We start from the raw sequence: 144,179 nt of genomic DNA, 5'->3' as shown, positions 1-144,179 counted from the left end.
CAGAGCATGCCTAGGTAAACATATCAGGAACCGCATCCAGGAGCAGTACATCTCCAGAGCCTTCCAGCATGTTGCCCTTTATTACTATTTACCTGGGGTTATGCAGCAGTCACTCATGCAGACATATGGATATACCAAGCACAAGTCCCAGTATGGCTGTCAGGGCTTACTCAATATTACTGACTCCTCGAAGACAATGTCTTCCATGAGACTCCCAATGCAACAGTATTTCTCCTTTGCTTCCCTTGGGGAGCTAAGACAGAAGAAGGTATACAAGGAAAAAGAGCACAGACTGGAAAAGAGACTGCGATGTTATGACAGCCTGTGGCAATTAGTGTATCTTTCCACTCTGGGAAGTCTAATGGTGCCTACAATTCTCAAATTTTATCATTCCTCTGCTGTCAACAAACATCTGTGTAATGAGGGCTGATTTAAATAGAAGATAACACCAGCTGTTGATGTTAGTCTTTCCATTATCTTTAGTGACAAACAGGTGTGCAAGAGATCTACTTATGATGGACTCTGTGACCATCCCCTCTGTGATGGGATCCACAGTCTTTTAAAAGAAAAGAAAGGCATACAAATGTCATACAAAGGAAACATCATGAGTAGACTCAAGCGTAAAAAGTTCAGAAGCATGAACATTGATACTCACTGCAAAAATCCCCCTTTTTTTCTCTTGAATATCTAATTCAGCACACTGCATGTATGTGCCTTGTGGATGAAACAGGACAGAACAATAGCAGAGGCAGTGGTAATGACAGAGTTTGAAGGTATGATGTGATCAAGGCAGGGGGCCGTGTGAGACCACATTGGTCTCCTGATCAAGGAAATTCAATGCTAATTAGTAGACTTAGTATGCAGCCTTGCCTCTTCAGTGTTCCTGTAAGGATGCTTGTTAAATTAGTAAATGAAGTTACCTGAAGGTAATAACTCATTTATGTTCCTCTATTCTTGGATTCCTTAACTGAGGCTGTATTGCCTGATTTAAATTCATTTTTTCTGATTTCCAACTGTACCAATTACTTCCAGCTTGAAATGTAATGAATAGTGCCATTTCTCTGAATCTATGAGAGATTCTTTCCCCTCAGGGGTACTGTGAAGATGAAATAGCAATGTATCATGCATGCCTATAATGTTGTGATGAGTTCCAGACAATAATTTGTGAAGAAAATATTTGTTTTTTTCATCAGAGTGAGTTCTGAATGGTGTATAGTAAACAAGGTCTCATTGAAAAAAAAAGGAGAAAAAAAAACAGATAATGAAGAGGCACTTGCTTAAATTCCCTCCAGCTAGGCTGTACACTGAAAGAGGTAGGATGGCCATGTGAAACATTTAATGAAGTTCTAAGGCTCACAGTGGACTCAGAGATAGACAACTTCAGGGTCCAAAATCTCATTATCTTCTGTTTGTGTAATGTTACTGTCAGTTCTTGACAGTTCCAAGAAGTGTCAGAGCCCTGAGGGCACTAAGCGGCCTTGGTCAACCTCACCTGTGGGCTCCATCCACCCCTTCTGCTCATGAGTCCAGGCCCATTTAAGCTCCACCCTGGGCTGTCAGTACCTGTTAGTCTGATCTATGCTGTAGGTTTCCTTGTCTCTAGCTGTATCATAGCATGCCCATGCCTGGCCATGGACCCTATTGCTGTGCCTGAGCTGTGGACTGACTACATGCTTTGACCTCAGACTTGTCTGGACATCTGTCTTGAAACTGCTGGACCTGATCTGAGAAAAAATAGCATTAAATGGTTTGGCTTGCATTCACAGATGGCTCCTTGTCTTGCTTCAAATGTGCTCATGGATTTTCACTTTAATTTTTAAGTCTGAGAACGCATGGTTTTCTAGGGGCTGGGAAAAAGCTACATATGAAAACAACATTAAGTCCCAAAAATGACTTGCAATCAAGTCCTCTTTGGATCACAGTACTCTTTAGCGAGCTGTAGGGCAAATACTCTTCCTGCAGAGATGCATCAGTCACATCAAATCTTCTTGTAGGAGTCAAGAAATCCAGATTAGAATTCTGAAGATAACCAGAGGTCAGGGAGGGGGGTCATTTACTTTTGTGGCTTTGAAGGAGATTTCGAACACTATGTGAAAATGTGCTGTATGAAACTGGACTGTGCTTCAGGCATAGAAAAGGCTCCAATCCACACTTTAATATTATTCAATCACACAGTCTTTTGTGCCTCAATCCTTACAGAATCTAATTAGTTAAAATTAGTAGATGGGGTTCTCATTTTCTTAAATTTATATGAGCACTTATTCTACGCAATTTTTCACAATTCACAACAGCTGCAAATCTAGTCAACGGGCAGTCTGGATTTCAGCCAGCATAGAAGTTTATTTCTTTTATTCTTTGACAGGTAACCTTGTTCTTATCAGATAACTTGAACAGTAGACCATTAAGAATTTATTGCTCCTTGCAGAAACTCGTCTGTGATAACAACAGAAGGCAAAACAGACAACTTCCATAGCCCTCAGCTGAAATCTTTTTGTCTTTTCTTTATGCAATTCATGTGAATCCTTCCTTATAAAAAATAGATTCTTCAAACTGAGGAAGAAAATAATCTAGTTATTCTGTTATTCAAATTTTTGTTTTTAGAAAAAAAAAAAACAGTAGTTATTTAGTAGTTATAATAAAAGTACTTTCTATCTGTGCATTCTGTGAAGGTAACAGTCACAGGCAGAATAGTCCAGAGGATTCTTTAATGTGAACTGTATATTGATAGTGATTTCTGTTTAGGATGACATATCCTTTCATTCAAAGTGAAAATAGCATTAAGTAATAGTCATCTAGCATTTATATAATATTTATCTATATTTTCTTACAACTTTTTTTGGCCAATACCACAGAAAAATTTTAAGTAAGTTCGTGAGATATTATGTGATGATTTTCTATAAAGCTTAGAAAAGAAGTTACCAGATACCTTCAGTTCACAGGATCCTATTCAAAGAATTATAGAACACTTCTGTTTGGAAGGGGCCTCAGAAGGTTATCTAGTCCAGTCTCCTCCTCCAAACAGGGCTACCTTCCATGCTGTGTGAGGCCTTATTTCATCACGTTTCAGAAATCTCCAAGGATGGATATTTCCCAGGAAGAGTCTGGCTCCAACTTCTCTTCCACTCCCTCAGGTAAAGGAAGACTGCAGTGAGGTTTTCCCCTCCCCCTCAAACCTTCTTTTCCTCAGACTCAGAAACCCAGATCCCTCAGCGTCTCTGCATACATTACATGCTCCAGCCTCCTGACCATCTTCCTCAGTGAGACAGCTCAGCTTTGCAGGCAATGGCAATCTGGGGTGGCTGCAGGTCACTCTAGCCTGAATGGCCAGCTCCCAATCCACACTCGGGTTGACTAAGAAGTCCTTCAGCACAACAGCAACTGAAAGGTGTGCCTCTGGATGCACAAAAATACCAGAGCCAAACAGCTATCACAAACTGATAAAGAGCAAGCAAGGCAGTAATTTTTTATTGTTATTTTTTTTACCTGTGGATACAGAATTTAATACGAAAACACCACTTTGCATGCGCATAGCACAGAGTCCCTAGAAGCAAGAAATTAAACTGAGCTGCTCTTAATGTCTTAGCAAATTGTAGAAGGTACTTTATGGAGTCTCCAATATCTAGCTTTGAAATTAGCCCTGCTTGGAGCAGGAGGTCAGCCTAGATGGTGTCCAAAGGTCTCTTCCAAATTACATTGCTCTCTTTTTAATCTGTACCTTGAAGCACTCAAGAAAATTCTATACCATACTTAAAAGAATATTACCTGTAAAGACAAGAGCAACTGACTGGTTGGATGCAGGAAAGAACTCTAAAAAACTTTTTTAAACGGAGGTAAAAGAATATATAGGTATTCAAGTCCAACATTTAGAATCCACAGGATATTCCTAAAAATATCCACTAACCTACCACTTAAAGTTCTCTACCAGTGTGTTTCCCTGAACTTTCACCCTAGTCTCCCATTTGCATCCCTGCCTCACTCCCTCCACTGCGTCAGCACAAATGTTTGTGGAGTGACACGGTAAAAAGGGCATCTCTTCCAAAAGGACATCCCAAACCCTGCTATTTTATATCCTAGCTAGGAGCCGTGGCTCCACTGCTCAAGCCCATTTTGCTTGCTCTCTCCTTAGCTTGATGAGATTTATTTTGCGCAATACTGAACAGATTCAATAGGATAAAGCAAACAAAACCTCTTGGATCCTGTCTGAACTAGATTGCAGGTTGTGGTATTTTTCTGAATTTACTGAAACCAGAATTGAAGATGCGATGGTTATATCACTGGGAGAAGTATATGTGGGGAGGTGTCTCTCTCATTTTTGGTATGAAAGGGACAAACTACTGCACGTGACTTGATAGGAAGAAAAGTAATTGAGAATAACCAGAAGTTCCTCCTCCAGGAGTAGGTCTAGGGCTTAACTTCTGCAGTGGGCAGAATTCAAATTAAATTCTAAATCTACTAGATTTAGAATATACTAGCTAAGAGCAGACAGTGTTTAATGTACTAGATTAAACATTAATTCACTCTTGGTACATAGTCTGTTCCTACCAGAATCTCACATGAAATTATTATGTGAGGTTTTTCCCCTGTCTAGATAGGAAAGCTGGTTACACTTTATAAGCTTTCTTAACACACAACATCTCATCCCCACCTTCTCTTTGTTTCCCTATACTTTTTCTCTCCCCATTCACCTTGAATGCTCTCTGTTTCTTCACCCTTATCTCCTTCCCAAAAAAACAGCACCTGTCTCCCTAGTTTTTCATATCGGTCCCCAGTTTGCCATATATTTACCCAAATTTGGTATTTCTAATATTGTTATTTAGGTCATTTAGGCCTTACTTGATATTACTGTTATGGTTACCCAGACTCTGGGGGTCTTGCAGGATTGTGGTCCCATAAAGACCCCCAGTACTACCCTCCAATTGTCAGTGAAGTTTGACTCTCTTTCTCACAACTCCCTCACAATCATCTGTGAAATCTGGCCATTCCTCAGGGCGCTACCTGTAACTTTTGTCAGCTGCATACTGTGTTATTCAATATGTTCAAGAATTTCTCATGTCGTGTCCTGTAGTTTCTCATGGTCTGTTCACTTAGCTGAGCCTCAGACTGTGACCCGGTCATCTGCCTGCACACCTTAAGAAAGCCCATCCGTCAAAAGGATGATTTTAATCAGAGGGCTGGAGCACCTCTCCTATGAGGACAGGCTGAGAGACTTGGGACAGTTCAGCCTGGAGAAGAGAAGGCTCTGGGGAGACCTTATAGCGGCCTTCCAGTACCTAAAGGGGGCCTACAGGAAGGATGGGGAGGGACACTTTATCAGGGAGTGTAGTGATAGGATGAGGGGTAACGGTTTTAAACTGAAAGAGGGGAGATGTAGGTTAGATATTAGGAAGAAATTCTTTACTGTGAGGGTGGTGAGACCCTGGAACAGGTTGCCAGGGAGGTTGTGGATGCCCCATCCCTGGAAGTGTTCAAGGCCAGGCTGGATGTGTCTTTGAGGGACCTGGTAGTGGGAGGTGTCCCTGCCCATGGCAGGGGGGGTTGGAACATGGTGATCTTTAAGGTCCCTTCCAACCTGAACCATTCTGCGATTCTATAATTCTGTGATTTTCTAGTGCTAATTTGACAGGAGACAGGAGACAGACAGCTCTCTACAGCTGTTTTACTCTATTAGATTTGTTAACTAGCACTGCGGATTTTTTGTGGATTTTGCATTTACATAAAATACACTCAGCTTTTTTTCTTGGTGCATGTATTCAATTCATTTTGTTCTGCATGGTATTCTAGTCTGGAAAATCACTGTCAGTATAGAGAATTTATGAAGAAAGCTATGCACTCAAACTGTGCTCCGGAAAGTTTATGACCTTACTTCACTCTCAGATCTGACCCCTGCACACTTCACCCATCACACCAAAAGCTCTCAGGAACTGTGGAGGTGAAAGTAAGCAGCCACTATGAGCCAGAATTAAATCCTGTGGTAATGCCTAAAGGATGAAACACCCAGCCAGCAAGGAAATGCTTTGCACAGAACAAGCACTTCGTCTCTCAGTCCTGATCCTCAAGGGAGACTTACAAAACACTGTGCACAGATGCACCTGGGAATTAAATGCATAACACTAGGACATCAAAACCCATGGATTCAACAGAGACACTTTTTATGGCACATTGTAGTCTCTTCTTCCCCCTCCAATCTTTTCGTGCTCCATAGAATACTAAACCTCTCTCTCCCTCTTTCTTTTCCCCCTTGCACTAATATCCTACCTGCTCTGAAGACTCCAGACACCTTTCCTTTCAAAGTTAGTCTGACAAGTAACTCACCTCAGAGGAAGTAATCTGAATCCCTAATTATGTCTGATATCTGCTGCTCATAGAGAAGGGATTGCCTGCTCTAAACTTGTCTACTTTTCTTCTCATTATACCACTTAGTGTAATAAGATATTACAGCCTTATGATGATGATGATATCTTTAGACTATCATGTTTATAACAAAATGCAATGCTTTGGTTTAGTTTTGCGTGTTTGTTGTGGGCTTTTTACATCCACAGGGGATGCAGCTGGATTGTCAGATCTACAGTCTTGAATACTGCCCTAATATTTCTCAAATATGTTTACACTGGGCACTAGTGCATGATTTCAGGCACTGGTCCCAGGCTATGCCAGCTCAGTCTGACCTTGAAGTACTGAAATACTTCCACCTGCCTTGTGTACATATGTAATCGTCATCAGCTGTCTTAAAACTTTGGCCATCAGGCCAGCACTCAACACCAGAACCTGGACTGCCAGGTATCCAGAATATAAATCTTCAGCAGAAGAATCCCTTGATTACCTTTCACGCCCATGAACATCTGTCAGATAACAAGTGCAGGCATCCTGTTTCTCACAGACCGTGAATGAAAATGGAACATAATACTCTTATTTGGTATACTGCAAGGCACAACGGCACCACGAGGTCCATATGTTCTTCATGCAGTTCATTTGTTTAATGGCTTTCAAGGAACTGCAAAAGGAACATACGACACAAAGGATGCTGACCTCACACGTCCTTTCAGAAGAGGTCAGAGGTTGAACGAAGTTACTGCCCATATTCTTGCCTACCTTCACTCAGAACAAACGTGAATGCAATAAGCAGCCACAGCCATATTCAGGTTACACATCAGTGCTACAGGCGCCAGCCAGGAACTAAATTATGTACAGCAGCAAAGCAAGTGCCTTCCAGATTCACAGGGAACTGCTGTCCAGGCAAATACAAATTTCCTAGCACAGTCTGAAACCAAATGAACTTTCATTAGGGAAGATAATATCGATATAGGAAGTTTTTGTGCACAAAAAATTTGCTCAAAATCTCATTTATTCATATCCCTTTAAATTGCTATAATGTTTGTGAATTTTAAGTTTTAATTTTAACAGTGACATGTAAGAAAGTGTTGCTCTTAAGCATTCAGAAGTGTGGAAATTAAGGACAGATACAAAGGAATATTCAAATATCTGTCATCCTCTCTAAGCAGAATTTCAAGAATGATGAAAAAAAGGATGAATGTTGGGTAGGTACTGCACCCACTTTTATCCTGAGCTATAAGTCTTTGTGTATTGTGCTTATGTTGTGACATAAGTGACACAAAAAGTGACTATGTGACACTTTTTAGTCCTTAAGTGGACTTATTTACTCTACATGCCCATGAAATGAAGTGAGAAAATCAGTTCTGTGCTGAGATACTTCTCTCACAACCGAAAACAGTATAAGATCTTCATTTTCCTGGCACTGAGAGATTAGAGTAACAGTTCAGTTGTTTCCTAGTTGCTTCACTTTTCAGCTTTGAATATCATTTATCTTCAACAGGCAAGTTTATTTGTGAGTGATATCTTTTGTTTCCTCTCCTGTAAAAATAATTTTACAGTTAAGTGCACTTTAACACAATATTTAGACAACTAATAACATTGGGAATGTTGATAACATAGAAAATTGTAAAAAGCCACAGACCTTGATCAAACTGCTGAAAATGATTTTGCTGGGGTGGGATCAAACTAGGGTGGAATCAAGGGAACTAATTCCCCATAAGCCTGCTGCTACAACACTGCCAAGTCCCTTGTTGCCAGAACAGAGCCACAATTCTTTTCCAACTTTCTGACCCCATGTAGCAGATACAGGGAGCCAGACCATATGTGTCTCTCACCAGTTAGAGCTTGTAGCAGCTCATATCAGACATGGAAATGATAATTAGTGTGAAAAACATTTAATACTCATGTGTCTGGAATTCCCACCATAGGAAAGCTCTAGGAATCAGAGGGCTTTTCTTTCTTTCCTGAGATGCCTCTTGGAGACAGAACAAAACAGGAGTGGAAACGGACACAAAACTTTAGGAGAAAGGTGGACATGATATACCTTGACTTTAGGTACTTCCTCCCGCTGTGTCCTCATTTGAAAACTGAGAATGAGTGTAATGGACAAGACAACTGTTAGATGGGCTTAAAATTGTCTGGACTAACACGCTCAGAAGGTTGTGTACAACATCCAGCTGGAAGATGCCAATGAGTGAAGCGGAAATTCATACCGGTGCCAATGTGATTCAACATTTTCATCAGTGGCCTGGATGGTGACAGAGTCTACCTTCAGCCAATCTGTAGAGGACACTGACCTAGGGGTATGGTTATAACTTTTAGGATTTGCCAAATCCGGTAGCCCAGGAGCGAAATGCTGCTGCAGCTCCGTGCCTCCAGGACCAACCAGGAGCAAGGCTGAGTGCATATAGGCCACAGGCACATACATACATGCACGTGTGAACAGCACATATGTACATATACACACATCCAGCCGCACAGATCAACGCAGTTGGGCACGCTCAGCCCCCACACAAACACAGGCAACACCAGTGGTCTTATTCTCTTCCCTCTCTGGCTGAAGACAATTTGGCAAAGAGAAGGGGGGACCACATGGTCGCTGCCTACACTGCTTAAAGACGGAACTGCAAAGTCAAGGTGAAAAAACCATTTCACCGTAGTGCCAGGCAACATAACAAATAGCAATAGCTGCATTCTGCAGCTTGGGGGCTTCACCAGGATGGCAATGCAGCACCAGACAGGTTGCCCAGGGAGAGGTGGAGTATGCACGGTTGGCAAAACCCAGGCTGACACGACACAGTGTTGTCCCACTAGAGAGGAGGAGGTGAAGGAGCAATGAGCCAAGAGCTGCTCTGCTGCCATCAGGGCAGGGGGTCACCAACGCACCAGCTCCCAGCCCCACAGTGACCTAGGAGGCCAAGCAGGTCAGGCTGAGGGGCACAACCAGGCTCAGCCAAGGGTCCAGGCAGGTCTGTGATAGTGAGGCAGATCCAAGGTCAAGCTGGGAAGACAGTCTGCAAGTCAGGGCCCAGATGGGGAGAGACACAGCTGGAGACCAGCACTCCTGCAGAAGGCCCCAGGCTCAGCTTAAAAAGGGTCTCTAGGACCATGGGCAGGGTGGGGGGAGGAACCAGGTGGGGCTGGTGAAGGCCAGGAGGCTAGGCAGTGCCCTCAGAGCTCTGGTGAGATGCTGAACTGGAACCCTCTAGAGATCTCCTCCAAACAGCATTTTTATGGTTCTTCAGATGGTGCTTAGTTAATCGGGGGTAACATCTGCATAATGTCCATCACCATTCTCCTAAGCCATATTACTGGAGCCATGGAGCAAGCCAGATAACCAAATTTCTTTTACCTTTTTTCCCCTCCCCCAAGGTAAACTGGGAAGAGCAGAGAACCTGCCTAATCTGATTTTCATAAAGTAAATCTGATTATGAAAATGGAGAGTGCTTGCTAATGCAATCAGCATTTCAAAATATGTATGATTTTAATGAACAAACCTGACAAAAGGTTCCTAATTATGCTTTTAAGCTTACATTCATCTTCAACTTTCTGTATTCCCATAGCATCTTCAATGCGTTTTCTGTGCTGACATATGTATTTTCAGTTGTGTTCCCTCTTGGCTTTTTCTATGAACCAAAAGAACTTGGTCATCCAATAAAGAGAAAAGAAAGAAATATCAATTTAAAATTTTTTACATACATACACGAGGAGCAACCAATAAAAAGGACGAAGTAAACCATGTGAGGGAGTACACTTTGGTTTCTGCATTAGGATGGTACACACAAAGGCAAAATAAATACCTCTGAGTGATCAGCTACTCAAAATTATTGTGAGAGAGATGGAAATGAAAAAGAATTTTGAGATGTGAATCATAGAATCATAGAATGGTTCGGGTTAGAAGAGACCTTAAAGATCATCTAGTTCCAACCAGATCTGTAGTGGTGTGTGAAAAAACTTGCATACTGAGGGGCGGAAAGGGAGACATGATGAGATGCAGGCAAGTTCATCACTATGTGAAAAGGGAGGTGTATATGAGATATGCCAGCAAAACCTACTGTGCTGCAGGAAGGAACACAGACAATGAGAAGCCAAAAAGCAGTGATATGCAAAACAGAAAAAAATATTTTCTGAGGAGGTACAGAATGAAAGGTGATACATAAAAATGAACATGTGTGTAAAAATGAAAAGTAAAACCTTTAAAGGTCATAGGTGAGTAGAAAAATGCATGATGAAATGGAAAAATCATAATGAAATTCGATTACGTAAGAAGAGGAAAGAGTGAAAGAAATGCAGACGGAATCACAGAATGATGTATAACAAATTAAAATGTGTAAACAGGAGGAAATGCAAATAAAAAGATACGTGATGTTATATAAAAAAGGAAACATAACAGCCTGGGGAAAAGAACATTCAAAGTAAGGGGACAGAAGTAAAAGATTTAATAAAAGGTAAAAATGAAAAGCTGTAGTGTGATACAAAAAAAGGCACGTGTGCTTTGAAAGTAAAAACGAAATAGTGCAGCACAGTGGCAAGTGGGAAACAAGGGACGCAAAAATACATGCAAAGGGATATGAGTGCCTGTGATAGGGAAGTTAAAATAGACTTTGAGCTACAGGGAAAAGAGCATGTGTTAGAGATGAAAGTGCATACTGATTTTAAAAAGTGTAAGGCTTCAATGAGAAGTGAAAAGAAAAACATAGTGACATGTTCAATTTAAGACCTAATCGATTATAAAAAAAAAAACCCCAAACCTGCAGTAAGAACGTATATAACAAAAAGAAAACTTGAAAAAAATATAATGAGACGATAGAGTAATGGGTGATGAGATGAGCAAAGATCACAGTTGCTGCATACGAAGCTGCTCAAAAACACAAACAAGTACTCATAAGTAGAAAAGTGCAACATAAGCAATGCATAAGGACTTGTAAAATGGAAATGTGTAATGGCATTTTAAAGACAAATGGGGAACAAGATGTGAATAATGGAGCTGCATAATGAAATGCAGAACAGATATAAACATTGAAAGAGGAGACACAAAAATCTAAAATGGGTAATGTTATACACAAAGGAGGTAGCGTATAAGTTAAAAAATCAAACCAGGTGATGCATTCAGGAAAACTTCTAAGAAAAATTTAAATTTGGAGAGAAAAGAAAAAAGGAAAATCCATTCTGAAAGGGGAAATCCATAAGGAAATGCAGAAAAAAAATGCAGAAATAGATAAAGAAGAAAAGTATGAGAGCATTCAAAATTGGAAATGTGTCATGAGCTACAAAATCTGAAAAGTCATTAGAAATAAATCAAGCTGCATAATTGCATGCATTAGGGAAAGTGCGGAAATTGCTCTAAGAAAAAAAAAACAACAACGAAAAAGATGCGCTATCTGAAAAGGAAACATATGAGGATTTGCAGACATGAAAATGCATGATAAGAGGCACCACCGCCCCCAAGTTTCAGAAAATACAAAACCGGAAGTTCATTATCCAATCTGTAAATGCAAACCTAGTATGAGATACAGAGATGAAATTTGCAATTTGATATCATTCAAATGAATAGTGAGATACTGAAAGAATATATTTCTTGAGGTGCAAAAGAAAGACAGTTTACTCATGTGTAAAAAACAATGACAGATTTGAAAAATCATGGTAAGATGCTAGTAGGGACTTATGAAATTTATCATAAGATGTAAGAAGGTAAAGAAGAACATGAGAAAAGGAAAACACATGGGGAGATCTGAAAGCTCCTGCCTAGGAGGCTATGCATAGCCTGTAATGGGCAACAAAAAGGAAACTGACTAATGAGCGATGATACATGAAATTCCTAATTAGATCTAAAAGTACATAATGAGATGCCGAAGCAAAACCAAGCGGTAAAATAAAAATGAACATGCACAGCAAAATCTGAAACTAGAAAGTGGAAATGAGATGTAAAAAAGCATTCATATTGAGATGCAGAATCAAAAAAGTGGGTAATGAGATGTGAAAAGGAAAACTCATAATAGGATTTGACATCAGAAATGCATAGCAAGTTGAAAAATTGTAATCAGTCATGAAATACAAAATCTGAGAGAGTAACAATTAGCAAAACCCAAAATGCACCTTTAAGATCAAAGAGGAAAAATGAAAGAAAATGCAAAGTTAAGTAGTGAATCATGTGATGCAGTAGGGAAAATGCAGAATGAATTATGGAAGATTAAATGCATGATGAAATGCAGAAAGAGAAATCCATAACAGCTTGTGAAAAATCAGTGTTTGACGGGAAGCAAACCCTCCAGTGTATGGTGTAACATGAACACCAAAATCCACAGTGAGGGTCTGGAAAATGACTAATGAGACGTGAAATCAGAAATAAAATGATTTGTGATAACAATCATTCATAATGACAAGCAAAAACAAGAATTGAAATGCTAATGCAGCATGGCATGTGAAATGCCAAAGGACATACAATAGCTGAGATGCATAATGCAAAATGGAAACAGAAATATATAACGAACTGTGAAAAAGAAAACACGTACCAACACAGTTCATAATAAACCGTGCATAGCAAACCATTTTGACTTCAAAGGACTGAAGTACATAAAGCAGCATGAAAACGGGACAATGTAGCTGTTGAACTGTCAAAACTAAAACACATGCAAGATGTTCAGAGCAAGAATTTTACGCAAATATTTGAACAATGGGGTCAATTACTAAGTCACTGGCTGTTGTGGGCTTATTTTACCTTCTTTTCCCTTTGGGCTTGCCCCACTTGCCCCAAGTCAGATACAGAAAGGATCTTACCCTCCATTCACACATCATTTCTTGATATCCAGTGATACAATATTGTAATGTGCCAGCTTCATTTTGTGTGGCATCATCTCTCATCACATCATAGCAATAGGCTCCGTTGGCAGATTATATAGGAGAAAAAGCCTTTGGGAATTCTCCCTCAGGCACATCAAGGCCACCAAGCAGCTTATTAATTGTGGAACAGTTTCAGCCTTAAGGCATTTGTGCCCAGGCCCACCAGCAGAAATGTGGATCAAATGATTAGGTACAGGTCTACAAAGAATCAGACAATAGGTACACGGTGATTTTGAGCAAGTTACTAGTGTATATGAACAATGGACGTAAGTGCTTAAAGAAGAAGTCAAATAATTGCAATACATTTTTACTAACTCATACTTTAGTCATGCCAGGCAACATATATAAGGCTAAATTCCCCAAGCAGCAACAGCATATTTGGCCTTGAAGCACACTTGCAAGCCTTGAAAGGGTGCTCTGTTGAAATTCTGGGTCTACTTGGCCCTGACTATGTCTCTGTTGCCTGCCATCCCTGTCGCGTGCCATGAAAAAGCCACGACTCAGGAAAGACCTGGTATCGAGGCTGCCACCATTTTTTCCATTTGAAGTAGCTTTTTGGAGAAAGGGTCTCAAGCTCTTCCTGGGCACTGGCAAAAATAGAAGAAGGCAGCGCTGGCACTGACCTCTCTTTGCGAAATCCTCTTATCCGTTTTAAAAGTATCATGGCATGCCATGGTATAAACCAGCCGAGTCATTAATTCTGACTGTACAAGGGATCAGCCTGCCATGCTGGTGGTGCTAGAGCAGGGTTCCAGCTGCTGGGCAGAGAAAACTGCAAAGCCCTCGCATAGTTCCTGTAGGATATTTCCTTGTTTTAGTATCTGGCACGAACAAGAAGTGCTCCATCATCTTTGTAACTGCTCACTAAATTGTAGGGAGCAATTAGATGACCCGTCAGTCTCACGTCTTTGTCAGAGCCCCTCAACATCATGTGCTTCCTCAAGTCATGTGCTGCAGACCTCTGATCATCCTTATCTCTAAGTGTTGTCATATGCAGCTGGCTACTTTATCTTTTGCTAAAAACTATGCCTAGGGTTACCGACAGGGTTGAAAATAAATGACACACGTTTCTTCTTGCAGTCACTTGAGGTCAGAGCAGCAGAGTGTAACTGAGGTAGTTTTTATCATAACCATGACAAGCATACATCAGAGAAAAGGCCTTTGCAGTCCTGCCTTGGACCACCTCCCAAAGGCAGTTCTGCCTCAGCTCCAGTCCGAAAAGAGGATAAGAGGCTTCTTGAGTTTTTGAAGTGGTAGCTGAGAAAGTACAGCGTGTTTGAACACCTTCATCTCATACAGCATTTCCCCCTAGAGATGCCTTGTGGCGTAGGTCAGGACAACATTCAGTCTTGGCTTGGAGGCTAACATGAAAGAAGAATGGCCTTCTTGGTGCAGTTTTGCAATGGTTACCATCAAATGTTTTGGCACAAGTGGTTCAGAAGTTTCTTTGAAGGGGAATGGTGAAAGAGGGGTTTTAATAGGGAGAGGCTTCTATCTCCTCATTCCTCATGCTTCTCCTTTTCTTAGTGTCTACACAAGTTCAATCTGACCCCTGATTTTTGGAAAGCATCAACACAGGATTTTAAATGTCCAAGCCCTTTCCTCTTAGACCCATCTCCTAAAAATGAGAAACTCCTCATAGAAAGCTGACTGTCAGCTAAGCTTCAGGGAAAACTCCAGCTGACTGCAATAAAGTCAGGATTTCACCAGTAACTCTGCTTCAGAAACTCTGATCCTTCTAGCACAATAACCTGTAAAATTTGATCTGACAAGAGGCAAAACCCTCAATGGCATTAAGCTTATTAGACTGATTCAAAAGCAAAAGTAATACTGTGATTAGTGTATATTGCCTGCATTAAGACCATAACGAATAAGAATACAATCGGTTGCCAGAAGCAGCTGGTAACTTGTCATATGCTGTAGAGTCAATCCAAATTATTCACTGAATGGCAGAACACTTTTAAAAATGGGTAATGTTTTGGATGAGAAATAGCACAAAAATACAGACTCCGATAGTAAAGATAATAAAACTAACAGATGAATAGGATAGAGAACATACAGACTCCATTAGCTTTCCGTAGCATGCTCCCCTTCTATATATCCTGCAGCCTCCATTTATACTGTCTAGTAAAAGACTATTAAAACCATGCTCAGTCAGCTACAAAAAATGCTCACAGATTATTTTAAATAAATAAGCATTCAGCAGAACTCATCTTTAATGTTGCAAGAAGCATTTTGTCAGAGCTAAAGAGCAACACGAGGATTGTGTATCTTTGATCAAAATATACCATACAGTCGGTTAGTGAGTGTTCCACTTCATTAAAATGTTGAATTATTTCTCTTTTTTGAGAAAACCAAAATGTCATTACAAAATAGCCTCCTTGTTTTAGTTAAAACAAATACAAATATAAGCCATCTTTTTGCATTATCTGGGCACACGTTACTCCTCTTAGGAATAAAACAGGCCCAAATCTTGGAAAGGCACATGCACACCTCACCTAAACCTCCAAAATTTTAAGGAACTGGAACTCCTCTCTAGCTCACCATATTGTTTTTCTTTGTATGATGCTTTGGTGGGTGTCCTCCGGGACGTTGCTTGGGTGATATACTGCAGTACTGCAGTCAATTGAAAGCTGAACAGAAAGTTGCACCGAGGTTAGAAAACGCTTCAGAGAAATCTGGAGTCTTTGGCTGGGAATTCCTGACTGAAACAAATGGAATATGCTCCTGCCTTCTTCTGTATTTCAAATTGTCATGTTACCATGAATCAAGGATGTGGATGAGAGGAGGCTGGTATTAAACAGCTCATTCTCTGACACATAAGCTAACAGGGCTCCAAGTGAGTTTAGACTGTCTGGCAAAGACCACTTTGAATCTGATTTAAAATGAGTACGAGGGGTTCTCTAGAGGCCACACTGAACAGCACAATTAAAAATCAGAGTTCCTGTAGAAGTCGTGACTCACACATTGCGCATTGAATGCTTCCACTAACACTTTATTGGAAGTGGGGGCAAACTTACTTAAATTTTTCATGCTCATAAATAAGTAACAAATTTTATATTTAGCATATAGTTAAGACTGACTAACAATTTTTTGTTATAAAACTTGTTTTACATTAATTGCAGTTTTGTGAATCTTAAGCTGTTTGGGCTTGAATTCTCTCACCTACGTGCTTGCTGCAATCATCTTACCTTTTTAATTTTTAGGTCATGTAACACAGCCATTTCCCAGACAGCTGTGCCAAAACACAATTTCCCCCAGTCTAAAAAGAACAGTAATAATGATTTTATAAAAAGCCAAAAGAAAAATACCTTCTTAAGTGTTTTTTTGAACAACTTTAGTACTTCTGCAGATCAAGGAGTTGCTACAGTCACTGCATATGTAACAAGAAGGCCTTTTTGGCTCTCGAGGCCGCCCAATTACATTGGAATGACAGTCTTTTGGAAATGAGAATTCACAAGTTCACATACATTGAAAGGCTAAAGATGTGGCCTTCCCTGAGTGCGGTCCATCCCTTCACTGTTTTACACGTCAAGCAAACAGCACGTGCCCAAGGAGCCAGAGGGCAGATCCGCACGGATCTCACTTCAGCGCTGGGCTGACAGGGCTTTGCCTGATGATGCTCCTCCTGATGGACAAAACAGAAAGTCCCTCTGAGTTTCTCAGTGCTTCCTCCGACCGCAAAGAGCACGAGGAGAGGCAGGCTCTTCTTCTGATGGTCCTTCTCGTAATGGGAACGGGAGTCCTACAAACAGACGGGAACAGATTCTCAGCACCTCTCTGCAGACATAGGGGAATGCCACCAGCAAAACATATGTCTCTTCTTTTTTTTGTCACAGCAAGTTCATATACAAGCATCCCTTTTAACAAAGGGATAGAGGACTGTGCTGTAGCTCTTTAGGCCCCCAGCCAGCCGGTGACTCATGCTTTAAAGAGGGCTGAATTCTTTTTAAGCATTTTCCTGAAGCAAATTCTGAGGCAAGAAGTCTAATTACACTTTATGCTTTAGCACACTTAGAACAGCATGATTTGGAAATGGCTCTTTTCATAAAATGGCTTTGTAGAACACATTTGAAAGTGACTGCTTTCCTAAATGCAAATGTATGAATTCCTGTAATTGTATAACTGGGGGAAAAGAGGCTTTTTTTAGACTGCCGATATCTGAAGAAACTATGAGAGGACAGGACGGCTTCTCCCAGTATTCCTTTTTAGTATGTTTTCTATTCTAGTTCTAAATACAAATAACAAGTGAGATTGTCAGCAATTTCTTTCTGTTATTTAGCAATTTGATGACACTCTTCAAAAAAAAAAAAAATCACAAATTTAAGTTTTAGCTTGTCAATCCTAATTATGCAACATTGTCACACTGAAGTCAGGAGCCCCTAACCACTATCACATGGAGTTCAGAGAAGTAGAGGGAATGTCTCCAGGACTTCCTATTGCAAACCTTAATTTGTCTTTATCCTCACAGGTAAATAACATCCCTGTAGTAAGTACAGCATCTGATTGCGTCAAAAAGCAGTAATAGAAAGTGTATTTTTAGTTTCTTTTAATGTAATTTCACAGCAGGAAATGGGAAAAACAAGCATCATGGCTGCATCTGAGCTCCTTTAGAATACAATTTAGAGACTAAAACAGCTTCTCTCCTCACTGCTTACAGGTGGGAGCATCACCAGGACTGAATCTAGAGACCTCTACTCAGTTTTCCAGGGCTGGGGGAGGTGGGAGGAGGGATGTCTGAGCCAGGGCGTCCACTGCAAATTTTATTTAAAAATCTCAAAGGAACATTTAGCTGCATTCAGTCAGCCCCCTCCTCACTGACCCTTCTGTTGACAGTATCAGGCAGAAAAAGATGGTCTGTACTTCTTTCCTAACCGCAGAAGATATGGTCTGGAGGTATTAAGAATTCAGTCTGAGTGCTTATCATATAGGTACCTGCATATCAGGAAGAGATATCTATTCTTCTTGTGATTTACACTGGTGAGGAAGCCCTGGTCTCTTAGGCAGTTCCCAGGACAGCTGCAGTGGGAAGCTCAGGTACAAATGGGGACTGAAAGCCCCTGAAGAAGCTGTCAGTCCTGTTCCTGCATCCTTATCTTCCAGCTGCCTCTCTTCCTGCTGTCAGATGTTTCCTGTGATCTGTGCACTTGAACTCCCATTTAAACTGCCAGTCAACAAGATTTTCACAGCTGGAGACCAAGTCTCTTCAGGTCCCCAGGTTAACCCTCTCTGATCCTGCTCCCTCAGTATTTTGTAGCCAACAGGACAGAAGGCAGAATAGTGAGAGGTTTGCTCTGCAGCTCTGCAGAGCTGTGCCTCCATGGTAGATCAGCTGGGATTTGTCGCAAGGGTTTCTCAGCATATGAGAGGTCTTCCCATAGAGCAATTGGCTTGGATAAAGGAAAGTCGTGTCTACACCACTGTGTATAGGCTCAGTTAAATTATTTTTTTTTCTCCATACTTGTTTTTCTTCCCCGAGCCACTGTTTGTTTTACTCTGGATTGGATGCAGAGGATGACCTATTGGGCACACAGTAGGGATAAAGAGGGGACCAGATCTCTGGTCCACCTCGAGCAGGTGAACTGACAGTGTGGTGGCATCGGGAGCACAGGGCAATTCTGGTGAGTACCAGAGGAGCTGTGGCAGGGGCAGTGCGTGGGCACTGGCAGGAGATGACAGATCTCCTGCAAAAGATCACAACAGAGGCATGGCGGCCACAGCTCCAGACCCCCACATCCAACAGCAGCAGGGCTGAGCATGTGCTCCCAGTAGACACATGCACAGCCCTGCACTGACCAGCACTGGGGTCACAGACTCACGGAATCATAGAATGGTAAGGGTTGGAAAGGACCTCTAGAGATCATCTAGTCCACCCGCCCTGCTGACAAAGCAGGGTCACCTAGAGCAGGTTGGACAGAAACGCATCCAGGCAGGTTTTGAATATCTCCAGAGAACAAGAGTCCACAAGCACTCTGGGCAGCCTGTCCCATCGCTCTGGCACCCTCAAAGTGAATAAGTTTTTCCTCATGTCCGGGTGGAATTTCCTGTGTTCCAGTTTGTGCCCGTTGCCCCTTGTCCTGTTGCTGGGCATCACTGAAAAGAGTCTGGACCCATGCTCTTGACACCAGCCTTTTAGATATTGATAAGCATCGATGTGGTCCCCTCTCAGTCTTCTCTTCTCCAGGCTGAACAGACCCAGGTCTCTCAGCCTTTCCTCATAAAAGAGATTCTCCAGTCCCCTGATCATCTTTGTAGCCCTCTGCTGGACTCTCTCCAGGAGTTCCTTGTCTTTCTTGAACCGGGGAGCCCACAACTGGACACAGTACTCCAGATGTGGCCTCACCAGGGCAGAGTAGAAGGGGAGGATGACCTCCCTCGACCTTTTGGCACACTCTTTTTAATGCACCACAGGAGACCACTGGCCTTCTTGGTCACAAGGGCATATTGCTGGCTCATGGTCAACTTGTTGTCCACCATGACTCCCAGGTCCTTCTCTGCAGAGCTGCTCTCCAGCAGGTCAGCCCCAACCTGTACTGGTTCATGGGGTTATTGCTCCCTGGGTGCAGGACCTCACACTTGCCCTTGTTGAATTTCACTAGGTTCCTCTCCACCCAACTCTCCAGCCTGCCCAGGTCTTGCTGAATGGCAGCACAGCCTTCTGGTGTGTCGGACACCCCGCCAGTTTTGTGTCATCAGCAAACTTGCTGAGGGTGCACTCTGTCCCCTCATCCAGGTCATTGATGAAACAGCCTCAAGTTGCATGAGGGGAGGTTTAGACTGGATATTAGGAAAAATTTTTACACTGGAAGGGTTATTAAGCATTGGAACAGGCTGCCCAGGGAAGTGGTTGAGGCACCATCCCTGAAAGTTTATAGAAGATGAGTAGACATAGTGCTTAGAGGTATGGTTTAGTGAGGGTTTTTATCAGAGTTAGGTTGATGGTTGGACTAAATGATCTGAAAGGTCCCTTCCAACCTAAGCAATTCTATGATTCTATTATTTTATTCTGTGTTGAATAAAACTGTACACAATATTGACCCCTGGGGAACATTGCTATCTTTAGGCCTCCAACTGGACTCTGCACCACTGATCACAACCTTCATGGCCAGGTTCAGAGCACAGCCAGGGTCAGATCCAGCCTGGAGACAAGCCCAGCAGCAGGACCCACACCAGGACAGACTACTCTGCACCATGGGGGTGCGCTGCCATTGCTCTCCCAGGGCAGAGCCTGGAGCATGGCTGGAGGGTCCCAGACCCTTCACAGTGTCCCCTGTGTTGAGGGATGGTCCCCAGCCCCCTCAGGAGCATGGACAGATTCCCTGCAGGGAGATTGCAGGAGCACGTTGTGAGCACTAGTGACAGTTTTGACATGTACACTGCCTGCATCATTTACAGGGTTAAGTTCAGTTCAGGTGTATATATAGAGACACAGGAGGTAGGAGAGGGCTGAAAGCATCAAATCCTTCATAGAATGGTGAGGCTGAAACTTGTGATGTTTTGTCCCTCCCAAAGGCCCCTAGTTTTTCCTGTACAAATAGGAGCCCTGCCACCTGACTCCGTAAAGGTTGAAATTCTTTCTGTAAATTGAGGAAATTGCTTTGCAGATGTTTATTTCCCATTGTAAATGGATTTTTCAAATCCCACTAGGCAGTTTGCAGAGAATTCAGTCGTTGCTTCTTTCTTTCAGGTCTCTATCTGCTTCTCAGCTGTCACAGTTTAGGTCTCCATTTGTGGTGGGCTACCTGCTTTCAGAAGACCCTGATCATGTGCCTTTATGTGTACATTTTTTTCAAATAAACAAACTCCACTCACAAGAGCAAATTTACGCCTCATTTTTGACAATAAGCTATATTGTTCTCAATTCAATTACTTCAGTTGTCCCAGGATTTTCCCTCACATCCATCTAATGGTTTGGTAAATAATTACAGCACATGGGACATCTTTGCAGAAGTGTCAGTCCCTTCTACACATGGGAAATTTGCCTCATGGTGATGGGCATCCCCCCCAGACCATAGAGCAGAGTGGACTCCTGTGACAGCCCTGGGAGAAGCTGAGGCAGGGGCTCTGTTTCCTTGGCTGGCTACTGGCCTGTATATTGACTGCGGGTGTCAAGACTTTGGCAGCGGTGGGGCTGGGGCATCTTCTTGAGAAGAGCCTCATTCCCCCATGTGCTGCACAGGGTGGGGGTGGAGGAGCTGGGAGGGAAGGAGTGAAACTGAGCCGGGAAAAGGGAGAGGAGGGGTGGTTTAACTTTATTTCCCCATCCTGCTGAGTGGGGAAAGTGAGTGAGTGGCTGAGTGGGAGTTTGGCTGTTATCTGAGGTCAACCCACGACAGATTGTCGATAACTTGCTTGTCATGTTGCATCTGTGCTCCTTCATGTTTGTGGAGATTATTCTCCTGTGGTAAGCCTGGGAGTAGTCTGGCAGGGTATTATTTAAGTTCCCCACCACCGCCATTGTTCCTTTGTGCACCTTTGTGTATATGAAGACAAACTTTTTATAAGATAACATAGCGCTTCTCTCTTGATATACCCTAAAAGGCAAGTCTTCCATGTCCTGTGCTTCAATTCCTACAAGAACAAACCTCTTAAAACCAGTTCCCATAAGATATTCTCTGGTGTTTTGCTGTGTCTATTCTTAACATTCCCTTCTCTGCAGATAGATCTAGCAGCACATTTCTTTTCTATTGATTCACTACCCATTCCTGGACTCCAGTTAACCCAGCAATTGAGACTAAGAATTTCCCCCTTCCCTTAGCGGACACCACAGAATGGTAGATCATTTCAAAACTTCTGATTCTTACTTTTCTAAAGAATAACCAAGATGTTTTCTTGATTTCCCAAGAAACTGGATATTTAACTTATGTGGTTAAGTCTGCATATACTGATAGCATGGAAGAAACAGCTAGCTGAAAGTATTGGCCAGTCACAAGCTTCCAGTCCCTTTAGGACAGACTATCCTGTTACACTATTTATAAGTCGTATTATCTTCCCATCTTCTTTAGACATTTTTCATTGCAGACCAAATCTTTCTGGTCAAATGTTAATATATACATTCTTTCAGCTTCTTCATGCTTTCAAGATGCATAGCAGCAGCAATCTTATATAGCTATCTGCCTCCTGGACATGAAGAAGAGGGCACAGGCATGCAACTTTTTGTTTGTTGGTTGTTTTCTACAGTTGCCGGTGTCTGGGAATTCATAAAGCCAAGGGAGGGCTAAAAAGCAAGACATCATCATGGAAACACGTCTATCACATTGCAGCAGATAAACTAGGCTACGCTAATCCCACCGGCTGGTTCTGCACAGACAAATCGTCCTTGCTGTTCAAAAGTCTCTCCAATAATATCATACAACTCTACAGGAGGTAAAAAACTGTTTCCTGTACTTGTTCCCAGGCTCTGAGGCAGGCATGTGTGCATATCTATGTAAGTTTTATATAAATATAGATATTAATTTTATATATGAATGTTTGAGTTATGTAATCTCACATAGCAATAGAAGTGCTCCAGCTCTATTTAAACTTAAATATGTCAGCCCTTGGCACAAAATATTCTCTGGTCTGTTTATAACATCCTATCTTATTTTTCCTATTCTTCTGTAATGATTCTTCTTATGTAAAAGTTGGAGGTGTATTAGACTAGAAAAGTAAGAAAGTACCAGCTAGCCATTTCCTTGTTCTTACCACAAAATCTGGATCTCCTCACCCCTCTCTTCTTCCCACTAAAATATCATGAAACATTGTTGGTTAATATGTATAAAATACACACATGTATATAGATACACATTGCTTCATCTCACATTAATAACGTTAATGATCTTATAATTCAAATCTCATCTTAAAAATAAAAGTTAAGAAACACCTCTACTAGATTTCAGCTGCCAATTAGCAAGTCTCTCATACTTAAGTATAATTACTTCACTTTTAGCAAAATTAAGAGTTCCAGCTCTTCAAAGTAGGGAGTAGAGCCCAATGCTGTGATCTGTCAGTATAATATTTTGACATTAAATCAGTGATCAAAAGTAGTGATAATCATAAAAAAAGTTTTCTGATTTTCACAAGGTATAGGTTTGGGGTTCAGAAGTGACACAATAAAAACACCTGAAGGAGCAGTTATCCATGACTTAGTGAAAGACATTTATATGTTTGTACAAGTGGAGAAAGCATTGTCCTTGGTATAAAACATTACGCATAAGTATGCATTTTTCAATATATCCACTGCTGTCTGTTCCTAAAACATGTCTGAAAACTGAAAATGGGAAGGAATATTTTTTCCTGTCTCACCTTTTGTTTCTTCAACAGCACCGTTGAAGATGTGACTTATTTCTAGAACAATACAATGTAGTTATGACATTACCTTTGTGTCCTCCTCATCTCTAAGGAATAATTATTGTGATTTTGTCCTTGAAGTACAACATTAAAGCTCCCTTCCAATATGTGACTCAAATATGAATAAGATATAATTCATGTTGAAAAGTGGAATTTTCTTAACCTCTTATTATACTATGAAAAAAAACGGAAACCAGAAAACTTTACTATAATACCTTCCATAATAGACTTCAGTTTCAAGGTAACATTGACATTTCTAACATCATATGCTAGAAAACAAAATATAAACATATATTGAGGCATACAGGAGAAGAGTAGTTTTTGGAACATGGACTTTTCTGGTGCTCTCTTTTCCATTTCTACCTAGTGAACTGTAAACTGTTTAACCAAAGAATGTTTTTTTTTTAGGATAGCAAGGGAGTCAGAAGTATATTAAATTCATCCAGTGACTGCTGTGACCCCATCAACTTCTACTCAGAAGAAATTATGAAAAGCGACCTAGTAGCTTAGTAGGAAACTTTTTATTGTTCTACATTGGTAACCCTTAACAGTTAAATTTTAATCCCAGCATGCAACTGGTAGATGTGACAACACTATCAAGAAATGTACATTTGTAGTGTGGATAGGTGTACATGAAGTCGGCTCATTCTTTCTAGCTTGAGTAAGAGTAATACATAGTGATAGAAATTTTATTCTGGCAGACAAGACCTTACTGCAGTAGCTTAAAAGATTATTGCCCTGACTCTGTATCCCGACTTCGGCTTGATTTTTCTGGTTAGCTGAAGAGAATATGCTATATTGTAGATGTTTCGGGTCCCAGTCTAGTATCAGCTTGGATTGCTCATGGAGGTGAGTTTGCACTAGGGCGTCTGAGATACAACATGGCACATCTTCATTACTCTCATTGCTTGCATTATGTAGATGAGAATTGGTGCAGATATACCTACTCTTATTTTCATTTGCTCCACAGATCTCCCCTGCATTTTGACTTCAGGAGAAAAACGCTGATAATTGAACACTGTGGAAACAGAAGAACCTCATAGATTTATTCCATTTTCACATACAGCAAATTTCTGAAGCACTGGTGAAATATTTATAGAAGTATTTTAAACCTTGTAATTTAAAAAAAAAAAGTCTCCTCAAACTTCTCATTTGACTCAGTGTCACGTCCCACTCCCAGTAAAGAGGGACGGTAAGTGACTTCAGATTCGTAAATTCTCAAAGGTGCGGACTAAGGTGAGATAAATCTCAAGGTCCATATAGAAACATTTATTAGCTTACCAAAATGGTTAGTATAGGTCTTAACAAGTCCATGATAATTGGTTAGGTATATAACAAATTATGGCAAGTGGTGAGGTATGCATTGTGTTATTTAACAACAGGTATAGGACAACTTATGGCAAGTGGTACTTAAGGTCATACTTGAGGTCGTTACTTAACAACTCTAACCGTTACTTAACAATTCTAAGAGAAAAGGGAAACTGAGGGAGAGAGAAAGGAAAAGACGGAGAAAAAAGACAGAGATAAAGAGATCACCGGTCCTGGTTCCAGCGTCTTTTTCAGGGAATCTTCCCAGGCATAATCTTCTTCTTTCTTGGAAAAATCTTCCCAGGCACGGTCTTCTTTCTTGGGAAGAATCTTTCCAGGTACGGTCTTCTTTCTTGGGAAGAATCTTTCCAGGCACAATCTTCTTCTATTTTTTCTTCTTTGTTCCCCCCTAGGGGCACTTATTTTCCCCTTTTATGTTTGCTGAATCAGCATGGTCCACCCCCCCTTTGCTGAGGACAGTCTCGTCTCAGGTTTCTCCCTTCTCCCAGGTGACGTGTAGTATGATTTGGGTGGAGAGACAAGTGCCATAGTCATACATGTTTAGCATGATCTCTATAATCTTCATTAGCATATGCAGGGGTGTGCGCATTCATATGCATTTTGCGGATAATGAAGAAAAGGTCACTCATTGGACACAATGGCCTTGAGAACTGAGAACTAGCAAGTTCACCACACGAGTGGCAGAACTATCCTGTCTTCACAAGACAGTTCTCCCACACTTTCAGGCACCAGAAGTGTTAGCCTTATCAGTTCTTTGAAGGCCAGGCCTGCATTATTTATTTCCTTGCGAGTGTTTGAGGCATTGCATTGAAGGCTTGGAGGGCCTTCTGCCCCTCGTCAGGGAATTTACAGTCCGTCCCTTACGCTCCCTTACACCTGTTCACTGTGGGAAAATTGTCCATGGCAACACTCCACGCATTTTATGGTGCAGCATAACTCATGAAGATATGTAAAAAGATTTTGTACACAATTATTTTCTTTACCTAATAACCAAAATGTTCAGTATTTGTTCACTGCATCCCCTAAAATAAGATTTTGATTCTCCATTGCCCTTCTGTCAATTAGAACCACATGGAGATGGTGGTTCAATTCAGAAGGATTCACCTCTTCGGGAGGAACCAGCCTCCTTTGGTGGAAGAGTACTAGAACAGATAAGGCACTTAGAAATACCATTTCACTGTGATGGTTTCTGCTTTCGCTGGTGAAAAGCTAGACAGATGGCACGCTCATAAGCAGTGTAGGGTGAGGTTTGAAACCAGGTGTACAGGTTCATATCTGTTTTCAGACCAACAAATAGAATGCTAGTCACTGGAACAATCATTTGGGCAATAATTAAAATGACGTTAATATTCTGTGAACTCAAACTGGTTTGCTCACTTGAACTTACCTTGGTGTCCCCGATATCTTTTTTAAAATAATGTATATCTTGCCATGTAGCTGTACCAATGTGTTCCTTAGGCTGATAACAACTTAGGGAAAACCATTAAAGGACAATAAAGCCCCTACGTTAAAGGCTTTGTTGTTAAAATAATCACTCTATTAACAGAAGACTTAAATTTACATTTCTAAACATAAAATAGAAGCAATTAAGTTCACAAATAACTTCACAAACAGCTGAACTCCAAATATAGTCAGAGAACTGCTGAATATTTCAGAAATAAGGACAAATTTATTTAAGAAAAAACACTGTTGTTACAAACAATTCTTATCACGTACAGATCAACCAAACGTCATCAATACACAGCTGTACACATGAGCCCGTGTAAACAAAAGAACACTGCTGCTGGGTGTATAGTGGCTAGAAAAATACAACAGTGATGAACTCTTCCTTTCTGAGCGGAATGGAGAAGAAACTCCCAACACATTTTCATAAGTGAACAGATTTCTTACTAACATTATGACAATTCCTGTCATAGAATCATAGAATGCATCGGGTTGGAAGGGACCTTAAAGATCACCATGTTCCAACCCCCCCTGCCATGGGCAGGGACACCTCCCACTAGACCAGGTTGCTCAAAGCCCCATCCAGCCTGGCCTTGAACACTTCCAGGGATGGGGCATCCACAACTTCTCTGGGCAACCTGTTCCAGGGTCTCACCACCCTCACAGTAAAGAATTTCTTCCTAATATCTAACCTAAATTTCCCCTCTTTCAGTTTAAAACTGTTACCCCTCATCCTTCCGCTACACTCCCTGACAAGGAATCCCTTCCCAGCTTTCCTGTAGGCCCCCTTCAGCTACTGGAAGGCCATTATAAGGTCTCCCCAGAGCCTCCTCTTCTCCAGGCTGAACAACCCCAGCCTGTCTTCACAGGGGAGGTGCTCCAGCCCTCTCATCATCTTTGTGGCTCTCCTCTGGACTCGCTCCAACAGGTCCATGTCCTTCCTGTGCTGAGGACTCCAGAGCTGGACACAGTACTCCACGTGGGGTCCCATGAGAGCAGAGTAGAAGGGCAGAATCACCTCCCTTGACCTGCTGGCCACAATTCTTTTGATGCGCCTAGGATGTGATTGGCTTTCTAGGCTGCGAGCGCACATTGCTGGCTCATATTGAGCTTCTCATCCACCAACACCCCTAAGTTGTTCTCCTCAGGGCTGTTCTCAATCCATTCTGAAACCAGACTGTATCTGCGCTTGGGATTACCACAGCCCAGGTGCAGGACCTTGCACTTGGCCTTCTTGAACCTCATGATGTTCACATGGGCCCATTTCTCAAGCTTGTCCAGGTCCCTCTGGATAGCACCCCTTCCCTTCGGCATGTCAACCGTCCCACACAGCTTGATGTCATTAGCAAACTTGCCGGGTGTCCTTGCTGAGGATGTCCTATATATTGTGTGACACAAAAATCCTTCATATCACTTTAGGGAGGGACCCATTCTCTTAAAAGGTTAGTTTTCTCTAGAACCCTCTAAAATATTGCTTGGGTTTGACACACAATCAGCACTGCTTGTCATAGGTTCTTGTCATAGGATCTTGGAGTCTCTAGGTGGGGTCAAACAACTATAACTGCATTCTTGAAGCAATCATCACCACCACAAGGCAGCGGGCATACCATGCAGATCTATATGGATAGAAGATACCATAGGCAGCTGCCTCCCAGTTCTCCATGTGCTCACTTCCTATTCTTATTCATTTAAATGAATGAAGATAACGCTGAGGAATGGGGAGATGGTAAAAAAAAAGTTATAGCAAACAGACGTTTTAGAGGAAAAAGATGTAATCAGTTTAGACCATCATATCGCAGCAAATAAAGAATCATTTGTGGCAATACTGATGAGGAGGGCAGAAACATCTGAAGGAATTAGCTGGAAAATTCACATCAAAATCTAGTGAAAGTCTTTACTGTCAAATATTGGTACTCAGCAACTTCAGGTCTTAAAAACATTGTTCGTACTAGGATGTCCTTATTATAGCCCGTAAAGAAATATGTTCTGGCATTGACTGGCTCAAATTCTAAGTTTTTCTTACATGGAAATGAAGGTGTACTAATCCGTGTTTTCTGCACCTCAAGCAAATATGTCGTTCCCTGGCCTGTCCTAGACAACTCAAACTAATCAAGGTAGGAGATCCAAGTGTGAATCTAGAACCAAAGCCTTCAAAGTTTTGAATGAAGGACCAAATCAGCTAAAGAAGTGAGGCTGTTGCAGCTCCATCTCCCCAGGTCCACCAGCTGCAAGGCTGGGATTAAAATTTAACTGTTATGCCACTTATTCCTAGTAGAATTCTTGGGATCCAAAATTCTGGGAAGTGTTGCATATTCACAATGAAATTGTGCAAAGACTTTCAATTTTACAGTTTCAAGAGACAGTATTAATAGTGGAAAATTACCCATACAGCCACTGCTCTTGATGGATTTTATTGAAGAAAGAGGAAGCTATTAGTGGTAAGAAGCACATAAAAACTGCAGACAGATAATTGATACTGTTTGTGGACTTGAAATTTTTGCTCACTTTATCTGCATACCTGAGGCCAAAATTCTGATCTAAAGTTCATTTACATTTCAGTCAAAATGTCTTTGACTCTTGTCTAGTCATTTGAACATTAGAAAACTTCTGCACACACTGAGTATTCTGGGTATCTCTCATAGCGAGAATTAAGGGACCCATGAGTGCCTTTTGTGCTGTAGCTACTACTGCTGTTTAAGGCATCCAAAAACATTTGATACAATTAATATGTTTTTGTATGGAATAGTCCCTGATTGCTTTCATTTACTACTGATATTTTATAGTAAGAAACATTTCCACTTCATCCAAGATGGACCTAATCAGTCTTGTTTCTGCCATACTAAAGACTCAGCTAGGCACGCAGAAAGTATTGAGTCGTAGTTGTTGTGAACGGGAAGTGAAATGTGTCAGTAACATGTCAACATTATGCTAGTTCATAACAACATAAACCCCTTCATAGGAGACTACCACACACCACATAAACAACCACACCCTACAAACCTTAATCAAGCAAAAATGACTACTGAAGATGATTGAGCTGGTTCCTGATTAAATGTACTGTAGTGACTCATATTCTTTAGTTTTAAAAAGCTTAATTTCCTGTTAAAAATTCATTAAGTGACATTCAAGTACACCACAATTTTCTTTCATCCTGGATAAATAAGCTATAGAAGAGGAACAGATTTACTAGAAATGGAAAATGTGTTGCATGCTATTTTAGTCATTCAGATTTCTGCCATTAAAACTTGGTTTCAGTTTTTATTTTATTAGAATTTGACCAGGTCACAAAAAAATAAGCAACAATTGCATTCAGCTGTGAATATAAATATGTGCATTTGTCAGCACAGTTTTGCTTTTCATCTGTACAAGGCTGCTCTTTTAGAAAGCACACAGACTTCTGCTGCAATAAAATTTCTGTCTTCCCAGAGGAAAATATGTGCACAGTTGCAGAGAAATAAAGGTTTAGAGCATGATATAATCCAGTAAATGGGAGATAACTCAGTGAAGTCTACTAAATGTTAATAACAGCTCTTTCCCCGTCACCCCTGCAGCGGTAAAGGTGATCCTGCTGACAAAAAGCGTGGAATACATTCCAAGGATTTGCTGAAGTAAATGCAAGTTTGGGAGAGAGATGTGGGAAAAAAAAAATTAACTGTAAAACAGGACAGAGACTGGGGGGCCTGAGGGGGGGGAGGATTACCTTTCATTTGTTTTTCTGCACAAAGACCTTGTGTAAATTCTCGGCTGTGTAGAGAGAAGCCTCTTCTTCCCTATGTGGTAGTGCTCACCCAACAAAATAATTATGGAGAAAATGTTTACAGCAGTAACAACTGTAATAGAGGCAGAATATCTTTATATCTGCTTATTTTCCTCATGAAGAAGTTCACTTTGTATAGAATGAAAAAGTCTTGTTATTAGCTACATGTTTATGCACTGCTCTGATGTTGGAGGAGCTCTGTGATGGTGCATGCACCTCCAATGCTTCTTGCTTGTAGCTCAAATTCTGTGCATTAATGTCCAGACATTTGAGATACACCTTTGAATGTCCTTCCCTTTGAACAGAAAAGTGAAAAGTCCTCCATGTAACTTTCTCCCATGTGCTACCTTCCCCATATGCACCACTTCCTCACTTGCCTCTGTGTTGAGGTCCCTGTTCTTGAACATAGTTCAAGACCCTCTTATTGCATTAGTAAGTTTATTCACAGAGATGTTCTCCTTATTATCAGGTGGATACCATCTTTTTGTAGACTTTCATCTTCATCGAATGAAGTGCCATGATCAAAGGAACCAAAGTTTTCTGAAGGTATCAGCCAGTTCACCCCTGCAACAGCGCAGGCTGGGGGACAGCTATCAAGGAAACACTTTTCCAGAAAGGATATGGTGGTCCTGGTGGACAACTTGAACTTGAGTTAGCAGTGCATTGTTATAACAAAGGCCTACGACATTCTGGGTTGTATTAAGAAAAATGTAACCAGCAGCTCCAGGGAAGTGATCCTTCCTCTACACAGGATTTGTGAGATCACACCTGAACTGCTGTGTCTAGTTTTGGTCTCCCCTACAAGAGAGATATCGACATACCGGCTAAGTCCAGTAGAGCGCCACAAAGATGGTGAATCAGGAGCCGGAGCACATGACATACAAAGAGAGCTGAGAGAAGTGGGCCTGTTCAGGCTTAAGAAGAGAAAGCTAAAGAGAGACATTATTCAACTACTCAACGACAGGATAGAGAGAAAATGGAGCTAGGCTCTAGTCAGAAGTGATAAGACGAGAGTAAACAGACACAAGCTGGATCATGAAAAATGCAGGTTAAATATAAATTATTATTTTTTTTAAACCATGAGAGTGGTCAACTACAGAAACAGGTTGCCCAGCGATTTTGTGGAATCCCCATCTTTGGAGGTTTGCAAGACTTGACTACACAAGTCTCTGAGCAGCCTGATCAAATTAGGCCTGCTTTAAACTGGGCATTGGATTAAATGACCATTGGAGGTCCCTTACAATCTACATTATTACATGATTCTAGGTTCTGCTGTACCATATGTGTTTTCTCTTACACTAGCCCTTCCTCTCGATCAGAAGGATTGAGAAGGATACCACCTGAGACCACACTTCCCTCGCCCTCATCCTTGACCTGCTCCTGTCTTCTCTGGGTGTGTGACTGGTGCCCAGATGGATGAGCAGCAAGAGGCAAGAAATGACTGGAACTTTTCAAACAGAAGACTAGAAAATGGGAAAAATTGAAGGAGACATAGAGATCATCTTGCTCATATAATATTTGTATTCATGCTTAGCTTTGGCAGACTCTGCAGTGTTTATGAAGGTATCTGTTAATATGTCAGTGGCTGCCTCTTTGCGATCAACAGTAGGACACACTTGCTGCTTTTACTTACAAAAATACCTTCAGCTCTGGGATGAAGCTTTCTTGTGGTTTGAGTCAGGAGTATGATTGAAAAGCAAGAAATCAAAGGACGATGTGGAATTCAGGAACACCAGACATCATATACTATTTTCACCAAATATTTACTAAGGTATGGAATCAAGGATCTGAATTTATCTGCTTCAACCTTGCGTGAAGACGGTGCATGGCTCTGTAAATTAAACAGCACACAACCTAACAGAGATACAGAGATTACAGTGCATTACCAGGCACAGAGTCAAATAGAGTGTCACTGCTATGTGTACTACCAGAAAAGATGCAATTACCTCTTTTACCTAGTAACTAAGGCACTCTCACCAGCATTTAGACCTGTCTCACTGTGACTTTCTAACCACTTGTCTACAGTGCTCTCTGAGATCATCATGCGAAGATATATTTTTTAAGTAAGTGCCTTTTTACTACCTCTGATAATAAGTCATTCTTTGTTCCTAAAATCTACATGCCCCAGCCCTTGTTCCTTTTGTAAAATGAATGTTCTTTTGTGTTTAACTTCCCTCCTGAGCACATCACTTAAGGACCACATTCTCTGCTGTGGTTTGTAATTTGGGAATAGTTTACTTTTTCCTTCCTCCCAAATCAACAACTAATTTTCCTGTGAATCAGCATAACTATCACAATGCTGCATACAGACTCCGCTGACCCCTGTGAAGGTACTTTGTCAGACACAGAATGAAGAATACTCATCCCAAACAACAAACGGAGAGAAGACAAGTCCATAATACTACAGTTGCTGCTATGTAAAACAGCTTCAAGAAATGGGAACTCCGATGTCTTCTAGTCATACCCATTATAAACTCTAACGCAAGATCCCTAATAGGAAAAAATGATGAGGGACATGTGGGAGAGACTTCATCTGTGCTGGAGCTGTAAAAGCCTGAGCAGCAACCATTACTCCTCATACCCAGTTAATAAAATTTCTCTACGTACAAGTTAAACAGATTGTCCAATGTTTCATTTCTTAATGGGTGTAGTAGTAGTGTGTTGGTAGACATGTCTATGCCTCAGCTCCTGTTAGAAGACACTATGCTCCTGGGGAAATCGGAAGCCTTAGGGGTATAAATCACCTGTTTGGAAGTAGCTAAAGGGCAAATCCCCTCTCCAAGCAAAAGCCAAGTGGAAGTGTGGCTTGCAAACCAAGACGTTTACAGCTTATGTAAGGCAGCAAGAAGGCGTTTTAAAATAAACAAGGTGATTGTGGCAAAGGTGGAGGCACAATGTCAGCCTTGGTGGATGTGTAACAGTTTTCCAAACACAAGGATGGTGTTAAGCGCATCCTCATGGTGACAGGTATATTATGCAGGCCACTGCATAATAGTCAGGGGTATTTTGGAACCATTTTTACCAAGGGCACACCACTTTAGAAGTCATAGACTGACCGGGAACAGATGTTTTAAGGCAGTCTTCAAAAAAGCTTTTAAAGCTGTATAACATTCACCACTTTGTTACTATTCACAAAGTAAAGCCTCCATCACAGAGCACTTTAACGAGGCACTCAAAAGCAAGACGTGGAGATATTTTATAGCACACAACACTTTTTGCTACATTGATATACTATCAGAGTTTATATGGAGTTATAACCATAGCTGCCACAGAACTATCACAGCCACCGGGCCTGTGGAAATGAAATCTTTAAACTTCTGCAGGAGTTTAAATTTAAACATTTAAATTAAGTTTAAATTAAAGAATCTGCACCTTTCATCAAAAAGGGAGACCATGTAAGGGTGTCTGAAAGAAAAGAGAGATTTGAGAAGGGTTATAAGCATTCACGGATTAAATTTTCAAAGTAGCTAAAATTATGAAAAGGGATACCCACATACCACTCAACAGATCACAGTCACAAAGCAATCAAAGGGACATTTTACGCATAAGAATTTCAAAAAGTGAATCTAAATAAGGGCAGAGTCTACTAAAATGAGAAGGTCATTGCGGCAAACGTGATGTAGCGTGGCTCACCCTAGACACTTAACAGTTGCATAGAAGTCTCCCAAGATCAGGATATCTAGAGGTTGGGTTGGAGCAAGGAGAAAAGAAGGATGGTGGACAGTTTCTTATACCTCTTGATACCCAGCAACGCCAGCACCAGAATTTTCCCTCAGGCCACCATCTCAGACTTGACCATACAGATGGTGAGGTCCATGGAGCTCATTCGAGTAGGAGAGGAGGCTAGCAAGAAGTACAATACCCCAACAGCTAGAATAACATCAGTGAAAATGCCACCTTTGAAATATCACTGCTGGCCAGTAGACATGGCACTATGCTTTGCAGAAAGGTGGTCCATTTTGGTGGAATGTGTGAACCCTTATTAACCCTCACAACAAAGCTTCGGTCCTCCAATCTCCAGCCATATGCCTGGTCTGCAACCTTGTCATATGGAAAACAAAGCTTAAACCAGATGAAAATCCTCACACATTTTCTGAAACTGGGATTTTAGCACATATTTGGGGGAGTTTTGCCAGGGGGTCCTGCAAAAAAAGTTCACTTTGGGGCAGGCATCACCAGAGGGTTTAGCTTGCTCTACCTCTACCATGTTTCATAGAGTACCAGCTTTTCGGGGACTTTCTGGTTGCATTATTGCACTGTATTCCAACCAGCAGTAGTAACAATGAGATCATTTCTGTGGTGAGTGGTAAGCTGCACCGTCTGCCAATATACTGCCTGTGCATTGACACAATCAGAGTTGAAATAAAGACCGAGCAGAACAAGCACATCTTATTTTGCTTTAGAAAGTTGATTGTAAAGTAGCGTCTGCAGCCCTGAAAGTCTCTGATATTTTAATAAACCCCACCAACATGGTAAAAGTAAATTGTTACAGGGACCCAGCCTTATAAATAAATTATACAGTCCAGGCTAGCAATGGTCTCCCTGGTTTTCCAGGCATTCCTGCTATGTATGCTGCAGGCGTAGGTGGTTTACTCTGTAGCCTGCCATATATTCCCTGTATGTAGGAGGTACATTCCATATACTTCAGCTGTAGAAAGGCCAGACAACTTTTGAAAAGGGGTTTGGAAATTTTTAAGTCACATGTTGAACATATCACTCAAGATATTGCAAAAAATGCCTTTGGACACATTTCCAAGGCCACGCTGGGCAAGTTGGAAACACCAGCAAATCAAGGAGGGCTCATGGCTTATTTACATTAAAAAACAAAAAAAAGCTTTAAAAGAAAGAGAGACTTGTCATGTCTCCTGGCACAGGGACGGCCTGAGTCTGCCCTTTAAAAAGATGAGGGCAGGAGGCAGCAGACAGCAGTCTGGCTGGGAAGAAGGGAAAAAAAAAACAGGTCAAATGGTGCAAAAGAAATTGAAAGCCCAGAAAAAACAAGGGCCTGTTCTAACACTAGAAAAGGAGATATGTTTTAAAAGGGATGGCTTACATTTAAGGCTGCTCAGAATAATATAGCAAATCAAAGTTAGATTTGTTTGAAGTGTCCCCAGCGCAGACTAGCATCGAAAAAAGCCTATTTGTGGAGTTGCCTCCACTTTCCACCATGGCAGTCTGCACCTCTGGACTTTTCCTTAGCCAGGAATGAGGAAGATTAGAGAGATATGAACAACAGTCTGCTGTACCTTTGCAGCAAAACCATGAAAGCTGTGGGGGGGGCTGTCCAACCTCCATACCAGTGAAGCTGTGAGGCTTGCCGGCCTCCGTTTTCCATCAGTTATATTGGGAGACCAACTTAAACATTAGAGCAACAACTGCTGCCCCTCCTTGCACAGTAATTGTGTCACTCCGCACTTACAGCAGTGGCAATGACCACATGTTTCTCCGTGGGGCTGTTCTGCAAAGGCACGGCTGGGCAGCAGAAAGCAGAAAATGGAAAGCAGTCACGGCAACGCTCAGCTCTGATGGCCCGGAGTAGGAGGATTGAGCACTTGGGACCACTCCGCCACAATCTGTTCTTTCAAGACAAGCTTGTGGAGAACTGAGTGGATGTAAAAATTAGGCTGATGCGCAGCAAAGACAGCATTTGTTTGACGACATCCCTGGCAACAAGGCCAGTTAATACCTATGGCTGGCTGCTTGCGAAGAGAGCGTGGGTGGAATGCAGGGTGCATTTGGGACACACTGAGTTCTTTACACATGGCCAACGCTAAATACCTGGTTGATCGGGTAGGCATGAAAGCATTCAACATAACAGGCAGGCAGCCATGTCAGCAAACCAGGAAAATTTGTTTCTGGGAAAGCTGCCCAAACTTGTTGTTATTGTGCTGATAGATAACGATGCTTTTAGCAGCAATTACACTTAGAAGCCTTTTAACTTTAAACTCTAAAATACAGATTTTGTGGCTCTATATGTGGATGGTGAACAAGCCCTAGCGAAACCACTGCAGCTTGATTTTAGGAACAGCTGATGAGTGAGGGAATACCTGTAGCTCATACGGAGGATTGGCAGTCATATGAAAGACCACATATGCTGTCAGCCAACAGGGAAGAGTTCACCCCTGGCTATAGCCTGTTTAGCTTCAACCCATCTCCAGATCAGCAATTTGCTGATCACTGTTCCTTGATTAAAACAGAAAACAGGAGAGCAGGAACACACTTTGCAGGGGCTTTGACCACCACTGTTAACATGATATTGGACAGCATATTTGGCAATGTGATAGAAATAAACCAGAGGAGATGTGTGCCTTTTGACTAAATGTGAAGACAGACACCAAACAGCTCTCCTTTTTTTTACAGCAAATCCCTATGCCAGAGAAACATTTCTAGGCAGGTACTGATGGCATAGCCCTGAGTGCATTAAGAGATCAACAGCTCCAGAAGGTACAGGTGACTTGTCAGACGGTGGCACATCATGATCCTAAGCCTGCCCTGATAGCAAGGCAGGATGTTGGTCTGTGTCCTCCCTATTTAGCACTGAATGTTGGTAGCTGTTTTCAATATGTAAATGCCCAGCTGCACTGGCAGAAAAGAACTCAGTTCTTAGCGTAAAAGCCTCTGGAAGCACTTAAACTGACAACCAGGTACCCATATAGTGCCTAAGTAGCAACTTCAAATGCTTCTAAAAACAAATGGGCCTCACTGGCATACATCTGCCTGGCTAAGGACACAACCTGGAGCTTACCTAAGGGGTTCTTAAATAGGACTGAGTCAAGGGCAAAGGTGCAGCACTTTTCATGTATTTCAATATGTGCCCATTGTCTCCTCTTCATCCATGTGATAACACCAAGAAGAGTCTGGCCCCATCTTCTTTACAGCCTCCCACCGAGTATTTATACACACTGGTAAGGTACCCCTACGCCTACTCCTTTCCTGGCTGAACAATCCCAGCTCTCTCAGACTCTTCTTATAAGGACAGTCACTAAGACCTTCAGCTAAGTTCTCCACAAATTTGATTAAAAAAATATTTGCAGAGCAGTCCTGCTTTTTTTTTTTTTTTTGGCAGATTTTCCTTTCTGATGCAATGGTTGACAACGACTGTAACTGAACATGCTGCTCTCAGACATAGTAAAAAGCAAGCAGTTGGCATTCTCCAAAACTTTTTACAAAATAATTTTTCCCATAGTTGCTGTGCCTTTTCAGAATAGCAGAAAAGGGGTCTTTGTAACAGTGACCAAGTGATCAGTGATCCAAAACTATAGGGAAGGCCATTAAAACTTTTAGTGAGTACCCTCTTTTCATAGAGTGTGTCTGCATCTTCTGAAGGGGCCTTATTCCTATCACACACTTCTTGTTCCTGACAACAGAGCACTGCACTATCATGATCTTTTGGGGTGCATCACTGTCTGAATGTATGCTGTAGTCCAAGATGGGGTCCCTCAGCAACTCAAAATTGATGTTTTCTGTTTGTTTCATTCAGATTGATACCTTTAACTTTCATACACACTGCAGGTAAACAAAGGATTTGAGTCCTGATGATGCAAACTCAGTAATGTGCTCGTCTAGCAGCAGATCACTTGTCAGGTCACCTAAACAATCGCCGTGCTGGGAGTGTTCTGGTACCCTGAACAATTCATTCAAATCTTAGAGTCTGTGTTGTGATAAAGCCAGTGGCACTGGAGGGCACCTGAGATGTCACAAAGCTCTAGGCATATGTATGCAGGGGCAAAAAGTGTTAGCATTGTGGTTCAGGGTCACACCTTTTTTGACATGCTTCCATGATATGGGGGGCCCCATCCTTATTTATGCAGGAGGACACAGCATAAGTCAGAGAAAAGAGGCAGCCATACAACTCATTTAGTTCTTTCACACTGCTAACAGTAGTGTTTGCTTTCACCAGCCCAAAGTATGCCGTCAGGGTGTCAGAGCCCTCAGAAATAACTTTGGGATGTCCAAGAGGGTAGTGTTTTGTTGATGAAGCGACAACGATTAGTAAAATCATAGTAATGTATTTTCTCATCAGGGGCTGCTCTATCATACAGACAAGAGGCAAATGTCCCGCTGCCCAAAGTGCACCTGCGGGGATCAGTAGCGTTTGCTCCCAGCTGAGAACTGCACTAGCTCCCACCTGGCTTTGTCCCAGCAGCCCAATCCTGTGCCCGCACAGAGTTGACACTAACTCCTGTTCTCTTCAGGTGGTCCAAAGGTGGCCTCTCCATGCCAGGGGGGGTCAGTCATTTCCATGGTAGCACTTGACACAGCTGTGGGAAAAGCACCCCTTAAATTCAAAAGCCGTCAGCACCCTATTGTTGCCTGTGGAGCCATCCAAGAAGTTAGGCTCCCACTTTATATCTCCTGCTTTGTAATGCATGACAGATTTGAATATTTTCCTTTTTGGCCATGTACATAAGCCACTGCACAGAGTGGAATATTTCTTTCTCCTCTCACAGCCATCTGGATGGAAGAGGGTCACTGTGTTAAGTTTAAGAAACATAAACCCGTAAGTGGATGTGAACTACAGATCAGCGTAGTTTACTGAAAGGCTTATCACTACACAGTTACACAGTAATGAAACTTCCCCTTTTTGGCATGCTCCTTCTCACAGAACACGTGACAGGCCAATGCCATGATCTCCTTCTGTGATCTGCAAGTGCCCCTCAAAATTTTTGCATCATGTTAGCAACAGGAACTCAGCTCTTTTTGCAGGTCAAACATCTCCTCCTGATTAGCCCTATGCCATGCCAAGAATTTTTCAGGGACCTGAGAACACTAATAGTCCCTAATCACACTGACCAGCCTCACCTGGGGCCTCAGTCATGCCCATGGCCCAGGGGCTCTATTTAAGCTCGGTCCTGGGCCTTTAGTCCTTGCCTGAGCTATGTATTAATTGTGCCTGTCCCTAGCCCTGTTCCTGGGGTGCTGTTTGGCTTTCCTGGATTGCCCTTGGACCTGTCTTGTTAACCTTGCCTGTTGGTCACAACACGGGCTTTGCCTGCTCAGGTCAGCTGTTCTGTGGATCACTGCCTTCTTGATGGACAATAGTCTTCTGGTTAGGTCCACTCCGGTTACCCTAAACAGCATATAAATCATGAAAGAAAAATAAAAAGTGTTAAGGCTAATTACCAACGAAAACCAAGGTCTACTTCTTGTGGTATCTGCATATGCTGGTTGTTGTTTGGAGGTGGAGTTGTTTGGAGACAGTGAGCACAAAGCACAGGAGAGATCACCAGTATTTTTAGCCACTCTGCAATGAAGTGGCCTGTGGAGCAAGTGTAGTTTATGGTTGTTGGAACATTGTGTTCGCAGGGGATTTCCATTAAAATCAAACCGAAACGTAATTTCATGCTGACCTGCAGTAGTGTGATGGTCAATGCCCTATAAAAAACAAGCTCAGAGGTGAGTGCAGAAACTCTCATAATTCACATTAAATGAGTTTGGGAGAGTAATTTAGGAAAAGACTGTGAGAGTATGGGGGCCTATTAACTGATAAGTTATAAGCCATATTGGGTGCAAAAAGAGCTAACGTGGTGCTCAAGGTTTGCATGAGATTAAGTTCATTTTTTGTACAGGCTCTTTGGTAGCAATGTAGACAGGAGTCACTTGAAATGAGAAAGACCACAGTAACCTCACTGAACACCTTCCTCCTCAAATTTTATTTTGGAATCTCCCTATGTACTTTAGCCCATTACCACTACAGTCGTAGACTTGAGGAACACAAACAGGAACATGAACATGCAGAGGCCACCATCACATTTCGTACTGCAGTCCACTCACGCATGGGAGATGATCACCACCATAGTCTCACTTCTGCAGCCTCTCAAAAGTTTCACATCTTGTGGGCAATAAGTCAGTTCTTGCCGGTCAAAAATTTTCCTCTTCATTGCTTTGTTGCCATTTCCTTTTCATTGCATTGCCATTCCAACTGCTTTTTCTCCTCAGACAACAATCACTGGGCCGCAGCTGATCCTGATTACCCTCACCAAACCTGATCCTGATCTGCAGATTGGCTTCCTGGTTTGGCCACGGACCTGTCTTATTTGACTTGAACCCTTGACCAGACTTGCCTCATGATCTGGACTCTCAGTGCAACCTGGCTACCACCTCCAGGGCTGCCCCGCTTGTCTTGCTCAGGTAGTGCGGGGCTATGATCTGGTCAGCGAGGCACTAGCCCTGCTGACTGTTACCTTGCTCAGCTTACCCTCCCTCAGGAGGCAGCCAGCCACCACTGTTCCCTGACACACGTAGTATTCATGCTGAGGAATGGCTTATATAATTTTGATTTTCAACGGTGTTAAAAAAAGGAGGGAAGGGGGAATAACACTCGTAGGCTAAGGATTGCAGTGCTTGGGAAAGGCTGCTTAGTTTCATGAGTTAAAAATATCAAAAGATTCTAGAAAATGGATGCTGAGGCTGGGGACTTCCATGCTCATGAGTCAGGGCACCTTATTCTTGTGCCCATGTTAACGTCACAGGCACATGGCAGGTAGAGCTAGCAGTATATATTGGCAGCTTTAAACATGTTTGTAAAATGAATGAAAAAACTCATTGAAATTTCTTGGCCCAAACACCTTCCTGACAACCTAACTCTAACTCTCATTGTGTGAAAGGAGAAAATGGGCCCTGGGATATTAGAGATTGTCATTTGACACCGCCGTTTTTCCTCCCACACAAGATGATGACGTATTTTAACATGTAGCATATCCTCAAACAGTGCAATGCCACTTAGCGTGCCTATCCAACTCATGGACCACCCCCGATGGTCATGTAAAACTTTTGTATCCGTCAGAGAGTTCTGAGTCTGTCAGATCTGTCACTGCTGTGAGACTACCATTGAAACTGATATTTCTGTCCCCGTTACTTAGATTACATAGCACCACTTCTTGCCAATGATCTTAGGACTGAGGATAGACTGTGTACAGCATCCTCAACTGCTTTTACAATAGTGGTAGTCAAAACTACTCAAAAAGTGGATCAAGAAAACCCCTTCCTTTTAATATGCAGATTACTGGCTCACTTTAAAAATGCTCCCACATTCATATTGCTTAGATTTATTAAGGGTGGGAATATAAAAATCATGCATGCTGACGACTTCAAGACAGAGCTGATCCTAGACTCCATGCTCAAAGAATTACCATAAGCAATGAAGGATTTGATGTATTCCCCCTGCAATCACTTCATAAGCAGTGAAGCAATACCTGACCAAAGTTACCAAATCTGTATTCTTCTAAATGTTCCCTAGCCCTAAATTTCTGTACTGCTTGTTCCCACTGCTGCACATGTAACATACCGACCACGAGCTGCACTCCCTTCCTCATCCCTGCTGCGTTTAACTTATTAAGAAATTTAACTTATGCTCACTGGAGTGCTATTCTGGCCTGTAACCCACTGATGGTCGAGGCAGCAACAGAAGCAAATCTCTCCAGTATCATCTTTCCTAAGAATTTTATCGTCTGGGATACTGTATTTGGAAGATACTTCTAAGGAGGGGGACTGCTTAAATTGCAGGCCTGCGATGCCTAAGCAGCATATACCGAATACAGATCCACTTCACTCTGCTATCAAATCATCTGAAGCTCCATGTAGTGCCATACCATGGCATCAGCTGTGGCCCAGGCCTGCTAGCGTGCTAAGTTTCTAGTTTGCCCCACCGCCAGGTGTAAAATCACTGATAGTCTGTTCTCCAGTCTTCATACTGCGCCTGAGCACTGCGATCCACTCCCTCATTAACTTACTTACCTTAAACTGGTTCCCCAGTAGCTGGGAAGAGTCAGGGGCAGTGAGACTCTAGAGGAATGGTTTCTGTCTCTGGCAGCAAAGGGACTACTGGTGATGGTCTGCTGGAACAAGGTAGCAGGCTCCAGTTCCCTGCAGAAAGCCTTGAAGGGAGGCACCTTACATCCAAAAGCTCTGCACTCACTGCTGTTCTTCCCAAGCTCACACTACGCTGTCTTGTGCCGCTGTAGGGGCTGGATTCCTTGGACAAAGATTCCTCCTCCATAAGGCCAGCGTCACCAGGGGCAACCACAGACTGATACAGCTGATGGAACTTCATGTCTCCTAGAGGGAGGTAGCGTTGTCCATGTGCCCTTTCCCTCTCCCCATTTCCCAGAAAAAAATGGCATGAATATCCATTCACTCCAGCTTATGAGGTCATTCTAGAGTTCCTTGCCATCTGAACAGCCTTTGAATACCCAAATGTCTCATTTGAAAACTTGGAAACTCCACTGTGCACTGCCATTTCCGAGTCAGTGATGAAGATGCTCGATAAACCTTAGTCTAGTACTGATCCCTGGGATGCCACTGCTGATACTTCTCTATCCTGGAAAATGACCATGAATCCTACTCTTTGTTTCCTATTCTTTGACCAGCTTTCAAACCTTAAGAGGCCCTTTCTTCCAAACCTATGTCAACCTTGTTTCCATCCGTATGAGTATCTCATAATCCATTTATCCCCTGCAGAGACATAAAGAAATTATTCTGAAAGCAAACCAGCAAGGTGGTGTTAGGTTTTAGGTAACACTCAAACAGTGAGGATGGAGTGCTGTATCCCTTCTTCATCCACCAAAGCCAGAGCAGTCACCCCCACTGACAGACTACCCTGTTTTAATTGTTTGCCTTGCAAAAGGTAAACTAACTGGCATATAACTATATATATAAATATACGTAACCGGTATTCTGGGGTGGGTTCCTGCTCTGCAGGACAAAGAAGTGGGTAAGAAGGTCTCTGTAACCTCATGAATACACATGAGGGGAGGTATCCAGTTCTGTTCCAAACTCCATTTAAACGTAGTGGGTAGCCTCCACTGAGGGAGAGAGAACACAGTTCCACATAACCTATGAACTGCCAATTAAATAATCACTTAATGAGGTATGGGGGGATGATTGCTCTTTCCATCTGCAACCACATTAGGATTGGCACAGTGGAACATCTTTTAGAGAAAATGCTCAAAACACTGCATCCCAGAGCATCACGTACCGTCATCCTCTTGGCATCATGCCAGGAGCTTGGGAGACAGGAACTCATCCTGGAAAATGGGAGGGCTTCATGAGGGTCCATCTCTGAAACAGACTAAGTATGGTTTGTATTTTGGTTAGCCCAAAGCAGTGCCAGGGAGCAGCAAGAGTGGGGCTGCTCAGTAAGAGGGGACAAGCCAGGAGATGGAGGTGAGCGCAGCCCAGGCAGTGTCCTCACTGATGAGACACAGTTCTGCAGGGTCAGGGCACAGTCCTGCAGGAGCTGCACGCAGTGGGCAGGGCAGGGCACTGGTAACAGGCTCTATCGACAGCCCCAGACAAAGCAAAGCAGTCAGTAGGGTTTGGGGGTCCACTTAGGACTGACAAGAGACAGGGACAGAGTCAGGAGTGGAAATATTGTTACCTACTGCATATGTCCAAGGTGTGTCCCAGGGAGGAACAGGAGACCATTATGCCCACAATATAGCTCATGCAAGGATTAAAGACACAAACTTAAACTTAAATGAGACCCTGGGCCCATTGGCAGAAGGGGCGAGTGGAGTCTCCATATGAGGCTGGTGAGGGCCATTAAAGCTTACTGATGCTCTCAGGACCTTGAACATCCAAGAGGTCAAGTCTTCTTGTAGCAAGGAAAGCTCCATCTACTCTTCCATTTTAGGTAATGTTTTCAGACAAAACTCTTTTTGGTTATGTTTAGGTCTTTCAAACATGCACGTGAGCTATTTAAAATAATCTTCAAAACTACTCAGTTCTTCCCTAAATACAGACCAAAGCTTTTTATGATGCTATAGTTACCACAAAATTACCTTGTTTTAATTCAATGAATTTTGACCACAACTCTTTAGAAGCTGAAAGCTGTTAGTGACTGGTTCTACTTCCCTTGTACTTCGAGCTTGTCTCTTTTTAGAAGAGGTTATATGTACCTGTTTGTGAAATCTTTTCAATGAGGCTCCAGATTGGAGGTTGGTGGTCATTTTTTTGCAGCTCAGTCCCAGCTGCTTGAAAATTGAAGTATTAATTTTCCATTCTCTGGACCTGCACAGGCAGCAACTGGATCATGAAAAAACAACCATTGCTCCTGACTTAATTTTCCAGGCATACATATCACCCACAAGGAAGCCTGGGGCTAAGTGCAGTAAGGCTAAACTATTTGTCTTACTTCAGGGACAAACAAACAAACCCACTGTGATTTATCACTACTGACAAACTAAATGAAATAGATAGGGAATATCCATTCATGAGGTACTAACAAGTGCAGGAGCGATGCACCAATGTGTGAATAATAAAAATGATCTATCAAGATAGACTGCAAGATGTAAAGGCAATTTGTTATTCAGTACAGTTTAAAAAATCCAAATATTTTCTTTCTTTTTTTTACAGATACTTTTGCAGTGCAAAATATACAAAAATCAGCAAAGAAATTTGTCTTTGTCTTGATTATTATAATTTACATTTTTGGTTGGATTCTGTTCTGTTGACCAATTCTGTTCTTAGCTAAAAAAGGTTTACTTTTTCAAAACAGTTTGCTAGCAAGATGGCATCGAACAACAACTCTCCTAGTTCATCACTGTCAATATACTGTGAGTACTTCCTTCAGGTATTTCACATCTGTTCACATTTTTCATCTCTATTATCCTCTTCTCTTTCCGCTGTAAATGTATGCTTCGAAAAATCTGCAAGCCCTGTATGATGCTTTCAATCTAGGCGTCTATGAGTTTGTATTAATTTAAATTGAAAAATATTTTTTATGGCTTTTTTTTTTCTTCATCTTTCCTACCTGCCTGTATCCAAAATCATCACAACGTGTGATTGCCTTTGGAATACAGTCTAACTCTTTGCCAAGTCAATTTGGTGACTTTTATCCTTTTAAATATCTATTTTTCCTTTTCTAGAACACTCTAGCTGACGTGTTTATCAAATAAAGTCTCCTTCTAATCTTTTCCATGGGAAGGTGGTGACAGAGAAGCAAAGGCACCCAAGAATCTGGAGCTATGAACTTAATTCCCACCCCAAAGGCTGCTTCCAGTCAACCCAGCCATACACAGACCCTTTAGATGGCAACAGAGGCCACAAGAGGTAAGGCTACATGTGAAGTTATGTAGACTTTGACTACAGAAACTGGATGTGTTTTGTCATGCTGGTGGAAAGAGCCACCTGGTCTTGGAGGTATCACTGATTTGTTGTCTTTGATCCCTCTTATTTCTTCTTCCACCTATATTACCTCTGCCTTCTAATACCAGACTCCACCCTCCCAAATTCTCTGAGCCCATCCGTGATGCTTAAATCTTAGTCTGGCTGTACTCCTGCTACAAATGACAAGAGAGAAGATTTCCAGGTGATATAACTCAGACATCCAGACTAGGAATAAGGAATTGTAGAATAAAAGTTGAAAACCAAGACGCTCATGCAAAATCCAGGCACCAAATTATAAAATGCGTAACGAATTTTTCATCTATTTTAAACCTTCATGTACCTGAAGTGATCAATCTTTGCCATGTGAAGCTCTGGATGCTAATAAGGAAACTAGAGATTTGAGACTCAAAGTTCTAAATTTCCGAATTCACAATCGGTTGGCTGGATTTTGTGGACCATAGCGATTCCCTTAGTCCCCCCAGTTAAAGGAGAAGAGAGTTCTCCCTCCTTTTTGGGTGGTGTAAATATCACTCCCACTCGCCTCCTCCCCAGTCGCTTTTTACAGTACCAGTGAATCAGTTTTGATGACTATCTGTTGTAAACCAGAGCAGATACAATCTTGATCCAAATACTGGTGCCGCATAGCACCTATGCGACTGTACCACACGCCATGGGAGCCCGCACCATCCAAAGACTAGCAAGAGTTTAAATTCTAGCGCAACAGGGGCTAAATATGAGTGTCAGCCTATATGCTGTGTTCATAAAAACAGGAGCTGGATTTAAGACAATTTCACAACTCTTTTTAGCTTGCAGGTGGGAGCAATGAGAGCATGTGTGCATTTGTGAATGCCTTGTACTCAAATAATTGAACCTCTATATTGCTATAAATTATCATTCATTGCATTACAGAGCATTTTAGTTGCAGCACCATGCAACTCTTGTCACTTTAAACTCCTTGTACTTTAATGAGATGTTCAGAAAGGGGTACCAGCTATACTGTGATGACAGATACCCAGCCAAACTACTGCTTGTAGGTGTACCTGCCAGACAGAAATTTCAGGCTGTTTGATTGGTTACACTCAAATTAGTGAAAAATGGTGTTCGGTCTGCTCTAACAGAATGACAACGTTGTCTTTGTACAGGCAGCGTGGCTCCATTTCCAGTCTAGCAAACCAAGTTGAAGACCACGTGAGGACTCAGGGCTCACCCCAACCCGATCCTCCAGAAGGCGGTGCAGCCCCCTCCGTGGGGTGGACCGGGCAGCTGTCGGCATAGCACACAACAACAGACACTGTGCTGGGTGGGGATGTTACTAGAATAAAATATCCTGTTCCCTCATAACTCCCTGCTTGTAAAACATTATCTTCACTACCTTCTGGCTGTAGGTGCAGTCCCAAAGAGTGAGGAGCACGCTGCAGACGCTGTTATTGGTGAGGGAGAGGAGCAGCTCAGGGCTTCCTGAGGACTCTGGGTAAACAGGCATCTGCTGAGGGAGAGAGGGCTTCTGGTCAGCAAGGGGAGCGAGTGTGTCAAGCCTTACTTAAATTTAAGTTTAACCACAGTTCAGTTTGGTGGGTTTTTTTGCTAAAATACGTGTTTTGACTTTGAGCACAAAACCTGCTACTAACCCTTTTGGGCAGCGAGCAGACAAGAGACCTTTCTAGAACAGAGGGCCTTCTAGACTCCCATCATTCTCCCACCTAGGTCCAGAGGACCTTGACCAAACTACCCAGTGTTTTCTGGCTTGGGACAAGACTATTTAGTGGATCCCATATATCTCAGATTCCCATTCGAAGGTAAAAACAGTGGAGTGACAGCCACAACGTAGAAAGCCAAGGTGGCTTAGCAGCAATGCTATGGTAGTAGGCCAAGGTGGAACTGGTCAGAGTCAAGTTCAGATAGTTATCTAATGATAGGCTGCTGTTGTACAGACCTCTGGACTAGCCGAGGGACTTCGGTAGGGCTTCTTTATTCAGAGCCAAACAGGCAACAGAGAGATGCATGTGTGCTGTATTTTGGATCTACAGTGAACAGAAATGAAGTTCTAGAAGTGTAATGAGGCAAGGCAAGGCGGCCATCATGATTGATTTGATATTGTCCATTTATACTCACTGCTGGCTTCCCCAGATGAATTATTTTCTTCCGGTGAAGATGCATTGCCCTCTTGGTGAAGTTCCCTTGGTTTTGCCAGGGTTGTTAGTCATGATGGGAGCCTAGATGACGGAATTCAGTTCTCCTGGTTTGCAGCTTTTCTCATTATTTATTTTTAAGCAGGATACCTCCTCAATAATTGAACTCAACCTTTCTCGTTACTTGTGCCAGCTGGAAGGACCACTAGAATTTTACCACTTGTGAGCTCGTTATATTTCATTGCCAGCTTTTCTTCTTCCCCCCCCCCCCCACAATGAGGGGCATGTGATCACTGGCGTTCATTTTTGAGGGCATAGTCTTTTATAGGAAGTGACTGTAATGTTAAGAATTTGTCATGTTTGATTCTGGCAACACTTGACTTTTCTGTGTGCAATGAATTTGGAATTCAGCAGTAGGACACTTAATCAAACATGCAAAAATGCCTCACACTACTGAGTTCTGGCTTGTTAGAAGAGAATTCCTTCAGGATGCATAATTAGAAATCCCTGGATAAACTGCTAAATCCTAAAATTTAATATGTTGCCAGTTCTGTAGATTTTCAGTTTGTACAAAGATTTGTGTTGGAATGTATACAGGAACAAGAAATTACAGCATAAAATTAGACAAATCTCTTGTTAACTTGGTAATAAATAGTTACATAAATATAAGCTTAACTCTGGTTAGTCTCCCGCTTGTCATAGCAAGTGAAATTTTCAGGTCATCTGTAGTCATGAAAATTATTTGTGGGTACATAGATGCCTGGCATGTATGCTGGAGAGCGACTGAAGTAAATGAATGGTTCCTTTCCATGTTGTTCCTAGTCATCTTCCCTCACTGAAGAGTGAAAACAAAAGGTTGTTGTGGCCCTTAATAAGAAGTGGAACATTTTGTTTTAAAACGGAGTAGTACAGTTTCTCCTTTCCCTGCTTTTTTAAGCATATATTACTGCACAGTTTTTCATCTCCATCTGAATTTAAAAGTACAACCTCTCAGCTGACCATTAAAGTCTTACTTCGCTGCCAGCTTATTATATATAATCTCTTCCATCTATGTCATCTTCATAACTAATAGCATACATCTGAGATCCCTTAGGAAACTTAGGGAGAGAGTGTCAGAGTAGACACTGTTAAACGTTGTCCTCAAAATGAACCAGAGCTTTTTCATCAGATGTAAGGAATAATTTGTCCTTTGCGGATAAATAATAAAGAAAGATAGGCTAAGTCAATTTCTGAGAATTTTCTGTTTGTAAGCTGAACAGTTGGACCACTTCAACCTAATGAAGTCATAGTTTAATAAAGTCATACCAGCTGTAATAAATGATTTGAGAGATACGCAAAACAACAAATGGAAGAGTAATGGAAACATAATCTAAATTTGAACTCTTCCACTTTGTTTTCTCCTGAACTGTGGTAAACGAGCAACAAGTTCATTGCTTTTTTACATTCACATAAAACGTCAAGTTTAGTGTGCGGTCTGGTTCCAATTCACTACAGGTATTTTTACCAGCTTTGCAGTTGTTTGACAGACAATCCATAGGGAAATAGTAATGATGCTGTAATTTCCTCTCTTATTTCCCTAAATAGAACTGCAAATTCTCCATATGTATTGAATTTTAGGAGGGAAAAAAAGGTGATTGCTATTTCGCTTCCTGATGGATAACCTTCATGATGTCAAATGTGATTTTTGTCTGTTTTAATGTGTCTTCAGTCTTGATGGTTACACTAAAGCTACCTCTAATTTGGGCTTCCTAAGGTCAGCAATTTAAGAGTTTTCATTTTATAACCATCATTTGTCAAGCTGATCACTCCTAAATAGGCAAGCATTTGATAATAGCTTATCCCAGAAATAAATTGCCAGAACTACTGACACATGCACAAAACATCGTTATAACCTCTCTGCTCTACGCGTCGTCTGCCTCCAGGATCCTCTTTGCCATTTTGTATATTGCTGTTTGTTACTCATGGTGCATCACCTAGAGGTCCTGTTTGACATCAAGGGTTTGTAATGCAGGACACTGCACGTACACAGGAAGATGGTGCCTCTGCCTCAAAGTCCACCCCATGGTCTGCTCTGCCCAGGCAGGGAAGAGGGTGGCAGGAACCATCCTTTCCAACACTCTTTCAGCAGACCTGTCTCCCTCCTGCCATACCTCCTCTCCCCCTGCCCCATGGAGCTCACACCCTGGGCATCATCCTGTGGAAGCAAGCTTGGAGAGAGCAGCATCGTTACTCAAAGGATGTCAATGTGGGTGCTTGTAGCTGTCTGTCTGAAGCTTTCCCAAGCCTCAGAGGAAAGAGAGGAAGGAGAGAGATTTGTAATGTCAAGTCAACATCAGCCTTGTGTACAAGGTGCTGGCTGCATGCACAAAAGTGAACAGAGTGCACAGCACTATTTCAGATGGATGTCTACATATACAGAGGTGACAGAGGTGAATCAGAAATCTGGTGCTTTTTTCCCTACCCCTTCTACTCCCCACCCAACTCTAGAATCCCCATTGCTCTCCAGTAACCACCTGGTCTGTGACCGGGTCACTGGGGTGTTGACAGTAACCTCAGGCAGGGGACAGAGGAAGTTGCTGAACTCATCTTGGCTTGAGAGTAACACGTCTTGCTTCCTCACATATATATGTGTGCATATATGTTTCACACATATATATGTGAAAACACAGCAGAGGACTGCCACACACCCGACTCTCCTGCAGTCTGCTTGCTACGGGTGATCACCGTGGCACCGCTCTCATCCCCCAAGAGTGGAGACCACTCACACTGGCGTTTTGTAGGCCCCCATGTGGAGTTCTCCTCCACGTAGTCCACTTCGGACATGGTCTGTAAAAGAGCAATAACAAAACTGGAGATAAATAGTTCCACCTCAGTGTGCCAGGAGTAGCCGTCATCCCGGGGCAATGGTTTCCGACTCGAGGTTACAGAAGCTACAGCCTGACAAAAGGGCAGCAGATTGGTTTAAAAATCTGCCGTAAACTGTAAAGCAGTCACAGATTGTCATGCAGGCTACAGTTTACAGTCATCAAGACTAAGATAGATCTCTCTTATGATTTAGAGAAAAAATAATACGTGTTTAAGAGTCTCCTTTTTGCAGTACTGCAGACCCTCCAATTAGGAGCTGAAATAACAAGAAACTGTTAGGAAAACTGCAGTATCAGCTAGAGCAGCGAGCAGAGGAAGAAGCAGGTGTGGCTTGAAGAGCAAGCAATGAAGGAAAACAGCAACAAAACCAGAGAGAAGCTGCTCACAGAACAAGCTCTATCGCATATCTGCAAAACTTGACCATAAATGTGCAAATGTAATTGTTGCACAGAGAACAACCTTCCTTTTGTTTCTTTTGAACTGGTTTCCTATTAGTAGGAAATTTAGTAGTTTAGGCCTCTAGGTTTTGTGTTGTAGAGCAGTGAACAGATTCACAGGCCCCTATCACATCCCCTCTGTCTTTGCTAGGCTGTAAAGTTACATGGTAGGTGAATGGATTTATACAATGGAATAACAGCTTCCCCTCCCGCCCCGCCCCCCCTAAAAATTCACATTTAGTCTGCTTTTTGGAACATTACTGAGCACTGAGCCAGCGTCTTCATGGAATCATCTCGCATAACCCCACCATCTTGCCCCTGAATTCTACAGATCAGCTCTGAGCCCGTCATTTTACAACTGAAGCTACACATATCTTCCCCCAAAGTGCATTTCTTTCAACTTACCTCTGTTGAATTTCATCCAGGTAATTTTACTACAAGACTGAGTGACTTGGAAACGTCCTTTCACTCTTCATAGCCTGCTCTAAACCTTGGTACTATGAATAACTTTGCACTGTCAGCAATTTTCTTAACCCATTGCTCATCTCCTTTCCTGGTTAGCACCACAAGCCCTTGTAGATACACCGGTGATCTCTCTTTAGTCGGACCAAACCATTTACTATCCATTACTTACCTTTTTAAACAATTATGTATTGACGCATGGGCCTTCTGTCCTATGTCATAGCTAGTTAGTTTCCTCGAAAGTTTTGGTGAGGGACTTTGTCCAAAGATACTGATCTGTTCTACTTATTTGTCCATACTCCAGAAGCTCTGACGGGCCGGATGCCCCAGGACGTAAATCAGTCTGCTGATGAGGCTGGCCCACTAATAGGCCTCATGTAGTGAAAAAAACACTCAAACACAAGCAACAAACACAGCATTTAAGGCAGCAGCGACAGCTGATGCAACAGATACAGTAATGAACTGCAGGCTGTTGCATAGTGGGGTAGACAGATGGGGAGGATAACATGTGTTGCATGTTAGTGTGGTATGTGAATAAGTATGTGCAAAATCAGTAGGGCGCACCCTGAGGCAAGGGTCTCTCTACGCACTATTCATAGCGGGGAGCACTGGGGATAGATCCAAACCATTTTGACTTAAGCCAGCCTCTAGTAAAGAGTCAGGGATCACTCCACGGTGTGATACGATGACTATTACTATATGTATATGTGTATGTGTGCGTGCAGGCATACGTATAAAATGATAACCATATGTGGATAAACCCAATATGTATTTTAAATGGTTTTTTAATATTAAATTATTGAATAATATTAAATCATTATTAATTTAATCATTAGTTATTAATTTATTACTAAGTAATGACTATTAAGTGATTACACTTTTACATATTTCTTTTTAAATTATTAATTAAAAAAAAAATAATTGAAAGTTCCTCTGTCAGGAACCTCCATACCCTTTCATGTCTAACTTTCACCCCTTACAGAAACTGTCAGGATTCACAATATCATATGAATATTACAGGTGCCAATGCAGGAAGAAAATTTGCAACCAGACAGCTGCTTTTCAGACGCAACTGAACCTAGAAAACCCAAGAGGTTCATTCCTGTTGCTACTCTTCTAAATCCAAGTGCCTCAAAGGTACTGGAATTTGGAGCAGCCGCAGGTACCACTGAGGTGGATGGGATGAAAGAACGAGAAAAGAGAAACTTTGTTGTGGAAGATTACCCAGCTCCTCACATATTTTATAATAAAATCAGATTTGTTGAAAGGAAAGAAATGCCGTGAAAGAAACTGGTTCAACAGTGTAGTTTGTCTCATGTTTTTTCTAAATAGGAATTTGGAGGCAAATTTTCCTCTAACTAGCATTTTACAGACTACATTTCAGATCTACTTTCCTAGAGTACAGCAATACATTGTATGTAATGGCATAAGACTGACAGATGCTGTGCAGAAACATATCAAGCAAGATTTAAAATAGATCCCTGAGAATATGTGGAAAAGGAAATATCATAGTCATAAACACTGAACCAAGAATCTCTTTGGATGCAGATGTAGAAAATAATTAAAATTTCAGAAACTGGGCCTTTGTTCTCAACATATTTGCAAGAGAAGATTTTTTACTAGCAAAGTGCTTTACATAAGACTTTCCATTTCTCTTTCTCTTATGAAAGGTAGAAGGAGATTTTGGAAGAACTTTGTTATCATTACCAACACTGTGAAGAGGCAGTAGGTAAAGCTTTGCTTTCAACGCAATCAGCACACATCACAGTACACTAAGTCACAGAGACCTATTCTGGTTTTATAACCAGAGAGCCAGTGTCATGTTAGCTTTTCTTTCTGTAGACAGTGCTAGGACACTTTGCTCAGGTATGCCTACATAAACTGCAAAACATGATACGGTACAAAAAAATGATGAGAATAAAATCATAAAACCTGTTAGCAGAGGCATTCTGAGTAGATGGAAAATTACTCTTGGGAGCCATTGGTAGTGGATCCAAGTTTGATGACCTGTACTCAAGAAAGATGAATCTTAAAAGGCACGTGGAGAAGGCCTACCTGAGAGATGAAAGGAGCAGGGACCCTGTTTTTAAGAGAAACTGTTAGAAAATATTTGCTGTTTGGTTCCAAGCAATCCTCCTCTAAAATGCAAAAACTATTCTAGCATGTACACCTATACTCATAATATCAGATATTTGAGTTAACATCAGGAAAGAAAATGAGCTACTATGCATGAAAATAAGTGACTCTTAATGAGCCATGAATAAATATCCATTTGAAATGAGAAGAGGATATCTAGACCATTGACTCAGTCATGTTCTGAAATGGGATTTTGAGAAAAGTAGGATCCAAAACCTTGAACATTTTAAAAATGTGTCTTAGTAAGTTCATGCTTGGAATACTTCTGGACTGATTTGACCACCCAGGAGCTGTTCGCAAGTTCCATTGAACAGTGGCAACCACAGTTAGATAGGACCATAAGCATACTATGGTCCATACTTAGCTACCTGTGAATTACTGTGAAGTTGAAAATGAAATCATTTAAACCCATGAGAACTGCCTTTGTGAAGCAGGAAATGAAAGAGTTGTACTAAAGAAAACTCTCAGAAAATTGAGTCTGCTATTTGTATTTCACAAAAAACCTATTTAACTACCTTTATATTCAAAGTTTTATTCTATTTATAGGCACCCACAAGTAAATTCATATTAAAACTGCATCTTAAACAACTGCTAGTGGCAATTTTCTATTCCTAGCCAGGCTCATCCTTGCTCTTAACTGACGGATTTTTATTCAGGTCCACAACTAGGTGCAGCAGGCAGTCTCAGACCTTCCCAGCAGAGCCTCCTGAAGGTTAGGTTTTTAATGAAAATTAATCAACTGACATGATATTGAAACATTCAAAGCCTATTCAAGAATACCCACGGGAATAGTTCTTCCTGTAGACAAAATGAAGAGTAAATACGCAGTGGCTAAAAAAGAGGATAATCTGAAAGGCAATGAAAATGCAAACACTAGATAGTTCACCTGAGCTCATCTTAACCTGGTGTATAACAAGGGCAAAAAGACACAAGAGAGAGAACACAGGCAATTTGAACACTATGACACTAAGAGAACTCTGAACCCTTGGTCTCAATAGCATTAAGGAAAGAAACTTCTCTCAATATATATATATAGGTGAGATATTTTTCAGCCTGTACTGAAGAATAGGCTGAACTAAAAGCACGTCAGGGTGTTCATGCAGTCTAAGAACAGAAAGTACTGCTACATCCCAAGAACTACATAACTTGCTTCTTAAAGAGGTCATGCTATATATGACATTTCCTGGAGCCTGACATCGTGGCCATTAAACCAAACAGGCTAGTTCATTGTGATAGAAATAGCACAGCATCCAATGTGTGATGAAATCAAAAAGTTACTGTACTTAGGAACTCCTGGGTTTTGTGCATAATTCATATGGGAGGAACAACAGATCTGAAGACAATTAACCAAATCCCAATTTACTAACTGATACGAATCCAGAAAATCTGGAATCAAATTATTAATAGTTTGACCGCATTGCCCTGTAATCCAGTTTTGCCACGGCTAGTGACAGGCCATGGGCTTTGTACTGAGTTTAAAAGGCCCCAGACCTGAAGCTTTTCAGATTTGTTCTGTCTCAACTTTTCTTGACCCGCCTGCAGGTTTGCTTTACTTGGTTGTTTTAAATTATTTTTAGAGGTGTTTTAGGTTACCATGTGTCTATGGCTAATTTGTTTTACCGGCATTTATCTTCGTATTGTAAAACCATAGCTTTAGATAGATAGCAGCAGTAGTAAATTATCCTATGTAGAATGAGATATTTATACCTTTAACATAATGATAAAGTATAGAGAAATATAGACCTGGTCAGATAATCCATTTATTAACAGTAATATATGAAAGACACCAGATATAGTAGATTTTGATGTAACGTGGAGCCAGAGATGAGTGAGGAACAAAGGTGTAAAAGCATGTTAGGAAACATACAGAAATGACCTCAAGTGGGTCCTAGAAGGATGAAGATAAAATTATCAACCTGAACAACATATTCCTGCTGGCAAAGGACAGCAGGTGCTGACAACTCACCATAACACCTACCACCACGACAATAAAAACACAGACAGTGGGATTCAGAGGAGCAGGGAAAGGGTGACAATAATATCAGGAAACAGAGTACTTAATGATCTGGCTGATGGGTCAGATTGTCCCTCAGCAAGTTTGCAGATGACACAAAGCTGGGAGGAGGGGCTGACACGCCAGAGGATCATGCTGCCATCCAGAGGGACATTGACAGGTTAGAGAAACAGGCTGACAGAGACCTCTCATGAAGTTCAACAAGGGGAAGAGCAAGATCCATCCAATCCTCCCTCAAGCCCTTTCCTGTCATGGGCTGGAATGAGGAGAAAACCACCTGGGTATCCGCGCGCTTGACCCTGAACAGCAGAGACATGCAGTCACCCTTGATACACTCAAGGTCTCCCAGCAGTATCACTGATGGGCACATGGAAAAGCAGCAGGGAGGGAAGAATGTGAGGGCTGTTCCTTGTCAGCCTTTCTGCAACATCCTGGATGTTGCAGTCCCCGGCAAGCAGCAAACCTCCCTAGGCAGCAAGTCAGGTCGCAAGTGGGGGCTTCTCTTTCCTGCCGGTGGGAATCTCCCACTGTTACCACTGGTCGCATCCTCTTGGTGCTGTTGCCTGGTTCAGACTTGTCCAGCTCTGATACCTGGTGTCCAGCCCCTCGCCTGCTACCAGGGCACCGAACCTGTTCTGTAAGCGCAGATCTGCAGCTGGAGAAGGAACCACCCCCTCCTGCTGCCTGAAGTCACAAGCCTCCAACCTTCACGATCACGGGAGCCTTCATTTGCTACCCTGATGAGCACAGGGTCTGGCTGTTCCTGCATGCAGCCGAGTTCAGGCTCTTGTTTCTGCAGTGACTGGGTCCTGTCTGGACCAATCTGTTTCTTGCCATCCCTATTGCTGTGCTATGTGTCACCCTCCTCCCACAGCTCCTTAACTTGACGGCGCACCTCCTCAAACAGCGCACAACTCCTGTCGGAATGGACATCATCTCCCTCTGCCCCAGCCTTAGCCAGCGGCACCAGGCACTCCCTGCAGCTCCAGACCTGGAGAGTGGTGGCCTCTTCTGGAGCTGCGTCTGAGCAGAGACCTCTGATGTTCCTGGGGTAGTTGCTCCGTTCCATGCTGTTGAGGAACAGTGTCCTATGGCCTACAGCTGCCATCACATATGCAGTCTAGTTCTGGGATTAGCAAAACCTATGCCCTCGCCAGGAAAACACATGTCTACTGTGATTTAAATTCTAGGGCAGAGCTATGAGTAGTAACAATTTATCACACACAGTAAACTAATAAAAGGCAAAAGGCAGGGGGGGAATCCTCCTTGCTGTTATTACCTGAAATAATTACCATAGTCTTTTTTTCCTCTCTCCTTTCATATTAGCCTTTAAAAAGCCAGCTCTGAATGGTACTGATAATATTTAATTAGCTTCTTGTTTGTCAATTATTGTTCCTCTTAGAAAGAAAGTGTATTTTTTCAACCATTCAATACCTTCTGTAAATATTTTGGCTACTTAATTATATTAGGAGCAGTTAAAGCTGATTTTTCAGTATATTCTCTCAGCTAAGTCGAACTTAAAACATGAATTTTCCACTTATAACAAGAAAACCTTTTGTCTAGCCTAAACCTCAAAAATATAATGGGCTGGTTCCCTCCCCCACCTCTTTTTCCTGAAATTCTTTTGATGCCCACAGAGTGTCAAAACTAATGATCTTCCTCGTTTGGCTGTTTTTCTCTCAGTCTTATCTAATGTTGCAGGACAGGTTTTTATCAATAGTAAAGCGCCAGTCATTTTCTGAACGTGTTTAAGCTCTTGACCTCATATCGTGGCTCAAGGGAAAATAATTCCACTGGTTAATGATGCCAAAGAAATATTTAAATCGTGTCACAGATGTAACAAGCTGCCTCCAGAAACAGCCCTGATTTTTAAAAATAAAGACCCATCAACTCTTGTGCATCCAGAATAACTATATCAGGATATAAAAAAGCCACAGCGGTGCATAGAAGGGGGATACGGCAGTCTCACCACATCTCAGAATGCTTAAAACAGGTGTAACAGATTCATATACAAAAAGATAATCTCAAAGAGAAAGCCAAAGTCAGCCTTCCCAGGCTTCTTCCACATTTATGTGAAGCAAACTGGCAAGAAATATGGGGGGGTATTCCTGATTATCTAGGCTAATTCCTTCCTTGCATGGCTTGGGAAACATTTTCAAGAATGCCTGTAGAAGAGAAATGGCCCTGTAGGATGTCAGTCTAGAGAAAGTAAACACTCCTACTAAGAGAATGAATTGTTATGATAAGAGAATTAAACTTTAAACCAATAGCTATTTTATAAATAGTAGGATTAAGAAACTAAAGAAAAACTATGTCAAAAAAATATTGGAACTGCTAATTAGGTGGGAGCAGAGATGCTTAAGTCCCTTGAAACCCCTTGCAAGAGAAACTGAAACATGAAAGCATAAACAACTTGCTCCAGTTGATCTTGCACAGTGGTCCTGTTGCAACAGGAGGGTTTTCCTCACTTCTCTTGATCTGCTAGGGGTGTAGGAAAGGCTTCCCCCCTCCCCAGGTATTACCAGCTTGCTGCGATGGAGAGAAACAAAATTTGTACCTATTTTTATTGTAAGCAAAATGAAGCTTTTTTTAAGGGAGCAGGGGGGGCGCAAAAATGCAAAAGCAATCTCCTGTTTATGCAATTCCCTGTATATTTCATGCAGCTATCTCATGAGATCAGCCAAATTGGACAGAAAAACAGGATCATAGAATAGCTCAGACTGGAAAGGACTTCAGCCTCAGAAGGTCAACTAATACAACCTTCTGCTCAAAGCAGGATCAGCAAAATATTACTCAGGTTTTTACCCAACCTGGTCTTGAGAACTAATGATGGAGACTACACAACCTCTCTTGGAACCCTGGTCCATCATTTGACTGTTGTCATGGTTAAGAAGTTTCTCCTTACAACCAGTCAGGACATCTCATGTTTCATTTTATACGTGTTGGCTCTTATCGTCCCACCAGGCACCACTGTGAAGAGCCTGGCTCCACCTTCTCCACGCCTGGCTCCACCTTCTCCATCACCTCCTTGTGGGTCCTGGCAGCTGCTGTCAGGTCTCCCCGAACGCTTCTCTCCTCCGTGCTGAGCCAGCCCCAGTCCCTCAGCTGCTGCTTGCAGAGCACATGCTGCACAATCCCTGAGGTAACTCACTTTCTACACCTTCCCCAAAAATCCACAGGTGGGTGAAGGGGAAGCACACATACATGAGCGTGCTACCATGGAACTGCAGTCATAACTGAGAGGATATACTGTCCACGTGGCAGTGGTCAGCAGGAACACTACAGCTCCAGGTCAGTTACAGACCTCAGTTATCACAAGAGACATGTGAGGTGCTGGGATGGAGGGAACGAGACAGAAACAATAACACCAGAACAGACTGAAACTCATTACTTCTGACGCTCATAAACCAGCCTGCTTCTATCTGGTTTTGTTTTCTTTGGATACAAAATTCAATCAAACTCATTACGTAAGGTTTGTATTTGCTGTAGCCCTTTGAGCATGTTGCTTCTGCATAGATATTATGATTGTATCTATTCATTGTTGTCCTCTTTATAGTTAAAAATGGAGCAAGAAGCAGAGATCAGCCTGAACAATTTTATTCTGCATTGTTCAACTCAATCCAAATCATCAATATGTGACTTTTTTAGAAAGATAATTGTTTTCCAGTTTTTGAGAACAAAAGTAACTTTTGCAAACTGAAAAGAATTTACAAAAAAAATGAAAAATAGCTTCAATTGTTTTCACTGAATGGATGTACAGTAGTTATTCCTGGTAAATTACAATCTTGTGCGTGGACATTTTACTTTCTGGGACTCCCTGAGGTGAGCTATATATTTTTTTAAGGCTATCATCTCAAATAGTGAACAACTTAATTAGCAGCAGGATTTACATTCTAAGAATACACAGAATGTACCTGTGGCAACAAAGGAGACAAATTTAATCAAAATGTTCTCTGCTTCCAAATCTTGATATCTGTCACACATGAAAGGCTGTAGTTCAGTGGGATGCAAGACTGATGAATAGGTCTAGAAGACCATATTTTTAGGTAGGTTTCCTAAGAAAAAGAAGCTTATGCAATTCTGCTTTCCAGCTGTCCCATCTACATGTCTTCTAATAGAAGATTTGATTCTGTTGGCCAGCTTCAATCAGGCTTGAAAGGGGTGAATATGAGGAAGATGACTGAGTTACTCTTAAGTCACGTGAATATTAGCAGCTTGGTAGAGGACACCAAATCACAGCAGTGTACTTGAGGAGGGAAAGATGCAGAATTCAGCTTCTACACACTGCATTTATCTACCACTGAAGATGCTGGCTTTGAATCTTAATCTTAATCTTAATATCACCCTCTCAGGTTTTTATAAGCACTTATTAATTATTTCAGTATTTTACACTTCTTGAGACATTTTACAAACATTAAATCCTGCATTATATTAAAACTCTCAAGAGCACTTTCTTAGCTGCTGTAAATCAGTTAATTCCACGGCGGTATTCTGACATGCACCGACAGAGGAAGCATCCCCACAGAAAATAAAGTAATGCTGGATTGCAGCTAAGGAGAAAAGAATTACCACGATGATGCATTATACAGTTTGCCTGATCTATTTTTTTTTCTTTCCATATAGGCGCATACTAAATGTTTCTATAATGAAGTAATAAAAGTCATCTAGATTTCATCTCCCAAAGTCCACGTATAAATGGAGTAATCATGGAGTAAAAATGGAGTAACTCCCTGCATGTGAAATCATTAGATTTTCAGGAAGGAACATGTTTTAGTGTTAGACGTTGTTAAGTGCAGGGATTAAGAGTATTCCTGCATACCTCTAGTAAACACTGTGTAGCATGAATTAAATACATAGAGCCAGAGGACATATTTAGTTTAAAAAAAAAAAAAACCAACAAAACCTCCTTAAAAGCATGACTAAGGGACCCACTCACACAATAAGGCAGGTCTCAGGCTGCCCTAACCTGTGCCCAAGCAGAACTGCCAATGGACCAAACCAGAGGACAGACCCAATAGGCAACACTCACAAATTTGGTGCGATTAGAATAATCCATGGAACGTTGACATAATAAGGTACATGCAAACTTACATACAAAGAAGCTTCTACACATCAATGAAAGCTTGATTTCATATATATAAGCACGTTAGCCTTGCTAATATTTACCACGGACTTCACTGGCCTGAATCCCGCGTGTGGGTAGGAGCAGAGCCGTACTAGAAACGGCATCGGCCACACAACAGAGCAGGGACAGTGACAGGCTGAGATAAATCAGAGAAGTGGCGGATGGCAAAAAAAGACAATAATAACTGGAGGCTCTACTACCGCACGGAACTAAGTTGTAGGTGGGCAAGTGGCACAATGGGGCACAATGGACAAAGTATTAAGGCCCTATAAATGGATGCAAACTTTCCCTCCTGTTTGATTCTTCCTCTTTCCCTTCACCCGCCATGAGTCCCACTGATCTCTCTCTCCACTCCCCCTCCCCAGTACCTGCGTGCAATTAGCTTTCTCTTCATTTTCTCCTCACTCTACAGCCCTTTACCACTCTCCTGTGTAGTTGGAGAAGCCAGTACCACCAGTACCTTTTAATGCAATTTTCTTTAATTTCATCTTATTACGCCTTTTCCCAGATCCTTTTCATTGCAGAAGCTCCTTTTCTCTTCTGGCCCTTTTCTCCTCCACACAAACCACTCTCAGCTTATCTGGAGACGGCTTACCTCACCCTGAAGCAGCCAAAGCTCTGGAAGCCGCTGCCTGCCTCTGAGGGGGATTGAAGAGAAATGTAGTGGGAGAGAGAAGCCTCCGTCCAGAGCACACAGCTCCCCTTTCCAAACCAACCCCTTTGCAGCTCTGGTTCCTCCATCCAGAGGTATTATCTTGCATTTAGTAGCCCCGAACGGGTGTCTCTTCTTGGGATCTGTCCAGCTGCTTTTCAAACTCAAATAAGATTTCACACAACAAAATCTTTCAGGAAGAAATTCTGCAGCTTAACCAGGAGTTATGGAAAGCGTTCCCTTTGCTCGCTTTCAACCTGCACCTACGTGATTTGCTTGATGCTGCTCCACTGTTATTAGAAGAGACTGGCAACTTCCCCTTTGCCTATTTTAGACCTTTATCACATCCGTCTTCACTTATCTTTTCCCAAAGGTGAAAAGTCCTAATCTGTATATTCTATATGGTCTTATATGGAAACTATAGAGGACATTGCTCTCCACGTGACCAAATCTGCCCATACTTTGAATAGAAGGCTCAGATTCTTCAATAAATCTGAATCGAGGCATGGATGTAATGACTGACAGCTATGTGAAAGCAACTTATATGGAAAAAAAAAAGACATACTGAAAGCTTTTTTTTTTTTAATATGTATATTGAATTCATGGTAAGAAATACAATACCAAACCATAAATAATGTGGCTACACATTATTACTACATGGCTAAAATATTTGATGAACTTCCATGAGACAAAGGTGATTTTTTTCTGAAGAGCTACTCATTATATAGCCTAGAAGTAGCTGGAGAAAGAAACAGGCTCTAGGAAAGATCTCCTTTTGGAAGAGGATTCAAGACCCTTCCACTACAGTAGAGCAAACGCTTTCTTCTGACAGTGAAAGCCAAGCAGCTCTGTAAAATCACACATTTCTCACACTGTCAATATAAACTCAAGATAATGAAAATCTTAAATGCTCTCACTGAATGTTAGGCTAAATTAAGACAGTACCCTGGCAAAAAGGTACAAGATGAGAAACAGATGTTAGTACCTTTATCTCTAGTAATTTCCAGGAAGAAGCTGGGGGTAAGATAGGAAAGAAAAGCTTTGGAAGGGGGAAGGAACACAAACATAAAGCCAACACCCAAACCCAGAGTGAAATAACTCTTAATTCTGGGTCAAGAAAAGATAACCTTGTCAACACATATAATTGTCTTTATAAGTTCTTTAATTAAACATAAGAGCCTATTTAAATTCAAGGTCTACTGATTCAGCCTGTTTCACTTGCAATTCCAATTCCTCTTTTAAAGCACAAATTAACTCTTAAACTGATGGCAACACAGACTCCCTGCATACAGCCTGGGCTGCACAGAAGAACTGAATGAAGTTCTGCCTTGCATAGGTCTATGCTTTATGTTAGAAGTCCTATTCCTATTTATTTTTCCGCATGCACTTTTAGTGAACACAATCTCATTTGCCACTGTGATTGCTGATATTATGTTACAGACTAAAGATTTCACTCTATCAACTCTTCAACCTTCAGAAAATAGTATTAATGCTAATTGACCAACTGAACTAGAGCTAGAGAACACAAGGAACATCAGTATCTGTTTGCACAAGGCAAAGAATCCCCAATCTGTATACTGCTTGGAGCTATTTTCAAGAGTGTCTTTTACATCCGTGCTGAGCATACTCTATTTTCAGCTGACATCTTAAACTTGAAGGGAGAGAAAAAAAAAAAAAAAATACAAAACACCCATTTCAGGCAAGCTGGAGAAAACCTGTCAGTGTCCCCATGCCATTCCCAAAAGCACCTAGGAACAAAAAAAAAAAAAAAACCACACCCAAAAAAAATCTCTTCTGCATGGTAAAACAATTAGGAGCCCATGCACCTGAGCTCAATCTGCGTAGTTAAGGGACTGAGAGATCCCTAAGAAGGAAACAACAATTTAACATCCGGAAGCATGAAATGTTATGCTAGTGGTACAGCAGCACAGCCCAAATCAAACATAGGGTTTCCCAGGTACGGTTTTAATTAAAAAAAAAAAAAACAAAAACACAAACAATTACCTTGGTCAGTGATCCATTACTTATTACAAATAAAGTGTTATGGGTATTATCCTTATGAAGCCAAATGAAATTACTTTTAAAGCTACCCTGTGCCCCAGGAAAGGTTTTTCAGTGGAGGTAGCACCCCCTCCACGCCCGAAGCGGGTGGGCTGTTCATTTGGCGATGGGACATCAGAGCGGTGCAAGAGCGCACCCTCTCCGCAGCCAGGGCAAACTGAACCTCGCAAATTTCATTATTTACCTTCGTAACAGCAGAAAATCTTGCGATATCCCGTAAGGAGCCAAGTAAAAATTAAAAAAAAAAAAAAAATTAAAAATCCTATATTTGAGTCGATTCAAAGTCTTACTGCTAGATGAGCAGCATTCAGTTCCAGGACTCCATGGGGACTTTCACTTAAAATAAAACGAAACAAACAAAAAAAATTACCACAACTGCAAAATGCACAGGAAAAAAAAAAAAAAAAGCTCTTTTTCCCCCCCTCAGATTCAGTGTTTACCTAAAAAGAGATAAGGACAAGCTAATTGTGAAGTATCCACTGACAACAGCCTGCTTAAAAAATGCTAGAAAAAATTAATTCACGTTCACTGCAATCCTTTTCATAAAACATCTTTAGAAAGATCGTGCTGAGCTTTCGACCTCATGTGCATCAGAAGGGTCTCCCAAATTTAAATGCATAAAGGATAGCATGTTTTGCCTTGGTAATTTAAATAGCATTCATGCCTAGAAAATTACAGTCCTCACAATCTTGGATGCCTCCCCATCCCTCCTCCCCCACTGTCCTCTCTCCTCTCAGGAGTTCATAAGCGCCAGAAACCACAGGTTTTCGGTTCCTACAAAAGAGAAAGGGCTACAGGGAAAATGAGAATATAGTTGTGAGATGAATGAACAGGTGGATCATTTTGAGAATTGTTCATCAGCCTTTTCTTTCTTTGGGGCTTGGTTGACGTGACTCTATACTCTTGGATATGGCAGGCAGCATCCTACATCTTGGCGTCTCTACAGGCATTTCTGAGTCTCCCAAGCAAATAACGATCCTAGCACTGTTCTGTGAAATGCAGCTAGACACTCGGATGTCTCAACAGTTCCATAATGCTTGATGAAGGGACACATGGAGATCCCATCTAGCTGTTTAGAACACGTCAGAGGTGGAGACATTTCTGAGCAAAGCTCCATGTGTGGCTTATCCCATGGTGGAACGTGCTCTGACCACTAAGGTGCAACTTGTGACTATGGCGTGATCATGTAGCAGACTCTTAACACATTCTAATGTGCCCCATCAGCTTGAATGATAACTGCATAATCAGGGTGGGTCTCAACTTTCTCTCTGCTGTAGGTAGAGCATCAAATTTAGAGCTACAGGGAGTGTAGAGAGGAAAAAAACCCGACTATATCCTGCATAAATCTGAGAACACTGGTATTAAGAATATTGTACAGTGAGTAACAGGTAAAATCAGCTTAATGGAGCTATTTCTCCCCTTTGGGACAGTCTAGACTAGCTGTACCAAGTTAAAGCAAATACATTAAAATAGTAGAGAAGAAAATACTTTCAGGTCACTAAGACCTGACTGTACAAGTGGATGGGAGGAGGACTTGGAGAGGGGACAGAAATGTATTCCTTTTAGACATAACAATCATGTGGTAGATCTCTCATTCCTCATGGGAGGGCCCTTCTCTTTGATGAAGAACTAGTCTCTTTGCAAGCCGTCGCAGACAGACAGGAGCCATGCAAAGAGAATTTAAATAGCTTTCATGACTATGGGATTACATTCTTCACAATCTCAGATGCCTCCCCACCTCTCCTCTCCCAGACATTTGAGTTTGGACCTACCTGTACCAGTAGGTCAACAAACAGGAATAAGAAGCAAGAGCCATCAGGGACTAAGCTAGGTCTTGGATGCCAGGCTGGGTCAAAGGGTGTCGTGAAATTCCCATCCCATTTTATCCCCTGAAGCGCTCAGGGTTATTGGAGGGGTCTGAGATGTTGCATGCCTGTTTCTTCCAGCTACTACAAAAGCTTCTGACAGGAAACCCAGAGTAAAACCACACGCATTTCTCTACCAAAATTGAAGGAGGAGAGATGGCTACTTCAGTCATACCAGATTCCCTAGATCAATTACATCCAGTCAGATCTTCCTTCTACTTGTCATCCATAGATCCGAAATGACAGTCAGCCAGTAATGCTTAGCATCCCCAGGAGGCAAATCACTTCTACATCAAAGCCAAAGATCAAAAGTTTGTCAATAAAAGAACAGTGCAAACTGATGCAAAAAGCTGGGTCATGGTATCTGTTATCTCTAGGACTTCACACCATTTTGACATGACATCATAAAAGCTAACTTGAGCTTTGATGAATCTCCAGATTAAGTAGATCCTCGGGTGTCAGAAGATTCTTTAAACCTGTGTCTGTAGCTCCTGCCATGACTGAATAAAGAAAAAAAGAGGATTACATTTTTCTTTTTGTCCCTTCTTTCTTTCTCCCTGAAGTGAGGAAAGACACAGGTAATTTAACCAGCAAAACTCTGGACTTGTACTAAAAGAAAAATCACTAACACTACTGGCAATATTTCAACTGATGTGTCTTAGGTTCACACATCTTTATGAGACAGGTTGGTGAATTCAGTCATACTGTCAAAAAATATCCCCAGGTCTCTTTCCTCTGTATCATTTCTAACCCATAAGCTTTCACTGATTTGAAGTAGCTATAAATTCTTAATTTCCAGCCTTGTGCCTTGTATTTCATCCTGTCTCTAATACGCAGTACAACAAAACTCTTCACGCTTCCCACATTTGTCACATCAGCAAATCCAGCCAGCGCATGGCAGTTCTTGTGTCACGACCATTAGCGAACACAGTCAAAATAATCTGTTTCTAAAATTAATCTTCAACTAACTGCACCACCTTGGCCCAAAAATTTGCACTTAGCGCCATCTATTGATTCCATTCCAGTGAAGTAGAAGGTAACACCCTGGTTCATTCACCAAGTGGCACTGAACCATACCATACGCTTTACTGAACAATTTAAAGAATATGTGTTTGGTTTGTTGGGTTTTTTTGGTTTTTTTTGGTTTTTTGTTCTTTTTTTTTTAATTGAAGAAACACTGTCTTAGACATTACAAAACATTTGATAAATTAATTTTTCCCTCGGTTTCTAATTGGCCCTATTCTGCTTTCCCCACAGAAACAAAGATGCAATACTGATAGGAGTTGTCCCAATAACAACTTTATTCATTTCTCAGCGATACTGGTAGCTCAGAGATCCTGGAGCTGTTCTCTATACATCATACTAGCACTAGAGGGGCTTTTTTGCTGCTGGCTTTAAGTCCTTATACATAGATCATCAGCTTGGGATGTCACAATTCCCATTCTGCTGGGATGGTTATTTTATATTTCAAGTTAAGATCATTAAGTTCTTAGATTTTTGCTTCCTTTTTCTTTGTGGAAATTTCCTTTTCTATATACCTGCTCCTGATGAACTTTATCGCCCCCTTCATTTCTGTGATGCAAAGTAAGGAACAGCTCTGATCTAGACAGATATGACCTAGAGTTATTTAGGTAAAACTTGAGCAAATAGCAGCTTCCAAACCTTACCTCTGAAAAAGACTTTTCAGGAAGCTTTCAGCTCCCATCAGTGCTGTTTCACTACCTTTCAGGCAGTATTAGTGTAAGTATTCCACCTACCCCTGTACTGCAGAATAAATGCAAATAAGCAGATTTTAATTATCAAAAGTTTCCACAATGAATCTATGCAACTCTCATCAGGAAGAAGAGGCGAAGGACTTAGCATTTTGGAGTATTTTGCTGATGCCCTCCATGAACCCCTATACTCCCACACATCTGCACTGTGTCACCATTGCAAATGCAAGTTGACCGAAATCAGAGGACACAAAATATATGTTCATCAATAATAATAATAATACAAAGAAAATACAAACAAAAATGCATTTTAATCCAGAAAATCTATTTATTTACTTCTTGATCAGTAATATATGTTTGGGGACTATGCATTTCCAGGGATTATTAACTTCAGAAGAAAGTGCATTCTTACCTGTTTCAACCCGCTGGTCCTAGAACTTGCAGATGTATTTTATCAAGTGCAGGGCAAAGTGAAAAAAATGAACAATTCCTGCCTGACTTCTGGCCCCATTAAAACACTTCATAAATCCAACAGAGATAAAGATAAAACAAAAAAAATAGTTATTCTTTTTTGTGATATAACAGAAAAATTTAGATTATGAGCAGCCCCACAGAGGCCATGTGGCCCAACCTCCTGGGTCCAGCAGGACTGACTTTGAAGTTAGCGTGGGTTTACTTGGGGCCCTGTCCAGGCGGGGTTTGAAAATTTCAAAAGGTGGAAATTTCACAACCACTTGAGAGCATTTGTATTCAGCGCTTAACCACTCGTGATTTTCTAACCCTCACGTCCACACGGCGCACGTCACTCGCACAATCTTATGTTTCTTGACCACTCCTTTTTAACAGAGGAGCAGGAAGAAACGGCAAGTCATTTTGTTCGGCTCTTCTATCAGGAACTAGTCAGAAAACTTGTTGCACAGACCTGCTCTTGAGGAGAAGTGGCAGGATTTCCTCTTAATTTGAGGGGCAAATAGATCTACTGGGATGACTTTGCTCCTCCTGAGGTCCTCGTAAGGACAACAGAACAAACTTTGCACTTCAGCTGAGAACTGCAACTCTGCTCGTCTGCCTGAGACTGCACGCACGTATATGAATGACTAGTAGATTAACCTAATTCTCTCTTCCTCCGTCTCCTAAGAAATTTCCCTGAGAGAATGGAGATGATTTGATGATCTCACCCGTGATTATACAGTAAGTGGTACTCAAGTCATCTGTTATCATTTACTTGGCTCTTCAAATTAGCCAGATGCAACCAAGAGTAATCCTGAAGGGGTGGATATAGCCCATCAGAAGATTCAGCTTTTCCTCTCTGGAAAAGAGGAGCAAGAAGCAAGGAATCATCTTGCAAAGATTTTCTGAACAGAACATCCCCAGGTGGATCAGTGCCAAAGTTTTCACTGATAGAAAGTGGTAATTTTAGCAGAGAGGTTATGGACTTCCAGTTTAAACACCACTTTCATCCTCTCACACAGAAAATCCTGTAATAGGAGCTCCTAAATCCTGCTCGGTTTAGGTTTAAAAATGAGTCAGTGAAGTATTTATTTGGAACCCATTTTTTTAGTAAGACAGTAAATCAACCTACTGTTCAGCTCTCGTAAGTTACTCAAGCAGGAAACAGCTTTGCTGCACAGCTAAGAATTCACAGCAGAAAAACATGTCACAGCAGTGGGTAAGGGGAAAGTACTGGGGTCGGAGACAAGGTGCCCTTTGCACCCACAATCTTTGCACGAGAGACAGCAGCACGAAAGCCATAAGCCATGCCACAGCAGAAAGTTTTCCTGATCTCAAGCATGGAGACATGTATGAGCGTGCACATAAGGCTACTCCCTGAAGGGAAAAAAAAAAATCCCTCCATTAATAATTTCCTTTTACGTTCATGCAACAATCTGCCAATAAAAAAAAGTCTTATTAAAAAAGCAAATGGTTGAGGAATCCCTAATTGATTTGAGACTGTTCTCCCACAGGCAACATTCTCCCTCAAAACTTTTGCAGTAGCATTAATGCTGAGAAGAGATGTGACCAGAACCTTAGGCAGCAATTTTGCATGTTTTGGGTACATAGACGTTCTAAGAGATGCATCCCAATCATCCTTTCACTGAAACATGACTGTAGTCCATTCCTTTAACCAATTATAATAACAATATATGGCTGATCTTATAGTAATAATCCTTAGTTAAAAAGTTAAAAACACTTTGCCCAATAAATGTCTTGCAGACATGAACTGTCCATAGTTTCTTTAAGTGATCTCCTACTGCCAAGAACAACTGAAGGATTTCTGTCATCCAAAACAGGCAAGGCACCTCCAGGATTGAAACTTATGCAGTCTGTTTGAAGTAAAAAACAAACAAACAAACCAAATTTAATACAATAGGCTAACATCCTGGTTGAAAAGAAAGCATAAAGCCATCTGAAGATGGTTTTGGGAAAGGTCAGCTGAAACAGTCTTCTGGCTGTGAACCTACGGTTCAGTAAATGGTCAGTATTGTGATTCTGACACCGCTTTCTGTTACAGGTGAATTCAAGTGAACAACCTGTACTATGTCTGAATACAAGGGTTTATTTACAAACCAACAAGATTAGAGCTTTTATTCTGGTTGATCATGTCACACACGCATCCACTCACACACACCCCCCCAAAGCAGGACATTTGCCAGGGCCTCAACTCCCTTCCCAGCAGGAAGGCTTGCTGCTGCTGTCTGAAGGTCAGGCAGAAAACCATGTCCCTTCATGCGATACAGCTACTCACCGTTACCAGTCCGAGGCACTATCAGTCCACGTCCCTGGGCATCCCCCTGGTGTTTTTCTCCACTCATCTTCCTGATCTCCAGGGTCTTTCCTCCAGGCAGAATCTTTACTTTCCTTTTCAGGCCTCCCTTCTTTCCAAGGCCACTTCCAAAATCCTTTTTGGCACTACATCTACTTTCCATATCACGCCAAGCCCCTATCAAAATAGTCTGTGCGCATAAGTACAAGGCACCATCAGCATCTAATCAGTGCCTCGTCTCGTGTTTCTTAATTGCAGAGTTCAGGACATAACTTTGGTTTTAGAAGCTCCTTCCAAAGACTCAGTTTCTGAAATTTTGACTTTGAATCAGTTATTAATACTTCAGAGTCCTCTCAGGGGGTAAACAGACACTAACAAAAAAGATAAGGTATGTCCAATCTTTGAGGAGGCTGAAAACTGGACAGAGATTTTGAAAGGAAGTTAGAAACTACGAGGAGGGACTAAAAAATTATATGGCAAGTTAAGGTATCCCAAGGGATCTGTCAGTCAATCTCCCCTTCTAAGAATATTGTTGTGAACTACCTCCAACTCCTTTGCTCTCTCATATTATCATGGGATCAAATCCACAACTACAAAACCAACAGCAGTGTTCATTACTCCCTTTATAAACACATCACAAACATTAACGGAGAGCGTCCATCCATCTTTGAAGCTCATTCTGAAGGTGTTCAGCATGAACATGTTAAAGCAGATGTTCAAAGTGTATGTCAAACAAGGTGATAAGGTCAAGTATTACTTCATCCATTAAATTTCCCATAAAAAGGTACAGAAGAGTGACTGGTCTCCAAAGTTTATTAAAAATCAAAGAATAGAAAACTTTACATAAAAATATGTCAATTTTAGCTTCCACATAGTTGTCCACACAAAAAATTTAAACATGATTTTTTTAAACCTGTAGCACATAACCACAGTGATAGCCAGGCCAATTTATTTGGTTCACCATGACTGAAGTGTTACATGATATCACTTTTCAAATGAGTTTTGCTTTAAAATGGACGCTAGTATAAGACACCAACTAAAGCCTTTGAAGGCTCTTTAATGTAGTTATGCTCAATATTGCTAGTGTGTGAAGACTAAGCAGTACAGGCTCATGTAACAGCCCTTAGATATTATTTATGAATCAGCTCACAATTTTTAAAACTTTTTTTTTTTTTTTAATTGTGATGAGTCTGGAGCATTAAGACAAACTTTTTGCAAACAGATATGCACTACTCTACTTTGGAATGTTGCCCTCTCTCCCCTCAAGGACCTGTTTGTGTTTGACAGATTCAGTAATAACATGAACTACTTCTGCTCCAAAGGCATACAGCATATTAAAAAGCTTCATGCTTGCCACCTCATTTTAATAATCAGATATCAGTTTTAAAACCTTCTATATCTGTACACAGTATAGACGTCCTGTTCACAGGATTCTTCAGCTTCCTCCGCTAGTGACTTATATAACTGATCTGTAGTTTTCTGTATAGCTTTAGAACTCTCACTAAAAAGAAAAAAAAAACCAACAAAACGGGAAGTCAGAGGGCATGAGATGCGACCTACTCCCAGGACAACTGTGGTGCTTTAAAAACTCAGGGTTAGGCAGGATGTACATTTTTCAAAAAGTTAAAGACAGTGTTTGTCATGGCAATACACACTTGCATAGTATACCTGTATGCATCTGTAAATTAAGTGCCAGCCACTCATACTGTGTACAACACTGGGCTGTGCTCTCCTGCAATACATTAAAAGATACTTCTCGTAATGCTTAGAGCAGCTGAAGTACTTTTTATATATTTGCTCTTAACAGAACTAATGCATACTGCTATACAGATTCCTTAATGGAATCAACATATTTCCTTTCTCCACATTCCTTAAGCCGGGTACCTCTGTTTAATAACGTTGTTTGAACCCAAACATTAACAGGTTACGTTACTAAAATGCATCAAAGCATGTAGCTCACAGCTTTTTAATTTCACATCAGGACTTGAACCAACCTTTTTCCCCTCCCTTTCAAAAGTTTTACTTCTGGTACTACAAATGCTGGATTTGTTGTCTAGCTAAAGGAATAAAATTAAAACTCATTGGTCAGAGCAAGACGACTGATAGAGGCCAGACAATGAGCTAAAAAACACAGGGTCAAAATGCTTTGGAGCTTAATACCTTCTTAAAACCGTAAGCCAAATCGCACTTTCATTGTGAATCAAGAAGCCTCAAATATTACCAAATGTCATGTTTGTAACACTGCTCAGACAACCTGCCAAAACTATGAACCCAACTTAGATAATGCAACCTGGGAAAGGATCTGTAAATTAAAAAAACCTCTTCCCCTTAAATATAACTTATGTGACAATATGAAATTAAATTAAAAATTCCAAGTTATTGCACAAATTATACTTCCAATATTTACAGAGAAAAAAAATTCTGAACTTTGAAACAAAAACAGGAGAGCAGCAAATTTACTTTTATGAATTCCCAACTTGATTTGCTGCAAAGAAAAAAAAAATTCCAAGGGGCTGAAGTTTCCTTCACTTCTAAAATAAAAGAAAACAGAACCCACAAAGGAACCGATGTAGCCACAGCAAAAAAGCCACAGCATTTGTAACTGTCCTTGCAGTTCTATTGCCAGAGCTGCTTCGGCACTGTATGAACCATTGTGGGAAGGCAGAAAACAAACTTCCACATTTAATAAGGCTTCACAGATAAGCACAACTACTTCTTGAAGATGGACTGAACCACCACACAAAGAAACATGCAAAGAAGTCAGCTGCAGATATTTGGCAACACCAATAAAACGATGTGCTGGACGCTGGTCTCCATCCCCCAAGTCGAGTGGCACTCGCTCAGTTTGTCTGAACAGGGAAGGTCATTTTGGCATCTGCCATTATCTGCTCAGACTAATAGGCAAACTGTCTCTGTGTTTTTTTCTTCTCCACATATTACGATTGTACTGGTGGTGTCCTCGGTTACCAACTGGTTGCCGCATGCCTCCGCTGCCGACAGGGCTGTAGCTGTTGCCTTGGTTATGAGTTCCTTTCATGGAAAACTTCATTCCACTGTGCTGCTAAAAAACACAAGGTAAGAACTCAGTTTAGGCATACAAACAACTGAAACAAAGCACATATCACCAGTGGTATTTCCTCAATATAGAAGTCATTCCCACAGAACGCTCTTTGAAGAAACTGGTCTTTTCACGCTTGTCTAATTTTAGCTGTGCAAGTGCAATGGCACTAACAGCTTAATAAGCGTTTTCTGAAGTAAACGTACTGCAAATGAAATTGTGTAGATTTCAAAGAATCCTTAAAACCCTTGGATTTCAGTTTGAAATACGCTCCCTATGCATCACCCTTATAAAAACAAGAGACCTTCCATTCCACATTAAATACTAATTGTGACAGTTGTGTCTATTTTAGAAGATCTTAGCAAGAGCATGACCAAGTGAGATACTCGATAAGACTTTCAGAAACACCATGGAGAAATGTAAGGGTGCGATCATATGAGCTGATACAAAGCACAAGTCTGCTCTGCCCATAATCTCATTCAGCTACAGGTAAACTAGCTATGGCTTGTGAGGAGCTTGTAAATCCTACTAGTCTGATCACAGGGCTACATGGCTTCTAGACCATACCTCACATCCAGACCAAGGCAAAACAATTAAGTGATCAGGAACATGGTATGACACTTTCTTTGGAGGGAATCTCCAATAACTTGGAACAGAAGCTGCCAAAATGGTTTAGTGGCAGCCTAAGTAAATCTACCACACCGTAAGTCAGTACAGGCACCCCTGTCACTTAATGGCATACAGTATGTTGGTTTACATACTTGTTTTACATACATTTTAAGTACATACATGGTATGTACTTAAAATATGTACAAGAGTTTCAAAAGATGAAACTGGAACAGACTTCCCAAATACTGATAACTTCAATGCAAGCAACTTTTTCTGATGACTGACAGCAATAGCTTAAAGACAGACAACTGACTGCCTTCAACAAAAAGCTAATACATCATTTTGTCTACCATAAGTGGTTAAACAGGAACAGCACAAAGCTAACATTTGAGGCAACTGCTTAGAATACGAAATATCTGCAGCTACTTTACTAATCTATAGTTCCAAACAAGTTTGGAGTAGAAAGAAATATCAGAACACCAAGCCATCATTACAAGTGTGTGCACAAAACCAAAAGTTATTGAAAAGCATAATTCCATAAGCAATGTTCTACTGTCAAATTATAATTAGAAGAGACACTGAGCATACAGGAAAAACAAACTGGTGAAGACTAACATTGAGGAATAATTAAGGTTAACTGCAGGATGGTCAAAACCTCTAAAGTTGTTTTTTTTATTTGTAAAGTATATCCTACAGTAACCTCATCAACCTTCAACATGCAACTTCTACACTCTCAGGACAGACGTGCTAAGTGTTGTCCTCAGACTACCAATGGTGAAATATTTAAGGACAAACAGAAAAAGGGGAGCGCAAGCTAAGAATCTCGCATTCTTAAGAGACACAACTGCCCAAACCTTATTTATTGATGTATGTTGCTAAAGCATCTACCAGAATCTATTTGTGAAAGTCAACAAGATGAAACTTAAAAAAAAAAAAAAAGTAGAATAAGTTTATACTTTTGGCAAGTGGTCCTTCAAGCAAATACACCACCTTGTCACATTCTTGCGCAGCAAAGTTTTCTAGTTCAATAAGTGTACATCTGACTTAATTATATAAACAGACACTTAAGCACCTACATCAAATGAGGTCAAAATATTAAAAATGGTCCTTCAACAGTTAAAACACTAAAACCAGCCAGTCATTACAGTTACCCTCAATTATATGCTGAAAAAAAAAGGAAGAGGAAAACTTTAGTTTTGCTACTGTAGAACGAGAACAAAACTCTGACCAAGGAGCATACAAAGTCTCAGTGAGCCTATCTTCTTCAGCTGGAAATGTGAAAAATCTGGCAACTTCATCCTCCATTTGAGAATTCAGAAAGAAAAAAAAAAAAAACAAACAACAAAAAAACCAAAGAAACAACAAAAAACAACTGGGGGCAGGAAGGCAGGTCACCACAAGATCAGACGAGCACCACAGCAAGTATGACAATTAAACCTACCCATATCCTAAAAGAAGCCATATCCCTGGTTTGTTCAAAAGGTAACCAAACTTCCAAAGAAGGATTAATAAGCTAGCTAGAAAGTGATCTCTAGCTTGTCATGAAACATTTCACACTTTTAGGCCATCAAGATAAAAACTGTCAAACTATCAGCAGAATCCGAATCCACCTGCTAACGACTCAGCTGAGAGAAGGTCCATAAGGAAGCTGACTCGGGGGCCCTGTAAGTCAGAGATGATGCCTTTAAATTTAGTAGTTGTCAATTAGATAGTTATTTTGTTTAGATTTTTGAAATCACAAGCTTTTAGCATCCTGTGCTATGGCATTTCAGAGCTTAAACAAGCATCATATTTAATTTGAACCTACCATCTGATGATTTTTTTTTAGTTCTCAGAATAATTAATTTCTTGTCGTTCTGCTCTCTGACTTTTCCATATACAGCTGATGGCTACACAGACCTAGATCATATACCTCCTCATTTTCTTCTCCAGGTTAAAGTATCATTCATTCTTCACACAGAAGCAGTTCCACATGTTTGACTACTCTTACCATCCTTGCCTACTCTTCTTCCGTTCTTCAAATGTCAGAGGCAAAATTGTACTCACTGTTCATGATGGAAGACGTACATAGATTTTTACATGATGTTTTCATTTCTGCTCTTTATTGCTAATAATGTCTGAAATTTGGTTTGACACTCAATTGTCGGTAGAAAAATCAAGAAAGCCTTATCAAGGCAGTTTTCTGCAAAAACATCAAGATCTCAACTTTGCCAGAAACCGTCAGCCCAGGGCCTACCACTCTCCACAAAGTTTAATGTATTTCTCCCCCTCGCATTGCCTTGAAAGGTCCTTCGGTATGCCTTCTCAGTTAAGGAGCTTAACAACACAAGTAAACTTCGCCACACTTCATCCATTGCCTTTCAGACATTAGGCAGCACAAGGCCTGGCACAAATGTACTACAAAAATTGAATCTTTGTTTCTCATCTTTTAACTAGTTAATTGTTTACAAGAGAATGCACACCTTTCACTTAGTTTCTTTCAGAATCTTTGATAAAAGAATTTTCCTTCCTGTCTTTTGGAAATCTCAAGAGACTGTATCAAACAGCTTTCTCTTGTCCACACACTTCTGGATATTCACACGCTTGGGACTCCCATGATCACTGAGAAATGGCACATGTCTGTAAGCAGATAACAGCTGGAGTGACATTAGATGATCAAAAAAGAAAGCCCTTCATCTGTGATGTCACAGACAAATCTTTGGTTTAGATGTTTTGACTTCTTTAGATCTATTTCTCTTGATAGAATAATGTTCTCTCCTATCATAGAGCTATTGATTCAACAACTGAATGATAGAACTGTTTGGGGGTTGGTGGTTGGGGTTTTTTTTCTGGTTTTTTTTGTTGTTGTTGGGGTTTTTTTGTTTGTTTGTTGGGATATTATTTTTTTTGACAAATTTGTTGAGTTTGATCCTCTGCAAATAAGAGCTGCCAGATTCCGGAGAAAAAACTATAAAATTGCAATTAAGGCAAGCCGCGGGGCAGTGGGTGGGGTAGAATTCTTTATCCCATACACAGTTAAAAAAGCTTCCAGATATTTTAACAGAAATTTAAGAAAAGGATGTTCCTGGCCTTTATCCCAAACAGAAATCTGGTGGAAATTGAAATACCAGGTAATTCTTTGCTAAGGAAACCAAACTTTTATTCTTAAATACTGGCAAATTTACTATACAAAACTGCTGATGTTCAAAGACTGTCATTATTCAAAAATAAAATTTATCGCCAAAAATAAGTCACCTACACTTTGAAATAACATGAGTAACATAACAGAGCTGAAGTCTAAACATAAACAGGGTTTCTGAATTGGTCTGGTGTTTGTGGTTTTTTACCCTTTAGTATCTCTAAAGTAAGGAGAAAAACACAGAGAAGTGTTATCGATGAAAATGAATTATCAGTACCCTTAACTTTAACAGAAAAGAGAATATTCATATAGCACTCAAAAACTGGTAAGGACCTACAGAGATAAAGGAAAACTTTAGAAAGGGCGTAAGAAAGTTTAGGAAGAACACATATATTTACTGTTTTGTTTTTAAGACTACAAGATTACTGGCCATGGTTGAATCTAGTCTGTAGTTGACCGAAATTGTAATCAAACTTGTAGACTTCAAAATCATTCCATGTGAAATATTACAGTAGTATTCAGAAGAACTTTAATGCACCATTAACATTTTAATTATTGCCTTAAATAACTTAATTTACATCCTCAAAGTATTTCATTATTTTCAATTTCTCAGCGTATTTCCAAATTCTCTATTTTCAGCTTGTAGCAAAAAACAAAACAAAAACAAAAAAACCCCAAAACAAAACATAAAGAGCCCTTTTTTAAAGGATTTGTGTTCACTTTCACATTTTCTAAGTGTAACAACATCTGGAAATACACTAAAAAAATGCATCTTTCTTTTAAGTAAAATTTAGCTTCTTGTTCTTTACGAAATAAATTCAGTATTTTGCAGAGAAACAATGGGCAACAACCTAGCCATTATTTTAAATCCTTCCTGCACAGGCAATAGCTTAACTATTAGGCTATCGTTCAATCTAGCCTCATTACTTTAAATTAGCTAAGAGGATTCTACAAGATATTTGCACCTACCTGGGCATACTCTTAACCTGGTAAGATTTAGAAGTGGTTCAGATTTCTAAGCTGAAGTATAGTAAAACCAAAATAAGTTCATATTCAAGTTGTGTAGAACTGGTGATGTGGGGAAATAAGGCCCAAAGCCAATTGGGCCTTTTGCAAATACCAAAGACACTTCCCTTCCTTTTGGGCCCCTTGTTTGGGCCCACTGGCTACTTCCAGCTACAACTGACACGATCTTAAGTCCTGAACAGATTCTATAAAATGAGTCAAAACCCATTTCTCCTCCTATTAAAAGGAGAAAACAGCACTCATGCAACCAGTTGCGAGAGCAGCACAGAAAAGAAAAATCAACATAGAGACTAGAAAGAGCTCAAAAGCAAGAAGTTTCAGATGTTTCTCATCTTCTAACACTAGAGAACTGAAAGAGTCAAAGCCACCATGGAGCAGGTTATATCAGTCCTTCACATCTTATCTTACTTCGTGCAGTAGCTCTGTCAGTAGCCTGTAACAAAGGGAAGCTTTTGGTTCTCTCCACCTTTAACAACAGGTTAGGCAACCACTAATCTCGTCAGTTCAAAAATAAACTAGTATTTGAGAGATCAGAGGGCCTTGTCTCAGAATGAGTGACTTGACAGTAGAGACTACCATCATAATCTAAGCACATTTTGAACTGCCTTGTGGTAGAGAAAGTAGAATCTGACACACAAAATAAATACCCTTTTTGATCTTGTCACCAGTCAAGTTTCAAAAATGAGGGACAAGAGTCAAAACAACACTACCAGAAGACAGAACTCATACTGAAATTTTGCTACTGTTGTGACATGGGCCATGAAGTGTTATCTGCATACTTGTCATTAAGGAGAACAAGAGATAATAGCTTCTCTAGCATAAAGCTGACTATTTTAGACCTTAAAGAAAAATCTTATCCCGCTGAGATTTCTCACCTTTTTATTTGGCACAAAAAAGTATTACTAGAGCAAGCAGACCCAAAACACTTTGCAAATGATGAGCTGATATCAATACAGTATATAAGAAAAAGTCAGTAGAGGAAATGCATATGTGAATATTCAAATCAATCTCAGTTTGGGACCAACAATCTAATTACAGTGACATTGGAAGATAAATGTGTACTACGCAAACAAAAATCAGGTATTACTGCTACATTTCTATAAATTTTTTTTATGGTGGGTTTATTTATGTTCCTAGAAACTACTATTTAGATTTTATGTCTTTCCTGCAACTCAAAAAGCACTCAGGAAGCAACCACCAAGGTGGCCAGAGACTTTCATACAGTCATATAAACATCTAGGCTGGATGCTTTTATATGGAGACCTCTGGAGAACAGATTAGGTTACCCAGGGTTTATTCAAGCTGAGTTCCCTTTCCGTACACAGAAGGGTATCACCACGTAAAGGCTGTCCATATAAATATATGACAATCTAAGATGAAAAATATCTTGAGTACTGTTTTCAGCTGAACAGCCTCCGAAACTCAGATGCAGTTTTGTTCTCTCCATTCTTTAGGAAAGGAAATAAAACATCATCATCTTTTACTAATTTTGCATGTATTAAGTCAAAAACCAAACAGCGTTCTGTCATACAGAGAGATAGGAGTCTGGCATCTAGAACTGAAACTGTTTCCAAAATTGACAGTAGCATCCTCCTTCCTTTGTCTAAGAAAAAGCATGGACACCAAAAACGTATTCCACCCTAAATGAGAGCGCTCTAAATAAAAGATAAGAAAAATGCCACTTGGTTGACTGAAGAAACCCTCAATACCTAAGAAGCTTAATAATGCCACTGAAGAAACAAATTGGGTCACTTCTAAATTGAAGGGAATGCACTTAAAACTCTGAAGCATCACACTACACTAAGGGAGTTTAGCACATTTGTACATTCGACCAGTTGATGACACCTGCATTCTCAGAAATATTTGGCGAAGTGGACTAGAGTTCAGCCTTGACATGAATTAAAATGCATCTTTACAAATGTATATTTCATCAAAGTAAACTACACTTAACTGCTTGCGCTCATGTGAAAGAAATACATTTTTGACTCAAGCCCCTGAGCAAAGTAATTTTTGTTTCCAATGCTGCTAACTTTTGAGGAATCATTCCAGCCACACTAGCAGTATCAGCATTACCAGCGAGACGAAGCAACACCATTAACAATTGTGCTGGAGAAGAACAAACTCTGAAGCAGTCTTTCAGCTAGTGAAGTGCCTGTAAAGCAATATAAACAAGCAGTTTATAAGTTCAAGTGTCTGTCCTTATATGGCCAAACACAAAAGAATCTGAGAAACAAACTACTTCTACAAGTTCCTCTAGAAGTTATTTAGACTGTGGTATTTCAGCGCTGACATTAAGGTTTCATTCCTAGTTGTCTCCCGTGCTTCACAACTGAGCCAGTGAATGCTGCTACAAAATCTCAATGACACATTCATGGTTAGATACCATTTATCTAAAGGGCCTTCAGTGGAGGTTTTCTTTGGCACATGGGAAGCCAGCGCAGCAGGACTGGTGCTTACTGGCTTTAGATACTTTTGAATCAAGAGAACACTCTTTGAGAGAAAAAACAAAACAAAACCAAAAAACAACGCAATTTAAAGTAAAAGAGTTCTTCTGACCTAAACAACATGAAATTTTTTCCGTCTTCACTGGTGACTAAGTGACCAACAATCCAAGAGAGAACTGAACTTATTTCAAACTCCAAATAACAACACCAAAAGGAGTCCTTTCTTCTCCGTGGGAAGTCACCAAACAATTTTCACCCCCTCCATTCATCTGGACATGCATGCCAATATCTGTTTTTCTTGCTTATTGCAGTGGGCAGCACTGGTTCCTAAACTGTTCTGCTCTCCCAAGTGAAATTGCAAACTGCTTGTCAGCAAAGCAGAAGAATAATTACCTTGGAAAAATGATGATGATGATCCCAACAAGCACATAGACCTATATCAGGCGCTTAATTAGTCCCTGAACTGCCTGGAAATTCTCCAATTAATTATGCAGTATGTAAACAGAATTGGTAATCACACCAAAGCTGTTTCAAAAAAGAAAGTATTAGGAAGTTCTAATGGCAGAGAATTTGCCTAGAAGCCTGCAAGTTGTTCAAAATACAGCTACTGCTCTTGACATTGGCACCTCCTGCTTTTGAGGGTAGTACTGGACACTTAGGTACAGCTTCCAAGCTGAACTGAGGCAGAGAAAGTTGCCAGGGAAAAGGCTGAACACGCCATGCAGACAAATGAATCCCTTTCAAAGATTTTTTTTTTTTTTAATATGAAAGCACACTCTCTGTTAAGAAAAAGACTTGTACACATTCAAGTCTATCAGGATAAGAGTCCTCTGAGCTAGTAAAATGAGCCCATTAAAAGTTATATATTAGCATGGTCTTAAGTTATATTAACTGCAAAAGGAAAGCCATCGACCTAATCTAGCTCAGTCACGCTCCAGAAAGTTGCAAATTAAAAGGAGTAGAGTGACTTCATTTCTGGGTAGAATGATTTCATTTCCCGCTTCGGACTTGGTCATAATCCTTATCAAAAATGAACATTTCTACTTCACAATACATAAGCTTTTGGTAAATTCAATGCAGAAAAAGCATCATCCCATTTCTGAACTGTAGATAGCAAGAAATTCCTCTGATTTAAAAGGAATCCCAAAGGCACATCTTTGTCAAGCAAAGGCCACAGAAAAATTCCCAATTTTAAACATAAAAGTATTGCACAAACTACTAAAAGAACAGTTAACAAGTATTGGAAAGGACAGCCAAGTAACAGAAAGCCAGAAGAAGTGCTACAAAGCAGTTGGTTTTCCAAGATTCGAAATTCCATCAGAGATCCAAAATTCACGCAAAACATTGCCTCTTCACAACTGAGGCAAAAACTCTGGCTGCCAACTTGTTTTGTGCTAACAACTGCATGCCTCAAAACTGGAATCTTTTTTTGTATAATTTTGATGAAGTTAAGCTCCAGGGTACCTCTTCAGAAAAGCAGAGCTGTTAAGGAAAAGAATAAACTAGACTAAGTTTGCATTTTAGATGAAGTTTAGCTTAAAATAGCACTCCAGTTTTATTCTAAACAAACTTCAAAAGCTTCAGACTGTACACTAGCACGTGAATACTCAATTGAAGACATTAAAATAGCAATATCTTTTTCTATTAGCTTCTCACTAATAGAAAACATTTCCTGTGCAGATAAGCTGGTTTTGCCTAGGTAAGATTCAGCAGTAGGGGAGGACGGGTAAAGGAGGGGAAGAGCAGGAGACGAATCACAAGACCAAAACAAAAGGCACACCTCAAGATACAAGTGGGGCTTGGTAGATAACTGAGGATTGCAGAGCTAGCTAGAAAGAGCAAAGGGAAAGTAGCCTGGTCTAAAGGAAAAAGAGGGTGAAAAATATTGCAGCGAAGTGCCTAAACCAAGCAATTGTGTAGTAACCATGAAGAATTTGGGCACCAAGCTGTGACATGCCCTAGCTCAATGCTGATATTATTGAATACTGAAAATGCTGTCTGGGTGAAAAGTCTTCATTATTCATCTAAAAGTTTTAATGTTTAAAGCACCATCTTTTTTTATTATTATTATTCTGTAGTAAGTGGCAGTTACCATCTCTAGACATATAAATCAAACTCACAGGCTGAATGAAAAATATTCTCTGACATGCCAGGCTCCGAGTATTTTGATCAGCAGCACAAAGTCCAGCTGGAGGTCAGCAGCTAGTGGTATATCCCAAGAGCTGATACTAGGGTCAATGCTAGTTAACATCTCTGTTAATGACCTGGACGATGGGAGAGAGCGACCCTCAGCAGGGTGGCAGATTATACAAAATTGGAAGGAGCGGCCTATACATAAAAATGGTTGTGCTGCCAATAAAGAGGGACCTTGTCAGGCTGGAAAAAAGGGCTGACATGAATCTCATGAAGTTTGCAAAAGGGAAATGCTAAACTCTTCACTTGGGAAGGAATAACCCCACACACCAGTACACAGCTGGAAAGCAGCTTGGCACAAAATGACCAGGGATTCCTGGTGGACAAATTGAACATAAGCGAGCAAAATGGCCTTGCCTTAAGGAAAGCCAACAGCATCCTGGGCTACATTAGGGAGAGTATCTCTAGCAGGTCAAGGGAGGTGATCATTTCCCCTCTACTCAACACTGGTGACACCACACGGAGTGCTGGGCCCAGGATCGGGGTCCCCAGTAACAGAGAGACATAGACATACAGGTGGGAGTCCAATGAAGGTCCATGAAGATAAATAAAGAACTGAAACATTTGTCATACAAGAAAATTATGACAGAGCTTGCACTGCTTAATCTCAAGAAGAGAGAGCCCGGAAAGGATCTTATGGATGGGTCTAACTAATGAGCAGGCGTAAAGAAGACGGAGCCAGACTCTTCTCATCAGCGCCCAGTAAAAGGACAAGAAATAATAAGCATAAACTGAAATACAGAAAACACCATTTAACTTAAGAAAACAACACTATTTTACTGGAACAAGTTGCCCAGAGTGGCTGGGGGGTCTCCATCCTTGGAGACACTCAAACCCTGACAGGACAAAGCCTTGAGCAGCCTGGTGTAGCTGACCTTGTTTTGGGCAGGACGGTGGGACTAGGTGACTTCTAGAGGGCCCTTCCACCCTCAACTATTCTGCAATTCTGCAAAATACTTGAACAATCTTAAAGGAGAAACTGAAGCAAATACATCTTGTCTCATGCCCAAATTGTCAAGGAAGTGCTGAATCAAATAAAAAGACAAGGTCATTAAATTAAAAAATATCCTGGCCCTAGATTCGCAAGAACTGTGATAGGAGGACTGAGAGAAGCAAGAAAACATAAGAACCTGACCAAAGTGAGGTTTCAGAGAAACCAACTCATTATTTTGTTATCATAGGCAACCTACAACAAGCTCACGTGAGACAGCTGTTTTGACTAATAATTTAATAATCAAAATTGAGGGACTATTTTCCTACAGATAGAGGCACTGAGGCTGTAAGAAAAACTGAGGATTTTTCTTCCCCTTGTACTATAACGGATACATTAGCAAAAACACTTCAGGCTAGCTGAGTAGCATACAGTTTCCCTGCACGTTCACCTCCCAGCACATTTGAGCGCACATTTAACATTTTGGTAAAAGCTCTTGTAAACATGTACACAATTAATTCTCTGCTCTCTGTCTTTAAAATGTATTACAGAAAGTTACAAGTGTAGTCAGATATGTTCTAATAATTCAAAAATCAAGACAACTAAACAAGCCTAGACAGATCAGTATTACTTCTTCAGATTCAAAACTAGCTTACAGATACACCACCTACATGAAGTTTCTATTTTAAGAACAGGAAGTTAAATAGCCTAAAGATCTGCAAATATCACACTGGTTAGGGACCAGGAGTCTCAAGTACAACTTAAGGAGTCAAACATCTGACACTCTCCCTTCAACATATTCCTAGATGTCAGTGTGCTGTGGAAGGGCTCTTCAATTCAGAGGTGTGTCTCAAACAGCGAACCCTTTCCCACCCATTCTTCTCCCCACGTTTCTGACACAGCAGATAAATACTTTTATGATTACATGAAGTTTAGCACATGCTATATGAAGGTTATCTTCAGAGGTTTTTAGACTGACAGCACAGCGTAAATGATCTACACTTCCGATTTGATCGCTTTCTCATGAAAAAGTCGCTCCATTTAGTTGGCTCATACCTGATTACTGGCGGCCATTATCAAGGTTCTCGTAGGCGCAGATTGGGGTTTACCACTTGGCATAGGCAATGCGGGTGGTAAACTGGCCATAAGCTGAGTCGGTGCTTGCAGACTGAACTGGTAAACATTAGGAGCTGTGCAAGGTGGTGTATCAGAATCCTTTTGGCAGAGAAAAAGGGGAAAAGAAAAGCAACTTTACAGAAAGTACAGTATATACAGGCTATGCATGTGAAAATGCACCCAAATATCAACTCATGTGAATACTGTAAAATTTAATGATTCGTTTCAATGGTAAAAAATAAAATACAAGCCAGCACTATGTTTATTTTACATACTGAGCAAAAGTTTAATTGAACCTGCATCAAGAAGGTAATGTCAACAGGTCTATCACAGGTCAGTTTCAGTCAGCACAACCTAAAGCCAAACTTTTATCTCTACCAAATTTGAATTAAAAGATGGGAACTAAGGTTGGAAAAAAAAAAAATGGAACAAGAACAGCAACACTGTTAGTGATACATGGGCTAGAATTTTAGGTGCCATTACAGAATCAGTCCTCTGAACAGTGTTCTGGATTGTACTTAACTGTACAGCAAAGTTACTCACTGTAATTGTCATAGTCTTCTCCCATTCTACCCAGCAACAGCAAAGTTAAGGCTCCACCTACCAAGAAACAAGGAGATGGTCTGCCAGTCAAGACTAGTACATGGACACCAGTCATCCACTTCACTGCTAGTTAGGAGCTCTGCTCCCCTCACTTTCCATTGGAAATCTGCTGCTTTTTTACCTTGCCCTTAATTCCAAAGTATTCTGAACTTGAAAATAGTGGAAAAAACCTATTCTTTGTCCCAAAACATGACTGCTTTTTTCCATTCCTATCCGTTTGGCTCTAAGTATAGCAAGAGATGGGACTTGGCCAATTAGTAGTTTAGGAGTTACTAAATCAAAAGACAGTATTGGCTCAGATCATCAAGGACCTTTACTGTCAAAGTAATTACCAAAATATTCTATTGCTCTTTCTCTAAAGATTAACTGACTGGAAGCAAAAACTCTTCGCTTAAATAAAGCAAACTTTAAATAAACCTCCACCACTACTTCTTGCCCTCACATGGCCTTGTTTTCCAAATTAGAGTATTCAGAGAATAGGCTGTCTAGGAAAACATTTTCAAGAACAGAAACAAGAAAATATTTAAAACTTTTTCTTGAGGAAAGAAGGAGGTCATTTGAGGGAGACTGACAGTTGTGAATACTGAGCAGCCTAAGCAATGAATTACCAGAAAGCAAAACTTGCATCCCAGCTGAAGTGAATACCCACAGTACAAACAGCCTTCAATAAAACTGTCAGCTATTAGAACAATCACTCCTTTACTGGTCCATATGAAGTTGTGCTTACTGAAAAATATGTTCTAGAAAGAAACTGCTCTCCTACTAGGTCAACTAATGGTAAAAGTTGGAGCATGCCTTTGTGAAGCAGGTTGAGATACTTGCATCATGAATTCACTGGAGACAGACCATACCGGTAACAAGAATCTGTGCAGAAGCTTAAGTCTTATTTATGAGATCAGATGTTTACCATTTAATAAGTACGTTCACAGTGGGCAACCACGTGCTGTAGCACTGATCAAAAAATTAAGCTTAGTTGTATGCACATGCAAAGCTGACTGCCTGGATGACAGCATTTTTCTCCTTTGCCCAATCCTACAATATTAGCCATGGGAACAGGCTAAGGTCTCTACAAAGATGAAGCTGATAGATTCTTAACTAAGTAGGTGGTAGAGTCAGGTACAAGGGCAAAAACTCGGATTTCTAAACTGAAGTTTCTTCAGACACTATTGGTCATGGAATTATAAAAAGTGGGAAAAATAAAGAGGGGGTAATCCTGTTTGAACAGACAACTTCTGAGTATGCTCACAAGTAACCATGAGCAGGCAGATGGGAGGGAAAAGGGGATCTTGTTGTCTATCCAAACCAATGCACTATCTTCTGCGATGCAACCTTCACAAACTTGACCAAAGAATAGTTTTAGCCTCTCCACTCAAAGAATCTCCCCTTTCTTTTCTGCTTAGATACACTTAGACCACCTGAAGATTCACATACCTAACCCAGATGGAACACTTCCCATTTATAAGATTTCTAAGGGATTTTGTTAACAAAACCAACAAACAACAAAAACTTTTTGCTAACAAAAAGTTAACTCCAGTATGGAGCAGCAGCAGACGGAAGAGAAAAGGAAGTCATATGGTTTAACTGTGACTAGATAAGTTTCAACACAAGGAAGCTTGTGTTGCTTTATTTTAATTTTGTAATACGTATGTTCTTCTGCCTCAATGTTATTTACTGATACAGGTCTCATACAAGTAGACTGTAATCCCTCTTCTGAGGCAATCCTGGATTGCTAACAGGATTGCTGTATGGAGTTGATATACTGACTTCTCATCAGCATCAAAATCCCTTTTGTGAAGGAGAGCATTACCTTTCTTCCTCAAACTGAAAGGTTAACCCTCAGTGATCAGAAAGCTGAACCGAATGTGAACAAAACTGATTTTCCACAGGCACTGCCTACACTGAGGTATTAAGTCTTAAGAATGCTATCCAAAATACCACGTAAGTGTAATGTGCAAATTTGAAGCACTACAGAAGCTCAGAAGACCTACAGTAAGCAAATGCACACCGGTAATGCTCTGACACTTTAGATCCATGTCTGGAAGACAAAAACCTCTTACCCTTACTGGGTTCAGGGCTACAGAGGTCACATCATAAAAAGATGAATGTAAAATAAAGGGGTAAGATCCCTCAATCGATTTTAGCAAATAATCTAGGAATAAAGCTACAATGACTGCACTAAGACCCAAGATAAGTTCCTGATGTCTTGAATACTACTACGAATGCCAATCATACAGAGTCCTTCATCCTGCAAGGAAAATACCTTCTAGAGATCTATCTTCTAAAGCTTTTAGAAACAAAGAGAGAGATTGCCAGATGCAGGTTTATCCTACTGGGAAGTTTCCATTTTAGAACACACACTTTAAACCAGTTTCAACTTCCTAAATGAGAACTTAGTACCTAGAAGGAAGGTATCTACCATTCATAGCCTTGATTACTGAGGACTCTTTAATTTACCTTAATGTTGGAAAGAAGATAAAGTATGGAAGACACCTAGAAACTCAAGTGTTACTGATGAACTCTCATCTAGCTCCAAATTTTAGAAATGGAATCCCCTAGCTTTCTGTCTAGACAGAAACGCTAAAACACTGCAGTCATATGGAAGATGAAGCGCTGAAGCAATCTTACAATCCAAACTTCTGTTTCTGACATAAGAGGACAAAAAAAATCCTTTACTGTTCTGCAAAATGCATCTCCCATTGTAACAAGTCCCAGGACCTCATCAGCAAGAGAATACTTACTTGAAAGAAGCTCCTTATTAACTACGTCTGGCTGTAAGAGCTTTCAATGCCATTAATACTCGAGGGTTAAGATACAAGGTAAACTGTACCAGTACATTTATCCATCAAGACAACGGTTCCATTTCCATGGGCACTTGATTATACTCATAAGCTTCCTTTCCATGATGCTAAATGCATGAAAAAGTGGCGCCTTCTGCTTTGTTTCATGATGTAGTCAGTTGAGAAGTTTCAATTGACTGACAATACTTATCATTCTAGAGCTTTCAATTTCCAAGATAATATTTTTTTAAAGTGGCCTAAGAAGATTAATTCATGATCCCAGTCTTTGTAAGTTTTGGCCCAGTGGTAGAAAAGTCTAACTATCCTAGAAGTCAGTATCCACAAATCAAAACTTAAACAATAGAATGCAAATTTCTTGCTAATGTGACAGATTTGGGTTCTTATACTTCATGCCCCACCCCCAAAAGAACTACCTACAGAGGTCTTGGCAAAAAGATTCTTACTTTTTCTATTCTCCAAACTTCTACTATTTGAATTTATTTTTTTTTTCCTCTTTCCCACAACATTCAGGAGCTGGAAGCTGTGAGAGAACAATGACGACTTCAGTAAAAATTGTGTTCCATCTTTGAAAGCAAAGAACTGAAAATAGTGAGAAAATTGGTCTTTACAGTTAGCATTTTACACTACAGATTTTTTCATGGGCTCCTCTCCTTTCTCACAATTAAAGTGATTTAACAGGTAACTGCTGCCAGTCTTACTCCTTTTGCCTCTTTTCCTGTTCTAGCCTTCTCCATTAATACCTGCATTAGCATTTGACATTATTATGAGCCAATTTCACAGAGGTGAACCACAGAAACAGTTTTTACTGTCTTCACCTTCTGAATCAGCTCACCACAGGATCAGAAGAACAGCAGTACAGAAAAACAGGAGCAGCTAGTGAACAGAAACATCCCCAGCAAGAACATCTAACTACTGGATTGGCTTAGTAAAAGTGTACAACCACACTCCTTGGAACATAAAGCAACACCGGAAAACTTCAGATACTTCATAGTTCAGGGCCATGTGCAGCAGAAAAACTTCAAGGCATGCTCTTGCTTGAATGGTTTTAGCCCCAGCGTACTTAACTCTGCTTGATAAAGCAACATGCTTCCCAATGTGATTTCAAGGATTACACCCCTGTCTCCTTTCTTCCACATCAGCTTCTGCCATTTCCCTTTTTGGTAGGTGGAGCCATAACTTAAACTATGGTGTAAATAAAGTAGAATTGAGATGAGCAAAAATTCTACTCCTGTAGGGGAAGAGGGGGGGGGCCGGAATTTGCATCAATATGGTTGCACCATCCCCATGTTCCAGCCTATAAGCAACACCAAACAGTCTCGAGTAAGACGCAATTGGTTGATTTCTCTGCCTTTAGGTCAACTGCATTACAAAAGGAAAATGTCTTGGTCATTATGCTTACAGGAGAGGAAAAGTAAAAGATATACAGAATACACAAACAAACTGAAAAATATACATCCTCCAAAAGCGTTAGTGTTTGTTTTCCAGAAAGACAACTAAAGGTGTAATCTAATCAGTATCTACAAAGATTAAGCACAAGCACAGTACCCCTTTAACCTCACCTCGTTATATCCTGCCAGGCCTAACCATGGGCTTATTCCATGTTTTATCAATACTCACTGTATTTCAGATAAGCCATCTTAAATAAAAAAAAGGTCCCAGAAATGTGTCATTTCAAGTTTCCTTTGTTACCTCTAATACTTTCATTTCACAGGCTTTCAACTGGTCTGTATTGTTAAGAGTACAGCAGTATTTCCAGTTAGTGTTTTTCAAGTTAAGCACTAAATTATAGAACTCATTATGCAAGCTGAATATATACCATACTAGCATATAAATATTGAATTTAGGTTTTCTTCTATTCTAAAAAGGCTTAGGTACCTCTGTGTTTTTGAGGGGAGGGAATGTTAAGATATGGCAAGAACATGACTGGCACTTGGCATCAGAAAGTAGTCTGAGCTGTTACAAAATTGTCTGCTTCTCTCCTTACTTCACTGACATCACAGCAGCAAAATCCAATTTTACTTGCTGATTTACACATTCCCTCTGTACTCTTTGCTGCTTAGAATAAGTTGTTATTAAATAAAATTACTTTATAATTGTGTTCAAAATTGTGCCTCCTGCAGTTTGCAGAAATTTATTCTTCAAGTGGATATAGATAAAAGACTGCTTAAGCAACTGAGAAGGAAGAACTGAAGGAGAGCATAAGGCAGTATAAAACAGCACATTGTCAGAGATATGGGCGAAAAAATCAAAAAACAAATGTGGGACTATATGGTGAAAGAGGAAAATAGGCAAAAGCAGCACTGGAAAAGTTTTTTCCCCTCCAGTCTGCAGAAACTGTCAGTAATCTGCACAGCAAGAATAGGAGAAAACAGTAGAGTTTTAAAGGATATGGGGCGTAAACACTTAAAAGTCCCAAATCAAATGTCAACCAAAGCTTTTCCCTAGTAAAATCAGGTTGTCCATGTCTGCACAGTCAGGATTACCCACTGCTTTATTTGGAGACAAGCTGGCTGCAAGTCAGCATTTGTATTTTTCTTTAAAGATTAAAAGGCCTACTTTTTAGAGCACTTGCCTCTACTTGTTCAGGAAGTGGAAAAGAATATGACAGAACCTGCATTCTTCTACAAAAAGATGACCAACTATCCATACGCATATTTGAATTGTTACTTTGGTTAAAACATGAGAATATTCAGGCATGTAGGAAGAAGGGAGAAAATCTGTAGAGTGCTTGCTCTCAGAGAATTTTGTTGGACTACCCTCTTCTGCCCCCTCTCCTACACACACACTTTCAACTGGAACTCTACAGATTAATCATAGTCATTAAGACAGGTTTAACAGGACTACACGAGCTGCTACAGTAACTATTCTGAAGTGTTTGTCCCTCTACTGCAGATAAGCATATCTTACACCTGCAAATTTAATTGCTTTAAAAGAAAGCAACATTTATCAGGACAAGATACATGACTATGACCTCTATCTGTGAATAGAGAAGTACAACAGTTCCTGCGAATACGCTGAAATGCACAGCCTTTGACTAATAGGAAGGAAGGGGAGATGGTGATAACTTCATTAAGCATGTTGATTTCAAGTACTAAGGCACAATTACTGCAGAGCAAGTAACAGTTCCAAAGTCAGCGTGGAACTTGTATGCATTCAGCAGAACGATAGCAATAACAAGTATTAGTCTTACAGACATTTATATACTACTCTCACAATGTATGCATCCGATCAAAGTACTTAGTACCTGAAGACAGTGAAAAGACACATTCCACAAAACACTTAAGGTACTGCTTGGTATATCCCCTAACTGATGGGGGCAGAACATTAGGCAGATCAAGCACTGACATTCTGATGAAAGGTTGTTATAAAGCCTGAACAGCAATGGCTACAGCTAAAATTTCAAGAACAGTCTGAAAGAACATATTTTAAGTGCTAAACAGTTAAATAGAGGCAAGGATTGTGTTCTCTCCCAAACTAGACTACACAGATACCTTGTTCACTGGAACTTCAACTACCTTGACATGACTTCATGGTCTTGAGAAGTCAGAACTCTTCACAAAATCCTGTCACAGAAGCCCAAAGAACATTATCACCAGAAACACTGAGGTAAGGTGTATGAAATTTCTTAGATCCAAACTTCTAACAGACAACTTTGAGCTTATGTGCTGGACTGGATATGAGATGATATATCCATTAGGTGACAGAAGAGAGCTTTAAAGCTTTCCTATGAGCCATTACATCTGTCACTGATATGCAGGTATCACTGTCACATAAAATACTATGCTTTATTTGGCATAACAGCATCAAAACTGCAGAGCATACTTAACACCAGGAATTATACCAGACCAAAATGAGACTGCAAAAACATACCTATGATTATTTTTTACTTGGCAGAGACTGTTGATCAGGCAGCAGATATTCTCCAGCACTACTCTAGGACTTCCTGAGCTAATAAAAAGCAGCTTTCCACAATGCTTAAGCAACAAGAAATCTAGGTCACCAGTTACAGAGTGCAGGTCCAGAATAAAAAAGTACCCAGGAAAAAAAAGGCATTTTCAAGAGGAATTTGGTCACTGCTTAGGTTCTCAGACTGACATCTGCAACTAGCCAGAACAAGCAGAGAGCTGGGGGGAAAACATAGCTCATTTCATCTGGTTTCAGATTCTCCTAACAATAACTTTACTCAGTATGAAGGTTAAAGTGAGATTTACTAATGCCAGAGGCTTATTTTCTGTTGTGGAACAGTTTGACTCTTGCTCCCGTAGAGTAAAAATTCACACACTTTGCACTGTCCTTGATAGCAAAGATATTTATAAAGCACCTCCCATTATTCACTTCAACATTTGTTGGATCATGTGGGAATGTGTAGTATTGTGCAACTTACCTGTTTGCATGAGTAAGTGAAGAACACATACTGCCTCTTTGTCAGGGCAGCACATGGTATTTTAAATACCTGCACAGCAGAATACTTCAATTACTACACAGGTCAGTTTGATAATTAACAGAATCCAGAAAAATGTATGCACAGTTGAGTACATTCTGATGATCAGACTCCTTGTATCCATGGGTTTATTTCCATGTGTTCCTCAGTTAGCTCCTGATCACTAATATTTATATTCTGCACAGAGCTGAGGTAACAGGGCAGGAATTTCAGTACTCACTATTTTGCAAGGAACTACATTAGAAGTACCAGTGAGAGTCAGAGCTCTGTACTGACAGGTACAGTAAGACAAGCCCATAAACAGGACAGCTCTCTCCCTAACAGTGATACCAGAAGACATATTTCTCTTTTACAGTCTTGGAACCACAGTTTACTGGTGCTTATGAAAGCTTTCTCTTATGACTAAGATTTTGCAGTTTCCTTGGATGCTCCTGAAAGACAGCACAACTAGAATTTCATCAGCCAGACAGTGCCGGCATGAGGCATTTTGTAAATAGCTTTGCTGCCTTGGAAAATCCATAAAAGGATACTTTTTGTACAAATTATGACTTAGCCTTATTAGATCCAGTTCTTAGTTTTGGGCTGTGTAGACAATGGCCCAGAAGTGTGTTCTGGGCAACTACTCCTGGATCTGCAGAGATTAAAGCAATCATCTTCCTGAATTTGAGACAGTGTACTAAGAAAAAGCATATACAATTAAATATGGGGAAGAAGAAGGCTGTCCCTGAAGGAGGCAGTTCTCTTGTTCCTCAGCGGTACCTGAGTTCTCATCTTCAAAAGATTACCATCAGTATGCTCCCTGAAGGAAGGAAAGCAGTAGCAGGAATCAAAAGAACTCAGGGTAGTAACTTTAAGCTCGTATATCCCTGACACTTCCATTTTTTTGAGTATGTACAAAAGTTGACAGGCTGACTTCTAAATGTTAGCTCTGGTTTATGCCAATCAGGCCTCCAGAAAAACTTGCTCCTTTTTATTGTTCTATTCTGACACCTGTTCTCCTGCTACTGGAACAAATCTATAACCATTGCTATCTCTGAAGTGCCCATAAATCCATGACACCTGGAGCCTTGTCTATTCAGCTGCTGAGCCATATTTACAGAATATAAGGCAAAAATCTGTAACACTGCCAGAACTTGAAGGAAGCAAATCTCTAAAAACCATACAGCATGCTGTATTACAACCAACTAAACTAACTACTGTTACAACCAACTATTAAACTATAGGGTTTAATAAAAATTCCAGGATCGCTATGGGCAATACTGCACTGCTTGGATAATGTTTGCACACTTAATATATATATCAGCTGGAATATTTGACCTTCAGTAGAGCTGAAGTTCAGAGAGAGGCAGTATGACCAAATCAAGTCACAAGTTGCCAAGCTTATTTCTTCTTCCTCAACATACGTAAGTTGACTTCTATCATATCGGTAGGCCAATCTCGGAAAGGTCAAGGTGCATCTGATCACTGTTACCAGTGAAACTTTAGCAGTAAACTGGAAAGCAAATACACTATCAAGTCACTCTAATTTGACAGCTACGATCTTGTCATTGATACACAGCAAAAGATATTCTGCAGTCATGCAAAATACATCTCCAGAAACAGTGTCTTCATGCAGACCTTGTGCTTAAGGTCAACAGTGGCATCATAGGTATGAATATTTTGCTATTAAAATAAAACTGCAATTATTGAGAAGAGATCCAAAAACTGTCAATCTAGGATCTCCCCGTTTCCCGCATTTTCTTTATAATCTGTATCTTGCTTTCAGTCTCCAGTATCAGAGATGTTCGGAAGATTTAACTTTAAATGAACACAGAATCTGTCCTGAAGAACAATTCTTCCACAAGATCAGAGCTACCACTACATACAACTCTACAGTGATGAGATGCACCATATCCATATTCCCTTGTTCTGAAGCTGATACCAAAGTTCGCTGCATCATACCTGTTTGCAGTGCAGCAGAAGTTTTGTCACAAATACCAGTTGTCACGCATGCTAGATGTTCCTTTGCTGGAACCTGGGCATAGTATAATGCCAGATCATGCCCGGGACAGCCTCTTCCACTCCAACAGAATAGGCTTCTCCTCCTGAATCAGGTGCAGCTCAGGACTGCTTAACCAGAACTTGCTCATCCTCACATATCCAAGTGTGACTAGGATGAACTCATCAGTTATTTGTTAGAAACCCGCCATTCCATTCCAAATTAAGACAACATGCTGGCAGTCTAATAAGGATGGAACACCAATAAACGACCAGGTCTTAAACTAGGGGCTGTCATAAGAACAAGGGCATCAGGTATTTTGTTAAAAAAGGCAGCATTTCCATTTACTGTGTGGATGCCCAAACTGATTGCGGGTCGTTCTTGTTGAGAGCTTCCTTTTCACTTTTCATTAATTTCTCTGGCATTGGGCAATGAAGTTTCACCTTCAGTGTCAGGCAAAAAGGGACTAAGGGGAGGTCATAACCACTCACCACCCATTACTTTGAGAGTTCATAATATTAAGAAAATATTTGCTTTTTCTCATAAAACTTATTACAGCGATATCTTTCTCACTAACATACTGAAACCAGGAGCATGGCTAGTAGTATCACTGGCAAGCATCATGCTGTTCTTTTTCCATTAGCTAGATGGTGCAACTAAAGCGTTTACCATATTTACTGGAGGTGGAGTGAAAAGACAATTCAACACAGAAAATTCAGTAAAGAAATTACAGAAAGTAACCAGAACATATAAAGAATGCATTTGTCCCCCAGAAGTTATTAAATTTTTATTGAATACAATTCCCAACTTTTAATTCCATATTTGACTAGTTTTTGAAAGCAGTCAAGAAACAGGTACTTGGACCTCTCTCGGCATCATCCAGTTATTCAGTACTGTAGCTAACTGGATATTACATCTTGTTCCACTCAATACCTCTACCCAGCACAGAACACTTCAGTAGATTTATAATGAGTACCTCATGCCATGCAATGCAATGCAATTTTGTGCTTTATAATCCGCACTGCCCAATTCCCTGTTGACTTAACTCCACATCGAAACAAAAACACCTTACAGAATCTTAAGAGTCTGGGAACATACCTAAAGAGACTATAGCCTTTAACTTCCAGAAAGTTACAATAAAGGCCAGCAATTACTTTCAAATTCCACTTTCAAACAAGGAAGCTGACAGCAAGACTTTGCATACGAGGGCCCCATTACCATTAAAACATGAACTGACTGCTTGGGTGAAAATAGTAAAGAATATTATTCACCTTCACAGCATGGTATGATGTTCATGTTCAATTTGGGGTGTGGGGGAAAAGGACCAGAATTTAACAATGGGAGATTCTGCTTGATGGGAAGATTTATGAAGATATATTTCTACTCTTCTTACTTAAATAGCTACTGTTAACTTGGGTTTTTATATTTTATTACATCTAACTGCTATCACAAAGAGTACTGAAGATTTAGTATGTAATTAAGACCCATTTAATTTAATGAAAAAATATTTGATTTCAGTAATTTTTCTGAGCAGGGGAAGCTATTAATTTGCTGTAGCAGCTTATGGATACTATCACATTAACTGCTGTTGTATCAGTTGAGGCTTTGAAGAATATCATAAACTCTGCTTCTTGTTAGTTTAACCCATTAAAAGAAAAAGCTTACAATGTCACTGCCGGAGAGTGATGATACAGAAGAGGCAGAAGAGCCAGAGGATAATTGTTGTGTACTAGTCAATGACAAAGTCAAGCGTTGGTTGTAAGATGGTTCAGAGTCTCTGTTCTGCTGCTGTTCTCCATTACACGGAGCTATCTGGTCTCTTATTTTCAACCTATTATCTGTTAACAAAACATAAGTATCATATAAGAGCACAGAATACAAACGCATGGGCCTTGAAGTCTAGGAAGAGCTGCAGTTTAACAAGTTAATTGAAAAATAGGCTCAGAGAAAACTAGTCTTGGGTTAGAAAGTTCCAAATTCCTTCTATTTTTTCCTACGTAACCAAAAGCGATTTATTTCAAGGCACGAGTAATTTTGAATTACATCATACTCAAGAAAAAAAATTTATATTGGTTTCGAGGATTCCTGCTATACCTACCAAGTTCAGGTGATAAGTTAATTTTGCTCCCCCACTTCTTTTTAATCCAGGCCCTGTAGTCAATCACTTCTTGGGTCACTTTGATGATTCTACCTAATGTACTAAAAAAAAAAAAATTCAACTAAGTATTAAAGACTGTTGATTACATATTTGCAAGCATTTCAACAAGCAATCAAATTAAGCTGGAAGTCAGTTTAAGATATCCCTACCCAAAGAATTGAATCCTTTTGAACTTCCATTTCCTTAGCACACCATTTAATCCACTAAAGCATCATAATTTTTAAACTAGTATAATACTTATCTTCTACCATACTAATATGCAAACAGTGACATATAAGACTTTTACTCTATATTTCTAAATGGAGTGAGTGCATCTTAATTATCAAGAATGTACATGCAGATACCAACGTACTTGATAAAAGCAGTTTACAGGTCCTTGCATTTCTCCATACAGAAATTATTTTTTTCCCCAGAATCTGGATTAGAACAGTTATGGGATGCACTGAAGACTATTAATATCCCCAGCCCCCCTAGCTGACCTTCACGCTGAAGCCAGAGACCTTCACTAGTCCTTGCTTACAGATCTACAATACAACTTAAAAGGTGCAAGATTCCCACAACTATAAAGGAAGTACCATGGATCATAAAGTAGTGGAAACAAGAAACAGACTGGCTCCAAAACCAGAGGAAGTTAGAATTTAAGAAAATTCATAACAGTAACTGGTTCAAAGAAAAAGCCTACCTGGTCCTGCTGAACAGTGACCAGTTATCAACAAGTACAAAGTAATATTTTTCCAATATACCTTCCCAACATTCAGCTATCTGAATTGTGCTACTTCATGAGCAGGAGTTGCATCCTTGTTCAAGAGCTAAACTTTCAAGCTTTTACTGGGGACTAGTGGCTGAAACACTTAACTATAAATTCGACGCTCAAGATACATGAAGGACGGACTATTGTACAAAAATGGACTGTGAAAAGTTACCATCTTGAAGAAGGTAATTTTATTTCAATTTTGAAAAATCTTCAAGAGTTACAATAAAGCTTATTGTGCATTTCACAGCATAAAGATACATAGTACCTGTACTGGAATTTTCTTTTGGTTTAAGTTTATAATGGGAAGGGAGGACGTACAGTGCCTAAATATATTTAGACTACCTTTATTAGGTCGATTTTTTAGTAACACTTTAAAAAGGATCAATAATTCTCCTGCTGGTTTAGGGATTACTATATCATGCAAGACCAAATGCCACATGTTCCATCTTTAGTCTTCCAACTTTAAGGCACATCGGTATGTTAGTACTGAAAAAGGCAGTACAACTATTTAAGCAAACATTGAACCAAATATCATCATCTAAGTTACAAGTCCAATAACTGCATAAGGGCCTCATGGACAGAATGAATATCATCCATCATTCTATTTATGTAATGTAGATAAAATGATGCATGTCAGAAAAACAAAATCTTGAATTTTACATACAGAATTAAAGGCATGATTGTCACCACTCAGCAACTGAAGATCTCGGTTATATATATAATATATATATATATATATAAAGAATAGGAAATTCTTTGGAAAACACAGCTCAATAGCTATGTAGAGCACATTAAGAAAGGAACAAATAAAAACAGAGGACAGTATCTTGTCAATGTATGCTCCCATGACATAACAGCATTTTAAATACTCAATGCAGTTCTGGTCTCTTAATCTCAAAAGGAAGTTAAGCCAGAGGAGACAGAATGAAGACAGGGATGACCAATACTGCAGAGAATCAGCTGTGGCCTTGAAGCTGCAGTTCCCAAGACAGCAATGCCAGTATGGGACTCAAACATACGCGTGCTGGATCTCTTCAGCACTGGGACAGAGAAGGAAACCTCACAGCTAAAAGTTTTCATCTGAGAATGCCTGCAGAAAGATTTGAGTTTTCACTCCAGGATGACCTACAAATTTCACAACTACTACCAGCTGTGGTCTTAGAACCAGAAAATTGACACAGACTGAATAACATAAGCTCTTATGTAGGAGTTTGTCAAGTCTGAAGCTTCTTGGAGTACTTTCCCCAGAAGCAAATCAATAGTCATGCCTTCATATCCAGAAGGAAAATGAATGATATAAGATGGCACTATATCAGCCAGGGTGACTGATATACCAAAAATGCTTGCTATCAAATAGATGTAAAGGGTGAAACTCCTGCTACATTAACAATTCTGGCAAAGTTGCACACACGGAACCAGGGAATCTCTTCTCTCACTAGCTCCTTTCACAGAGAATAGAGATCAAAGCCCCAAACCCTCATTTTTGCTGGAAAGGTGCGGGGAGGGGGAAGAAATTCACTAAGTTATCAGGTCAGGAGTCAAAAGGCAGTTCCATGCTACATTGCTTGTACACCAAAATTAAAAACATTCATTATGAGACATCAGAAACTGAAAGGTGATTAAGGCTATACTGCCATATACTTAATACGGCAGCAAAGAAAGAGGAAGCAAGTATGATCAAACTAGATACTGCTCTCAAAGAACACCCTTTCATATGTATGGGACTCAAGTACACCCACAGGGAGAGAGAACAATTTTTTTAAAATAAACATTTAAAAATTGTGCTTATATCTGTATCTTATATCTGTTCAACACTGAAAATGCTTCAGAACAAAAAACCTATTAATCTGCCCTGTCTTTAGTATGACAAAATTCCATGCTTTTGGTCGTCTTTTTTTGGCTGAGGCCAGAATTTCTACAGATATGAGACACTACCTTCTTCAAAGGTACTTGTTTAGATGACATAGAAAACACAGTTAACTGCTTAATAAAATTAAACATCTCTCCTGTGAAAGATGCCCCTTTAAGGTTTTTCTCTAATATTATCATATAGTAAAACCAGGAATAAGCTATTTACATACCTGGTTTATTTTATAAGAGTTAGAAGCTCCTCTTTTTACACACTGCAAGCCCTCAGTTCACAGGGACACTTTCTAGCTGTCATTACAACACAACTACGGTACAAATAAATCTTAAGGTGACTCTTAAAATGCTCAGATTGCTGATATAAGATTCAGTAAAATCAAATATCTAAAGCTCCAGCTTTACATGAATGAGTGAGTACCAGAACAAGAAAAAACATCAAGTCTGTGAAAGAACAGTCAAAATAACCATTCAGTAGGCCTTAACTGAGCTTATGAAATATCCCCCTGGTATTAAATGGGCAATATAATCTCAAAGCAGACTAAGGAACACCTGAGACAGATCCATTTGAGCATGAGGATAAAAATAAAGAAAAAAATTAAAACCTTTACCCAGACAAATACTCTGTGTAGGAAAAGCTGATATTGCTGATATCTCTTAAGAGACAGCATGCATTGTAGTGACAGCCACCCACCATTCAATATGTGAAGCAGAGGAAGGACTGTTTCAGACAGCGCGTTTTTGCTTTTGGCATCAGCAGATTTAGCAGGCAAATTTAAGGTTCCCTTTGACAGCTCCCAGGACTATTCTGGCCAACCAGGAGCAACCCAAACCTAACATAGAGACCTGTTAGCAGTATGATCAGTTGAACTGTACACTAGGAAGAGACCCAAACAGCTTTCAAGCACAGAGATGGAAAAATCACTTAATATATGGCCCAGACTACTGTAGTTTTGAAGATTATCACCTGTAAGTGACAACACCAGATATGCAGTAACAAAACCCTGCCAAGGCTTCCTCAAACTCTGAAATCTGGCCTGTTGGCATGACAGTCCCTTTCCCTCATCCACCTGCACCACATGTCTGGCACCAATAAGGAGGAACCTGTTACCAACCTGCAATTCTAGGAACTGAAAAAAGGTTTCAGAAGTCTTAGTTACTCTGGAAGGGCATATCACAGCTGAACCAATCTTGCATTCCTCATTTCACATGACCTCATCTGCCTCCCAAATGTGGCTATGCTGCTGTTTAGAGACACAGTCTGAGCACACATTCGTATTTGAACCATGTGACAGGCCAACATGTAAGCCAACATCCTGATCTACAGGCATACATATTGACCTGAGGATGCATCTTTGTCACGTCCAGATCAGCACAACTTATTGCTGTTAAATGGTACAATACTACTCTCTCCATCTTCCCCCAAACATGAACTCCTGTTGCTTCTCTTGCTTCTGATCTGCCCATCACACAGCCACAAGCTGGATCAACTTCTTGACATAAGTGTTGTTGATGATCTTGACATAAGCTAAACCTGATCCAAGGCAAGAGTCGGGAACATACAGATTGAGAAGGAATAAAAAGGGCCAGCTGACAGGAGACAGCCCACAGATAGGCTAGACAAGGTATAATGAAAAACTGCACTTTAATATCGAGACCATGGACAGGGTAGTAACAGATAGTCCACTATTTCAAAGAAGATGAATTAATGAGCAAGAGCATGTTGCCAAACATGTGCTAAAGTTTCCTGTGGTTAATCAAGAAACAGAATAAAACTGAGAAAATGGTCACTAACTTAAAACTTTGTGTCCAAAGAAAAGCAACAAAGCTTGCAAAGGGTCTAGAGAACAGGTCCTATGAGAAATGGCTGAGGGAACTGGGGTTCTTTAGTCTGGAGAAAAGGAGGCTGAGGGGAGACCTTACCACTCTCTACAACTACCTGAAAGGAGGTTGTAGAGAGGTCGCTGTCAGTCTCTTCTCCCAAGTAACAAGCAATAGGAAATGGCTTCCAGTTGCGCCAGGGGAGGTTTTGATTGGATATTAGGAAAATTTCTTCACAGAAAGTGTTGTCAAACATTGGAACAGGCTGCCCAGTGAAGTGGTTGAATCATCTTCCCTGGAGGTATTTAAAGGACATGCAGATGCAGCGCTTCAGGGCATGGTTTAGTGGCGGACTTGGCAGTGCTAGGTTAACAACTGGACTCGAGACAGACTGGGGACAAAACAGTGTTAAGGTAATTTCTGTAGCTGTAAGAATTACCTTTAGGACTCAGCTGATTACTGTTTCCATTCAGACAGAAGATAGCTTTTTATTCCTACTACACTCCACATGGTATATGTGGAAGCTTGAATGAAGATGCTGGTCAGAGTGATTTGAATCTACCCCTTATTATTCTGTGGGACTTGTTACTACTGAACATGGACAAGAGAAAGGAAGGACCAAAATATGGCGACTTTTTTTTTCCCCCCACACTAGGAATATCAGCAGCAGCAGTTGGCTCAAAGGCCTTACATTAATTTAGGCTTGTGCTGCTTTAAATTGGACTGACCCTGAAAAAGGGCAGTAACAATAATCACCCAGAAAGATCTGAAATCTACTAAGACTGTCATCTACAAAATAGGACTCTGTACACAGAAATTTTCCCTACAAAGAGCTGATACAAATCCAAAACCACCAGGTAGTTCAAGAACAGTTCCACTTAGGGGAACACTGGCCCCCATTATAACAAAACTGAATAAATTCAAGTCAGCCTGGGGAATTCAGCCTCCTGCAAGCTCCTGCCCTTTCAAGCGCTCTTCATTTAGTCTCTGTCAATCCTTCTAGTAAAAAGGCATATAGCTAGTTACTGCTCTTAAATGGAGACCGTTGTTTACAGTTTAACCTACCACTAACAAGCCTAGAAATGGGGAAAAAAGTGGATCAGGACAAATGGTTCCTGAAGGGCTAAGGCTTTAGGTCAGGCCACTGAAAAGTCTTTATACAGAGCCTGGCCCACTCCTCCTAACAGGTGGAAGAAGGATCTGAAACACACCTGGATTGCCAAAGTTTAACTAAAAACTGAGAATGAACATGGTCTGGTGTTGTGGTTCTGCAACAAACTGGTTACCAAACAGCTCACCATCCATCTACAGGTCCTTCAGCATTGACATGACTGGTGCTGGGGGAACTACCTGCATACAGGACTTTGTCGAATGCTGTTCCTCTTGCAACATCAGTCTCTGAGAGAATGGCAAGCCTCTGGCATGACGAGTTCTGAGACTCAGACATCACTGGCACAGAGAGCCCAGAACCAGCACAAAGACAGGTCAGATGTATGACACCTGAACACTGCTACTGGGACTTCTCCCAAGGTTTGAAGTTACAGCAACACTCAAAGCATTTTCCCAAATACAATAAGAAGTGTACATGTGAAGTGCACACATTGATGACATCTGAGGCTTCCATTAAAATACATTTACAAATATACTTTTTGATGTCTGTAATATATACAGGTACCTTATAAGAGAATGATTATATCCTTTGGAGAAACACAGAAAAGTTAATGAAAGTCAGGACCCAAGACACAAGCAAAACTTCAGGAATCCCTGAGTATTCTATCTATACTTATATAAGAATGAAGTTTCATTCTGCAACAGGAACTGTCAGCCAGTACACATTTAACAGATATAGGTTTAATCGATCGTGAAACAGCAGTCTCAAATGTCAGTGTGTAACACTATGTATCACTCTTCCTATAGCTCCATCACAGGCAGAAGTGCAGCCTCAACCTTTGTGATTTTAACACCACAGAAAACCTAGAGATTCATAGGCACTACTAAAACACTGTCAGTTTTAAATACACAAGAGAAAGACTGCATCCACTTTGTGGTAAACTTACTGTAGAATAACTATTTCACCTTCCAATGACATCAATGCTGGAAGTTAACAGCTTGACTAGAGTTTGTAATTGTATCCAGATGGTTTATGTGACTTGTTACAGCCATCCCTCCTGGCCACTAGCTAGGGAAGTCAAAGTCATTGGAATGCTAGGGAAGTATCAGGGAAGGAGATGGCCCCTGATCTACACCCAATTTGTACTGAGGGTTAGAATAAGATGCTAGAGCAGATATATAAATGCAAATACAACATGGCTGACATGCCTTCATTTTCTTTCTCCTCCTGCTTTCAAAAAAAGAAAAAGAAGAAAACTTGCAAAGGTGAGAGCTGAGAAAGTACTAACTGTACAGTGTTTCTACGAAAGACATTAAGAACTGCATTATAATGGCACGTGTAGAAGTATGCTGCTTTTAAAGGCAGTTCTGACATTCCGGCCAAACTGAACTGATTTCTTTTAATAGCTTAACTACATATCAAGCCTTTTAAAACAGCTTATGAGAGCATGTATTAAAGAACTAGGAAAATTTCTAGCCTTGTCTAGTTTTGTGTCTAAACAAGCAATTTGATTGCACACATTGCCTTCTACCACAGTACAGTCATACATCACACCAAACATTAAACCAGCAGACCTTCCTTTGAAGCACTTTAAGCAGAATGTTTGAGGAAAGACCAATTATCTTCTGTCTCCCTTCCACACTAACAGAACCTCATATTGGACTCGTCCTGGGTTTTGTCATGCTGTCTTCATTTCAGTGCTGCACATTGAGATATTACACTCTCATACCACTAGGCAGCCTAAATTTCCAGACAAATTTCAATACAGCCACAGTTAAACAATAAACAACAATATTCCTTTTATTGATTTAGACCCAAACATTCCTAATTGATTACACAGACAAATGGATATTCAAAAAGTGGACTAATTACCTCTCAGAATCTCTATTTGGATATGATCTTGCAAGTGGTGATACTGCATGGCTAAGAACAATGTAGGCATAATCAAAAACTTGTTTCACTTGCATGGCACCGTAAGAACTTCTGCCAACGTCGTTTCCTGAAATAATGTGACAGTCATCAGATCATCTTTTTTTAATATCAGTAACCAGAAAATTATTCATACTTAAAGCTCAGAAGCCTTAACAATACAGCTTAACTCTGTTTGAACTGGTTAGCCCATCCTACTCATATCAGGAACAACTAAGTGCATCTATCTCAACAAAAGCAGCTAACCTTAGGAATGACACTTAACATTACGCATTCAAATTCACCACTTTTAAAACACCTGTGTACCAGTGCCTGAAAGAAACAGAATAGAGATAAGCTTATAGCTCTTACAGCTGTCTTTTAAGAGGGAACCCACTAAGCTTAAAGCATCGTGTCTCACTTACCAGTAGAGTTTCTGCAGGCCAAATTCAGCTTAAAATTCCGCTTGTGCAACATTATCTTCATAGGGCCAGGTATACTTACATCAACCTCTACTTAACCTTATCGAAACTACAGGTTAATAAGCCAGCTCAGATAGATTATTTATCTCCACAGGATAAACCAGTTTGACAAAATCTATCATAGAGGATTCCAGAAGCTTGTAGAGCATTGCTTTTTGATCAAGTTAGTGGCACTTCTTGACTGCCCCTCTTTAAGCATGAGGGACATTTATAGCAGAACTCTTTCCAAATCCAGTGTCAAGTGTGAGGAACCACAGAAGTTAAGAACATGCTAATGCTTTCGTGTATCAGTGACAACATACAAGCATTAGTCTCCCATTTGGCACCTAGAAAGATCTTGCTAGTACTAGCAAGAAGAAAGATTTGGGTTTGGTTTTTTTTGTAGATATGTTTGGCACCAGACACCAATGGTTCACTGTCACCACTCAATTTAAAAGACAAAGAGAAAAACTTCTGCAAATTCCATGTTTAAAATACAGACTAGATCTTGAGTGGGTAGAAAGCTGCTTACAGTAAAAGGTTCTCTCCTTCAGAATGATGCTTGAAATGCTGTGAGAACACTGGAAAGGGACGAACCACCGAAGATGTTTATTTTAAGCTTGAAAATCAGATCAGGGCCCATGAACAGGTTTTAATGAAAAATCTACCTTGAAAATTGATGGGTATAGGACAGTATCTATCTGATGGAGGACTGAATCCAACGAGGCTGAATTTGACTTTAGAGGAATCCTTCATTCACTGAAGTATTTTGTCCAGCGAGCCATTATAGACAAACATACTGAGGTTTGCCATCCAGGGGGAAAAAAAAAAAAACAGCCTTGGCTTTACGACTTGACAACATATTTTAGTCCTTCAGGATTCTCCAATCATAATGCCACTTTATCAGGAAAACATAATCAATGAAAACAGACTGGGAACACAAGAGCATTTTGGGAACACAAAAATTCTTCAGTAATTTATGTGATCAAATAGAAGGTGATCAAGAAATACTCCCTGTTTACTGAAGTAACTGAGTATCTTGTTCTGAATGCATCGCTGCAGTATCCAGCAGCTACTACACTCAAAACTACAGAAGCCTCTCTAAATGGCATATTTGCAATTGAACTCTATCCTGAGGTAGAAACAGAGACCAATGCGGTCCTAGAACAGAGAATCTAGGAAGAAACACATTGTAATCAAGTTCAGAGCTGCACTACAAAGTAGCAGAGAACTTCACAAAGAACTTAGTCCAAAGGCAGCTGAATAGAGACCAAGGTATTTCAGTGGTCAAGAAATCAGATCACGAAAATGTTAATTCTACTAGAAAAACAAAAATTAATTTAGTACTGGTCTTCCAGGGACAGGACATATTGTTGTGTGCTGCAACAATGCCACGCTAAACGTATATACAAAATAGAATTAAATTAAGAAGCAATACAGAAATGGAATATATACAAGTGGCTAAACACTCAGTTGCACCTACCACTAAATTAGAGTTCATCCACGGTGGGACTTGATGATCTTAAGGGTCTTTTCCAACCTAAATAATTCTATGTTTCTACAAATTCACACAACAGGAATTAAGAATACACACTCAATCAAATTGCAATAGTTTAGTCTGATTGATGTAAAAATGCTACATTTGACATGCATCCTGCATGGAGTTTGACCAAAATGAAGACACTGCTGCTACAAACTGTTGGTTACTCTTTTCATCAGCCGTTGCCACCTCCACTGCTGTGCCAGCAAAAGAAATCGTAAGCCTTCCCTAATCCACTTACGGCAACTCAAGCAGTTTAGTTTAAACCACCAACGAAGTTGTGTATGAGTCTTGATTGAAGCAGATTTGAGAACAGAGGCAGGATAGCTCATGCCATAGCATGCCTAGGTTCCTGGATTGCCTCATTCTGCACCTGTAATTAGTTCATAAAAATGTCTGAATAAACAGTCTTATTCAATTATACAGTCTGCAGAGTTTCTGACTTGCGCTGCAGCTGAAAAGCAGGTATGGAAGGCAAAGCTACTATGCGAGCTACTGTGAACTGTACCAGTGAAGCCTGTATAGAGGTGGCCCTACCCAATCCGGGAAGCAACACATTAAAGAAGCCAGAAGATCACACATTTGCACTTGTTGTCCTGAATAAATTTTCTTCTGAGAGACCATTCCCACTAGCAGATCACTTCTTACATACCTGAGCATCCTTCTTTTGTCACAGTCTACAGACTGATCAGTTAAAGCACATAACCCAAATGCTCTCACTCTTTAAAAAAAATCATACAGACTTCAATCCCCAGATGTACATTAGTAGATAACAATGGTGTGTGATTTCATGTATAATTCAAACCTCATTCCTTCTTACAAAGCCTTCATCCTAAAGAAGCATGTCTAAGATTGTCATCACTTGCTTCAGTATTACCACTGCATCAGGTGGCCTTCCATTACCCGAAGCAGTTTTAAGAACATGGCCTGGAAAGGTAAAGGTAAGACCATGAGCTAGGACTGAAGCAGATCTATTTATGTTAAGCTATTAGCTGGTAAGTACCTTTTTGCAACATTCAGCATTAAAGTGCTTTTTCAGATGCTAACTTCAATGCATTTGTATATTTTTATAAATGCATATATTTTATATACACACACATATATATAATTGCAGGTTCTAATGACAAACATCAGATACTGAAAAACTGCAATGAGTAACTTTGGGTGGCCACTAAGGATAGAATAGATAATCCCAACAGTTACTGCCAATCTCAAATATAATTACTTCCTCGATTTGTGACCTATCAAGATGCAGAAGCAAGCAACATAAAGCATAATTAGTCCTGCAAGTTAAAGCGTCTCTTTTCAGAGAAAACACACTGAATTTAAGGTTTAGAACTTTTGTTAGTTCCCGCAGCAATTCAGAATGAAGAACAACCTTTCTCATGAAGGGAGCAATGCAGGTGGAACTCCAAGTCTTAAACTGCAATTTAGCTACTCTTGCCCACTGCCCATCTGAACCAAGATCAAAAACATTCCTGTTCTGAGCATCAGAAATGACAGAATGACCTTGATAATCACCTGACTCAAAGGCACAGAATAATAAACTTCCCTAACAATCTGTTGAATAAGTGTCAAGGTTGGTTTGGTTGGTTGGGGGGTTTTTTGTGGTTTTTTGTTGTTGTTGTTGTTGTTGTTTTTTCCCCCACAACCACAGATTAAAGATTTGTCACCTGCAGAGTCATGTCTTCCAATACAGGATGCTGTTAGACCAATTCCGCACAAACCTCTTCTAGGATGGTATCACCTGCCTCGCTCCAACATGTTCCTGTGAACAGACTTCTGAGTGTCTGGCTTTGCAGTTCTCCTAAATGAATATTTCCACTTTTTCCACATCAAAGAAAAGACAACTGCTTTGAGAAACTGAAATGGTGGCAGCTACAAAACGTTTATAGAAACTTCCTTCTTTGGATGATGCTAAGGGAAAATTTTTCATCTCATTACCCTGTCCTAGGACACTAACTCAAGATGAAGAATCTTAGGCTACGTATGAAAAGCAAGTATAAACTACCACTTTAAAATGCATCACCAGCTAGGTTAGTCTGACGTCTCAAATCCAGATTTCAACACGCTTCCCGCTTTAAGTGTACACTCCTGACATCTTTGTTGGAGTCTTGTTTCTCAAATCACAGAAATTATAATCCTCTAGCACCCAAGAATAGATCTTTCAGAATCTTAGAGGAAATCCTACAGCACCCAAGAGAATCTGCACAAAACCCACTACGACCAAAACAGCAAGACAACAGGTTGATGCCTGTTCCTTCCAAATCCAGAAAGTAACAGAAGGTACTGAGAAGGTAGAAATGATGTATCATATCCTTCTGATAGCAAGACATCACCATTTCACACTGGAAGAAAAAACATTTCCTACAATTTAAAGGAACTAATCCCAATAAACTTAATCCTGTTTCCTAGAAGACTGTCTAAAGCTATTCTTATGAGTTATACCTTTCAGCATCCTAAGGCTGAACTAGTGTACGCGCTCATAGGAGGGACCTTACGCTACTTGGATAGTCTTTAGCAATTGAAAGGCTTTTTTTCATCCCTGTATTTTTTGTCTGATTTCTAGATTAAGTCGTCATTTTTTGAAGTCTTCTTCCAAGGCTTAACCAGAACTTTAGAGAAAGCTGTGATCAGGCTAAAAAAAGATGGTAAACAAAGGATTAAAAATTTGTGCATATATTGCATAAACTGGTTTGAGGGAAAAACTCCAGAGCAGCTTACACGAACTTAAGTCAAAAAACATACGCATCCACTCTTTACCAAAATACTTGTTCCCATCTCCTCCACAGTACTGGTACTGACCCTCATGAAGATATAGACACTGAGTGGATCTGGCCACAAACTAATCAAGCAGAGATGACTTGTCAACTGGACAAGGTCCTGAACCCTTGGAAAAGTTTTTTGTACTGGGACACAAGCAGTAGAGAACTAAACTAATTAACAGAATTCTAGACATTATCTACATACACCTGACAGGTGCTTTTAGATACTGTAGGAATATGTGATTGAGTCTAGATCTAGGAAGGCTGTATTTGTGAGTTAAGATTCAAAGAGCCATCCTGTATGTTCTACGTGATTTTCCTCCTAGTTCCATCAGGCAAGTTCTGAAGCTTTATGGTAGCTGCCAGAAAATATCCCCATGGGACACAGTGGTCAAAGAACTTCAAGTTATTGTCAGCTTTCATTTCCCTTGCTAAAACACTTTCTCTCCTGTAGGAATTACATTATCTCAGCCCATAGAACCTCATCTAAAATTTAGTTCTTAACTCTTTGACAGTATATAACTAGACATCTTTCTTCTGAATTATAGTTCTTTGCTTCTGCAAGATTTATGCTAGGAGGAACAGTTCAGAGTCCTTACTAGACTTGCAATTCATTTTTTTTTATTCTCTGAAAAGTCATCAAAGAGAAGACAAAATTTCAAAGATTAACTATTAGCAGTGATTAAAACATTGTGCAGCATACGTAGTATCATCTTTTTTAGTTCTCAACAGATAGGAAGGAACAGTACTGGAGGACAGTAAAGGTTTTCGACTCTAAAGACATGTGGCTCATGCTGCTACTGAAACGGGTCTTCAAGCAAGTTAGTACACATCTACTGAAGGAAATCTCAATAACACAATGAAAGTTCTGCAAAACCACACCTATTCCTGGCAAAGTACAAGAGTCATGAGGGACACAAGCTCAGAGCTACAAACATACCGGAGACGTGGTTAGATAAATGAGTACTGTAGCTTGTAACCTCTTCTAGAGGACTACAAACATTCAGCATACTGAGTATTTAGAAAGGTGCCAGACTTCAGCTCCTGATCCATGGTATTTGCTTTAAAAGTGCTCTACATAAGCAGTCTACCCACAAGACGTGACAGTATGGAGTTTGAGTGCCAATTACATTCTACAAATACTAATGCTTAAGTCCAAATTAACTGAAAATTGACTTAGTTAAAAAGCTGTCTTGGAATTTCAGCTACTTGTGACAGTCTAAATAGAATCCAAACCGAGTACTACAAAGCTGGAAATTTTTTTCAGGAGCTCAGACAAAATTAATCTTGATTACTTTGAAGGTTACCGAATCAAAACCAAACCTTAAAGAAAAAAAACCCTTAAGTTAATTACTTTCAAAAGTACATGCAACTAGAACTGGCATTCTCCAAAGGTCCGTGTGCAGCACAGAAGCCAGTTATGCAAACCAGACTCTTCACACCAACATCATAACACAGCTGCTCCCTTACTACACATTCAGTGATATACACCCATGTTTCTGTGCAGTCCCTACTGCACCGCCTTGCAGGGCAGGTACCTCATCTGGGGCACTTCCTTCCCTTATGGTATAACTTGTCTGAAGCATGGCACCACAGAATGTGGCCAGAAAAAGCTACACCTTCTATTCCCATTCTCTCATAACGGACAATGAAGAGCTGTTCCTACTAATAAACCCCGTTCCACAATTTCCTAGACCTCCTTCTTCTGCTGCCCCTCAGCACTGGTAAAGAATCTTATTATACACTCAACAGTTCTGAATCTCCAACGCATTATATACCTGCACTGTTTGCATACAATCCAATTTTCTCAGGCTATGAATCTTGGGACACTTCACGTCCTACTCCCTTAGTGCATCTCCGTAACTGTACCTTGACATCAGAAAAGTCACTTCTCAGTGCAGCTTCTTAACTCATCTGGTGGACTTTAGGGACTCTAATGTAAGCTGTAAGAGCACAAGTAGAGCCAGAGCTTTAGAATATTGCAAGAAGTGTACAATCTTACCAGGCAGGAGAGGATCTTCAATACATAGCATGGATGGTCTGTATCCATTAGTCATGACTTTCATTATTTCTTCTTTGGCAATATAGGCACCTCCATTTTTTATTCTAATACCAGTTTTCAAGTAGTTAAAATTCCTTCCGTAAAGTTCAAAAAATTCTATCAGAAGCATTCCAAGGTTTTCATCAGCTCTTCTGGCATCAATTCTTGGATGCAGCTGTGACACAGAACAGTTGTTAATTATTAAAAATTAGTGCTTTTCAGACCATAACAAAGTGCAACAAAAAGCTCTCATTTAAACAGCTGAGCATAATCTCTTTACACAAGTCTGAATTGAGTCATTAATTCTTCATGTACTTAAACCACTTTCACATAACCAAGAGGGGGCAGCACTTAAGTAGTATCTGGAAGCCAAAGAATTCCTTCTTCCCTCCTCTTCCAGCTATTTGCGGATTAGTAAATTCTTTTCCCTAAACCAAAGGCAATAAAGAAGTACTGCATACTACATCACAGGTTAGTTAGTAATGGAGTAATATACCTGATTTTTCACAGAAAATCCATTGGTCTTAATGTTTTCACAAGTGGGAGGGAATCTATTTACCCCCATTGGAATACAGTTCTTTTATCAATCCCCCCATGTTATATGTGGTATGCATAATCTATAGCAACATAATCGTTAACAGCAGCAGGATATGTAGGTTTTTCCATTATCACAGCTTCTGAGAGGTGCCTAACACTGTACCTCATCATACTCATACAAAGCTTACTGTCACAAAAATGTACTGGAAGAAGTTATAACTCATTAGCTATTTCATTAGTTACCTACAATATCTACCAGTTTTAAGTATGTCAAAACCTAGCCAACATAATTAAAAAACTTGACTGTTTGATTTCGTAACTTTAATAAACACTGAATTTAACTACTCTGTACATTCAGTATCAACAGCCTAGGACGCAACAAACTTAAACTGCATCCCGGCAGATTTACGAAACACTAGTAAGATGATTCAGGTACTGGAATAGACTGCCCAGGAGGGTAGCATAATCCACATCACAGGCCCTGGTATAGAAAGCAACACACAGCCTCTATGCTGTTCACAAGGCTCCTGCTGCTTTTTCAGTTCACAGTGAACAGAAGTTCTTAGAGGTTTGAGAGGCAGTCTGTAGGAGCTGCCAATGATCAAACAGCTAGAGTCATAAACATAAAGCTGTGCATTGCTAGGGGAATCTAAAGAAACAGCATCCTAACAGAGTGTAAATACAGAAACCAAAATATTTTAAAGAACACAGAAACAAATAAGGAACAGACTTACCTGCAGGAAACTAATTGCCATTAAAATTAGGCTGTAAGAGCTAATTCCACCAGTAAAAACTTCATTCAAGTCCCTCTGAAGGAGGAACTGTTTTAATACTAAAATCAAGTAAGGCAGCAAAGAATATTTCTGCAAAGCAAGATAAGTCACATCAACGAAAATGTCAACATTCCAAAACAAAGAAAGAACTACATAATCTCAATATAGGAAGATTCATCTTCTAATACAAAAACATTATTCAGTAGTGTGCTATAGTGTTTCCACAGGAAGAACTGAAACATGCTTTTTTATTCTAGAATAGACTTCAACCCTTATTTGATCAAACAGCTTACATATCAAATTTATTTCCTCCCCCTAAACAGTAAGATTTTTATATCCTTTTTTGAATGCCAGTGTCACTCATAGTCGAAGTTTTCCATCTAAACAGTACTTTTACTGCAGAGCATAAAAGTAACTTTATTTTAAGTATGTAGCTACAGAAGAATTGGTTTCAGACATTGTTTAGCAAGATAATATTCATAATCAAGCACCACTTAAATTCAAGGTAAGCAAAACTTGAACAGACTTGCTTTAGAAACAAAGTTTAGTACCTATCTGCAGATCTAGATATGACTGTAGAAGTCTGTTCAGTGTACAGGTTTATCCACACAAAACACCTAGCACTCAAAGGCAACACTGAATACACACCAATAGAAAATAAATTAAAACATCCATGTCTAATTAATGAAAATAGTCTTCAGCAATAAATCTTCAAAAGTCTTAAGCCATACCAAAAAAAGTTAGCTAAGCATCTAATGCATCCTTGGTAAGTGGTATAACATTCATTATATAGTTGATACCTTCATGTATTCCTTGATAAATCGAGCTGCCTTCACACCAGTTTCTACGTTAAAACTGATGTCAACTTTCACTTCTGTCTCCTGGTCAGTAAGTTTTATTATTGGTACCTGAAAAGGTTAAAACAAGGTTTTACGAATCCCCAGAAATGCAACGCTGGTGCTATTCTCCACCTTATTCACTTAAGACACATGGATACTATCAGTCCAAATGAATGCAACTATCAAGACAAGAAAACATGTTTTTGAGAAAAGGTAACAACCCTAACTTGACTGACAAGCAAACACTTTTTAGTGAGGTGATTAAAAACACAGGCATGTATGATCACATTAACATATGATCACTCATGTACCATCCCATAGCTATTAGATATCTGCCTTCATAGCTGCAATATCAGCTTTTTGTAAGACAACTAAATTTACTCAATTTAATGACTCACTGCTGTTCATAGGAGTGATTCTACTCTCATAACCTGTGGGAACTGCATTACCCAGCACTGCACCATTCACTTGTTAAACTGACAGAAGACCAGCCTAGCAGAAAAAATAAAGCACTGTGTTGGTTTATCAAGCTGAACTGGTTCACTGCAGAGTCAAATGAAAGCCAGAACGGATCAAAGCAAAGCAGGAGTAGCAGTCTTTCCTCTTCTGGCAGGAATAATTTATTACAGAACTACTGAATATGCAAGTTCAGTCTCACACCACCACCTTGAAGGCAGTATCCTACAAAATGGTCTTACAGTCATAACTTAAAACTTCAGCTGATGGCATTTATTTTAAATTCAACTTCTTGTATTTTTAATCTGAAGTCAAAAACAAAAAAGAGCAGAAGTATAGCATCATTTTATACCAACAGCAGAAGGAATAAAACAAGAAAGGCTGGTAAAATTGATAAGCCTAGCCTAGTGCCATTATCCATCGCTAACTGGTATCACCGATTCTGAAAATCACACCCAAAGATTACCAGAGTTACTGTTATGTACCGCTACTCCAACTGAAGCCATTGGAATCTTCTGGACCTAAAACAGTCACCTTATTTCAGAGACCTGAAAATGCAACAGCTTGCTAATAGAAGTTTGGAATACTCTGCTCCTGGAGAAAACACCACTTGTTCAGTAACAAAAAATTCTCATATTTTAAGTTTTTAGCAGATTCAATGTGATCTGTTAGGCTTACAAGAAAGACGTGAGAGATACTATATATCAGTTTCACAAATTAAATAAAGCTCTTATGTAGCATATTTTGGAAGGGAAAAACAAATGGTAGGCTTGGAACACTTCACTGTCATCAGAAACAAGACAACCTGAAAAATTGGGGTTTCAAGCTAAATAGCTCTAGTTACTGGCCTCTGGCTCAAAGTCCTCTCAAAGGTCAGTGTAAGAACATTATACAAATAGTTAACTTATTTTACTAGATATTTTGCAAATACTGACTTTCAGATCTTTATTGACAACATAAGCATAAAGTATGGCCTTCCAGCAAATACAGTACACAGAATTACCGTTGTCCATGTAAAAAAAACTGTGTCCTATTGTTAAGCACATATACATTCTACTAAAATACTGCACAGAGCAAAATATTGTGCTTAAGAAAACATCATTTGCTTGATGAATTAAGAACACTATTTATCACCAACATCTTAAGGGGTCTGAAAGCTTTTCATTTTGGTATTCCAAAGACTATTACTTACCGTAGCTTTATCAAGTACTTTAATGGAATATGGCTCAGCCACATTGTGTTTTCTTAGTGCTTGCTCCAGCAGCTGTAAGGGGGGCCGTTCCCATTTCCCAAAAACAACTAGATCAATATCACTGGACAAAAAGAACACAGCATGAGATCCATAAGGACTAAAGTATAATACTCTACCAAAAAAAAAAGGTAAAATTGGCATTCTCCATATTACAAGTCCTTCAGGGTGACCATTCTGCAACTTTTAATTTAGGTTCCCCATAAGCTTCCTTTAGTTATGTTAAGTAAGAGATGGTCTAGTTCACTTTAGGACACAAAATAGTATTCTGGTTTCTTGCTTTCAGTTCTCTGATGAGCTCTTTAAGCTCCTCTCCCTTTTACCTTTCTTGCTCCCTCCCCTCTGACTTCCACAGCCTAATCCCATCCCTCATCAACCCACGTTGACAGGAATGTTAATAGTCCAAATAATTTTTATCATTGATCATTATTCACAGAAATTAAACTTCCAGTGCTTTCCTACTGAAAATTTAATTTATGTAAAGACAACATACTCTTTAAGACATAGCTATACAGGTTTTCCACATTCATCTATTAAACCATTTAGCAATATAAACCACTGAAATAAGGCATTTTGCTCCCAAAAAATGGGGAAACACAGCGCTGATAACTCCTCTGACTTTGCACAGTAACTCTGTGACAAGTGACACACTCAGTAATTCACCTTATTTAACAAAACACAATCTTCACACAGGAAATACTAAACATTCAATTTCACTGTATCTTGAAAACAAAGAGCCAAAGACTAACCCCAGACACAAGGAAGAAAAGGAAATTCACCAAAGGGTCAGTAAGTACCTACAACAGTACAATGATATACCAAATACTTATCTCAAATCTGTATGTTCAAGAGCTCTTCCCTTTGTCACATGGGACATTAGGGCAAAATTTTACTGGAAGTTTGATAAGTTTACACATTCCAGTCTAAATTCACCTTTAAAATTTACCATTACTCTAAAAGAAGACAAGCTTTACATAAAAGTAAATTATTACTTACCTAGTTGGAAGATAAAGCCCTGTACTAAAGCTGCCAAATATCTGGACCTGAAAAAAACCCAGACCAGTGAAATATCTTGTAATTATGAACACTCACATCATTTCACTTTCACAAGACTTAAGATTTTTCTAGACCTGTTAAGGATATAGCCCAGTAAAAAAAGTTATTGAACTTACTTTACTACATACTCTGTTAAGCCTCAACAAATACACTTTCTCTTATAGATGCAACTTTACAGGAAATCGTATTTTTTTTGAACATACAACGACCACCAATCCTGCTAGCAGCAGAGCATAAACTTTTGAAACAAGTCCTTTTCACTATTAATTTCTAGTTTGACAGAAGTTGTTATAATTTTCCTTCCTTCCTGCTCCCTTCTTTACTTGTAGGACAGCTTCACTGAAATTAGAAGAGTTTAAAGGAAATATTTTTCCAAACTTTTTTTGTTTAAAACCCAGCAAATGTATCTAAACATATAATTCAGAGAAACATGAATTTTACTGTAAAGATGACCATGAAATTGTGGTATGTGTTTGTGCGTGGAAAAGAAGGTATGCTGAAGAGACATTCACAGTCCGCATCAAATACTTTTAGCATGCTTCCAATCTAGAGAGCTGAGACATTCTTCCCCCTCTGCTACAATAGAGCAAAATGTACAAGTCCACATCCTTGAAGTGACCTATAAAAAGGCTGGGCAACACTGGCCCATTTCAGTGTTTATACCTGTTCCCACAAGCTAGAACAGTGTTATTACTATGGAAAATTGCAGGTAAGGATGAAGCAGATGACCTTTACAGTATCTTTAGCTCAGCGCTGTGGCCACAGGCCTCACTCTGTGATGGAAGCCTTTGAAATCACTTTGTTCTGAAACGTTTTTCTGCTTGTTAATGACAACGCTACTATCTCGTATTCAGAAAGGTGATGCTAGAGATACAGTTTACATTAAATTCCTTATGGATGTTCTTTGTTTGGAGGAAACATACTCTCTGGGTAATAAAGGGTTTGAAATACAACAACTGTCGTCACAAGATATCTCAGGAAGTCAAGTCCAATTTTCCCACTAAATCAGGGCTAAATTAATTCCCTGAATGTCAAATTTGTGAAGTCAAAAAATATTCTGGGGTTTTTAACTGTTTTTTTGTAAGACACTTGTACTTACAAGCCAGGAGTCCTTGCAGAAACAGATACGTAGGTAGTCAGTCTCACTTTAATATACAAAAGGAATATTAAAGTGACAAAGAGACAAATTTCCTAAGCTTTTACTTTAAGAAGTGCACTTCCTGAAGTGGACAGTTTTCACATCCCCAGTTCCCAAAACGAAAAGAATTATCAGTGTCTTCATTAACCTGAAATCTAGGTTTCAAATTTCCTCTTTTTAAAATAAACTGTCAAGTACTGCAAGAGCTGTAATATCAAGTCAATTGGCTTAAGATTGAAGTCTTATCTATTCATTTCTAAAACACAGAAAGATAATAGCCAGGTTAAGTGAACCGAGCTCTACAATTTACTGGAGAAGCAAATCAACACTTGAGTTACACTCACATCAGCTGTAGGCCAAAGATCTTTGATGACCGTTTCTATTCTTTTCACCACTTCTCTTCTCATAGCTGCTTCTTCAGGACGAGGGGACATGAAGTCATAGAAGTCAATTATTTCTTCATGTAGTCTAAAGGAGAAAGTAGCACCAGTTATAATGATGATTTAACTATTACAATAAATTTCAACAAAAACAGGCCACAGGCTTTATTTAATATCATCGTTTAACAAAAATCAGCAGTACTTTCAAGAAAGGTGAATGCCACAGTAATAAGGCTTTCATATGGGAAACTGGAGGGTTCAGGCAGACATATTCATATTGATTTTCAAGGCAGCACCTCACAGTAACATCAACGATACCTACACATCAGCCCTCAACATACTACCAGAATGCTAAAGACCTCAAAAGACACAGGATGCAAAAAACAGTAGATATTTACTAACTTTCTTACTGGCTCAACAGCGAAGGTCAAATTCAATTCCTGATTCCCAAAGATTATTTTCCTTAAAAAACAAAGCGTAGTCCTAGAAACTATGCAATAATCCAAATGTGAAGCAGCACAAGACCAATTAAAATCTTCAAGTAGGTTTATTCTTCTAGGGATTTTTTTCTTCTGTGTATGTGGAAGTTTACACAAACTTGGAAACAGGCCACTAGCATTAATGAGTTTTTGTAGAGGGTGATAAAAGGGACATTTGAGTACTCCTTGATGTGAGAATGTCCAGTTTGATAAATGGGGATTCCTCTGACCACTCAAGACCTTTATTAGCCATTCATTCATAGAGAAAGTGACCTTCCAAATGAACTACTCAATGTGAGAAGGGGTTAAATATATTCTCAAGTGTAAAGTACATTAATACCAGTGCCACATGAGGAGTTCTGACACTGGATCTTTACACACCTGTTAAGTCCTTTTGTTTCCCATCTCCCAACCCTATCGAACACTCACTGCCAAATCTGAAAGATCAATTTGAGTTTTGAGGTGAATGTCGTGTTTGCTTTCAATGGTAAAGCATCGAGCCATGCCAAACAAAACCAAAAAAATATAGTTTCTGAAACAGAACAGTAATAACTACTGCTGTGATATTTTACAAAAACATTTTTTGATGTTGACATATCTCTAAGATTCCTAATTCAAGAAACATATTAATTCAACATTGTAGTGAAATCCAAATACTGTCCTAAAAAAAAAAAAAAGAAAAAAATCAGGTTCAATCCTTAGTTAGCATACTTAGACTTTCAAAAGGAAAATTTTATACATCGTTAGAACTCGTAATTCTTCCCCTGAGACTTTTGCAACTCATTTTCGTAGAGAATTCCCACTCTAACAGATAGCCTCCAACTGACCACGTGCCCAATTTTTAAGTGTCAGGATTCCGTTCTATACACAAAGAAATTTTATAGCAGCAAAGCACTAAGATATTTCTAAAAAGTATACATATTTACAATTACTGTTTGCCCTTTCTCTTATCTTAAACTGGGCCCGGATCCACAATTGAACATTTAACTACACAGTCAACTTATCAACTAAACTTTTCAATTTGTTGATGAATCTACTTGATATCAAAACTTCAAAGCAAGACAGAAGGTACAAATTAATATGCACCTATTTCATTTTGTTTCTGGAAAGCACGTTTTTTTTTTTCCCCCTCTCCAAGACAAGACCAATGAAGAAAATACCTGAACACACCTAACAGCAGTGGGGCCAAACTAAAGACTTCCCATTGTCCTACTTATAAAAAAAATCAGCAGTAGGCAGATACTGAGTGAAAGCAAAAAAAGACAAAGCAATTATCCAATTCCCTTGCAGCAATCCTTCCAAGCCTCCTGTAATTTTGTTTAGCATACTTTTGGGGTGGATCCCAACCATAATGTGTTTTAGCTCAAAGGACTTTTTCTCCAGTGATTTTTCCAGGTCTTTTTAATCCATTTATGCTTTTGTCATTCATGGCATTCTATGAGAATTTAAATATGCATCAGAATAAAGTAGTGCTATCTTTTAAAGTGCTGCCTGTTCATGATTTTATTTGATGCTCCTTCTTGGGGGAAAAAAAAAATTATTACTGGCAGTTCATCTCCAAACGTAGCACTTCTCAGGCTCTCAATTCATATCCACTTGTCTCTATCCACCAGCAATTTTTCAAGCTAGAAATCCTCATCTGTTTTTCGTTACACAGGAGCAGGTCCAAAGTTTGATCACTGCTAACCTTCTTCAGCTTCTTTTCAGTTGTACCATGTTTTCTGACAGGTGGCCAGAAATCCACAGAGTCAATACATAATTACACCATTCATCCACGACACACATTTGTTTTCATTTTATTGTCCATGTCTTAGCAAAGATTGCTGCTAACTGCTATTTGAGGATATTTGAGCATACAGCTGCTCTTTAAAAGAAACCATTATGAAGGAGCTTCAAGGTGTTTTCTGAACAATAACCACCAACATAAAGCCCACCCACTGGGTATATTCAGCCTGAATTATTTTTCTTCAGATTTATGATTCCATATTTACTAGAATTTAATTTTATCAGAAATTTTATAACCTAATGAACATTGAACTCCCACTGCAACTGTCTGCAGTCAGCTCTAGCTTTCTATTATCCTTTCTATCCTTTTCTCATTCATTTCTTCCCTCCAGGTATTTATGAATATATCGAGCAACAGAGTCTTGAGTAATTCCACAGGTAACCTTCCCTTATTATATAAAGTAAATAGTTTATTCCTTCCTTTGCTTACTTCTAAGCAGTTAAGCCTTAAATGCAGCAAACCTGTGACTGTTCAGTTTTTACAAAGTCTAGAAAAAAGAATCTCAGAAACATTCTTCTGGAAAAAATCCAACAGCTCTGTGTTATCAAACTGATTACATGTATAAGGAAATGAGACCTGTGAGACAACTACTTTTATCAAAGCATGCACTAACCCCTTTCTTTATTCACTCAAAAGTTCTGGTTTGTTATGGTATCAACCTCATACCACTGCTCCAGGAAACCCAGACATTCCTGAAAAAAACAATATGTTTACAGTAGCCATCCCATATTAGGGAAGGAGGAGAATAAAAGGGGTCTCAGTTCCCCTGCACACTGCAGCCTCTACCATTCACAGCATAGTCTTTCAAAAGCAGTCCCCAGTGTGTCAGCAAGGCCAGAAAAACAGCAAGAACACGAGCACTCTCTCACTTCAATGCCCCACTGAACTTCTGTTCAGATGATTAACACTGTCGCAATTCTTAATCGTATCATGAAAGACTCAAAAGAATACCACCCATCACTAGTCTATATTTCCTTCATCTACTTTTTAAGAAGTCGGCTTCATATTTTCTACCTTGCAGGGACAAGGCAGCACTTCATTTAACGCTTCAGTTTGCATGGGACAACAGCGCGAGAGCTAGAAAATCAAAACTCATTTAAAGTTCAAACCATATGCCATTGTTTCATGGTTAAGTTCCTCTGGAATTCTTCAGCACATACCTCTAGAACATGGCTGTACAATAGTATTATTCTGCCGATGGATTTAAACATTCCTTACTGAAATTTAAAATGACAGTTGCCTGGAGTCAAAGAAAGTTCTGGTGAGAAGTCTCTTAAGCCCTTCTCTCACAAAAAGCAATACAATTAGTTCACTTCATTTTAACTACACGATCTGATTTCTCCTGGGTGCCCTTTCATGTCTCTTTCTATGAGTCCTAGTGACTCTACCAAGTTTCTTGCTTTTGATGTGCAAGGTTTTCACATTTTAATTCACTTAGCAAACCAGTTCTCAAACCTTCTGTCTTAACAGACTTTTTTGTTCGCTCTTTCCAGTTTTCCTTAATTCAACAGCTTCTGCTTCTCAGAGAACACCATCTTCCTGGTCTACATCCTTCTGGATACGAGCCAATGCTATCTTCACCGTCAGCTTATGACAACACAAACATCTTAATACAGCATTTTCAAGCATTTTACCCTTTTGGCTTCCAACTGAAGAAGATTCTTAAGACTGAGATGCTTTTTTTAAAGTTTAGTATTACTGTAGTTTACACTTTTCTAAACATCTTTGCTCAAAGTTACTGGAACAGTCACAAAAAAGCATCTCTGTTATACATAAAACAAGATGCTGTATGCTGCTCGGGACTAAGAGTAACTTCTCTACTAGCTGAAGGAATAATTTGGCATCTGAAAAAAAAAAACAGATCACAACAGGATATTCACTCAGCCAATACAGGTACAGTTTTCAGTTAAGTATTTTGCCCATTTAGCCTCTATGATCTTCACGAGCATTTGTTACTTCTTAAGTCATGACTGTGACAGTATCTTAATCATTAGGAACAGAATTTCAATTTGCAGCACACTATGTACATGCAGATACAAGTAACATCTTAACTCTTTTTCTGTTTTAAAGAGAACTTCCTTCAACATCTAGCACGAGCCAATTTTCTCAAAGAATTTGGGCTCCAGCAGCATCCCAACACCTAGCTATCTTCTATCATATTTTAAGATGCCTTTTATAGTACTTTCCTAGCAAAGGCAGGCATTTTAATTAACTTTTTTACAAGGCATTTTCACTGTATTTATAGAAACACTGGGAACAAAACTTGGTGAGTTATAACTGCACTCTTAATGCAAGGTAGAAAAGATCAGAATGCAAGGATGCAGAATAGAGGCTGGTTGCACTTGCTACACTATTCAGCTTGCTAATTTGAACAGCCTGAAGGAACCTACCATTCACTAACGCTATTACTGCTAAGCACAGTAAACATCTGCCGCTTACAGGCTGAACTATGCAACGGAACTGACACCTTTTGTTTACCAAAAAAATAGCCCTTTTAGTGTTTTAGGAAAGGCAGACACACTTCTAGTCTTCAGGTTAAAATAATACTCAGGAGACATACTCAGACTTTTCCAATGTTTTTCCTTAAAGGCAGGTTTCTAAGAAAGGAGATCCTTTAGTTTACTCATCACTTACTGTATCTACAACTATTATTATATATAACACTGACTTGATACCTCAACCCAACAAAATGAAATTCTCAAACAGCATCAGCAAACTAGAAGGTGAATGAAAAGCTACAGACACTTTGTTCCCTCAAGTAAGCACCCTGTTACCTTTCAACATCATGTCTACGCTACAAAACACGTTAATTTATTTGAAAGGAACACATAGAAACATGACTGTATCATTTACATGGAACAACTCATTCTTTTTAAAAACATACTCATTCTAGTAAGTAAAGAATATTTTTCTAACTGAAAAGTCTAACACATCAGACAAGAATCCTTATTAAAATGAAAGAATAGATCCCACAGTTAAAGCATGCGGGTGAAACACTAGGGGTGAGTAGGAAAGTAAAGGAAGGTAAAGAAATGGGAAGGCACAGGCAGCATTTCAACAGAAGCTTTGTTGAAATAAAGGTTACAAATAATAGGACACGTTCTCTCAATGAAATGTGAGCCCTGAAACATGCCTGACAACTGTGCTTTCTCGAGATTAAATGGTGAAAGGCCCAGCAGCCACTGTGCATATTTCAGAAATCTGTTGAACTGTATCTTCACCTACAACTACCACAAAGCACAGCTGCATTACTGTGGAAATGCAGGTGGAATCTTACACTACAACAATCAAATGCATTCAACAGTTGAAACCAGCACTGCAGTTTGGGAACACAGTTTAGGAAAATAAGGGAGAATATGTATGTATGATTGAAAGCAATAGTATATTCTGAGATACAGACTTTTCCCAATATGATCTAAAATTAAGACATCTGCAAATGTAGAAAAAATAGAACTATGACCAAGAAGGAGATGAACAACTTATTCTTCTCTTCCCATCCCACTCACATCATCTATCAGATGCCTTCACTTTTGTATACCAGTCCCCCTCACTACCAGTAACGCTCAGGTAGCAGTGCTCTATGCAATGTTCTAGGCTTACAGATGAGAGGAACTATGAAAACACAGTGCCACGTTCACAGACTATACTGCCACACCAAATTAGTCTCATATTACTACGTAATTCAGACAGCAATTATCTTTGTCACTGTAACTGTATGGAAGGCAGCAAATTCAAAGATTGGCAGAATAAAATAAAAAAAAAAATCTCAACTATATGGAACTTATCAGAGCTGTGAAATGTTTTACACGTAGGTATCCTAAATAGTAAACTCAAAATAAGAATCGAGCTTACTTTGCAAGTTAGCTACTAAAAAAAGAATGGAAGACAAAAAGTACTTTTTTTTCTCATCCATAGATCAAAGAGGGTAGTTTACAAAATATATTGTACCTTTTCCACAAGAAATCATATTGTTCATATTTCCTCTCTAAGCTTTCTCTTTGCCCCACACTCTTGCAAGTCAGAGCCAGTCCTAATTTTAGCTTGAGTTTCTTGCCAATTAAATTTTACCTCAGGAGCACTTCACAGTTCACATACTCAAGAAACTAAGCTTCTTGGATTGATTTACACTGCAAATTTCCAGCCTTAAGTAACAGAATTTGTTTGCATTTTGGAAGAGAAAAAGAATCCAAAACCAATCTATTTTTGCAAAGTATGTCAGCTGAACCGATCCCCTCATTAATGGCTGGATGTACTTTGAAAAAGCTGCATAATAAAAATCTAGAAGAGAAACTGATATATCTCTCCAAGTCAATACATGGCAAAATAGACCCACTACATAAGCTTCTGAACAGCTGTACGTTACTTGTGAAGCCCAGCAGAACTTCACCACACCATCAAGAAAACATCACATAATTATTTTGTTGCATCAGTGAAGGAGCATACCATATGTTAAACCTTGGAACTGAATCAGCCAATATTCACTATGCCAATAAATAAAACCGCTAAACACTGAAATTCCTGTCTTAATACTATTCTTTTCCAAATGCCCCAAGATAGCAAGTGATTAAAATCCCAGACATGTCAGAAAGGTTGCAACAGCAGAAACACATTAGCTATGAGAGACTAATTATGCCTATGTAGATCAGGTGCGCACTACACCAGGTTAGCCACTGAAACATTTAAGAGGAGATGCAACTCTTGACATAATCTCAAGCAGCAGAGTCTAATTCAAAAAGCATCCATCAAAGCACCACTGGCGGCAAACCCTGCACATTCAACATCAGTATCTCTGCAAAGCAGCAAAAGCTAGAAAAGCATTTTCTGGATTTAAGGACTGCTGCAGTTCACCACATTAAAGAGGAAGCTTCTTAATTTAAGAATCTCACCCAAAAGAATAAGGTGTTTCAGAGGCTATTAAAGATACCACACTGGTTGTTTAGCAAAAGCTTGCATCACTAATCAGATTTTAGGGAAAAAAGAGCTACTACCTTGTCACAGGATTCCATCAGAAGACATTTTCGGAAACCCTGAAGTCATGTACAAAGCAAGAAAAGAGGATTGCAACATTAAAAATATCAAAAAGGATTATGAGGAACAACTTAACAAGATGCAAACCTATGCTTGAGAAAGGATAAACTAGCTCAGAAGCCCAAAAATCTGCTTCTGTTAAGTGAATTAAATGATCAGAACAGAGAAAGTTAAGCGATCACAATGCATGACAAGTAGAGAAATGAGTATTTTTCTTTTTTAATCCCTCAGAGGTTTCGCTGATCCCTAACTATACAGGGAGAACTTGTCCCAGACCAACTTTTTAGTAGAAAATACTTCACAGGAAAATCTATTCTTGGTAATTTGGTATGCACCAAAAGCAGTACTCACTTGATACTGCATTTATATCAGAAGAATATTAAGCAGCAATCTTTTTTTTTTAATTTAAAAGCATTAGTTTTGACAATCCTAATAGTCAAACTACTCAAAAGTAGAATCAATGCAACACATGAATAGTTATGATTATATCAAGATGTCAACATAGCTTTCGTAAATAGAGGTAGTTTCTTAAAGAAAACCATTAGGAATGATTTGCAAGAATCAGTCAACCACAAAGGAAATCCTGTTATCTACTTGGATTTCCAAACAGCATTTGATAATGGTCCACATGTCCTTATGAAGTAACTAAGCTGACATGGGATGAGAGGGAAGACCTTCACATAGATAAAGAACTGTTTTAAGCAGGAAAAAAAAAAAGGAGATGGAACTCTTAGTTTGCATGTTAAAGGAAGGTAACCAGTGAAGCCCTAAAGTGCCCTATGCTAATCAACATCCTCTTAAGTGATCCAGCCACAGGGACAAATAGTAAAGCTGACAACTCTGAGGCTGCAAGGTTATCTAGAATAAGCCAGCTCAAGAACCACAGATGGATATTAAAATACAGACTGCACAATGAAGTGGCAGGCAGAATTTGAGATAGGATAAATATAAGCACAACAGAGGCATATGAGAAGATTCTGTCTTTACAAAGATGATTGCATCTTTGGGGCTCTGCATCAGCTCTAAACACTGAGGATCAAGATCTTGAAATAAGAATTCTTAAAAGGTCTGTTCAATACTCAGCGGCCATTTAAAATGAACAGGCAAGTCCCACGTTAGCAATCAGGAAACAGAAGTAAAAGATAGAACAAGATAGCCCAAGATGTAGAAATAGTGTGACGCTATCGCGCACAGGTCTGGTTCATTCAAGTCCCAAAGATACAACAGAGCTGTAAAGCGTACAGAGGCGATCAACATCTAGAGGCAGGAAGCAGCTTCAATAGAAGCAATGATTAAACAGTCTAGAAAACAGACAACTGTCAGGTGATTCAATTTTTCCCTTCCCTCTTCCAAGTCAGCTGCAAAGAGCACTCATGGATTACCTCATTAATGCACAGACCTGTGGCTGGCAGCAACTACAACCTTAGTGACAGCCTCAGGACAAAAAAACTGGATCTTTACATAACGCGTAACTTAACTGAGGAACACCTTGCCACAGGACACTGCTGATCCCAGAAGCTCATACCAGATCAAGATGAGATGAGACAAATTCATACATAAAATCCACAATAAGCCTAACAATGCACTGCCTGTAGCCCAGGCAGTCTGAGAACCACAGATCACCAAAATCCAACAGATTATTCCAGGAAACATCGCCACAGGCTCATGTTGATATATTCTCCCAACATTTGGCACTGGCCTCTAATGGTCTCACCCAGTACAGCTGTTTATGTTCTTAGTGCCAATTATCTCTTCTGCCAAAGCCTAACAACTGTGAAAAGCATCATGAAGCTGATGCCAGGATTAAACTGCTCCAAACATGTCCCATTCTCCTTTACGCACAGATGTAAGCACCTGTCATGCAAAGCCTTCTCATGTTTTACTACTGTAGCTCAGCCTTTCTGACCTCTAGTAGTATGTTCTCTCTCAAGTCTACTGCTGCCAAAATACTCCTTTCATTCCATTACCGAAAGCATCGGTCTCTAACTCCACGCTAGGCATCCACTTTACAAGGAAACTTTGAGCTCTACCTAGTCTATTCAACTTAGTTGACCGCAAAAAAGAAATGTTCAGTTCTTTTGACAATTCATCCAGCAGCTACCCTTGAACTCTGCTGTGTACCAGCCTTTAGGCATGAAAACAATCCCTTCAACCACATCGCGATGCTCTCTCAAGTCTCTCTCCAGACATTTACTATGACTAACAGGCAACTAACTATTCCCACTCTCCTCTTTGCATACTACAGTATATACTGCCCAGTTCTGCCCTGATCCTAAAGCCAGATGAAACAAGAACCGCGTGTACATTGCCAGCGCTGCCTGCCTTTTACGTTAAGACCTTCACTTCCGGCGTCTACCTAATATTGCAGATAAAAGACACTAATGATTTAACAGACGAAGCACAGTCCATTGTGTTGATTCTGTATTAGAGCAAGACAGCACTGTTAAGTACAGGGAAGAGTTAGAATATCACCCTCGGGAACCCCTTAAAGCCCTTACAAGTGCTGGACACCCCAGTAAAGGCCTCACAGAGTTTCCAAAGTCTGCATTTTTTCAACTCGGACAAAGTACAAGAAAATAAAACTCGCAAAAGGGGCTGACAGTATGGCATCCCTACACATTAATTTGCACTGTCCAGCTTTGACAGCAGCATAATAAGAAGCAGGGGTTTACAAACATGGAACTAGAGCTATGAAAGGTCCTGAATGCAATGCATTTTTAATAGTGCATTGCACAAAACCCAGTAATTGAATTTAGCTTGGTCAAAGTTCAGCAACAGATCATAAAAGCAGAAAACCCAGTAAGACTGGAATTAGAAATACTTCAGCATACAGGTGAAAAAATAAACAAATCCTAATATAGACTTATTCTATATAGTAACACCATCACATCTGAGTAGGTACAGAAATGAATCTCCGGATATCACTTTTGGTACACAGTATCCTTCAGCTACAAACTGGTGAACACTGAAGCAAGTCTTCTGGGAAAGCATCGTCATAAGCTTACCTTGCTTATGAGAACTCTCCCCAGGTATCTGCTATGGTCACCAGACAATGCTGGCCCGAATCCTCCTTCAGCCTAACCAAAGGTGGAGGTGTTTGTGCTCTACAACAGAACTTTTGCATCATAATCAAGAGATGGTTAAAGACAATAGGTATGGAGGGGCAAAAAATGAATACAGTAAATCATGAGATGCTATGCAATGCTAATTAGTCCAGGCAAAGCACCACTCCAAAGTATCACAACACTTCTGGTATCCACAGTAATCTTCAACAAGCCAGTTCTGTTGTTTCTGCAGAGCACTGTAATGTACCAAGCAGATATGCCAGGTATTTCAGCACTAATCTCATTCAACATCTACAATTAATCTGAAAATTTAGATGACAGTATTACACAGAACAGGCTCATATTGTTAAACATGCCTTAATTCTTTACTTACTTTGTTAACTTCATATTAAGAAGCAGAAGAATTAAATCATCTACAATTTTACACTACTTATAAGTCATTAGATACATCTTAAAAGAAAGTGCCCTAGTAGCTGTGTACCCAAGCAATGCAAACCTAGCAGTAGAGTCTTTAGCAAAAAGTTTAGAACAGCTTGATTCCATATTTTGAAATGCACTTTTAAACTCTCTGGATGTCTAAATTAGTCATATATATTTAAAATACTGACTTAACATAAACAGAAGGTATTGCTACTTTGATGTACAAAGGTGGCAGACCCTAAAATGCTAGATGTAGTTTAAAACCTCTTGAGAGGTTGCTTTACAGTACCAAGAAACCACAGGTAGTTCTGAACATCAGTCACAACAGTTTGAGCTAACCTCATAATATTAAAGGACACTTATCTGCATTGCATCTGAAACCAATCATTTTGTCTTCTCTACTGTGCTGTACTTCTAACCTAAACCCAGGCATTTAAGAATTTACACTATTGCTAGATTAACCACTCTGTTGAAGCATTGGAATAAATACAGCTTCATTCTCCTCACTCCTTACCTTCCAAAAATCTGGAAAAAGATGACACAGATCAATCTAGGGTATCCTAACACATAGCTTTAGGATGAAATCTAATCAAGCATGGCTACTCACACTTGTGTTTTACAAGAGAGAAACTTTCCTTTACAACACAAAGATTGGCATGCTACTGTCATAAGGCAGTAAAAGCAATAGGTGTGAGTCCACTGGAAAAAAGGAATGCTGTACACAGAGCAACAGGCAGCCTTTACAACATAAAGCATTCCTAAATATCACCACACCTACCATCACAAAACTACTGAATGCAATCCATTTGAAAAAAGTGATGATGACTTGCACTGCTACACACCATCTCCAGCTCTGAATGAGGACGCAGAGAGAACACAGTACCATTTCAAAGCATGTAAGCATTTCATCAAAACTACTACTGCAGCCTGGGAGAGGGCAAACAGAGATTTCCCTTCTTAGTCTGTTACCAAAAGACACTACAGTAACACTGTGAGCTACTGCACATCAGTTGGAAATTTCAGCACGTTGTAGAAAAACATTCTTCAGAGAACAACATTCGTGGCAGAGTAAGCTCTAACATTCATGTATAATATGAGCAAAAGAGCATCACTGATCAAGTCCTTCTTCCTATAATCTATGTCCAAAGCAGACTGCAACTGAAGATTGTAAGGAACACATTTTTTTGACAGTTGCTTATGCCAGTTTGACACCACTGAACATGCTCTGTCAATCGACCATCACAGCTATGGAAGTGATGCTCCAAGACTGGGCTGAGAATTCCAAGTAATACCAGGCAACAAATCAGGAACGTAAAAGATCCAGAAGAAACTTCTGTAAGGATCTGTTCCGACACCAGTCTTTTCAGTATTTTGATTTGAAGAGCCAAATAATACACCAGCCTAGTTTCAGGAAAGTGAAGTTAAACTCAACGGAAGTCAGGAATTACTGCAGAAGATAGACGCCTAAAGCCACTCCATCAGTGACAATATTTTTGTTATTTCAATCATGTATGTATTTCATACAAAAATTTCTAACACCGAACAGAAAATTGTTTTAGAATACATGCTTGTCCAAGATTCAGCTTGGGTAACAGAACTCAAAGTTTTAAGCAGAAACTGCTTCTCTCATTTAAGTGTATGGTCTCAATGCTCTCCTTCAGCACTAGTTCCCCACTACTCTACATTTGTAGTTTTGTGAAGCGTAACGATTTGACAAATTAATCATGAGACAGTCTGGAACCACGGGATCACACATGCTGTAGTTACTGGTGTCCCAGTCCTAGCATCATGTAGTAATATAGATCCTTGACAGAAGACCAGGAAACACAGATTCCACTTTCAAAGATATTTAGCCAAGAACTTGTCATTAACTCATCAGCAAAAGAATAACCTGTATTATGGAACTGAACAGTGCAACTGAAGGTTGGCTAAACAATTTTCTTGTGTATGAACTTTTGATAAACTTGTATTTGAGAAGAGGCATAAACTTTATAAGGAAAGCAAACAGAAAAAAAAAAGGGTGGAAGATGAAACATAAGGATATGTGATTGGCTTACGTGCTGCTGGATTTGATTCCGAGGTTTGCTGTAGACTTGCTGGGTGACCTCAGGCAACTCCCTCACCTGCCTGCCTGGAGATCTACCTCAGCAACACTGACTTGTCTAACACAGATAAATTAAAACATTAAGTCAGTGTTCTACTGTATCTCTATGTAAATAAACCAAAGAAATCTAGACTATTTTTAAGATAATATTGGAATTTTAGACATATATCTTATTAGTACAGGACCCAAAGCACCTAGCACATGACATCTCTTAAACATCCAAATCTTAGCTTCCTGTAAGCAATTTTCATTGTCAGTGTCAGTTTGGAATTAAAAAGCAGTACTCACAAGTCTTGTCCTCCCCCAGGAGAAGCTATGGTTTGCAAAATCTGAATTTTAAAAACTTCTTTTAATACTTCTGGATAACTTCAATGCACTCAACACCTAGCAATACCACCCAAAAGAGAAAAGGAAGACACCATCCTTCAGTTCAATCTCTCACTTAAATTTCTCCAGCTCAGAAAGTGCACCCTGTTATCTTTATGTATCTCCCTCTACAAATATGCAGTGCCTTTACTCCATGGGCATCCAAGGGTCTTGGATTTTAAGAGTGCCAGGAAACTATTTTTGAAATGACATCAGAAATCTGCTATGGTCAATCAATGCAGCTAGCACTTTTTCCAAGAATAAAATAACCTTAACATTAGAAAGCAACATTTCCCCTTGACTGAGTGAAATTTGACAGATGAAATACAGAAGCCTCATGGAGCATCCCAGAGGTGTTTTGTTCAAGTTTCATCCCTTCTACATGCCAACCGGACCAAACTGAATACTCAGCCTCACTAACTATCCATTTATATGAGAAAGGTATGGTCACCAATTAGTATAAGCTTCATAAAAGTGTTCTCTTTAGAAAGCCAAGACTTCAGGTATCAGCTGGCTCAATCTGTTCTAGAGATAGAACATCTCCCTCAAAAACATTCTAAGACCACACTGACGTTCATGCTTATTTCAGCCAGAATTGGGCACTTCCCTTTCAGTTGATGTCCCTAACACTCCCCAAAGTAACCAGTCTGCTACGGCCTAAGCAGAGGCATTTAGAAATTAGTGCAAGGGTCGTCTCTGAGCTCCTCTGAAGCCTTCTGTTTCCCCCTTACAATCTGAATTGACCCCTAGGCGGCTGACATGCATCCACCACCTATCTCTGCTCTAACTATTCTAGGTGCCGTTTGATAGGGGCCTGACATCTTCACCTCTACCTACTACAAGGCAAGGCCTAACCCCCTGTATCTATGGGTTCCCAGGCCCTGCCCGCATGGCTGCTCGGGCCAGCAGCCACCCAGCCAGCACAGACCAAGGTGATTTACAAAAGAACACAGTTTCGTGCCCCACCATCCCTTGTCATCACCCTCGCTGCCGCAGCCAGCTCCAGAGGTGTTTGACCCCAACCCACCCGCCCCCCCGTGCCCGGAGGGAGCCGCAGGAGAGGCTGCCGAGGTCCCCCTTTCCTCTCGGGCTGCAGCAGCCCCAAGGGGCCCCGGCTGCTCACCCCTGCACGCCCGGGCTGTATTTTCTGGTCTTCCAGGGTGTGCCGGGGCTCTGCAGTGCTGGCTGAGGCGGCTGCCGCTGCTGGTGGGGGGAGTTGTTGATGGCGACGCCACGGCTGCCGGAGAGCAGGTAATTCATCCCATAGGTGCTGGCTTTATTCTCTCGTTTCCTCCGGCCCGGGTGGTACTGGTGCTGCTGGGGAGAGGCCGGCGGCGGCGGGTGGGGGCTGCGCGCCAGGTGCGGGGGCTGGTGGTGCCCGTTCACACCGTTCACTTTGTTCTCGTGGAAGTTAAAAAACTCCCCGGGTCCGGCCCCGCTGCCCAGCAGCCCGGGAGGAGCCACCGCCGCCGCCCGGGGGCCGCAGGAGGAAGAGGAGGAGCCGCCGCCTCCGCCGCCGCTGCACGATCCCGAGGAGGAGAAGCCGGGGCTCTCGGTGCCGGACTCCACCGACGAGCAGGAGGAGGAGGAGGAAGACACAGAAGGCGACTTCTGCAGCCGCCGCCCTCCCTCGCCGCCGCCGTTGACCGCCGCGGGGCCGGCGGTGGCAGCGGGAACCAGTCCGGTCAGCAGGGCCGGAGGGGAAGGTGAAGGCGAAGGCGGCGAGGAAGAGGAGCAGCAGGCGCCGCCGCCGGGCGCCCCGAGCCGCACGCAGCTGTGTCCGCGGGGCGGGGAGGAGGCGGCGGCGGAGTCCAGCGCCGGGGAGTTAAGGCAGAGGTAGTGCGGAAAGCTGGCGCCGCCCCGGCCCCCCACGCCCTGCGAGGTCTCCCAGATCTGCATCCACAGCGCATTCGCGGGGCCTTTCTGCTCGGGCTGGATCCAGGCCACGCGGGGATCCATCCACGCCCGCCCGCCCGGCCTCCGACCCTCACGGCCCGGCCAGAGCGACGCCGACGCCGCCGCCCCCCGCTCACCGCGCAACCCCTCGCCTCAGCGCGCCGGGCCCGGCAGCGGCGCTAGACACGGGCCGGCTGCAGCGGCATGTGTCGCGGGGAGGGAGGAAGGGCAGAGCCGGGCCGGGCGAGGAGAACGCGGTCCGGGAGGAGCGGAGGCGGCGCAAACTGTACCCGGCCCGGCGGCTGCCCGGAGCGCTCCCCCTCGCCGTTCCAATGTGGCGTCCCCCTCGCCCGGGCCAGAACCGGCACTGCGCATGCGCCGCAGATTTTAAACCTGCACGGGAAGACGGCCGCCCTAGCAACCGCGCATGCGCGCTTGCCGCCCCCGGAGGGGCGGGACCAGGCCCCGCTGGGGCCGGCGGGAGGAAAAAGGACGTTGGCACGGCTTCCCCCCGCATGCGCGGCCGATGGGGGCCTCGGAAGGGTTCGGAAAGCTTCGTAAAGTTTGGAAAGGGTTCGGAAACTCTCGGGTGAGAGGAGGGGGGGGCTCGGCGTCCGCCGCGCCTGCGCGCGAGCGGCTCTCCCGCACCGTTGGTGGTGGCTGGCGGGCCCTTGCTGGGCCCCGGTTGCCGCTGGTGAGGGAGAGAGGGGAGACAGTGGTGCCGGCGGGCCCTGCCAACACGGTCCCGGCTGGCGGGAGCCTGTACTAGGTCGTGGACGCTAACGGCTAGAGCAGCCGGGGCCCAGCGGCGGTTTGTTCGCGAGGACCTGCGTCTCCTCCCTCCGTTCCGGGGCTCGTCCCCCGTGGAGAGGCGTAGCCCTGCTCCCACAGAAATAGAAGGGTGAATTTTTGAGGGGTAACTGAGATGAGAAAAGCGAGCGCGCCGGCAGAGCTTCTGCGAGAGGGGCTGAATGGTTGGCAGGGCGGGGACTGAGCGGGGCCACGCTGACCCTTGGGAGGACAGGGGAGGCCCGGGGCGGGCGGGCTGTGCGTGCAAAGGGAAGCACGCCGTTCGTAAGCAAGGGGAGGCTCTCCCGCTTGTCGTTCTAGCACCAAGAAAGCACCGTGAAGTGCTGTGTTTCTGCTGGCTACTTAGTTTTTTACTGGGCTTGAATCTCAGGGGCTTGGTGCCTGTTCCAGGGCGTGTCTCTAATGGATGGGTTTCATGTGTGGTGATCGCTGTTGAAGTGGGATCAAATTTGGATACTCTGTGTTTCTTCTCTGGCCTACAGATAGGCTTGAACAGCCAGCTTTCCAGAATGATGTCCACAACTGTTCTCTTTCTAATCCAGTGATCTGGTCTTTTCCTTGAGCAGCTTCAGCATGCATATGGATCAAGTGTTCTCTCACCAGCATACCCCAGAGTCTCCAGTGGTCCAGGAATCACTACTCAGTTGGATACCTGACTGCAGAACAGCAGAGAGAAGGGTTGTACATGCATAATGACAAATAGTATCAGGGGAATCCCAGTTACAGTAGGCCTCCTGTGCAGTTGTGTGGTATGTCTTAGGTGATCTAGCAACTTACTGCCACAGAAGAAGAGAAAAGGAGAGATCCGACTCTCAGTAACCCTGCTACTCCCTTTTCCCGCTCTCTTGCACAAGCTCTGATGTTGATCGGTGAGACAATTTAACTTGTTAATTCAGCAGAAAACTGCACTAGGAAGAAAAGTAATAGTTTATTTTGAATGAGCTTATTTTGTGGTTGGAGTTGGCACTAAGGAGGGGGTTGGAGAGAAGATGAGACTCATTTGTTAGCAGAGGGCAGTTGTATTTGATGCAGCTGTACTCTAACTATACCCTTAGACTTCAGAGTAAGAGAAACTGATTTGAGGGTGACAGCCTAATGTTTATTGCTGGAAGTCATTTAGAAAGAGCAAGTCATTCATTTGTTTTTGTTAAGAAACAGATCTGTTTTCGGGAATGACAGCCAAACTGCACATAAAAGTACACAATAAACTAACCAAAACCAAACCACATAAAAGAGCCATTAAGCTTGTCTCATAGAAAAGCATGTTCACCAGAATTTCCATCTGATGAAACCAAAGCGCCTTTCTAACTTGTGTGGTCAACTAGGTATACAGATCTTCAGCACAGATTTCAGCCACTTGAGTAGCAGTCCTTGCTTTTACAGTTCATCTTCCCAAAGGATTTTGGATATTTTTTTTTTGGTTTGGCTTTAATTGAACTTGAATGGAGACAAATAAACAGGTCGCTCAACTCTGCTTATATAATACCATAAGAAGTAAAGCACAGAAGTATACTATATCTTTCTTCTTTTAGCCCTGAATAGTTTGCATTCTTGCCTCTATGATGGCCCAGGTTCAGCAAGGGAGGCGAGGATCGGCAGTATTTCTGCAAACCTAGCCGGTGTGGTATGCTGGTGGTTAGGATCGTTACTTTGTAGATCTGCTTTGAAGTACTGAGGAGGCCATAGAGCCCAGATCCCAACCTTTTCAGTTCCGTGTTCTGACTTTTCACACAACAGGTGAAGATCACATCTTCAAGCTGCTGAGTTAAAAATAAAGAAGTACTGATCAGTGTTTTGAAAATAAATTAAAAAAGTAATGAAAAAAAAAGACACAAGGACTGATCTTACAGAGGCAATTCCAAGCTTTGCAGTTTCATGACCTGTTTTCTTTATTTTCCTTCTGTTGTGGTTTAAGCCCAGCCAGCAAGTAGAAGCATGCAGCCGCTTGCTTGGCCCCCATTTTTTTTCCTCACAGAAGGGTGGGAGAAGAGGAAAAAAAAAAGGGGGGGGAGAAGGGAGAAAAAAAAAAAAACAAACTCCTGGGTTGAGATAAAGGCAGTTTAATAGAAACAATAACAGAAAAGGAAAAATAACTAATAATAGCAATAATAATAGTGACACAGGGCACTCACTGCCAGGTGAATTGGCACTGTCCAGAGCAGTGATTGTGGATTCCTGACCAACCCCCATTTATATACTGAGTATGATGCCTATGGTATGGAATATTCCATTGGCCGTTCCATCATTCTGTCTATGCTTCTATGGAAAACTGACAAAAAGTCCTTGAATATTGTAAACGTCACTTAGCAACAACTTAAAACAAGAGGTATTATTGACATGCCTTTCACAGCAATCACTAGAAAGAAAATTAACTCTTCCAGCTGAAACCAGGACACCTTCCCTGCCCTGCTGCCATCTTTTAAAAGTCAGTGCTTTCAAGAGGGCCTAATTTCCCACTTGCTAAAATTATCTCTGACTTCATTTTGAGGTCTAGCTGGTAGAGACCGCTGCCCTGTAAGAGGCAATAACTCAAAAGCAGCTTTTCATTGATGGGCGACGCAACATTCCTGAGGCTCTCACCAATCACAATGCTGTCTTGGAAGGGGCCAGACTCTTTACTGAAGTAGCTACAGTCTTATCAGAAGGGGTTGCCTCTCACTGACTCAAACTGTGTTCTGTAGACAGAATTTCTGAAGCTAAAATGGTGCTTTGTCAGTTCCTTATGTGGGGTCAAGGCAGCAAATACTATGCAAGTGTAATCATGGGCACAGGATGGAAGTTTTGGGCACAACCTACTCAGGGATCTGCATGTTAAGAACACAGAGAAGAAGGAATTCACCTCAGAAAAATCTACAAGCAATGGTTAACATGCTAGTTCACTCATGTATGCCATGATGATTCTCTGAAGCTTGAAGGATGTCACTGAAATAGCTCTGCAGAAAAGGAGACATTACATGTTTCCTTGTAAGTGTGTATAATGTAAAGACATAACACCCAATGGCCTGTTGTGGCACAGGGACAAGAAAAATTATTGTCTTCTAACATCAGCTCCTACTCTGCCTCTAGCATCTCCATTGAGAAATCTAAATAAAGCATGTTTCTAATCTTGTCTCCTTAAAGTGAGAATTTCCTTTGCCAGGATTGATTTTTTAAAAACCGGTTGATTTTAATTCAGTTGTCCTTACTGAATGAAACTACTCACTGAAGGAAAGACTTTCAGAAAGTTTGAAAGTCAAATATAGTTTTGATCATTAGAAAAAAGTGCTTTATTTTCAAAAGAACTTCCTTCCCACTGGTGAACTTGTGAGGACCCAGATATTGAGAAGATCCTAATCTCAGGAGACACAAGGCCACGTTTGCCATGGTGAACCTCAAATGCTTGATCCAGATTATTAATGTCATATTAAAATGCCTTATACTAGCATTGCCTGTCTTATGCCAGTAACACAATGTCCTTATACCTGCTCTTTTTTGTGACTTCAGTTTCCTTAAGGTAGTATTTGACTTTGAAGTTATAGAACTAATGACTAAAATGTAGTCTCATTACTTCTGAGGTCATTTAATTAATCTGTTATAAAGTGTTTTAATCTGGCTGCTTGTCACAGAAAACAGAACCACAGCTCCCTCTTGGATGAAGATTGTATTTCAGTTTCAACTTCAGCCAAATACATTTTTCATTTGGCAACAGTGGCAGCACTGAAGTCTTTGGTAACCTTGTACTTGATGACTTTGATGTCCTGATGACTGCAGTTCCAAATCTGTGAATAGTTCATATCATGTCTTTTGGTAAATAATGGCAATCGAGTTGAATCTGTAAGTGGGATATATACAGGGCAGTGTTGCCCAATGCTTGCTATTAATGTTTTTGGGTTTTTTTAACAAGCCTTCTGAAGTCATTAAGGCAGGGAAAGGCAGATAGTCTCTCCTACCTTTAATGTGTCTCAGTTTACACCCCTGGAAATGATGAGATGCAAATACAGCATACTCAGGTGATGCAACCTTAGTTCTCTTCTCTGAAGCTGGGGATTGCCACGGGTGTGATTGCACCAGGGCGACACAGTGGCTGAGAGGTAACCAACGGGTTCTCCTAACAGTTCACACTATCCAGGATGTCTCCAGGATTTTGTCCTATATGACCTTCATTCTGGTCACCCACAATCTTGCTGCAAGCCTCTGATGCATCACCTCCTTCACACTCACCAGCTCTGATCTCCTTATTCGTAGCCTTTGTGGCCCACAGGATGGATGGAGAAGGCACAGAGAGTAAGGTTCAGCAGTATTTCTGATCAGCCATGTATCTGCTGAAGGCAGATAAAAAACACCATCTTGAGCTGGATGGGGGCATGAGAGAAAGGCTGTCCAGCCAAGGCGATGTGCCTCTAACAAGTGACCTTTAGAGTGTGGTAGTCACCAGGAGGTAAAGGGGAGACACTTTTCTTAGCTGTACTTTGTCACTTCTTTTTTCTGGTAAATGCATTCCTGGAGAGGAGAGCGGAGATAGAGTTTTCCTCTCTCAAATGGAGCTGATCACAGTGGGAAGACAAATGGAAAGGCAGAATAGGAGTTTATGATTCTTACATGGCATGATTTAGCGCATGTTTGTAATCTGTCCTCTGGAAACATGGGCTTTTACCTTCTTAAAAATGTCTTCTGTCTCCTGTTAAGGAAGGCCTGGCATGAGTAACCATGAACAGGATAAAATCACGTTATCTTTTCCTCCTTAAATCTTCCACTTTGCTCAGTCCTTTCTCTCTTTGTGGCTTTACGTCCTCTGCTGATGAACACTGAGCATCGGCAAAATTTAGGGTGTTGAGGCACATTCAGAGCCAATTGAAGTGCAGGGGCTGAAACAGCTGTCAACCACCAGCCGCCTCCTCTTCCCACACCTTCTCCCCCTATTCTCACACAAGGGTTGCCAGCCCTGTGTCAGAGAAGCCGAACAGATGATAAATCAACAGCTGAACAGCTGCAGCTTCCAGCCAGGCATGTTCATACACATGAAAATCCTTTTCTAGCTGCCTACACGAAATAGCTGGATGGTAAATGGAGAACGCGTGGGAGGTGGTTCACAAGCCGTTCAATGACGCTTGCAGTCAGGGTGGCAGCTTGGGGGAGAGAGGTTGCATGGGCAGCCAGGTGTCATTCTTGCCTCACACTGCTGAATGTGTGTCAATGCTTCTTGCGGGAACTCTGTCTTGGAGACCTTTCGTCACTGTGTAGTTGTGCAATACTACAACAGGAGCAAGATAAATGTGTCACCCACGTTTTATTTCCATTGATATATTTGGGGCTCTGGTAGGGATTACATTCAAAATGCTGCTTTAATATGAATATTTATCTTGGTTTATTACACAGCAATTAAATACTTAACACAGCATTTTTTTACTGTTTTCCGTGACATAAACCAAATAATTATTTAATTATTCTGCTTCAAGTATGGTGTATGCAAATTTTTAAATTGTTTTTGTGTTTTATTTTGTTTCTCTCCCTCGTCTAGAGAAAGTTTGGAAGGATACAGATTTTTGAAAGGTTTGTTTTTTAACTCAGAGATTAGGAATTTCTGCCTTTAAGAATTGTCAGTTTTCTTAAGAGAGAATATGCTGCCAGCACTAACACCTAATTGAAGATAATTAAATCTTACAGGCTTTCTTTCTTCAAAGGCTTATTTAGACGTGGAAATTAAATTGTGATAACAAGCACAGAGAGGGTTTTAAGAGTAATTTTAGGTGTAGAAAATAATCTGTGAGAGAGATCATAAGCAAGTGAAGTTTATGTTAAATATCTATAAAGCTCTTGAAAGTATTTTTCTAAGTGGGAACTGAAGAGTCGTATGAAATCAGGTGTTCTGTCTTCCTGTCCTGGTTAATGCAGAACCCTGCAGAGAGATGCTTTTGTAAGAAGGATCACTTGCCTTTGAATGACAGGTTGAGAGGACGCATTAAGGAGACTCTCATGAAAGTTCATGGGAATGGATACCAGCTCACGGTGTGGTTGCACATGCTCTAAAATGGAAGGAAAAAGTAGATCTGTCTTAACCTTCTGCTAGGAAAAGAATCTGTAAGTAATGCATTGTTCTTCCTAGGAACAATATTACAATAAAAATGCTTTCCTTCAGGTCTGTTGAATGTGGGCTTTCTGCTGAGGAGAGCAAGATACTATTAAAAAAATAGGATTAAAGAGTGCTAGGACATACGGGACAAGCTGTGAGAGAGCCGATGTAAAATTCTCTTAGTGAGGATGTGCCCTGGATCCCTCATCTGTCGTGTTAACATGGCATCAGATAGAGCACCAGCTGCTTCTAAACTAAACCTGGAAGAATCATTTATGCATAGCAGAATGGCTGTGTATAGAATTAAAGAAAAGTTACACCAGGTGTCAGCAAAGACTATCATGGTGAAAGATGTAGCTCACTTTTATTAGCTTCCAAGTTAGATCAAAGCCATATTTGATCTTGTACAGATTTCTGGAAGCTAATTTATCTTGCATGGTCAGCTGCCTAAGTATTTTTCATTGGTTCATCCTGCCCACTGGTCCTTATCTATAGGCAGCACATGCACGTACCTATGCGCATTTGCTCTTTAAATAGAAACTGCACTCTGTTGCAATGCACCTCCCTTTCCTTCAGTATGTCTCTGTCCTGCATCTCCACCTTCAAAGATATTATTTTTAACAGTTCTTGGGCCGCAACTAAATCACTTGGACATCTCAGGAAAGAGATTTCCAGAAGAGAAACAGCTTCATGCCAGTATAAAAGTGCTGACCTGAGCCATATTCACATTGGCCCGTGGATAAGTGAGCAGAGGAGTACAGAAGATCAAAGGAGAGCAAGATTTTTTGGCAGGGTTTTTGGTAACGCTAATGTGCAGCAGCTGTAGGATAGATTAGATACGGACTTATATGAAAGGATAATACAGTTTAGCAGGTCCTTTAGAATGAGAATAGGAACAAAGATAGGAAAAATGTGAATCATTGAGAGAGCATGGCTGAACGGTTAATCTGATGTAGAGAAAGACCTGGACTAAGAGTAAGGACAACAGAGCTGGAATGGACAGATGCGGGTGTTGGCTGGGGAACATGAAAACTGGCAGAGCACTTACTCATCCATCAGCACACGCATTTGCCCTTTGCTCTTTGAACGAGATAAAGTCAAGGCCAGGGACCAGCAGAACAGTATTCAGACAACTTTCCCCCAGACTTTCTATCAGCACTCCAACTTTCTTGCACCAAATCCTCCTGAGCTCAATACTGGAACCATATAGCACTTTACAACTTCCCCTGCCTCCCTTGGGACATGATAAACAGCCCCACCAACGGTTCTTTCCAGTGCATGGACAGATTGCAGCAGAGATCAGCTGGGACTTCTCCAGGACTTCTTCAGTTTGTCAGTACCATTTAATCTTGGGACCTTACGCATATGCAGTGGAAGAGATGTGACTTTGGGATCTTGAATACTGTAGATGAACAGGACATACTTAAATATCCCAAAGCCCTCTTGTGATGGCAATACCTGTATCTCTCATCTGTGGGTACTGACAGTGAACAGGATAGTTATCTGCCATGGCAGTCTCCACTCCACAGCCATGTGAACGGAGTTAAGAAGTTTGTTCATGGTATTAGTGTGAACCTCAGCAAGCATGAGCTCCATAGTAAGTCCATGCTTCTGAGCTCCTGGGCTGTTGAGCACTCTGTGGACATGTAAGTAACATGGAAGAAACAGCTTTCATTTACTGTGGTGACAGCAGAAAAGACATGAGAAAGGGGGAGTGAAATGTCAGTGTTGAAATAGATCAGGATTTCTGGTTGCCTGCAGTGACTGTGCTTAGGTTGAGCTAGGAGAATAGCTAATGCCCTTCCAGGCACATCATGGGCCGGAGCAAGGAGAAGCTGCCACTCCTGCTGCCACGTCCCAAGGTGAAACACCCATGAAGGAGCAGCTTCATTTCTCTCCCATGCCTCAAAACCACCATTGGCTTAGAGCATCCAGAAGGCTGGAAACAGTTCCAGATGTGCTTCCAAGCCGAGTGAGAGGTCTGACTGCAGCCAGGAGCCTGCCTTTGCACAGTCTGGCCTCCAGTACTACAACTCTAACTAGAAGCTGTTTGTTTGCTTGTCATAGTTGCTGCTAGATGAAGCTCACAATGGGATACTCTTTTCTTGCAGTCTCCGGCAGAGCTCACGGTATTGACTGATGCCATGGAGCAGATAGATGGAGCACTCATTCTGCTCACAGAAAGATGAAACTTGCTCAGCTGTCTTTTTCTTTTGGTGTGGTGGCAAGGATGCATGGACCTCCTTCTCATTGGAAAAAAGTTAATTTGGACTCTTGGCTGTGAAGTGCAGACCGCTTCAGAGTCTTCCCTTGGACTGTATCTGTTAGGAGTGGAGAGCAAAAACTATATGCCCGAGGTGCATAGCTATATGCCCTGCTGCCCTGTGGATGCGGAAGCTGCTTCTTTCACCTTTTGCCCTGTATTTCTTCCTGCTGTTTTCTACTATCCTTTCCCATCCCTGAGTGTAACATGTTTCTTGTTGAGCACAGGTTGTGGTGCATAAGGCGCTACTTAGCCTGGCTGTAAAGATCCTATTGCTTGGTGCTGGCCTGTAAACGATCTGTGGTTACTAGCAATGGCTCTGGCATAGGGCTAGGAGACAGGGTGGAAGTGATTTGACCTTGATTGTGCCATTTATGGGATAGGCAGCTCTGCCTCAGCTTTCTGCACAGCTGCTAAGAACCATTTCTTGACATTTGTATTGCATGGCATAATTCTTTGCTGGGCCTCATTCAAACTCTGTCATTCATTCTGAACTCTCTCATTTGGGCCACATGGAAGCCAGCAAGAATTATGGGCAAAATGTTTTGGTCTCACAGGAATTACATCTGCAGTTACCCACATGGAAGAAGAAATGGTCTGTGATGTCTCAGGGCAGATCTCCTCAATCACCCAGGAAAGTTTCAAAACAGATCTGCTAGAACAAAATATTTACAGTATACATTAGGAAAGATAAAACCTTTTCTAGATCAAGTAGAGCTCTGGCTGAGTGCCCAGCCTTGCTGCCAAACAGCTGGCCTTGCTTTTGGATCAGAAACAAGAAAAAGGAAGAACATTTCTCTGGAGGAATCTATGCAGAGGTTAACAGAGATAAGAGACCTTGTTCCTGGAGACCAAAGTTGCCTGGAGACTTAACTAATGTCCATTCCAAATGCTTGCTGGAGAGCCTTTAAGAAAACTGATTTACTTAAAATGAAAGCCCATTCAATGTCTGCCATTCAAGATGCCCGTGGAGGCATACTTCCCTAGGCTGAAAAATACGGTGTTATGGAGAACAATCTCTATAAAAAATAGAGCTGTGCTTTGTATTTTGTACTTTCCCCCTACATCTTATGCTACACTCATGTACTTTAGAACACATTTAAGTCGCCAGTCACTAATAAATGTAAGACCAAACTCTGTTTGTGGTCAGTACCAGCATTTCCCTTTCTGCTCCTCATCTAAAGAGTGCTTTTGCTAGAATTCACCAGCACAAACACAAACAATTCTATGTTAGTGAGTCTTGCTATTATTTTTTTTTAAAAACCACAATGAAGTAAAAAATAACAAAGTAAAATTTCACTTCAGTAAGCAATCTTTTCTCCGGAGTTATTTTCCAGATAGGTACTAATGCTGTCATACTAATGAGAATAGTAATGACATAATAATACAAAGTCATGTGAGTGATTTACAGAAGTTTGCTTTTCCTAGCTGGCCACAGCCTCCCTTGCTTTGCTTTCTGTGGATGCTTGGAAGGCCCCTCTGCTCATCCTGCACATATAAGGACCAGTCTGCATCATAGTTACTTTTACATGTGAGAACTTCACTTCTGGGAAATGGACAGAGAAGTTAAATTCCTTATGTGAACATCAGACAGTAATTCTGTTTGTGCAAATGGTTGTAGAATAGATTTTGTATTTATGTCATCACTTCAAATTCTAAGGGAAATATATTTTGCTAAAAGGAAATTAATTCAGGACAAAAAATATGTTATAAAAGTTATATCTCATTAGTCATGAAACAGAAGGAGCGTTAGAGATGACAAAGCACAACGAATGATTTTCAAGTATCTGGTATCCAGTAACTCCTCTTGTGATCAGTTCATGAGATAGTCCATGCATTCACTATGTGCAAAACAATGTTACATGAATAAAACATTTAATAGTGGTTGTTTTTTTTTTAAAAGTCGAAGGTGTTTAGAGAAAATCTGAGCGGAGAATAGGCTAAATATACCATACCAGCAGTTGAGGTGGAGCTGCGGGCCTCAGAGCTTTGCATGCCCACACGCCGTCAGCCGTGGAGAGTGAGGATCCAGAGCCACTTGATGGATGCCCTGCATGTCTAAGCACAGTTAATGGTGGATCCGTACTTGTGCCTCTCTGCGTGCGTGTGTGCATGGCTGTGAGCAAGCGGGGGCTCTCCCAGCAACTGCAGGGGGGCTGCAGCCTCAGGGGCTCGTACATCCAGGTGCCAGTGACTGGGGAGGTTGGGATCCAGGGGCAGCTACTGAGCAGACTGGGTGCCTGAGCCCAGCGACTGGAGGGATCCGTCTTTGTAAGTGGATCCCTCCAGTTTGTATTCTTGTTTCCCACAAACAGACCTTCATCGTGATCAGCCAGAGGGGAACAGGGTGAGGCTGTTGGTGCCGTTTGTGTTTGTGTGTGTGCTGAGTGTGTCTGTCTGTGCTGATCTGTGTAGCCAGCCATGTATATGTGTTGTAGATGGCTGTTTGTACCTGCCCACTGGGAATACATGCTCAGCCTCACTGCTGATTGTACCCGAGGTTACGGAGTTGCGGGAGCCTGGCCTCTCTCAGGCTGCTGGATTTGGCAGCCCCTAATACCTAGAAGTTACAAGTCTGTTATGCTTATACTTCATCATACATCTGTGGACATTTAGGAAGAAACTGAATCCCTTATATTTGTAACATTTACATTACAACAGCTACAGCAAGTGTGTCTGAAGCTTAACCCTCAGGGTAGTTGCTAGAATTACCAACTACTGGGTGAAATAAGGTTGCACATGCTTTAGTATTGTTAGCTTCTTGTTCTTTGCTCCATCTGATAATGCTGTTCTTTTCATCTGCTGCAGCAGACGAAAGCCTCCCTCCCTCCAAATCCTGACAAGAAAAACTCAGTCTTCCTCTGCTCTGCTAAGTCTTCAACACTAAAACGCAATCTTTGATCAGCAAGCCACAGCAAACCCTGTTGCCTCGAAATTAAGAGCTTTTAGATAGCTCCCACTGTGTGTACATCATGCAACGTTTAGAGAGATCCTCCGTTTCCTACCTGTCTCGTGGGCCTTCATGCCTGTTTGCCTGGGTGACTCTCACATGTTCTGCTCCCAGCACCTCTCCCATGCACAGTACGGCAAAAAATTAAGACCATTCTGGGTAGGACATCTCATTCTGCCTGCTCCTCCCCACCCCCCCAAAAAAACCCCAAACCCAAAACCAAAATAACCACCAAAAAAACTTCCAAACCCATACTAAAATTGTAAGCTTCTGAAAGGCTGAATTTAAAAATTCTCTGTGGGTGTTTCCATCTTTCCTGGCCTGCTTGGCTGAGCAGGTGAGGCAATAGCAGGTGAGTGTCTATGACACAGGTGCTGGCAACGAACTGGTCTAGTTACCAGCAAGTTTGTAGAGGCTGGTGAACCTTAGTGAGGGCTACC

At 40.7% G+C, this 144,179-nt stretch overlaps 1 protein-coding gene across 11 annotated transcripts; it reads right to left on the bottom strand.

Annotated features, from left to right (window-relative positions):
• Positions 1 to 70,153: 70,153 nt before the first annotated feature.
• TENT4A (terminal nucleotidyltransferase 4A) lies at positions 70,154 to 132,019 on the bottom strand. Of its 11 annotated transcripts, none has more exons than XM_054189932.1 (13): positions 130,895 to 132,019; positions 116,488 to 116,611; positions 114,946 to 114,992; positions 113,893 to 114,013; positions 112,206 to 112,313; positions 111,367 to 111,495; positions 110,057 to 110,270; positions 103,253 to 103,379; positions 95,772 to 95,872; positions 95,339 to 95,511; positions 91,639 to 91,707; positions 83,794 to 83,952; positions 70,154 to 72,416 (listed from the first exon to the last, which is right to left on the bottom strand). In XM_054189932.1, exons 1-13 carry the CDS (start codon positions 131,728 to 131,730, stop codon positions 72,240 to 72,242), a joined length of 2,385 nt encoding a protein of 794 aa, XP_054045907.1. In that variant the 5' UTR covers positions 131,731 to 132,019; the 3' UTR covers positions 70,154 to 72,239. The 11 variants fall into 11 exon arrangements, 10 of the variants coding, with proteins under 10 accessions (XP_054045907.1, XP_054045906.1, XP_054045909.1 ...); XM_054189931.1 differs by having other exon boundaries at positions 70,154 to 72,419; positions 130,895 to 132,018; XM_054189938.1 differs by lacking the exon at positions 70,154 to 72,416 and adding an exon at positions 84,397 to 84,453 and having other exon boundaries at positions 83,813 to 83,952; positions 130,895 to 132,018.
• Positions 132,020 to 144,179: the final 12,160 nt, after the last annotated feature.

The sequence above is a fragment of the Rissa tridactyla genome, chromosome 2 (assembly GCF_028500815.1).
Source record: "Rissa tridactyla isolate bRisTri1 chromosome 2, bRisTri1.patW.cur.20221130, whole genome shotgun sequence".
Classification (NCBI taxonomy): domain Eukaryota; kingdom Metazoa; phylum Chordata; class Aves; order Charadriiformes; family Laridae; genus Rissa; species Rissa tridactyla.
The sequence above is the reverse complement of the archived record's forward strand: the minus strand, read 5'-3'. Positions and strand labels throughout refer to the sequence as shown.

What these genes read in the sequence shown, in the direction of transcription:
- TENT4A (XM_054189931.1), bottom strand. Translation starts at nt 131,730, where the DNA reads ATGGATCCCCGCGTGGCCTGGATCCAGCCCGAGCAGAAAGGCCCCGCG. An exon ending in AAGTACTTGATAAAGCTACG is followed by an intron (nt 112,314 to 113,892) that starts GTAAGTAATAGT and finishes TAACCTTTTCAG; the next exon opens with GTACCAATAATAAAACTTAC. An exon ending in TGAAGATCCTCTCCTGCCTG is followed by an intron (nt 103,380 to 110,056) that starts GTAAGATTGTAC and finishes ACATTATTTCAG; the next exon opens with GAAACGACGTTGGCAGAAGT.